This window comes from Strongylocentrotus purpuratus, unplaced genomic scaffold (genome assembly GCF_000002235.5).
Source record: "Strongylocentrotus purpuratus isolate Spur 01 unplaced genomic scaffold, Spur_5.0 spur5_scaffold_8, whole genome shotgun sequence".
In the NCBI taxonomy this organism is placed as follows: domain Eukaryota; kingdom Metazoa; phylum Echinodermata; class Echinoidea; order Camarodonta; family Strongylocentrotidae; genus Strongylocentrotus; species Strongylocentrotus purpuratus.
The window spans coordinates 25,300,496-25,411,541 of record NW_022145614.1 but is presented as its reverse complement, the minus strand read 5'-3'; the positions used below and the strand labels follow the sequence as shown (position 1 = coordinate 25,411,541).

At 37.7% G+C, this 111,046-nt stretch overlaps 6 protein-coding genes across 7 annotated transcripts; 4 read left to right on the top strand and 2 right to left on the bottom strand.

Moving 5' to 3' along the window:
• Positions 1 to 3,632: 3,632 nt before the first annotated feature.
• Positions 3,633 to 23,668, bottom strand: LOC588045 (importin-4). The gene is made up of 18 exons (XM_030975299.1): positions 23,563 to 23,668; positions 21,818 to 21,897; positions 20,621 to 20,770; positions 19,216 to 19,379; positions 18,050 to 18,300; positions 17,200 to 17,304; positions 16,606 to 16,731; positions 15,875 to 15,998; positions 15,200 to 15,311; positions 13,559 to 13,686; positions 12,954 to 13,031; positions 11,572 to 11,732; positions 10,867 to 11,060; positions 8,389 to 8,574; positions 7,667 to 7,875; positions 5,369 to 5,501; positions 4,608 to 4,782; positions 3,633 to 3,858 (listed from the first exon to the last, which is right to left on the bottom strand). The coding sequence occupies exons 3-18, from the start codon at positions 20,744 to 20,746 to the stop codon at positions 3,725 to 3,727; spliced, it is 2,406 nt and encodes an 801-aa protein (XP_030831159.1). The 5' UTR covers positions 20,747 to 20,770; positions 21,818 to 21,897; positions 23,563 to 23,668; the 3' UTR covers positions 3,633 to 3,724.
• Positions 23,551 to 36,303, bottom strand: LOC763467 (importin-4). Its single transcript, XM_030976114.1, has 8 exons — positions 36,104 to 36,303; positions 31,085 to 31,171; positions 28,340 to 28,416; positions 27,669 to 27,710; positions 25,750 to 25,882; positions 24,794 to 24,930; positions 24,302 to 24,344; positions 23,551 to 23,730 (listed from the first exon to the last, which is right to left on the bottom strand). The coding sequence occupies exons 1-8, from the start codon at positions 36,167 to 36,169 to the stop codon at positions 23,551 to 23,553; spliced, it is 765 nt and encodes a 254-aa protein (XP_030831974.1). The 5' UTR covers positions 36,170 to 36,303.
• A 102-nt stretch (positions 36,304 to 36,405) lies between these two features.
• LOC587320 (HEAT repeat-containing protein 3) lies at positions 36,406 to 56,013 on the top strand. The gene is made up of 17 exons (XM_030975300.1): positions 36,406 to 36,703; positions 38,289 to 38,461; positions 38,862 to 38,949; positions 40,581 to 40,693; positions 41,438 to 41,547; positions 45,650 to 45,793; positions 46,633 to 46,781; positions 47,435 to 47,485; positions 47,993 to 48,092; positions 48,727 to 48,830; positions 49,428 to 49,490; positions 50,124 to 50,206; positions 52,381 to 52,517; positions 53,704 to 53,792; positions 54,309 to 54,452; positions 54,787 to 54,963; positions 55,569 to 56,013. The coding sequence occupies exons 1-17, from the start codon at positions 36,545 to 36,547 to the stop codon at positions 55,695 to 55,697; spliced, it is 2,013 nt and encodes a 670-aa protein (XP_030831160.1). The 5' UTR covers positions 36,406 to 36,544; the 3' UTR covers positions 55,698 to 56,013.
• A 3,507-nt stretch (positions 56,014 to 59,520) lies between these two features.
• On the top strand, positions 59,521 to 66,118 carry LOC592304 (cyclin-D1-binding protein 1 homolog). Of its 2 annotated transcripts, none has more exons than XM_030975761.1 (9): positions 59,521 to 59,653; positions 61,186 to 61,298; positions 61,697 to 61,756; positions 62,435 to 62,596; positions 63,217 to 63,313; positions 63,682 to 63,826; positions 64,197 to 64,358; positions 64,724 to 64,885; positions 65,574 to 66,118. In XM_030975761.1, the coding sequence occupies exons 2-9, from the start codon at positions 61,217 to 61,219 to the stop codon at positions 65,748 to 65,750; spliced, it is 1,047 nt and encodes a 348-aa protein (XP_030831621.1). In that variant the 5' UTR covers positions 59,521 to 59,653; positions 61,186 to 61,216; the 3' UTR covers positions 65,751 to 66,118. The 2 variants fall into 2 exon arrangements, with proteins under 2 accessions (XP_030831621.1, XP_030831620.1); XM_030975760.1 differs by having other exon boundaries at positions 63,679 to 63,826.
• A 440-nt stretch (positions 66,119 to 66,558) lies between these two features.
• LOC115920388 (coiled-coil domain-containing protein 1-like) lies at positions 66,559 to 74,543 on the top strand. Its single transcript, XM_030976113.1, has 4 exons — positions 66,559 to 67,981; positions 68,042 to 68,241; positions 68,392 to 68,478; positions 74,340 to 74,543. Exons 1-4 carry the CDS (start codon positions 67,438 to 67,440, stop codon positions 74,541 to 74,543), a joined length of 1,035 nt encoding a protein of 344 aa, XP_030831973.1. The 5' UTR covers positions 66,559 to 67,437.
• A 7,370-nt stretch (positions 74,544 to 81,913) lies between these two features.
• Positions 81,914 to 109,851, top strand: LOC592262 (phosphorylase b kinase regulatory subunit beta). Its single transcript, XM_030975730.1, has 23 exons — positions 81,914 to 82,011; positions 83,603 to 83,741; positions 85,032 to 85,131; positions 86,238 to 86,399; positions 87,603 to 87,739; positions 88,435 to 88,594; positions 89,618 to 89,815; positions 90,616 to 90,751; positions 91,183 to 91,338; positions 91,785 to 91,888; positions 92,812 to 92,958; positions 93,940 to 94,128; positions 95,079 to 95,161; positions 96,266 to 96,412; positions 97,354 to 97,480; positions 98,731 to 98,857; positions 99,669 to 99,817; positions 101,867 to 102,069; positions 104,243 to 104,297; positions 104,685 to 104,835; positions 105,889 to 106,058; positions 106,882 to 106,956; positions 108,414 to 109,851. The coding sequence occupies exons 1-23, from the start codon at positions 81,945 to 81,947 to the stop codon at positions 108,618 to 108,620; spliced, it is 3,189 nt and encodes a 1,062-aa protein (XP_030831590.1). The 5' UTR covers positions 81,914 to 81,944; the 3' UTR covers positions 108,621 to 109,851.
• Positions 109,852 to 111,046: the final 1,195 nt, after the last annotated feature.

Genomic DNA, 111,046 nt, shown 5'->3' with positions numbered 1-111,046 from the left:
GGGGGGGGGAAGAAAAAATGTGGAAGACAAATAACAGAGATACAGAGAGATAAAGGAGGGGATAGGGTAAAAAGAGACAGAAACTGAGGTAGAGGTATATGATCAGAGTGAGATGGAGGGGAGATACATTGGCAGAAATGGACGATGTTCTTGAATTAAAAATAGAAAAATAGGTCAACTTTTCTGAAATAATGCTATGGACGTTTTAGTGCAATAATAATATACAGTGCGTCCCAGAAAAAACGAAACCGAGAATTATCGTTGTTTTGTCATAACTTTATCACAATTATAAAATTTTACAATAAACAAAATGTTACCCCGGTTTCATTCACACACAATGAATACCATCTTCACTATGACTGGCGAGTATTCCTACCATATTATGGTCACTGTGAGGGCACAGGCAATTGCTAACACAAATGCTTTCATCATCCAACTGGGTCCCTGTTTCTCTATTGGGTATTAAAGGTTATACAAAGTTTTGGTATGGGGTCATGAATTTGGTTCAAATGAACATATTGGAAGCATATGCGATTCTACAATATTCAATGAACGCTTGCCGCGGTTGAAGTCGCAGTTACAATTGTATGGCCGTAAGCACTATTTGATATTCAATTATGTTCCAAAGCAAAAGTGTTTTGGGGGGCTAAATTTTCTAGTGCTTATTATACATCCACAGGGGCATCCAAGTATATCAAAATTGTAAAGAATCACTATCCAGCCAATTTTCAGAATTTCCCAAAGCATATTACCTTTAAAAATGTAGATTAATACCTTGCCAAAAGGACATTAGTGCTATGTCAGGAATCAAACCCCGAATTTGAATTTCATGTCAATTGTTTAAACCACTCGACTATGAAACTTCCATAACAATCAGCATCATCATCATGATGACCATTATCATCATCATCATAATATAATCACCAGCATCATCATTATCATCTTCATTATATCATTTTCACAATGGTCAAAACCAACCCCTCCCCAAAAAGTGTGTGAGTATGCAGGAGGGGGGGGGGGAGTTGTTATATATACACTCCCACCTCCCCCCCCCCCCCACCCAATCCCAAGCTACAGATTTGTGTAAGAACTTTGACCGTGTGTAAATTACAAAAACAATAATCAATTACTGACATCCTAACATCTACATCAACAGACATCCATTCAAACTACATGTACTTTCAAGTCATCACACAGTAACTTACACACATAATACTTGAACAAAACAAAAAGAATACAAGAGAACATTTTAAAAGCATAGCTTACAAAGCTTTCAATTTGATTGATAATGAAAGTACACACAAAGCAAAAAGTTAATACAAAATATAGCTAAATTCTGTCAATTTCATCTCCTAAATCAAAACTATCCTTAACCGAAGTTGCAGACATTTTCAAAAGACAAATTCAGAGGTGGATAAATCCATCGCTGTTGTGACCTCTTTTGCTGCCAGTCTCTCTTTTGATAATAATGCAGTTTGTCTTCAAAACACATTTTCCTAATTAAAAAAATCAGTTTTTTAAGGCCATTACTTGAGCCTGCACACACTTTATTCATCGTTATTGAATACTTTGCAAAGATGCACTTATTATACATTTTATTTGACACTTTATTTAAGTGTTGGAAGCCATTCTACAATACAGGACAAGCAAAGCTCTTTACGCAGTATTCATAAATACCAAACTACATCTATAATGACATTTTACAAGTCTGCCATTTAAAGGACCTGCCCACATCTAGCCATGGAGATGGTGATGTTTGATGTGGGGCAACCAACTTATGTACTTGCCCCAAAGATTATGTCTAAATGAGTGAAATTATATTCGTATGTAATTTTGATCATTGAAAAAGAGGACATCATCTTTTGGGGCAAGTACTTGTGTATTTGCCATTTATCCTTTGAATAGCAGGTACAAATCAACAGTGAGACACTGATATTATTCTTTGTAAACTGACTTTTTCTATTAAACTACGATGCTGTCTAGTTTCTATCATATTGCACATGCATAAATAAAAATCTTAGCTTTCCTTTAGAAGAACACACACACACACGCTTCAAAATATCAACATACTTGTAATTTGTCTGAACTTCAATTTCCCCCCAAACACCTTACCAACTGCATGTGGAATTACATAACATTCTCATACAGATTTACATGTCAATAACATGTTGTTTAATGAAAGAAATACTGACTTGTTGCTATCAATCTTCTTTCACAACTTCTTTGTTACATCATCGCTTGGGTCGAGAATTGGAATGACGATTATACAAAACATGATATAAAAGTACCCTTTTGTTTAGCTCATCATTCTGGCAGTTATCTCACACCTAAATTCTGACATGTCATACATATTCAACAATTGAAATATGTTCAGGAAGCACAATTGTTCAACTAAATAAACTAATTGGTAAATTTAAATTTGAGCATGCACATTTTTTGTATAAAAATTCAACTTTTGTTCCCCCCCCCCCCCCTCACACGTTTAGACCAATCGTATCAACAAGATTCGAGATTCGAGTTTGGAATTGGGAGAGATACATGTTCAACACAGAAAATGCATTGAGATTTTCTGTGCTATGTCATTGCAAGAGAAACCTGTTTCTTGAAGGATTTCAAAGGTCTTTCCCTTTTTTCAAAGATAATATCAAAATCAATCACTTTAGCTGGCTGCCCTATGACAGCCCTTGCATCCAATTTGGCTTGGATATTATCTCCAATACCTCATTTATTCTGAATGAAAAGAAGAAAAAAACTGATTCCATGGGTGGCACCCATGTATAGTTTGAGAAGTTATCTAAGGTATAGTATTTGACTCTGAAGAGTCTAAACCTAGTAACGCCTGTTTTGTATGACAGTAATACTTTCTTCATCAATGCTTAATTAACTATTTCTTATATGGCGCTTTTCAGGAAGGCCCTATCAAAGCGCTTTATAATAATAAATCAAATTAATACCTTAAAGGTACTATATCCCATTTGCAGCCAATATCTAATTCTGTAGAATTCTGTAGACTTCATTGTCATACACTCTTGAGTGACTGATGACTTTTTTTCTTTGGTAATAACATACATAAAATGAGCTGTAAAAGGTACTTGAGTATTTGTCTACATCAATAACCCACTTCTTGTAATAGCCAGAAAATCAGACTAAAAGGATTGCAATCACTTAAGTCAATTTGACAACTACTGCTCTCTATTTTCTCACTAAAAGACATTTTCAAGCCCTTTTGTTTGGAGGGAAGTTCTAAAGTAGTATTATCTTTCAAATGCCTTTGGAATTTAATCTTTTCATTTTTTGGGCCTGCACATGGGACATAGTACCTTTAATTAATTTACCTTTTACCTAAGAAAATTTAGAACCAAACGCATTGGTAATGCACGTTAAACTATACTGAAACCAGATAAAATTGATTAATATATCTTGAGAGCTGTACATTACATGAAGATATTGAGGGTTTAGTGACACAAAGATGTAACTCCATATTTTGCCAAAATGAGTACCGGTATTTGATATCAAAATATTCAGAAAAATGTGGGCTTTCCGGGAAACACAAAGACTTAACTCCACCCAACACCCCATTGAAGTCAATGGCTAGTGAAACATAGACTTAACTCCTTAAGGCCCAAATGCTCAGTGACACATAAACCACTTTTTCTCAAAATGGCCAAAATGGAGTTACGTCTTCTGTGTCACTGACCCCTCGATGTATGTCAAGAATTTGACCCTATGTTCCTTGCATGAGAAGGTTACTTAGGAGATTGACCACTTCCGGTGGGAGGGTGGAAACGCTGGAACTGAACTCATCGGGTTGCTTGCCCTTTGCTATTTGTAGGGTGTGGACCATCGTCAGCTTGACTTCTGGACAAAGAATAGAATAAAACAAAAAATAGACAATGACAATGAGTACTCTAAAAATATCTGTACATTTGTAAAATTAATTCAGTAAAAATGACACTATAATGACAACTTGTTCAGAAACACTAAATGTCTATAAAGACTGTAATTTTTTCTTTTTCTTTAAAATCTTTTCAATGAAATCTATCTTGACGTAACTTGTAGAGAAACACCACCTGTCTATGAAGACTGCATTTTGTTTCTTTTTCTCGAACAATTTTTGTTATTACAATGAAACCTGTACTAAAGTAACCTATACTTAAAGGGAGATAGTTGTCTGTTTACATGTGCAGAAGATCGTAATTTCTGACACAAGACTTGGTGAAAATGCCAGTATTGGGTGTACAAATCTTGCACACAGCAAACCCATGGTCCCATCAAAATATAAAATGCAGAGCATTACATAAGGCTTGTTGGTCATTAAACTAAAGGCTAAACCTGTTGATTGACAGCACCTAAATGTAAACACCTAAATGGTGTTGAATTCTCCATGAGAGCCCACTACTATAAGCGGGACTGCACTACTTGTAGCTACTTGCGCCCTCTATATAGCCAACAATGCCCGTTGATCCCCCATGGTCCCCTTTTTCTTGGGTTTAATTGGGAGCTAATTGATGAGATAACCACCTGCCAGTGACCACGCAGGGAGGTCTAATCCCTCCTGACCAAACTAGTGCAGACAGGCTTTAACGAAAGCCCTGTGACTAGCTTACCATCATTAAGTTCTTGTGTAGTAAGTGCCTGTGCATAGATGTTGATGAGTTGTGGGAGGGATTGGGTAAGAGTGACCTGGCCGGCTTCGTAGAGTTTGCCAAGGCAGGAGTAGACTGTAGAGTTCTCTTCCATATCCTCCCGGAGTGGAAGGTACTTCAGAAGAGTCGTCACCAACTGCAAGAGAAAGTCAGGAGATATTTACTATTAATGCTGGTTTTCTTTGAGTTAGAGTCTGTTGATGTACGACTAAACTTGATTGAATGATGGAAAATGACATGTTGGGTGTATTTTCTGTTTTTGGTGTTTCTTCATAGAGCTTTTCCAAGACAGGAGTCTTGCTGGGTCACACAAGTAGCTGTAAGCTTTGAATGTATTCCTTGTCATTTTGTTTTAAAGAATAAATCCTTCCTAAGACACAGATGATGGCATTATGACAGTCCTAAAACTACAATAAGAAATACCCACACATGTAGTGCATGCTAACTCTAAAGCATGTTCATTAACCCTTTAGGAACTGCTTGTCCGTTTTCGTCCATTTTCAACGCGCTGTAGTATCCTTCTATGGGGTCTACTGTGATAATGTTATACCTGCGTAATCCTTTCGATGTCTACAGTAGGATTTTGCATACAAAAATAGCGCATTTTTCATATTGTTTAGAACAATGTCAAAATTAGAGCATTATTGCAACATCTTCCAGTGAGTAATAGGTAATTTTTACAAAATCTCTAGTCGCTAATGGGTTAAGAAGACAACTCTTACCTGGTCTACAGGAACTAGGGTAGGGTTGCCAGTGATGAGACGACACACACTGGCACAGACATTATCAATGACACGCCCATTGGATTCTCTACCCATCACTCCTGATAAGATCTGAAGAATGCTCGGGAAATGTCTGAGAGGAGGTTCAGGCATGCGTTAAGGTTTAAATAACAGTGTTTGTGATATAAACAAAATATAACAAATAACAATAACAGAAACGGAAATAGCAAAAATAAACAAGGGGAAGGGGAAGGGGGAATAGAAGAAGAAGAAGAAGAAGAAGGAGAAGGTGAAGGAAAGGAGAAGGAGATGAGGAGAGAGATGGGGGAGGGGAGGGGAAGGGGAAGGAGGAGGGGAAGGAGGGGAGAAGTGGAAGGGAAGTGGGAGGAGAAGGGGGAGGGAAGAAAAGGGGAAGGGAAGAAGAAGGGGAGGGGAAAAGAAGGAAGGAAAAGGAAAAAGAGAAGAGCAAGGACAAGGGGAATGGGAATGGGAAGGGGGAATGGGAAGGGAAGGGGAAGGAGGAGAAGGGAAGGGAAGGAGGAGAAGGGAAGGGAAGGAAGAGAAGGGAAGGGAAGGAGGAGAAGGGAAGGGAAGGAAGAGAAGGGAAGGGAAGGAGAAAAAGGGAAGGGAAGGAGGAGAAGGGAAGGGAAGTAGGAGAAGGGAAGGGAAGGAGGAGAAGGGAAGGGAAGGAAGAGAAGGGAAGGGAAGGAGAAAAAGGGAAGGGAAGGAGGAGAAGGGAAGGGAAGTAGGAGAAGGGAAGGGAAGGAGGAGAAGGGAGGGGAAGGAGAAGGGAAGGGAAGGAGGAGAAGGGAAGGGAAGGAGAAAAAGGGAAGGGAAGGAGGAGAAGGGAAGGGAAGTAGGAGAAGGGAAGGGAAGGAGGAGAAGGGAAGGGAAGGAAGAGAAGGGAAGGGAAGGAGAAAAAGGGAAGGGAAGGAGGAGAAGGGAAGGGAAGTAGGAGAAGGGAAGGGAAGGAAGAGAAGGGAAGGGAAGGAGGAGAAGGGAAGGGAAGGAGGAGAAGGGAAGGGAAGGAAGAGAAGGGAAGGGAAGGAGAAAAAGGGAAGGGAAGGAGGAGAAGGGAAGGTAAGGAGGAGAAGGGAAGGGAAGGAAGAAAAGGGAAGGGAAGGAGAAAAAGGGAAGGGAAGGAGGAGAAGGGAAGGGAAGTAGGAGAAGGGAAGGGAAGGAAGAGAAGGGAAGGGAAGGAGGAGAAGGGAAGGGAAGTAGGAGAAGGGAAGGGAAGGAAGAGAAGGGAAGGGAAGGAGGAGAAGGGAAGGGAAGGAGGAGAAGGGAAGGGAAGGAGGAGAAGGGAAGGGAAGGAGGAGAAGGGAAGGGAAGGAGGAGAAGGGAAGGGAAGGAGGAGAAGGGTAGGGAAGGAGGAGAAGGGAAGGGAAGGAGGAGAAGGGAAGGGAAGGAGGAGAAGGGAAGGGAAGGAGGAGAAGGAAAGGGGAGGGGGAAAAGGGAAGGGAAGGAGGAGAAGGGAAGGGAAGGAAGAGAAGGGAAGGGAAGGAGGAGAAGGGAAGGGAAGGAGAAAAAGGAAAGGGAAGGAGGAGAAGGGAAGGGAAGGAGGAGAAGGAAAGGGGAGGGGGAAAAGGGAAGGGAAGGAGGAGAAGGGAAGGGAAGGAAGAGAAGGGAAGGGAAGGAGGAGAAGGGAAGGGAAGGAGAAAAAGGAAAGGGAAGGAGGAGAAGGGAAGGGAAGGAGAAAAAGGGAAGGGGAGGAAGAGAAAGGAAGGGAAGGAGGAGAAGGGAAGGGAAGGAAGAGAAGGGAAGGGAAGGAGGAGAAGGGAAGGGAAGGAGGAGAAGGGAAGGGGAGGGGGAGAAGGAGATGGAGAAAGAAATGGAGAAGAAGGAGAAGGGGCAGGTGGTATGCCTGTAAATTCTCGCTACCCCAAATAGCGATTCTGCTGAGATCCGGGGAAAATCCTGAAAACGCGCATTGCATTATGGGATAGCTTTTCGACATTACAGCTTCCTGTGCAGGCGTTCGTGATCACAACCCTCTCTTTCACGGTAGAGTTTAACGGCCTTTTGTGCTAAAGTCACTAATTCTGCCCGAAGCTTTCCATTGCATATTATAATCTGTACAAATTACACTGATTGGCATCGATTTTAGCGTGCGTGAAAACTCTGCACAGCGAACACAGGCGCTAGCGCCAGCGGGATGGGACTCTATACCGGAAGTTGTAGTGACGACCCGAGAGAGTGAAAATTACCTCGTCTCGCGAATTTCGAGATTTTCGTACCTATTTAGGGTAGCGAGAATTACATGTATGTGTACAAATGGACTGTCAATTGCAAGGATACTGGTAAATAGTGTCACTGCCATGCTCCGCCAGGACACCTAGACCAAAGACAGCATTACTTCTGACCTCCTCATCACCATCCTGGGTCAAGAGAGTGAAGATGGTCAAGAAGGTTTCAGCAAAGGGAACAATTCCACCCTTCAGAGCACAGACCGTCTCAGCAAGGATGCCAGAGGCAAAGGACTTGTCCGACGCAGGACAGTTCTTTTTCTGATAAAAAGGGGAAAGAATCAAGATTTTGACGCAATTACTAGATGTATGTCAAAAAAAATTAAAAATTGCGCTTCAAAATGATCATGAAGTGCCTCAAAAAAGTACAAATCTTGGAGTGACCGGTTTTACCATACTCATTTTCCCCAATAGACTGTAATGTTACCTTGAATACAAATGACTTTTTTTTTTCTTATAATTTTAACGTAAAGAAATGTGCAAGACTAATAGAAGAAAGAGATTGTGAAAATGTTTATTGCATACGGCAAGGACTGCTAAGCAGTACAAATTTGTGTCTGATGGCGAGTGGAGTAAAGGCCTATAACACAACCCATGGTATCTCATTGCAATGACTTCATACAAGAAAGGCATTCTCAATAGCTATGTACATCACTACTAGTTTAGTGCTAGGCAAAAACTCCACGGAAAACAGTATTTAACTACTGATGGAGCCACCCTACTAAAAAAAAGACTAATAAATAAAATAATTGCATCCTCAGATCTCTTTCTTACCGTTCTGGAAACCAGTAGAGGAAGCATCTCTGTAACCAGGGAAACCGCCACGTCCTGCTTGCCGTCCAGTGCCTTGATGATGGTTGGGATGAGATCACCTGCGCATTCCACCAGGATGGCATCCTTCTCTGCCTGCTCACCCTCATCATCCTCCTCCTCTTCCTCATCTTCATCCTGGCAGGCAGTCTGGATGATGATTAAAAAAGACATGCAGGTTGGAAAATGCATTTCCCCTTGAAATCACCATCTTGGGCTCTCATGGGTTTTTAACCTAACCTAGCCATCCTATCGCTGCATTTGATTGGCTCAACAGGAACTTATACGTCATGCAATAGTCATTAATATTCATGATACGCACGCACACAGAATCTGATGTGATAATTTATCAAATAATGAGATTTCATCTAAAAATTACAAGTGCAAAGCTATATTTACTTATAATAAATGACATTGCGAGAAAATCGGGAGGCTTATCGTAAATGAATGACTACCCAGGTCGTAACTTGTCCATAATTATTGCGACATACTGGTTAGTCCAGAATCTGGCTGATTTATTTTGTGATCTCCATCACACCGTACCAGCGTAAATATTCATATATTCAAATATTAATATGCAGCGCTAGGATGGCTAGGTTAGGTTTAAAAATGACGCAAACTGGACACCATTCAGGTGTTCATGTGATAACAGATGCTACACACCGCAGAGAGTGGACTTCACTATTACGATCGATGAGTCTTAGGTCCATTAACTTCACAAGAAATGTCAAACTACAAGGTACATTTATCATTAATTTTTAACCCAAACCAATCTTACCACTGTCTGATATCTACAACTAGGTCATGCTCTAAATAATTCTGAATGGGACGTCATGTCTCTTTTTTTCCCCGCTGCATGTGAGATTTGTAAACAATAATTAAAGCAGCTCAGTAACAAGGAAAGGATGTTGAGGATATAGGGCCCAGCTGACAAACACTTTTCGCAACTTATTTGCGATTGATATCGATTGCAAGATTCACAACTACATACATAGAAGATAGGAGACTGCAAAATCGCAAATGATAAGAGGAATCGCGATTGGATCAATTGCAACTCTTTACACGACGGGCCAGGGTCTGTCACAGTTACAGAAGTTTTGTATTGTGCATACACGACAACATAAGTTTTTGTAAAATGTACCAATGAGAAAACTAGATGGAATTTTGACTGCGCGCAGTCGAAAATGATGCCTCCGCCATAGAGCAATTTAAACAAGTTTGGAGTTTAAAATCTCCAGTGGTTCTTGAGATATCATGATAACAATCTCAATGTATGGCATTTCGTAAGTTGACCTCTGTGACCCTTGACCTTTGACCTACGTGCTCCAAAATCTAATCAGATTGTCTTCCTATGGTGATACACACTATCATTAAGTTTGAAGTTTAAATCTCCAGTGGTTCTTGAGATATTATGATATGGTGATACATACTATCATTAAGTTTGAAGTGAAAAATCTCCAGTGGTTCTTGAGATATCATGATAACAATCTCAATGTATGGCATTTCGTAAGTTGACCTCTGTGACCCTTGACCTTTGACCTACGTGCTCCAAAATCTAATCAGATTGTCTTCCTATAGTGATACACACTATCACTAAGTTTGAAGTTTAAATCTCCTGTGGTTCTTGAGATATCATGATAACAATCTCAATGTATGGAATTTCATAAGTTGACCTCTGTGACCCTTGACCTTTGACATACGTGCTCCAAAATCTAATCAGATCGTCTTCCTATGGTGATACATACTATCCTTAAGTTTGAAGTTTAAATCTCAAATGGTTCTTGAGATATCGCGCTAACAAACTCAATACAAGGAATTTCATAAGTTGACCTCTGTGACCTGTGACCTTTGACCTACGTACTCCAAAATCTAATCAGATCGTCTTCCTATGGTGATAAATACTATTCCCGAGTCTTAAGTTTAAATCTTAAATGGTTCTTGAGATATTGTGATAACGGTCAAACGGGACGGACGTACGGACGGACGTACGGACGGACAACCCGAAAACATGATGCCTCCGGCACCACCTTCGGTGGCGGAGGCATAAAAATATTCTTCCACGTTACCTCTATCTATAAAATGTGCTATCATACTATTGGTTCAACAATTTGTGAAAGAACAAAATAACATAGGAAGAATTTAATTCCAAAAGGAGCTATATCCACTTGAAAATTAGAGTTATTGATATCAGAACATTGTTAACTTAAGTACCCGTCTTTTAACAAAAGCATTTACCTAAACTTTTGGGAGCAATTAAGAAAAATGCACCTTCTAATATCACCTTACCATAGATGCCTGTACAAAATCTGGTACACAAACCTGGTACACAAATCTGGTAAACAATTTTGTAACTTCTTTTTCTCAGAAGTTACAAAATGGATTTAGCTCCTTTCGGAATTAAATTCTTCATATATCTCGCACTAAAATTAGCGTTGAACCCACCTTCTGTTGTAGAACATTCTTGATAGTCCCTGTGATTGCATTGAAGAACTCTGCGTGTTTGACGACCTCTGGACCGATGGCTTCCAAAAGCTCCTTCATCCCTTCCAGCGTTGTTATGACAACAGACCTCTCGCTGTCAGAGTCAATGTTCTCCACAAAGTGAGGTACCACCTGCTCCAACATCTCGGATAACACTGAAGAGATTCAGAAGAAAATGGAAAACAGAGAGTGTAATTTTCGCTACAGAAATATGTGTAGTAGCACTGACCTAGATTCACATTGGAGAGGTAAAGGCTATGACAAGAAATATAAGATAGGGTCTTGGGCATAAAAAGATTAAGAAGCAGTGTCAGTAGAGGGTTGTCGGGGAGAGGGGAGTTGTCCTAGTACTTTAATAGGTAGATGTATCAGGGGTGATAATTCGGATGGCAAGATGGTAGAGGTGTCGTGGTCGAGTGGATACATTTCGTCGCCGGACTGTCAATCACAAGGTCCGAGGTTCGAGTCCCGCCGCAGCACTAATGTCCTTTGGCAAGACATTGATCTACACTTCCCACACTCCACCCAGGTGGAGTAAATGGGGACCTGGTAGGAATTTATTCCTTGAAACGCAGCGCGCGTAACAGCTGCATTGCAAAAGCCAAAGTATTTATTGTAGCGCTTAAAGACTTCTGATAAACTAATTATTTAATACTCCTAAATTACCATCCGATTGTGATGACACCGTCATGTTTCCACACTGGCCTAGCGTACAGCATAGCTGCCCTGAACACACCGTAGCTGCCTTGCGTATGCCAGGGGCTGGGTAGTCCATCAGACGATACACCTCATTGTAGCATTCCTCAATGTATGGGAGAAAGGCTGCCCTGTGCACAACAGGACAGGATGATAGAATCAATATGTAAAAATGGAGATTTCAAGTTTTTTTAAATTTTTAAATATATCGAACAACATGTGATGGCACTGCTTGTCTTGAGAAAAGCTAATCTAGATACTAAGTACAAAGACATACCGGTACACATATTGTTGAATTGGTACATTAAAATGTAATTGAAAAAGAAGAAAAATCTGTATTGTAAAAGAAGACATTTTTTGGACATTTGTGTTATTGTGTAAACATCAGAGGAACATGTTGCCCTCATATGACATAATCTTGCTGCTGAGTAAAGGATACAATTCCTCTTTATCAACTACTCTAGGAGGAATGAGATATAATTGATGTCATGTTTCAACATATCAAAGTTCTAACTGTAGACTTCTGACAAAACAGGCGGTATGAGATCCCATTATATTTACAGAATGTCCACATGCTCCTTAACATGTAATGCAAGGAGCTTGGATGAAGAGTATGTAGGTCTTACTCTCCTTTCTGTTTTCCAACTTACTGATATGAGAAAATGACCAGCAAGTCTTGACCGCAAGAAAGGGACATTGTATTAAGTGCTTTATAAATGTAATTTATTATTATTATTATTATTATTATTATTTATTATCTCTTACAAGGGAATGAATTAGGAAATGTATTTCATATGACTATGGAGTTGTGATTTTTAGAGTCCCATACAAGCTTTGAACTTTCTGACAAACATAAACTTTATGATTAAAAAAAAACCTTTGTCAACACTGGTCAATCTTTAAAATACCGGTCAATCTAGTGTATCAATATCTTTCCTTTTTTCAGACCAATGTTCTTACATTTGATTCATCTTGGCAAAGCAAACAAGATGGAGGAGTTGCCGCATGAAAGGGGTAGGGTTATAGACGTTAATCTACATTAACCACACTCCACCCAGGTGAGGTAAATGGGTACCTGGTAGGATTATTCCTTGAGATGTACTGTGCACTAATAAAGGCTGCGGAAGCTAAAGCTAGGGTAATGTTGTCCATAAGCTCTTTGGAAGGGTGGAGGGGCATTATATCATAATGTGTTATATGGTATACAAGAACGGATTATTATTATTATTATAGAGAAAAATAAATATAAGGAGGAGGGGGGGGGTGGATGAGACAGGAAGGGCAGACGATGTGAAGAGGTAGTATGGGAGAACATAAGAAACACACTTGTTTGCCAAAAAAATCCAACTTACTTTGTGTGCAGGGCTACCTCTGCCATAGCGTTACAGGTATCTTCCTTCTCTTCCAAGTAAGAATTTTCTACGTTGTACCTGAACAAAATCACACAAGATAAATGTAAAACCCATTAACATTTATCATTCTGTCACGCACACACCATTTATAAAATACTAGAGTAGAAACACTGTTTTGAAAGAAAAAGGTGAGGTATGATGGCTCTGTGAGAGAGCAGTGTTTCTGTGAAGAGGTCCAGGTTTGAAACTAAGCCTGTGAGGTAAGGCCCGTAGGTTATTAAGCATTAATCTTTTAACCCTTTCCCTAGTGAAACCGGGTTGTTCCTGTATTTAACCTATAGGCAATGTGAGTCAACGAGTTAATATGTCACTCAGATAGGGCATAAAGCTGGAGGTGCAATCATATACTTGCTTTATTTAATAGCAGCCAGGTGAAATATATCATCAACCAAAAATTAACATGGTTTTATTCTGCAGTCAGGCCTTTGTTTTATCTGTCAATCACAAATTATAGCCATGCATACTGCCAGCTCCTATTCATAAAAAAAAAGAAATATCTGGTTTTGAGTCATGATGGATTTCAGTTTGTGATTTAAGGAACTTACCCTTGAATCTCATCATCATCCTCATCTTCATCCTCTGTATCGGAGACATCTTCACCACCATCTGTACCGTTACCGTTGACATCATCAAACAGACTCTGCACTCGACTCTCTTCCTCATCAAAGTGAGGCTGAGGGGAAGAAAATATATTGAACTATGATTGACAGGGCGGTTCACTACTACCGTTCCTCACATGCTCCAAGATCTTCGTCAAACAACAGCTTCAAATGTATGGTACAATAAGCCAGTTCATGGCTGCAGTCTGAGCATGAGCAAATAAAGGTCATTGCAGACCAAATTGTGAAATACATGGAGACAAAATACTGGATACGTGCTCATGAAAGTTGTGTGATCATTATTCATTTATGCACAAGCAGTGTACTCTATAATACACAGGTGGAAGTATTCTTTGAAATGGGGAAACAAAGGCTATTTATGTAGCACCTCCATCGCTGTAGGAGTGATTAGTTCAAAATGTACAAAGTGGGATCTCTTCATGTTTTGAAGATCTGTAGATATTCGGGGTCATTTGGGACATGTGCTAACCGTGAACTGGTCTATTACAGTTGCTCCAACTTCAATTGCTGCTACAACTCCTACTTATATCAATACACTGTTCACAACGACTACCACAGCTACAAATGCTTCTGCTTCTGCTTCTACTCCTAGAGCTACATACAAACTACAATTGCTGCTAAGGATACTGCTTCAGAAGCCATAGTCATTACAGTTAGAACTAATACATGTGATACAACAGTACTTTAAAACACTCCTATAAGTGCTAAAAACATGACAACTTCTACAATATTATAACTGAGAGGAAGAGGAATTATCATTATACTAAATCCACTTTACAGAATGTCCACATACTCTTCCTGCTCCTTAACATGTGATGCAAGGAGCTTGAATGAAGAGTATGTAGGTCTTACTCTCCTTTCTGTTTTCCAACTTACTGATATGACAAAATGACCAGCAAGTCTTGACCACAAGAAAGGGACAGGTCATCTCTTACAAGGGAATGAATTATTTCATACAACTATGGAGTTGTGATTTTAGAGTCCCATACAATCTTTGAACTTTCTGACAAACATAAACTTTATGATTACAGAAAGACATTTATCAGTACTGGCCAATCTTTGAAGTTCGTTCGTTCGTGTCTCCTTAGATCAAGATAGTTATGTAAAGATAGTTGTCTTTGAAGTACCAGCCATTGAAGAGTTTCCATATTTTTTCACAAGAGGAATTATCATGATAAGTGCCACTTCAAAATCATTAGAGTATTGGTGTCACTACCACGATCATTCTCTCCCCTCTTCCGCTCCACGACTCTGCAACCTTCTACTCTTATTTTTTTACTACCGGTAAACATAAAATTGCAACATTGTATTCAATTAAAGCCCCACTGTACCACTTGTAGCTACTTGCTCCCTCTATATAGAAAACAATGCCTAATCGGTGCCTGTTGGTCCCCCATGATTCCCTGTTGCTTATATTAATTGAGAGCTGAGTTCATGAGATAGACACCTGTCAGTGACCTCCCAAGGTGGTCTAATCCCTCCTATCCACACTAGTACAGACAGCCTTTAATACGAGCAACACTCTTGAGCAAATGGTCTATGCAAGAGAAAGTGATACCCACTTACCACGACACCATCTGTAGATCTTAACGAGTCTAACATGAGTTGGGTGATAGCAGGGAGATGGTTGGACATGCTCTCTTCTAGGACCGATGCGATGGACGCAAACAGATTATACCTGCAGAAGTACACGGACGACAAGAAACAAATTTCCAAAGAGTGATCTAGACCAGTAGAATAGTTTACTGTGTGACATTACTGCATCACTCCAAAGATGATTTTGCCACTGCTAGACGGTGACAGGCAAGTTCTCAAAATCTGCATATACTTCCTAATCCTTTATGAGTTGATTTAATTTTTCACATAAATCTTACACGCCGGTAAATTATTAGCACACTAAACTATACATCTGTAATAGCTGAGACTTCCATGTGTCAGCAAGGTAATAACAAGAATATGGAAACCTTCAGAAAAGCACAGCTTACTCAAAGATTACTGCAAGTTTCATAATACACTATCTCGCAAACTGGTTACCCTTTATTATGTATGAATAAGTATGTGCCTTTAATCCATGGCAACATAAATCTGATCAAAATTCAATCATAAAAAAACATTAATATAAATTTATGATTTTTATCTCTATCAGGGCTGAGGTTCAGTGAATTGCTGGTACTGTACATTCTACAAACAACTCCTGCACACAAATCTATTCTCAAGTGGCCCGTCTATGAGTATACCTACGTGCATCTTCTAAGATCAGGGTCGTTGACCTCATCGATGAGTTTTAGACCAAGTAGAATACACTCCTCTGTTAAGGGCATGAAGTTCTCTTTACCAATCTTCCTTGCTAGAACACCCAAGGTGTCTGAAAAATGTCAAATAACATGGGATGGGATGAAAGACAGTGTTACTCATCTGATACTGTACAATCTGTAATCTGTAATCAGGGGGGTGTTTCACAAAGATACTATGTCGAACTTAACTCTAAGTTGGACTTAAACAAAGTATTTTAGACTTTTCATAAATTCCACATAAAGAACATGAAATCTCATTAATATTAGAAAAGAAGAAAGATTTGAATCAACATTTTATGCCTTTTAAAATAACTTTAACAAAATATTTTTTCAAAGATGCTAACAGCTTTCCATAATTTTTAAGTCCAACTTAGAGATAAGTTCAACTTAGGATCTTTGTGAAGCACCCCCCTGAGCTGTAAGTGTGACTGTACTGAGCTCTGAAAGTTACTATAGTTCAACATTGAAGGAAACCTTACCCCAGACATAACTTCAGTTATTCTGAGAGATCTACAGTGGTTTTGCCCATTAATCTACATGTTTCCCCACCAAAGTGAATGAAGAAAGATATTCTTGGCATAATGTACAGTTTCTAAATTATGATCAAATATCAACTGTTTATTAGATGGGGCCCAGGGGTAGTCTTGAAGTCATCAAAGCAAAGAGTAGAAAACCCACCTATTGATTGTATCTGTAGGATGAGTGAGTCTCCAGAGTGGACATTGGTTAGGTAATGCTTCAGCTGCTCCATGATGGGATGGAAGAAGGGCAGCATGTGTTCAGACGCAGCATTCCCAGCAGCACCTACATGTACGTACCACACAAGAAAAACTTGCAATCAGGATAATGTGAATGATCCATTGACAATATTATTTTCTCTACAGCACCTATATGTATATACCACAGCAGGAAAAATGTGCAATCGGGCAATGTGAATGATCCATTGACATTATTAATTTCCCTGCAGCACCTACACGTTTATACCACAGCAGAAATAAAACGTGCAAGCAGGACAAAATTGACCCGGGTTCGAAACCAAGTCGATGCGCTAGTGCCCTTTGGTAAGGCATTAATCCTCATTACCAGGTCCCTCGGAGAGGACCTAAAGCCGTTGGCCGTCTGGTTGTTTACTTTTTACATTTTTACATTTTTTGCATTTATGCTTTCTTAGCAGTCATGTAAAATAACCACCAATAACCAACCAATAACCAAATAGTAGAATGCAAGTTATGCTTATGAATACTTTATATAACACATGGATGAATAGCTTACCAATAGCACTGATGGCTAATTCAGTGATGTGGACATCTTGTGCGTTCTGCAGCATTGTTAGTAGGTGCCCCATTAGGGTAGGTAAATAGGGAACAAGTTCTGTGCCTGAATGGTGAAGAGAAAAAAAAAATTAAACTAACCAATAAAGGCTTAAAACTACCGGTAATTCAATTAACGTAATCAAGGGACAGGCTACATATCTTGCTATGACGGCAAGAAAGAATGGGTGTAGACACTCATGTATGATGATACAAATAATACACAGCAGTGAGGGCATTAGTAAGAATCACCCGCACGGGGTACCTTTGGAACAGTCTAACACGCCCGAGGCAATAGCAGAGGGTGTTTGGACTGTTTTGGAGGTACCGAGTGGGGGTAATTTTACTGATGCCTGAACAAAATGATGTGTATTATTTGTTTTATGAGATTATTTTTTGTTGTTATATAAAATGATGTTTTATAACATGATTTTGATAATGGCCGGTCATTATCTAAATTACGCGTTAGACAAAATAAAACCTAGTTACGTGTACGCTTTCAACCAATCATTTAATAAGGAACCACGTCATCATCTTATAAAAGCCATTGGCCGTCACCATCCTCAGTTAACAATAGACCGGTACACGTATGAATTTTTTATAACTGTGTAGTGCGATTTGAGCAAACTTTCGGATATTAAAGAATAAAGCTGGGCAAAAAGATGCATCATATAATGTGACAATATTAAAGAATTATCAGTTCTTTTTCTCTTCTTTTCATGTCAGACATCTGCAATAGCTAGAGGGTTACAATTAAGCAATAACCATGAGAAACAAGAGTGGCAAAACGGCACAGAAAACCACATTCTTACCTAGATTCTCACAGAACATCTCTAGTGCGTAGTATATCCTGGTGATGCCCTTGGGCCTCTGCTCGGCATTCTGGGAAGTCGTCAGAGCGAGATAACCGAAGAGAAGAGGGAGGAGCTGGTTGTGGTAGCGCGATATCTCCGGCTGGAGATGCTCTGAGAATTGACCTAGTGCAAACAGGCCTGCGTTGTAGACGACAGGTCGGGGGTCACGGATGCCATTACAGATGCTTTCTAGGAACTGTTCAAGGTGCCTAAACAGGGGGTTACAGATAGAACAGAGATGTCAAATGATAGTTTCATATTATATACCTCACTTAAGAAATCTAGCCATCTGATTGGTCGAATTTGGAGTCATGATTTTAGCCATTCCCGTAAAGAAACAAAAAATGCCAATACTAGTTAGTAGTCCAAGAGTGAGATCCCTCAAAATTCTGTTTAGCATGAAAATAGTAAAATTTTGCTGCGATACCCATTGGTTTGTGAGAGCGCGGACACCATACAGTGCTTTTTGTCTGCGATTCCCAAATGATTGGAACTTTCAGTCATTTTTCAATCAAAGACTACAGACAGTGTCTCAGATTTTCTGTGATGTTTTAACCAGTCTTTACTCAGTAAAAGGATAAGGTAAGAATTCTTGATAGATATTTGTTTCAATTCGGCATACAAAAGACATATCGACTGCTTTAATATTCGAGGTCTGGCTGCTTTAAATGCCCTCAGGAACTAGCACGTCCTGCCATGACCCCTCGGCCCGCTGCCCACCCAGGCGCGCCTCAGGGTCATGGCCAGGAGGTGCGTGCATTCCCTTGAGCATATAAAACAGCCAGGCCTCTCAAAGCAGTCGATATCTCTATACCATTACAGATGTTTCAGATGTCTACATACAACCATTAGACTGCAACCTCGTCACATTTTTCACAATAACACCCCCTTAAAAACATCTAGCTATGGAGTAATTGTTTGAGGTTGTGTGAGGGAAAGGGGGGGGGGGGGCGTCACAAGTAGATTGTCTGCCTAGAAATCACTTCCACAACATCAACCAAACAGCAGCCTGAAGTTTAACTTCATTCCTTCAAACAAGAAGAATTCACTTCTTCTGATAACAAGCACATTATTCGCCTAAAACAGGTGAATTAGATTATAATTGAAGATTTGCAGACACTTACTTTTTACAAACATAATCTGCACATCCCTCTGCCAGGACAGCTAGACTCACCAGTCCAGCCTTTTTCTGATACGGGTCTTCACTCTCCAGGGCGGGCTGTACCAGCTGCAGCAGGTGGGGGACTAGCTTATCTGGCGGGAGGTGCAATGCCATGGTGTCTAAGACCTACAAAATTGACAGGCAAGGTACATAGAGTGATGAGGAGGCGCGATAGCTCAGTCGGTAGAGCAGTGGTCTCGTAATCCGGTGACCCAGGTTTCAAAACCAAGGCGATGTGCTAGAGCCCTTTAGTAAGGCATTAATCCTCATTACCAGGTCACTCGGAGAGGACCTGAAGCCGATGGGCCTCTGGTTGCTTACTAACAAGCATATACAGGTATGCTTTCTTAGCAGTCCGGTAAAATAACCACCACTAAACAAACATCATGTTAGGACAGAGTAAAACATTATGTCATGGTCTAGTGGATACGTATTTGGACTGTGGATCACAAGGTTCACAGTTCGAGTCTTGCCGCGGCACTACTGTCCTTCGGCAATAAATTCATTTACATTTTCCACTCTCCACCCAGGTGTTAAATGGGTACCAGTAGGAAGAAATTCCTTGAATACTGTGAACACCGATATCGGTAGCCTAGCAGGGCTGCTGTAGTATTGGAGCGCCCTGAGCACCTTGTATGGTGAATATGTGCACTAATTATATCAACTATCAATATTATTATTGTGTGGGTGTCATGGCCTAGTGGATAAGGTACCGGAAATAAACTGCATCAAGTCCCAGCGGCAGTAATAAAGCCACTCGCAACCTACATGTAGGTGAGGTTAGTGGGTACCTTGTAGGAAGAAATACATTGAACGGTTCCAGCACCTTAGAGCAGCTGGGCCAAAGCAAGGGTAATATATGAAGGAGTACTTTAGGCATTCCCGAATACATGCATATATAACAAATGAGCTGTAACTATTATCATTAAAATTATAAACGTCATCCTCATCCTCATCATCATCATCATCACCATCATCTTCATCATCATCATTATCACCATCATCATCTTCTTCATGACATCATCATCATCAATATCATCATCATCATAATTATGTTAATTATCATCATCATCATAATCATCATCATAATCATCATCGTCATCATCGTCGTCATCTTCATCAACGTCGTCATCATCATCATCATCATCATCATCATCATCATAATCATCATCATCGTCATCATCGTCGTCATCGTCATCAACGTCATCATCTTCATCACCACCATAATCATCATCATCATCATCATCATCATCATCATCATCATCATCTTCATCACCACCATAATCATCATCATCATCATCATCATCATCATCATCATCATCATCATCATCGTCATCATCATCATTATCATCATCATAAGATTTTACCTGTGCAGCATATGATGATGGTGAAGAAGACTCTACCTCCTCCCCATTGTCATCCTCTTCTTCCTCTTCCTCTTCCCGCGAAGAGGGCGCACACATGATCGGGAAAAGAATGTTCAAAATAGGCATCACCAGTTTGTTCTTCAAGATAGTCTGAAAACAGATATTAAAAAGAAGGAAATTACCCTCTGGCTCAAGATCGCAGTGAAAATGCACTCGGATATGGGCATGTAAACAGTTCCTTCCATACACTGCCCAGGGGAACTCTCAGACATACAGTCACTGCATTTACGCTTCAACTTTACTTGATGACATTAGCCTTTTCCGATTTGAATTTCATAAATTCTGCTACGTGAATAACAAAATAAATGAATTGGAGGTTGAGATATTGATATTTCTAATTGAGATGACGTATACATAGCGACAGATGGCATTTCAATATATTTTAATTCCAACGTTGTCAAAGATTTGTTGCCAAATTATTACTCTAACTAATTTCAATCTTTCTTTGTGTTTCGTACTAATATGACCAAGAAATTCTGTATTTTCAGCAAATAATCAATTTTTTTTCTTGGGATTACAAACGTGGCGGTTATCAAACAATTATCTGCAAGGTGTCACTTTTGCTTCTTGGTCACAAGTTCCCATACATAATTCTGTGTCGGTTAAAAAATTGCACCCTCTCGATTGTTCATTAAAATAATGGCAAAGAGCCATTGTGGAAAAAGAAGTTGTTGTTTTTTTTACCCGAGAGAGATAATTTGCTGCTTTTTCTGAAAGACCATACTGTTCCTCTAAAGTATCATTATTTGTTTCTTGTATGTGCTCTTTATTCAAATCTTATCAATCATCCATCAATTTGGAATTTAGAAAAGAAAAACGTCTCTTGAGTTCAAGGCACGTTTTTTTGTTGTTGCCATGAATAACAAAACATTCAACAAGTATGAAGGTTCATGTTTCAACTTTCATAAGAATGTGATAATAATGTTTTTCCAAACTGTCATGGCATGATTCATCCTTTGTGGTGATACATGCACATTCAAGTGACCCAAGGGGGCTAACTTTCCTCTCATCCCCAAACCACACTTTCAAACATGACAAAGGATGAAAGTGGGTTATCATGCCAGGGAAACAATGGCACTGGCAAATGAGCTTGGTGGGAGAGGGGCGCTAACAAGAGCGATGGGGGGTGACACATACCTTCTTTTTTAACTTTGTTAACCAGCTGATGAAAGACAGGGCCTTGACGCGGGCGTTGTTGCCAAGGCTTCCGTTACTGGCTACCTAACAAAAGGAGGGGGTTTTTGGTGGGTGAAATGGGGTGGGGTTGGGTAGGGCTGGGGCGGGGGGGGGGGGGGGGGGGGGGGCGGAGGAGAGGAAGACGGGGGGGGGGATAATCGATTGTGAGTTGTATAGATCACAATAACAGGATAGAGGAGGAAAAGGAGAGAGAGAAGTGGGAGAGGGAAGAGATACATGAATTATGTGGATCTTAAAACAAGGGTGGGTGGGGAGAGGTGGGAAAGGGGGAAAGGGGGAGAGGGGGGAGAGGGGGAGAGGGGGAGAGGGGGGAAAGGGAGGAGAAGGGTTAAGAGGGAAGAGGGGAATAGACGAGAGTTGTGTATATCACAAAAACAAGTTTGGATAGGGTGAAGGAGAAGGGGGAAAGAAGAGTGTTGTGAGTTGTGTGGATTACAATAACAGAGTAGGGGTGAGAAGAAGGTGGGGCGGGATAAGAGGGGGAAGGATGAGAGTCATGAGTGAGTTATGTAAATTGCAATAACAAGGTGGAGGAAGGAGGAGAGGGAAAGGGGGAGGAGAGAGGGAGAGAGAAGGGAGAGACATGAGTGAGTTATGTAAATTGCAATAACAGTGGAGGAAGAAGGAGGGGAAGGGGAGGAGAGAGGGAGAGAGAAGAGAGACATGAGTGAGTTGTATGGATCACAATAACAGGAAGGCAGAATTATTACGAGCATAATGAGTTCCAGCTGTAGTGTCATTTCTGCCATTTCCGCACTCACGTTACGCTCATGCGTATGTTGGGGAGACAAAGGAACCAGGGAAATATGATCACATTGTTTTTCACATTGAAGATTTAGTAATGCATTAAAGAGACTACAACCAATTGTTCCTAATACGTATTCCATTCTATAATAAATTATACTACTAAAATCGTTAAAAGAGAAAAAATTAATACACAATAGTATCATGAATGGCACAAATTCTATTGCAATGGACTGACTTCTATCGATATATTTGTTTGGCCTTCCTGTGGTTCATAAATTTCTAGTAAGTTTCTGGGAAATCTTGAGGTACTGTAAGTCAATTCAAATTTAGGTATAATGAAGAAAGAAGTTTGCATTATTTCATTAGGGTGTATATTCAGTCAAAATAAATCTGTCTTTTTGAGAATACCATCCAGATTTGCAAAACATAGCTTGTTAATGATTGAAATGTGTTCTCAAGCATTTTACAGGCAGGCTTCAACGTAAAACAGTCATAGAGATATTTGAAGGAATGTACACACAAAATTAAAGATAAAGTTGAGTTCTGGTCATGCGATTGCATTGTGAAAGAAACGGTGTGAAATCGATCAGAAAAGGCTGATCATCTAGCATATACGTATTGGTGTGTACTGCAAGGTTATAGAATAATCAAAATGATAAGAAATTTGGCCCAGTCTTGGTAAAGTTACAAGCGCTGTACACATAAATATGTATATGGGACTACAAGAACATGTGGTATAGAAATCTGTCCCGATTTGTATGCTGCTACATGCCATATTTAGAATATTAAGGCATTTGAAGAGCCATGCTTTTCAGAGAACATTTTTTATCTGATGTTCTTCCACACTTTCACAATAATGATATTCACATCTTCCCAGAACTCAACCTTCTCTTTAATTTATTCTACGAATGGCTTATATTGGTAGTTCAAGGACTCACTTGACAGCAAAACTCGAGGACACTTTTGAGATGGGGTACGATGATGGAGACCTCGCACTCGACCAGCTCATCAAAGACCTCCATGGCCTCGCATCCCTGGTCTTCATCTCTGACCAGCAGCTGACCGATGACTGCTAACACCTTGGGGATGAGTGGTCTGAACAGGGGCTGCAGGGGAAGTGATAAAAGCAGTGAGATTTGCAGGTCCTGTTCACATTTAAAAGATAATTCCTTCATAGCTAAATCATTGGTTCCAAACAAACAATCATTCAGCATCAATGAAGTTTACTAGCAAAAGCTTTTGTGAACAGGGGCTGCAGGGGAAATGATAAATGCAGTGCGATTAGCAGGTCCGTTCACATTCAAAAGATAAACCCTTCATAGCTAAATCATTGATTCCAAACAATCGTTCAGCATCAAAGAAGTTTAATAGCAAAAACTTTTGTGAAAGAGTAATATAATGGGCAATGGCATTGCTCATGAACTGCTTGCTAGTCTCTAACATTCGCTGACCTTGACTATGACAATGTGAACAGATGAATATATTAATTAAAAACATTGTAAAACAAGCATTTGAAGAAATGTCATAAACATTACTCAATCCTTGAATGTGCAAGTTTCTATTTAATAAGATCAAGTACAAAATAATGAGTTATTTAATACCATTTGGCATTTATGTTGTGTTCTTTTTACACCTTATGGATAATTGACATAAGCAAAGTAAACATTAAGAACTTACTATTTCATCTGTGCCTGTATAGTGAACCAGAGCTGTCATTGTTCTGTGATGGATAGTAAACAATTTAAAAAAGAAGATGATACCCAACTACAATTAATAAAGTAAAACCTAGAAGAAGAAAAAAAAAATGTATACACATATGAGGTCATCCTTCTAAAAGTCATTGGACGAAGAGCACATTAAAGTCAAATGAGTCACCTTCAAGCATATCACAACAGAACACATAGATAAAGAGTTTTTTTAATTTTTAATGTTCATTTTTTTTCAAATTCCCTAAATACTCAATATCACTTGCATGTAGAAGACCTTTGCAATCATCATTATTTCTCCCATGTTTAAAAATAAAAATAAATTAACGTTGTTTTTAACGTTACCCTGCAAATGCTGGGAGCTATACAGTTTACACATATCTAGAGGAACAACATAAAAAGTGAAAATCTGTATTAAAGGGATAAGTTATAAATCAATTAAACAAAATGAAGGATTACTTACTTGACTGCATAGAATGGCACATTCTTACTCTGTGTGTCTTGGAGCATGGTATCAAACATGTGGAAGAGTCCCTTGTAGAAAGGTCGTAAGTGGTTGGCAGATGTACTCACAATACAGCTCAGAAGAAGGACAGAAAGCTAGAATTGAAGGAAAATATTAACTCAACAATTAGACCTTGATGGTGATTCCAATAATAATAATAGTAACATTTGTATAGCGCTTACTGGTAACACTTTTATTTCTAAGCACTTTACTTCCATTACCCAACACTAGCCGAGCTACCCTCTAATAGGGCGCTCTGGCATGGAGGAATTTCTCCCTGCCGGGTTCCCAATTACATCACCTGGGTGGAGAGAGGCAAATATAGATCAATGTCTTGCCAAAAGACAGTAGTGCCGCAGTGGGATTTGAACCGCGAACCATGTGATGTATGGTGATGTCTGGTGATGTATCCACTATACCATGAAAACTGTATCAATCAATCCTAAAATGAATAACCCTTTCAGTCAAGTACACCTTCCTTGAAGTTTGTTAACTCGTTGACTACTGAATTTTCTAATTCCCATAGCCTCCATACAGGGACCACCTGGATCTGTACGTGTTTTAAAGAAGAATAGCCATTTATATGCAGACTACGATGCTGATCTTTCATACCAGAACAGCAAAAAAATGTTTCAAATTCTCCACAATCAAGCTTCCTCACATTCTTAAGTACACAATGTTAGACCTTGTTTCCTTCTTGCAAACATACAAACAAAGATGATACAAGAGAACATTTTCATCTGGGTCGATGACAGGATAAGTGCTTTGTAATTGTTAAATCTTTGTTTCTGTTTTTACTTTAAATCTTTGACATGCAATGGCTCTTTTTCTAACAACTACCTGTCTGAATTAGAGGCTAGATGGTTCTTGCTCTTAAAATATCAGTAATCTATTTATAATATATATATGCGTACCTCTCTCTGTTGTGGATTGGGGTTGGCGGCACCCTCCTGTATATACTGTAGGATCTCCGGCCATTTCTGATCAGCAAGCTCATAGCGAGCAATGGCCGCTGCTAGCTGAGCCACGCTGTTACGAACAACTCTCCTAAAATAAAAAAAAAAGCCCATGTTCATTAAAAATGAACTTACTGGTGCACCTTTATGAACTTGTGTTAAGGTGGCCCCAACGGCTCTAGGACACTTACCCCCTGGACATCCATCCCCCGGATAACCACCCCCAGTCAACTACCACCTAGGGCAACCACCCTCCAGGATGACTACCCCCTGGGACAACTACCCCCCCCCCCCCCAGAACAACTACCCCCTACAACAACCATCCTCTAGGACAACTACCCCTTAGTTCTAGGGGGTAGTTGTCCGGGGGGTGTAGTTGTCCCGGGGGTAGTCGTCCTAGAGGGTGGTTGCCCTCGGGGGTAATTGTTCTAGGGGGTAGTTGTCCTAGGGGGTAGTTGACTGGGGGTGGTTATCCGGGGGGTGGATGTCGAGGGGGTAGGTGTCCGTATACGGGCCCAACATAACATTTCAAGTTTCGCCCATTCACTGCACCCCTCTGTTCAGTCAACTCATTTTCAAACAATAAAAGAAATAATAAACAAAAGCAGGCAAGAATAGGGACTTTCAGATTCGCACGAAGACAACGTGGATTGCTACGATCGACGTCCTTTAAATGCACTGCCTGGAATGGGCGTCATACGTATCAGCCCACGCAAATTTAAAAGTCCCTAATACCAGTGAGTGAAGTCACTCTGGTTTAAAATTATTTCTCATAAAAGTGAAGCATCCTGGTACACTGACAATGCAATACTTAGTAGGCCATTTTCGAAATGTAATCAAATTTAATGCACAATCTTTGTTAAGTGCCTCGTTACAAATCAAATCATTCACCTGTTTTCAATAGTCAGAATGCAAATTGCATACATAACGAGTAGTTACATGCTATAATGTTTGTCCTACCTGGCAACAATGAATGCATGAAATGCGCATAATTATTCATAAAAGGTGAATGAAATAATCTGTAACATGGCACTTAATAAAGCTTTATGCATTGAATCTGATTACATAACGAAATGGTCTATTTTGAACGATTGAGTCATAGCGGCCATGCTTAATTAAATGAGCATGGTACAGTAAGCAGCTGTACATTACACTGTCAAAAGAAAGACAACATAAGGATCTCAATTTTAATCTGAAACACGTCAGAAAGGCTTCTGATTCTGTTAACAAACTTTAGGCTGGAGATACAGTCTATCCATGTATGGTTTGCAAAGGATTAGCACTTAGTCTCACCCCCCCCCCCCCTTCATACATTTCTTCTTCTACGACATACATGAAAGACAATCTTCCCTACCCTTCACTTCCTCCTACTTCATCTCAATACCTATCGCAACAATTCTTCATTTTAATCTTTGAACAAATGTAATTTAAACTATGAGGAAATACAGACACTTGTACAATGTACGTATGACAACTACTCTCAAAGTTTAAACCAAACCCCACCCCAATAATCTTGTGAATCATTTTGTATCGTTGTTCACTAGGTTTCTAGAGGCGTCACATCTTGGACCACATTTTATGTTTCCGCCTCAAAGTTGGGTTCCAAGAATCATACGTGGGACCTTTACTTAAAGTTCAAGTATGAAACTGTGCATCGAGAGAAAATGTTAAAGGCATTCTGAAACATTTACAATATTCATTTTAAAAATCCGTTTATATCTGCATTGTGCGGCCTTTCAAAATTACATTCAGAAATTAAATTTTTCATACAGCTTTTGGACATCTTTGAGTCACATTAATTCACTGAAAATCCTCAGATCTCTAGTTATATGTTAATTCTTTATTCTATATCATTTTATAGAATATTTTATACTTACTCAGTTTCATGTTGCAAAACTTGCAATGAAATTAGTTTCAGGCTGAAAAGCAAACAAAAACAACCTATGTGAATCAAAGAAAGGTGTTTCATTACTGAACATAAAGATTAAAGAATGTCAATTTTTCCAGCAATAATATATAACAAATCTTTTCATATTCCACTTTAATCACATTAAAAGACATTGCATACAGACATTTTCTTGAAATACTACATCTTCAATATACCTTTTTTAATTTTCTACTACTAAAGCCATCTTTCTTCCTTAATACTGAATTCATAATCATTTTTCTTCCCAATTTTCATTTGTGAAAAAATACTATCTCAAGGAAAAAGAGGGTAGCTGCCAAATACACTGTATATGCATACCAGTAGTTATTCATACATTGAATTTGAATTAATCAAATCATGTTTCCTTTAAAAAAAGCAATTTTGAAATTCATCTAGGTGTAGTTTTCAGTAAATGGAACTAAGGAATGAAAGATTGATTATTAAACCTTTCAAGGAAACTCTCCATATTCTATTTCTGCACTGACATCATAATACGTGATGTCATTGATCAAGTGTTAAAAGAAGAAACAAAAAACAGAACTGTAACAAAGTTTTATCTGAATGATAGATGACAGACATATCTCTGGAATGCATTTTGACTCCACAATCAGGATATCCTACCTATTGTGGAAATCTGGAGAGAATTTCTTCCATCTTCGGACCAGCCGTCTGAGTAGCACAGCTGCAAACTGTCGAACCTAGAGCCCCCATCAAAATTAAAATAAGAGGGGAGAAGGGGTAGGAGAGGATAGTCTGCATAATCAGACTCTAGTTTGACACTTAAATACAATTCCAGAATGCCTTGAACCTTGCCTAAACTTTGATCGTCTCTGGTTGTGTTAACAGCAGCTATGTAGTCTGCAAGCACAGAACCTAATTTGACACTTTATCAAAAAATCATTGTGCCTTGAGAGAAGTCTATGGTAGTCTTGTAGTGCAGACTCTCTTTTACGACTGACCAGGGTTTGTGCCTGCAAACTAGCAGCTATGCTACATGGCCTATGGAGTGCAGAAGACTATGCAGTCGACATAGTCTTACAATTCAGACACTGTTATTTCTTACGACTGACCAGGGTCTGTGCCTGCAACTAAGGGGAGGGGGAGGGGGAAACAATGTCTGTCTGATGAGTAATAGACCCACATGCATCCCATTAAACAGGCTAATTCTTTGCACTTGGCTTCTCCTGCGTTTGTAAAGGGTGATTAATGTCACTTTGATTGGTTGTCAGAAAACATTTCCATTACGGTTATGACTCAAAAACAGTACCTCTTACTTAACCAAATTTCCCCCTTTTATGTATGCTGGCACCAGACACTGTTAGTGTTAGCCATGAATAATTACAGTGGTTTCCACTTTGAATATTTTCATTCGATTGTTCCCACTTATCAAAGAAGAATTTTGCAAAATTCTCGTTATTGATGACAAAAAAACAGAACAGTCTGCAAAGACTAAAACTTTACTGACTAAAATATTGATCAAGAAAGGACATTCTGACTTTTTCAAACTATATAAAAATCATGAAATATGGAAGCTCACAAGAATAATCACATTACATAATGGATAAATAGCCCTGAATTATATACAAGTACACAAAACAACAATGTTGATACAATAATTACATCCGCATATCCATGTAGTTGTACTGTAGGTTTACAAATTAAGAAACAATCAAATTTCATTCCTCCAATACTTACAAGGTGATAATTTAGAATGTGTTTTTGGTTGGATTGCATTTTCAAATTTAACTATTGAGAAAGAGGGAAACCATGCCTGAACATCACGGTCATCATAAAAATACACAGGAAAGAGAAAAGTCTTGCAGCCTTTTCACACACAGCTAAAATTCATCGTATCTAGAGATGATTAGAATCACTCAACAGTTTTAAACATGTTTATAGACAAAATTTCCCAGTGTGAACATCGTTTATACGATGTTGGGATAGATACGAAGTCGCGATCCATACGCCCCTAAAAGCAGGCTGCAGATACGAAGTTCGTATCTAGAGAGCTTGACATTTTGTGTGTGAAAGGAAATTCGTGTTTAAACGTGTTTAAACTGGATGGAGCGTGCGCTTTGATTGACATGACATGACCTTTAATGCGCAATGGCACTACTGCGCATTTTACGAGCAGTAGTTAATCACGAAACTATTAACGATCGCAACGAAATTTCTGTGTGTGAAAGGCTCGTGATTAGTTTAAACACGTTCGAAACACGTTTATACTAGTCATGTTTATAGAATTTTAGCTGTGTGTGAAAAGGCTGTTGGAATGATCATAAAAATGGCTAAAAAACCAACATGGGTAGAGCAGTAATAAAAACTGCATACCATGAATCAAACTAATTCATCTGAACAGTTTACGACCCGCAAAATCATGTAAGCATGTCCTTTTACGACAAAAGTCCTGACGATTAGTTCAAGACAAACATCTAAGTGCAAGCCCCTGGGAGAGGACATGGCAAATGGGTCAATGTGAGGGAGAGGAAAACACTCGTTAATCAGATTCATGCGGCTGCAGTGCTCACAAACTATATGAAGTCATCAGAAATAAAGGTTTCGCATCCTGCCTGACTCGCTGGGCTCAGACGGCTTAAAGGCAGAATCAGGGATGTGTAGAGATTTCAAATCAATACTACACATTGAAGTGCGTAAAAGGGGATTTGCCCCTGAATACTGCCTAGTATATTCATTTTTTGGTAATGTACTTCAACATGATCTTCCAGAAATTGTTGAACAACCCCAAATCTTCATTTTGTGAAATATTGAGAGAAATATGGGTAAACTTGTCTATCCACCATGAGGCAAGGGGAGGGAATGAGGTGTATCTAGGCTTGCACCCCAAAGTATTCTGCCAACTAAAGTCCAAGCTTGAGCATGCCCTCCCCATATTGTACATATGAATTAACATTTTGGTCCACATGTACTAAGAGTAATCATCATAAAATTTCTTAGCAAAGTAAAGGTCTTCACTACAAACCACTGATTCAGGTTTCGTGGATCAGTCTTTTGACTTTTATAATCACATTGATCGGTTTTGATCGAGAAATAGCAGCTACAAATCAAAAGAATCAATATCATTGTTAATAGAGGACCTACAAATGTATGTGGAGGAAAGTTGGTATATTCAGGACAGTTGTAGGACTACTAGTTTTAGGAATCACGTTTCCCTTGTTCTGCTACATGTATGGATCAGTGCTACAGTGTACCTTTAAATGACTGGCAGGCATGGCAGCCGAATGTAACATGAAAGATTAATGTTTTCCCTTTAAATCGAGGCGAGTATCTCCCGTCTATTAGTCTTGCGGGCAAGACAGGAAGAATGGCGGAAGGAAAGGAGAAGGTTAGTGGAGGGCTAACTGATACCTGTGGGTTTGGGGAAGTTGTAAGAACAGAACATAGCTCTGGCACAACTCCAGGGTTCTTCAGGGCTTGCTTCAGTTCATCAGTGCCCTGCAGTGAAGGAAGGAATATGAGGAGGGGGGAGGAAGAGAACGAGGAGAAGGAGGAGGAGGAGGAGGAGGAGGAGGAGGAGGAGGAGGAGGAGGAAGAGGAGGAGGGGAACAGGAGGAAAAGAGGAGGAAAAGGAGGAGAAAATAAGAAGAGGGGGAGAAGATGATAGGAAAATGTTACATGTAGGAGAAGAGAAGGGAGGAGAGAAGGGGGAGGGGGATGGGGAGGAGAGGAGGGGAGAGGAGGAGAGGAGGGGAGAGGAGGAGAGGAGGGGAGAGAAGGAGAGGAGGAGAGGAGGGGAGAGGAGGAGAGGAGAGGAGTAGAGGAGGGGAGGAGAGGAGGGGAGGAGAGGAGGGGAGGAGGAGAGCATGAGATGATGGGGAGGAGAGGAGGGGAGGAGAGGAGGGGGAGGTGAAGAGGGGGAGGAGAAGAGGGGGAGGGGAGGAGAAGAAGGGGAGGGAGGAGAAGAGGGGGGGAGAAGAGGGGGAGGAGAAGAGGGGGAGGAAAAGAGGGGGAGGGGAGGAGAAGAAGGGGAGGGAGGAGAAGAGGGGAGGAGGAGGAGAAGGACAAGGAAGAGGAAAAAGAGAATAGGAAAGGAACACCAAAAGGACAGGAGAGGGGGAGAAGAGAAGAGAGGAGAGTCGGGGAAAATGAGGATGAAAAGAGGAAGAGTAGAAGACAAAAGAGGGTGGGGGGAGAAAAAAAAGGAATTGAAATAGGGTTACAGAAAGAAAGGGAAAAGAGAATGAAAAATAGAAGAGCAGAGAAAGAAGTGAGAGGGATACAATGTAAGGTGAGAATACAAAAGGGTGAGAATAAAAGAGGGAAGAGTAGGAGGGAGGACAGGGAGAAGAAAACATGATAGAAAATTAAGATGAAGGAAGATGTAGGATGAGGGACAGAAATGATAAAGAAAGATAAAAGGAGAAAGAGATAGATGGAGAGAAAGAAGAATGGAGCAAGAGCAAGAGAAAAGGAAAATAGCAAGAAAGAAGAGGAAGTGAGGAAGGATGAAATAGAGAAAAGGGCAGAAGAGAAAGAAAATGAGAGGAAGAGCAGAGGGATTGATAAAGAAAGTGAAAAACATGGAAAATTAAAGAGAGAGGTTGAAAGGGGAAATGTAAAGGGAGAAATTGAACAAATAATGAAAATGAGCAATTGATGGAAAGAAGAAAAAAAGTAAATTATTAAGGTAAGAAAAGGGAGGTGAAGGAACAAAAGTGGGGTAAAAAAAATTGAACAAAATGTGATGGAGAAGCAAAATCAATATTGTAACTAGAAAGATGAAACTACCAAAACAATGGGGAAAAAACATTAGATGATAAGAATTACTCCAGAACACAAACTAGGTTGCTTATTCGGGAACACCAAATGGGATTCTTATGAATAATGAAACTATTTACACACTTCAGCAATTACCTATTTGGAAAATGTTTTCAGCACATTACAAATCAAAAACCTTTAACAGAGGACTCAACATTCCTGATGTAATATTGTCCTTGTTTCCCCGAAAATCCAGATTAGTAAAATGAAGGAAAAACAAAGGCAAAAATAAATAAGTCAAAAGCTCAAAATATTTTCACATACCCTTACACCGTGTTTTTCAACATAAAATCTATACAGCAGTTAACAAGTGTAAACACAATTAAATAGATAAATAGAACCCACTCCCAAAGCAAAAGGCATATTCTAACCCTTAATGCATGATAATGTATGTCTAGCTTTTCAGAACCAATTCTTTTGTATTCGACATGCAAGATGTGCTACGGCCATAAAGTGCATGTACTTTAATGATTAAACACAAGACTTATCTGAAAAGTATTCAATTTCATGAAAGCAAATGAGAAAATATGATAATAAAAAATTAAAAAATGTACACAACATATTGAACATAATGGTGAAATCATATGAGATATTGATGAAAGGTTTGGAGATAAGAGGATAAAGAAACAAATTTAAAAGAAAGGATGAATTAAATCTCTAGTCCGAGTTTGAGAGACGATATGACTGATTTTTTTGTCACTTTCTTTTGTAAAGCATTTTACGACAGGACCTAAATGAAAGATCTTTCTTTCCATGGCATTATGATAAAAACTAATAATAACTGGTTTATATAGTGTCTTTTCTAGAAGATACAAGATACTCTCAACAATGTACACCATACTACACTTACACCTGTATACATCTCCTGTATTTGGCAATTCCAGTCATCATCATCATCATCATTATAATTATGAACATCTTATTTCTCATAATCCTCCTCCTCCTCCTTATCAGTTTCTTATCATCATCATCATTACAATCACCATCACCATCAACATTTTCATCATCATCTTCATCATCATCATCATCATCATCATCATCATCATCATCATCATCATCATCATCATCATCATCATCATCATCAGTTTCATCATCATCATCAACTCAACTCCTCTTCCTCCTTCTCATCATCAGTTTCATCATCATCATCAACTCAACTCCTCTTCCTCCTTCTCATCATGATTTCATCATCACCAGTGTCATTCCCATGATTATCATCATCAGACAGAATTCTTCAATAAAACTGACAATCATCAACTTTCGTTTGTAGATTAGAGGTGGTCATTTTTGTCAGACGTAGTTTCGGCAGAACAACTTGCCATATCAGACACTTTACCAAGGTAAGTCAAATTTTTTTTATTTCGCTAGTCAGACTAATAATATAGATAACTAGATGGAACTTCGACTGCGTGCAGTCGAAAATGATGCCTCCGTCATAGAGCAATTACAAACCAAAACAGAAGAAATTTTCAAATTCAAGTTTCATTGCAATCCATTAAAGGGAAAGTCCACCCCCAAAATAAGTTTGTTTCGATAGAGGCAGAATAATAAGAAAATCAGGTGAGTGAAAGTTTGAGCAAATTCTGAATGAAAATAAGAAAGTTATGAATTATTGAAGTTGTGATCAATCAAATACAAATTGGCAACTCTGTGACTTATTATACGAGCTCTCCTTCATTTGCTTTGTGCATAATATTCCATAAAATCATGTTTTCTTCGTTATTGATGACAGAATATATATTTGTTCCTTGCAGGGGGAGTATAGAAACATATTTGCAATTATTATATTTAGGGTGCATGTATGGTTGAAATTTTTCTTGAGGGAAAATGAAAATTTTAGATTTTTTTAGTACTGAGCGAATGGAAGTTGAGCTCGCATGATACGTCATAGAGTTGCCAATTTGTGTTTGATTGATCACAACTTAAAAAATCCTAACTTCCTTATTTTTAATCGGAATTTGCTCAAACTTTCACTGACTTGTTTCTCTCATTTTTCTACTCCTATTAAAACTAACTTAATTTCAGGGTGGACTTCCCCTTTAACAGGTTCTCAGAATATCGTGAATACAAGTAATTTCTCATATACATATACGACCCTTTGATCTTTGACCTCATGACCCTAAAATGTACTCAGTTCATTGGCTCTGCAAGATGTCCTGAGTTAAATAGTAATCCATCTGTCAGTTCTAATAAGAATGTATTCACAAGCTATTTTTGCATACATAATGAGCCCATGACATTTGACCTTTGACCTCATGACCCAAGAATCTACTCAATTCATTGGCTCTGCAAGATACATACATGATCTAAGTTTGGCAGGAATCCATCAATCTGTTCTGATAATGCGATCACAAGATATTTTTGCATACATAATGAGCCACATGACCTTTGACCTTGACCTCATGACCCCAAAATCTAATCAGTTCATCGGCTCTGCAAGTAACATACATGACCTAAGTTTGGCAGGAATCCATCAATCAGTTCTTGAGATAACTCGATCACGAGCTGTTTTTGCATACATAATGAGCCCTGTGACCTTTGACCTCGTGACCCCAAAATCTAATCAGTTCATCGGCTCTGCAAGATACCTACATGACCAAAGTTTTGCAGGAATCCATCAATTGGTTCTTGAGATAATGCGATCACGAGCTGTTTTTGCATACATAATGAGCCCTGTGACCTTTGACCTGATGACCCCATAATCTAATCAGTTCATCGGCTCTGCAAGATACATACATGACCAAAGTTTGGTAGGTAATCCATCCATCAATTCTTCAGATAACGCGATCACGAGAACGGGATGTACGGACGGACGTACGTACATGTACGGACGGACGGACGGCAACCCGAAAACATAATGCCTCCGGCTACTTCGTAACGGAGGCATAAAAATAATAATATTATATGGATGGCTTTGTTTTTGTGTGATACAAGAATATATTGCTGTCGCTAAGACAATTTTGGACTTGTCTTTAACTCGTCCAATATTGTCATAGCTCAAGCAATATATTCTTGTATCACACTCAAAACCATCTAATATTATATAAGGATCTAGATCTAAACTCTAAAGTAATAATATGATTGAAAATTCAAGCAAGCAAGATTGTAAATATAAATAGGTCTATGGTCTAGATCTATGTCAGATCCTCAATTAAGAAAGCATATTTGTTCAGTTTTGTTGCGGCCTTGCCTTCTTTGCCATTGGTACCGGTAAGTGAAATACAGACACAGACTTCATCAAATATCAATTAGAAATGTAGACTAGACCATTTTCATTTTACTCTAATCTCTATAAACATTTTGTTTACATTATTTATAATTTATCCCCCCAAAATTGGGCAAAAAAGACAACAATACAAAAATTCATATTTCATGCAAATTGTTCAAAACCATCACCATCAATGATCAAACATTACAGAAAACAATCATAGTATTCATCAACCATCATTATTTTCACAACAGTAACAACAGGCAAAAAAAAAAAACTTTCTCACCAAGTCAGTCAGCCACCATTCACCATCACACATTCACAACATTCGGCCAGGCCAGGCAGAGCAGTCCACGATCTTCATGGCAAATTTTGTTGAAGTTTAGAAATGTGAACCTTACCTGTTGTATTACCACATTGTCAGGCACCAGGAGTTTCAGCAGAATTTGCTCAAGCGCTGAAGACATGTTTCCAGGTATATAAAATCTCCCTCCTGATCCCTGAACTTGAAACACCGCGAACAGACACAATAATGACAGAAATTACCTCCTTCTTCTTCACCCTCCCACCGGAGACTGCTAAGATTCACAAAATGATATAAACGTGGAGTATCGTGTAGACTCTTTCTATGTAAATCGGGGAAAAAATCGGTACGCAATGCTGCATGCAGATATACGGATACGAGGGCAAATACCATGATCAATAAAACAGCTGGAATTACAACTAATCATCGGCGGATCAAAGGTCATTTTGTCCACATGGTTGATGTTATTTTGACACGAACGGCAAGGATTGAAGACGATAAATATCGTGTTATTTGAAGTGTGTATGCTGTATCAAATATGGGGAAATCAAAGAATAAAAGATTTCGATCAAAGAAAGCTCGACCGACTGGTTTGCAGAGTATGAAGGAGATAGAGGATGAAGAAGAGGAGTTAGGGACTTCGAATCCCACGGCCACGGAAGCCGTGCAGCTGAAAGCAGTCGGAGTGTTGGAGAAGGTATATGCGGGCCCCGCCCCGGGAGTTTGATGAGTGTTCGATGCGAGAGGTCATGTACGTGGGACGTGGGTGGAGTTCGCGTTCGGGAATAAAACTGCAAACTATGATACACAATTTTCCCGTCAACTTTACATATATTTTACATTTACAAACAACAAATTGTATTTCAAAAATGATAGTGGCCTTGATTAAACTTGGTTATCCTGACTCAATCCTTGAATGGTTCGAGTCCTAAGTAAAATAAAATGCTAAATAATTCAGTTATTATTGTCATGACATACCTACATGCATGTCATGCCCATGGCTCGTGCTGTGTTTTATTTTGTCTTTTCATTTATGTGATGACAATTTTGACTTTTTGTCTTTTAATAGGTTGTCTCTTTTTTGTTGTTTTTCTTATTCCTGATGAGCGACCGCTAGTAACGAGCTGATTTAATCATTTATTTTAAGTGATTATTCTGCAGTTCTGTCAGTTTTAAAGGGGGTCGGCATTGCTAATTTGCAGTAATTTGTTTTCTTGTTGAATTAATTGACCTATCTTGTTGAGCGTAAATAAAACAGATTAACAAAAAATGAATAAAGAAATATGTTGCTGGTGCCGGTTGGGCTATTATTATTCCAATCTCGAGACCCTTGACACAAAGTCAAAGATGTAATTGGTATTAGCCTTGATTATGTCCTGGGCCGGGAGAGTCTATTCCAATGCTTGATGATGGGCGTGGCTTGTAGAAGTAGTTTTGGTAATATTGGGTTTGTGTGGAAGCTTAGGCAAAGGTTGTAACCCCTTCTATGACACGAGGAGAGTGGCTGAAGCTGCATCTTGATGCTCTACACAGGCAAGGTCACGGTGTATATTATAGACCATTGCTATTTGTGCAGTGCTACAATGATTTTCTCGTGATGACAACTGCATTTCTTCAGTCATAGCTGACACGCTTGATGTGTTGTGGTATCATAGCCTATTAAAGATAAGGGCTAGGTGATGATAGGAAACATGATATTGCAGAGACGCCAAGTTCAAAGATCAGCAATGCGTGACATGTTCATGATTCGGCGAGCGAGCGCGCGTGCGAGGGTATAACACACGTATGAGGTATAGCGTTTTTTCGCAATCTAGCGTTTTCAGACCCTCGAAATGCGTGACGTCACACCTAATGCGTGACACTTGGTAGCTCTGATATTGATGTCACCTACATGTAGCCTCATAAATTGGCACCCATACCCCTGGGTGAAGAGTGATGGAAACGAGACCTAAAATAAAATGAAATGAAAATGAAAATTCCAATAACAAGGCTCATCACCATCCTTGGTTTTATTTTCATATGTGGTTGGGATTCAATTATCTAGTCCCATTCTGAATTTCGACATTTTGGGAATCCAATTGAGATTTTAGATGCCTGATGTGTTTTAGGCTTTAAGCCATTAAATCCCATAGAAAACAAAAAAAACTGTTTTCAATTATATCACTTTAGATTTTACCTTTTTGAGAATATTGAGATATTGTTCATCAATCCCGCCCCCCCCCCTTCCTCTATAATGTTTTCTTAATTTGACATTCTTTACAACTTTTGCTCTCTTTCACTAGCTTCAAAGTAGCTCGGCTGAGGAGAGAGAATGTGCCTGCACATCCCTGGCCAACCTGGTCCAGGACCCAAAGGCCCTGCAGACCCTGGTCCAACAGAAAGCAGTGCGTAGTCTTGGACCTCTTCTAGTAGACCCGTCATCAGGAATTCGAGAAGCTGCAGCCGGAGCCTTGAGGTAGATATAGTAGCCTGGAGTTAATTCCTATGGGATATCACATTCTTTTCCAATGACTCCTTATCTCTCCCCTCTCGCAAAAAACTGTAACAAAATGAAAAAATGAAGAAAAAAAAGCACAGAGGTGTGAGGTGTCTGTTTTCAAAAATAATTCTTTCTTCTGAATCAATCAGAAAATCAAATCTACTTGTCACTTTTATTAATATCAGGAGCAATGGTAATATATTAGATTTTCATGTAAGTCTATAGGAGCAACTTTGCATTTTACTTCTAATGTTCATCACTGCAATGTAGAAAAGAATATCTCAAGTATTTTGTTCTTTCTTCCCAAAGTGAAATATATATTTATTAAAATTTGCTGATTCAAAGATGATCTTAATTGATTCTCTTGATATTCTAGGAATCTGACTGTAGCAGGTGGCCATGATATCTGTGACCATATGGTAGAGGAAGACGTCATGACACCTCTAGTAACGTTCCTGCTTCAGGTATGTATGGGTCAAAGGTCACTGGATCTCGGGTTAACCATGGATAAGCCCTCTTATATGATCTTGGTCCCATAACAATTCTGAACAAATATCCACTACCAGTATGCATTTTGCTACCAATTGATGATTAATTTTTTTATAGTGAAATTAGAATGTATATATTCATATCTTAAACTTCCCTTTTCACTAGCAACAATAGCCTACTTTATGAAGTTAAGCCCTTTTGATTTTGATTAATGAAAAGACTTTAAAGGTATAGACCAGTTCTGGTCATGCAATTGCACTGAAAGAAACGTTGGGGAATCGATCAGAAAAGGTTAATCATCTAGCATATAAGTATTGGTGTGTACTGCAAGGTTCTGGTATCTTCAAAATGATATAAAATTTTGCCCAGTCTTGGTAAAGTTACAAGCACTGTACACAGAAAGATGTATATGGGACAACGTGGTATCTATCCAGGTTGGATAGATATGATAATTTACCAAATATATCGATTAGTAGGCGGTTTCCCGGCAAAATTTGTATCATCTCGTATTAGTCAAAACATATTCTTTCACATGCTTGGTAATAAGTACTTCCATTTTATTTTTTGAGGGGGGGGGGGGGTTCCAAAACTGCTCTATACCTTTAAATGTTGTAATTATTTAGTCAGTGTGTAGCTTTCTTTGTCATTCTTTCAGAATTATGTAATTCATGAGGATTTTAGCTTCTGTAATATTGCATGGTTCTGTCTCTTTATACCGAACGTTGTAGAATGATATATTTTCTTGGAATAGTTCACATAACAACCATGCTGTTACATTACAACAATGATTTTGTTGGTGCTTAGTACAAGTACTGTCTTTTGTTTCTGGAGATATGGGCCCTGTTTCATAAAACTTGTTATCAATAATAAGTTGCAATGAGTGTTATAAGCTACTGAAATCATTATATTTGATTGGCTGAGAGCAAATTTGTTATTGACAACAAATTTCATCAAACAGGGCCCTGGAGGACCTGCATTAAATTCATTAAAATTTTTAAAGGTATAGACCAGTTTTGGAAATGCAGTTTTGGAAATGCCCCCTCTCAAAAAATGAAGTGAAAGCTCTCATTACCAATCAAGTGAAAGAATATGTTTTGACTAATATGTGGTGATACACATTTTGCTGGGAAACCGCCTACTAATTGACATATTTGGTAAATTATTATATCGATCCGGTCTGGATAGATATCGCGTAGTCCCATTTACATCTTTCTGTGTACAGTGCTTGTAACTTTACCAAGACTGGGCAAAATTTCTTATCATTTTGATGATTCCAGAACCTTGCAGTACACACCATTACTTATATGCTAAATGATCAGCCTTTTCTGATTGATTCCACAACGTTTCTTTCTAAATGCAATCGCATGACCAGGACTGGTCTATACCTTTAATACAAGTACTGTCTTTTGGTTCTGGAGATATGGGCCCTGTTTTATAAAAACTTGTTATCAATAATAAGTTGCAATGAGCATTATAAGCTACTGAAATCATTATATTTGATTGGCTGAGAGCAAATTTGTTATTGATAACAAATTTTATGAAACGGGCTCTGGAGGACCTGCATGAAATTCATTAAAAACTTTAAATTATGTATTTTCTCTTCTAGTATTCAGAGGGAATTCCCCAGTCACCCGCCAAGCATAAAGAGAACAAGATGCCCCAACATGACTCTGGTTTAGAAGCATTGGTACAAGCTGTACATCTTGTCTGGAATTTATGGTAAGCAATATCTATCATGCCCTCTTTATGTGACATAATCCCTTTGTCTCTTTCAACTTTGTTGCATCAAAGTTTTGTATCGGCATTTTCTCCTCAATTTGGCAACTGTTATTTATAATTTTCATTCTTGCTCAGTTTTTAGAACAAATGTGTATATAATAGGGAACAGTGTGAATGAAAAATCACAACAATTTATGAACAAGAAATCACCAATTTATACATGAAAATATTGATTACAAATTGCATTCTGCATTGCCAATTTAGAGACTTCAGTGATTATTTTTGAGTAAATCACTCTTATTCATGAATGGCACAATGTGCTGCAGTAGAAAGGGACTAAAAATATTCCCGTGATATTTGCACATTCTGCTCATGTTCACTTTGTAATTCAGAGCATTCCAGAACAAAAGATGAACAATAAATCATTACTTAAAGGTGACACTTAACTGCTTGAGACAAAGTTGGCAATGTTATGGTTTCTCACCATTTCTTCTGCCATGTTCTTTCAAATTTTTACAGAAATCAAATAAATATTATCAAGTATATTAACCCAGTACGAGAACCTCTGGAAATGCTGCCAAAAAATAGAAGACTTACAGAATTTCGGAAGAAAGCATTCCCACCCCGTTTCTCTTTATCTAATAAGATGCCTGCAAAATGTTTGTTTAGTCATCAATGAATGTAGTGTTTCCTTAACATAATGTAAAATTGATTCAACTTTACCAATCTTTCCCCCTTTTTCAGTGAGAGTAACAGCACAGCAGTAACCATAGCTAATCAGCAAGGTTTGGTAACAGTCTTCCTCCACTGCCTTCAAGCATACTCAACTATGGTGGATCTTGCGATCTCTGCAGGTAGGTCAGGTCACTGTGATTCCATCACACTCTTACTGTGTTTTTCTTATATGGTTTGAATACAGTTTATCAGAGTACAGGTTTAGGCTGGAGAATAGATTTAAGTTTTAAATTATGTGTTAAAGAGCAACCCAACCTTTGTGATAATTTCATTTATATGAAAGCATACAAATAACATTAACAGAATGGTGACATTTTAAAATATATCGAACCAGCAATTAGAGAAATATGAATTATTGAAATTGGAGATCACTGAATAACTGCAAATCACAAACTGGCAATTTGGTCTGTGGATTGTGAAGTAGACACGGACAACTCTCCTGTTAGTTATGTACAAAATATCATTATTTTCTGTTTTTCTCCTAAGACCCTTCTCCCTTTGGGCACCCTTCAAAATGTATTATGAATAGCATGTTATTATACTTTGTCTGAAGAGAATACCGGTAGACCAATTTGAGTCATACATTTTTGAAAGATTGAAATTTAGTAATTTTGTGTTTTGGAACAAGTGGGAAAGTTGTCGGCCACTACTTCACAGAGACATTACTGCAGACCTCCCAGCCTTTTCGCTTTATTTTACTGTTATGTGAGTGATGTGATTTTGCCATAACTGAATAATGTTATCTAGCGAGTGCAGTTACACTTGCAGAGCTTCCTTCCAGCGGTGACTGGAGTGAAGCCCCGCTTACCCGGCAGGGCCGGGCCATCCCGATCGCGTGCCTGGCGTGTTCAACTTCTTGAAACAATCCCTTAATCACATGTAAATGTGCCCAACATCAAGATGTGTGTTGGGTAGCTGCATGATGCATATTTTTCGATAAGCCAGATATGGAGCGAGGTACCACAAATTTTGCTGCGTAAAATTGTAGGAATTTTGAAATTCAAATGTTGGGAGGTCTGTTACTGATTCACTCAATATGAAGAGCCCAACTTTCAAACTTTCTCTTGCAGAATATCAGAGAAATTTAGAAAATACTAGGAAAGCAATACTGTGCTGTCATAATTATTGACTTTCCCTTTTGTTTGTATGTCTGTGTTGGAGGAAAGCAAATGCAACAGCTGTATACAAAGTATGTTTAATGAGCAGTATTTCAAGCTGTACTTAGCTTGCTGTTCATAGTGCTGTGAATCAATTGTGTGCCGAAGCTTAACATCAGTTTAAAACTGACTAGTACAATTTAGGTGGTACAATCTGTAATAGCATGCAATAATTTTCCCATCAAGCAATGAAATTACATTATTACATTTCCTTATAAATTCTAAGGTTTCTAGAAGTTGGTGATAGATATTTTTTTATTTGTATTTTACTATTTAACTTGATGACACATTTGAGATGTATTAATAGATATAATATATGAATAAACTAATAAGACTTACAGAGTATTGAAAGACAGGATTAGTAGTCTAAGTAGCCATATTTTATGCCCCATATGAAATTGATAAAATCTTTCATATCATGCACTGTTTGGAATAGGGCTGCGACGTGTAGTCGAATGCTCGAGTACCCGCACGGTTGACAACTACTCGGGTACAATTTTTGGTACCCAAATATTCGGCCGCAAAAAAAAAAAAAAAAAAAAAAAAAATCTGTCCAGAACGACGCTTACCCGTGCCTGGGTGAGCGGCGGCTGCTGGCATGGTGCCGTCGGTAAAAATGCTTCCCAACTCAAGCACTGTCAAACTCACCACTCAGAAACTGGGACCAAATGTCTGGATTTCTGTTTGGACTTGGAGGAAAATGGATTATTCTGCCATCATTGGTTTTTAAAACAGCATTGTTTACTGTTATTATTATTATTAAATCGGCGCCTTCAACTGCAACTCAAATTATAATTGCATGCGTTTTCGGCGACGTGAGATACTGCCCCAGTGGTATGGTGGTGGCAAAAAAAAAAATCCAAAAAAAATCCAAAAAAAATCCAAAAATTTTTTAAAAAAATTAAAAAAAAACATGGCGTCCGAATACTCGAGTATTCGCTTGTAAGCCTGGGAGTGTACTCAGGTACCTCATTACACTGTTGTGCACAGCCTTAGTTTGGAATCTATTATTTTAGCTGAGTAAATGTTCATGATAGAGGGTGCTGTTTGAAAACTCAAAAGATTAACAATGGAACCTCTCAAAAGAAAGAGCATGAAGTTTGCATTGTCCATAATACAATTATTAGTATAAAACAACTGGATGTTGTAACATATTCTCCCTGACTAGTGATTATATATTAAAAGAATAGCTCAAAGATCCTTCTTCAAAAGACTCAGAAATAGAGCCATTGCCTGTACCAATGTTCTATTAAAGGGATCCGGTAACTTTGTCTCAGATTCTGAAACAAAATTCTGGATTTAGCTCATGATGCAATGATGATTATAAACCTTTAGGTCAGTCAGGAACCCCATGACTTTTGCAAGCCGATCGCCTGTCTGATTATCAAGATATTTATGATTGGAATTACAAATTTTGAAACCGTTCGCCTGACGGTTTTCATAACACTACAGTCTATTGGGGAAAACGAGTATGGTAAAACCGGTCACTCAAAGATTTTTACTTTTTTGAGGCACTGCTTGATCATTTTGAAGCGCAATTTTTTTTAGGGCAATTTTTTTTAGGGCTTCAATATTACACCATATCGCAGACACTGATAACACGTAGGGCCGTGTATCTCAGATTTAACATTGTTAAACGATCCCTTTAAAATACATGCTATGTTAAAATGAAAAATGAAGATGTTTGTTTAAGGTAGAAAGAGTAGTCAACAATTGGTAAAAAATATAATGCTAAGCACCTTTCTTTATTATCACCTGTCCATTAAATATTCAACACACGCCCATATATGTGTACGATACAGCTGGTCGCAAACATGTGCGTTCTGCTGTTTCTTAGTGTTGATGCACCCTTCAAACATAAACCAATTTGCAAAGCCTTTAAAAGTCATCTGTACTCACCTAAATCGTCAAAGTGTATCTCGATAAATGAAGATTTTATAAGATCTTTTCAGAGAGGCAGTGATTATTGGAAATAAGGTCGCTTGGAGACATCCCCTTTCCTTATTTTTATCGCTTTCCAAATTTTCTGTCAATTTGCATGCGCGTTTTGCCTAGTCTGAATTCTTCAGGCCTGCATACCAATATTGGTCAACTTTTCTCTGCTCAAAAACATATAAAGTTGTAAGAAACAGGAATTTGGGTTAATTTTCAATTTCCTTTTAGTTTGATATGTTTTGATTTGTTTGATAAGTTTGAAATAAATATATCACCATTGTCTTATGGAATATATCAATATTATCCATATATATTTTTTCAACAAAGTGAGACTAGGGTCTGATTCTCCAAACTAGTCATATAGAAATCATCAGTGAAACATTCAAATGCATGATACTGAAATCTTGGATAAAACTCGACTCTCCATTCATACAGTGTATATCGCGACAAGTCCAGACATGTTCTGGTTACGACCTTTGTGTGGTGCGATCGTGCCCACGATCACCCATTGAGAGAACGTTGGATTAATCGTTAAAAGATTACTCCGTGATTGAGAACACACGTGGAGAGGGTATTTGCATTGCTGGTCAGTGGTGTTTTGTGTGAATGTCCAAGCTATTCTTTTTTGCTGGAGGAATGTGTTACAAGGAATTTGGAAGCTTTTTATTTCAGCGTTCTTTTATGTCCAGTGAATTTTTACATCTGTAGATCTAATGTAAGTGTGGCAGTAATGACATGCCTTGCTCTGTTCTTGTTAAATGCACTTAGAATTATTTGATAATTCTTAGCATTTTCAAGTTACAAAGTTATTTGTTAGTCTGGTTCCAGTAGTTAGGAATATAATTTTGAACAGTATATTTTGGAAATTAAAGGTGTTAAAGACGTTTATAAGTCATCAAAGAAGAGAAAAACAACAGTACATTTCAGCTTGGTAACAACTGAAATCGAACAAACCCAAATGAAAATCATGAAAAATATGAAGTTTATGTATATTGGTATTTAAATGCCTATTTGTCTTGTTAAAAAAATGATATAAAATGTCATTTCCCCATCAGGTGATTATTTCTACTTGTCCAAAATATCATATTTACATTTGTTTTTTTTTTCTTTTTCTTTGTCTGCCCTACAGCACAATGTCTTCACACTTTTACAGAGGACAACCTCCTGGCAGCTCAAGAACTCTGCAAGCCAGATCGTCTCGCTGTCTTGGAAAGCACCCTCATGTGTGAGAACACCACCATGAAGCTGACCCAACTGCAAACTCTGACTGCTGGTAAATAGACACCAAAACTTAATTACTAAGGAAATTAATTGTTATCAAACAGGCATTGAATAGTAGAAACGATTGTGTTGCAGTAAAGGAAAATATGAGAAATAACCTTTTAGACCAACCATATAGTGATAACGACTGTTTCATACATGTGGTATAAGTACTATTATTCATGGTAGTTCATAAAAAGAAAAGGTTTGCAAATTGCATTAATTGTGAATAAAAAGAAAATTGTGTATGAAAAGAAAAAGTTTGCTAATTGCAAGAATTGTGATTAGTAATGATTATAAACTAGAATATTGCATTCAAATATGAATTGCAAACTCACCACAGTATCCACCAGATGTCAAAATTGTAATCTGACAATATAAAACTCTCATAACCACAGAAGGGGGACACCCTCTCCCATCCTCTTCCCTTCATAGTTGCATTTTTAAAATTTTATTATGCCCTCTCAACTGTCACCCACTGTTAGCATTAAAATAAAATTTATCTGGGTTTATATAACGCTTAATACGAAGTACCATCTCTAAGCGCTTTACAGATATTATTACATTTGTCAATGGATTCGTTCACGCACAATGTGCACCATCTCCACTCCCTGGGGAGTATTCCTACCTTATGGTCACCGTGAGGTCATATGGCAATTGCCAACACAAAGACTTTCGTCATCCTACCAAGACCCCATCTCTCTCCTGGGTATGGCGTGGCAAATGTAGATTAATGCCTTGCCAAAGGATATTGGCATTCTCTATGTTCCTTTCCCAATAGTGGCTGTATTTATCTATTTTACTTCAAAAAGCATAATTAAGTGACTTCATCTGAATTTCAATGATTTTCAGGAATCCTGTTCAACATCCGTGGTTGTCTGCCTGCCACCAGCAGAGGGCAGAGTTTTCAAGCCCTAGTGAAAGTGCTTGCTGCCACACTCCAAACAGATAACTGTTCAGCCATCTCTTCTCTCGTCCCAGGCATTCAAACCAATGGAAATGTAAGTCTTAAAGGGCAAGTCCACCCTGATGTAAACTTTGTCAAGTTAGTTTAAACAGAAGTAAAATAATAAGAGGAACGGGTCAGTGAACATTTGAACAAAATCTGATTAAAAATAAGAAAGGTATGAATTTTTAAAGTTTTCATCAGTTAAACACAAATTGATAACACCTTGTCATATCTCTTTCTGGGTGAATGAATGATGTTCTTAAAGGGAAAATGGAAATTTTTGTTTAGTACAGAGCATATTGGAACCCACTGGTGGTGAGCTACTGGATGTATAGGAGGGTAGGAGAGAGAGGGAGAGAGAAGAACGGAGGAGCGCACGCTAGCAAATCTGGAGTACGGGGGTGTATTGTGTAAACAAAGTCGGTTTGTGGTGCTCGGTGTGACATTGAATGATTACACATTGCGGACTCGTTCTACTTTTGCAATGTGAATTCAGCAATTTTTCTTTGGAACCGTTCTGGGAATTTGATTGACTTTGATTGAGGATTAACAAGTGTATGCCTATGAGGGACTTATCATTGAGGTTTAATTCGACATATGCTACATCAAATTCTGCGAGGTTGACTGTACTCTGACCTTGTTACAGTGTATACATTTGATAAAAGTTAATCAAAACGAATAATGTTTCTATTTTTGTTATTTCAGGTTCAGAATGGAGAGGTTGAGAAGAAAGAAGAGGAAGAAACAGATAAAACAGTAAGAAATGCACCTATTATCTACTGGTTTTATTCATGTTATCTGATCAATCTTTGAAATAGTATCGGATATCATATGATTTTTCAAGCCAGCAATTAACGTTATCTGAGATAAATTGTAATCTTTGCCCAATACATGATTTTGTATTATTATTTTTCTTTAATCCTCATTTCTCCTACTTGTGGTACTCCTTTGAAGGCAGTTCAATCTCAAGTTCATTCTGTAGGTTACTGTCTTGACCCAGTATTTATGCCTTTATTCCTGGCTTTTATTGTTTTTCTCCCAATCCTTCAGTTTTAAATATGCGTATGGATATCTAAGTTGGAACAAATTTATCTTGAGCCAAGAAGATATATCAAAGCGCTTGGGATACGTCTAGGTCTATGACAGTCTGATATTTATTTTTCTACAAAAATGTGCTACGATATCTCTGTAGCGGTAGATTTTGTAGGCATTGATACTCAATAGGTATTGAACTGTCATGTTTATTTATGTCTATCTTCCAAGTTGCCATGGAAACTAGAGAGTGACTTGTCAGAAGCAGAGGCTCTTCTTCAAGCCCAGCAAGTAGCATTAGAAATCATCTCAAACATGTGCTGTCCAGAAGGTAGGTAGCTGTTTGCATTATACAGTCATGTATGAATTTAAAGTGTAACAAATCTTGCACAGATGTTTCCACAAACAATTTTCAATCATTTCCATCATCTTCATAACAAAAACAACCACAACAATAATGGTCATTTATTCTGTGCTTTAAAAAACATGTACCATAGCACTTACGAATTAAGTATAATAAAAAGAAGAAAATGTAAGAAAATTATGATGTATGTAACAAATGTGGTATGGTTGCACATACAGCATGCATTCTGATCAATATTTCTTATAATTTTTTTAGAATGTGTATGTAATTTGAAGTATGTACCTGCTCAGTCTTCCATATTTTGATGTCAGTTTGATTGTAGATATTGCGTTAAAAGCCCTTTGACCTCGGAATACTGCCTTTTGTATTTTATTCTAATAAACTAAAATTGATTTGATTTTTCCAGGACTTGAAAATAAATGATTTTTTTTATATTTTTATTTTTATAATCAAGGACATGCACAATTACAATTTGTGCGGTTAACTGAGCTTATGCAGATGTTTTACATAAACTGTAAATAACTTATCATTGAAAGTAAAAAAAACCGTAATTTTGGTATAAAAAGATTCATTTTGCACATTTTTATTTCTGAATTTGTAGATGATGATGATGACTGGGAGGATATGGAGTCTTGTAGCACAAGCAGTAGTAGCAGTGATGACAATCAAGACAAAGCACAAGATTTAGTGCAACCACCCGTCATGGTACATTGATTTTGTTTCATGAAGTCTAGAATGTGGGCATTGCCAGTTGGAAATAGATCAAAATGTTTGTGTGATTATGTGAGGATTGAACTTTTATTTGTATTCAAGCTGCCGTGGCTGCCGTGTGTTCACATCTGCACATTATATATGGAATAGACACATTGAGAGTCATTCATTACAATGTAAAGTGCTTGGAAATGCTGCATTAAGAATGGCCTGCCTCAGATGTTTTGAAAAGGCTCAAATGTCATAATATGTGAACTGAATTTCATCTGTTTCCTGCACCTTTTTATTTCTTATGTCAAACTTAATTTTGTTGTTTGTTGCTATATTGTAGTATAAAATGATTAATGATGTTTTTCGATTAGATCACACCTTGCAAATACTTTTCAAATAGAAATATGAAAAAAGGGGAGGTAAAAAGGTGTGGAAATTGCCAGCATACTAGAGACATTTGCTTCATCGTAGTTTGACTTGTTTCTAAATGTTGAATTGTTTCTAAATCTACAATCATCTTTTATTCTTGATTTATTCTTGCTTAGTATTGACACGTAAAAAAAGTAGCAAATATTTTAAAATATTTTTTCTTCTTTGCAGTCTCCTTTATGCCTATCTGCAGAAATTCACAGTGCATTAGCGGACCAGTCTATACCAGATAAGGTATGTAACTCATAATCATGTCATAAGTTTGTGAAGAGCGATGGCTCAGTGGTAGAGAAGTGTTCTGGGTTCAAAACTAAATTGATGTATTAGTGCCCTTTGGTAAGGCATTAACCCCCTTACCAAGTCCCTCGGAGAGGACTTTGAGCCGTCAGTCCATCAATTGCTTTAATACTTACAAGCACACCCATGCTTTCTTAGCAGCCAGGTAAGCAAGGTTTTGAGTACAAACAGGTGTATAGTAGACACTGCTTCAATCGCATTCATGAGAGTATAAGAGAAAGATGCGTCTTAGAGATTCAAATTTTGAAATCCATCCTAAATATCTACATCCATCATACTTTTTTGACTTGTTTCTGAATCTACAATCATCTTTATAAACATTATTCAGAATAACTTTTCATTGGGGATATCTTTTTGACCATTGTCCTTTGGTCAGTTATTTAAAAAAAGGAACATTTCAAAGTTTTGCAAGATGTCATGCTGATATCTCTTGAGTTTTGTTTCGGAGCTGACTAATGCTCAACATACATTACTTCATTCTAAACTATGAATAATATTTGACTTTTCCCTCTTTAATCATCATGATTATGGGAAAGAGTGATTTATTCAACTTTTTTGTTTTTATTTTAGATTCTAGAGAAGATCAGTTTTCCTGACAGAACACTGCTTCAAAAACTGATCTCTCATAAGGAGGGCAAACCATTATTCAAAGGGTGAGTATCTTACAAAATATGTAGTGGTTATGTAGAGAAATAAAGGGTTTTATATACATGCTACACTGCAGTGTTTTTGTTGCTGTTGTTTTTGCAGAAATTGTATGAATTTATAGCACAAACTATTCTTCAGTAATTCTCTAGTGCACAGATTTATCACAGAATGACTGAATGTCTGTTAAATTTTTTTTAGAGTGATATGAGGAAGCAAAATAAATGTACAATTATCCACTTATTATTATTACTATTTATCATTTGTCTGATTTGAATGACAAATTATAATGCCACAATAATTCATATCATGATCGCAAATTTATGAAATAGCTGTCAGCTTGGAAAACAGCAGTCTTCCAATGGATTATTATTTACTCCACACACAATGTTTGAAATACTTTCAAATCAGTATGGTGATCTACAGGAGATAACTGGTAACCATTGAGCAATTTTAAATGTTATGAGTAGGCCTATTTTGTATTTTTATGCCTCCGCCACCGAAGGTGGTGCCGGAGGCATCATGTTTTCGGGTTGTCCGTCCGTACGTCCGTCCCGTTTGACCGTTATCACAATATCTCAAGAATCATTTAAGATTTAAACTTAAGACTCGGGAATAGTATTTATCACCATAGGAAGACGATCTGATTAGATTTTGGAGTACATAGGTCAAAGGTCACAGGTCACAGAGGTCAACTTATGAAATTCCTTGTATTGAGTTTGTTAGCGCGATATCTCAAGAACCATTTGAGATTTAAACTTCAAACTTAAGGATAGTATGTATCACCATAGGAAGACGATCTGATTAGATTTTGGAGCACGTATGTCAAAGGTCAAGGGTCACAGAGGTCAACTTATGAAATTCCATACATTGAGATTGTTATCATGATATCTCAAGAACCACTGGAGATTTAAACTTCAAACTTAGTGATAGTGTGTATCACTATAGGAAAACAATCTGATTACATTTTGGAGCCTGTAGGTCAAAGGTCAAGGGTCACAGAGGTCAACTTATGAAATTCCATACATTGAGATTGTTATCATAATATCTCAAGAACCACTGGAGATTTAAACTTCAAACTTAATGATAGTGTGTATCACCATAGGAAGACAATCTGATTAGATTTTGGAGCACGTATGTCAAAGGTCAAGGGTCACAGAGGTCAACTTATGAAATTCCATACATTGAGATTGTTATCATGATATCTCAAGAACCACTGGAGATTTAAACTTCAAACTTAGTGATAGTGTGTATCACTATAGGAAAACAATCTGATTACATTTTGGAGCACGTAGGTCAAAGGTCAAGGGTCACAGAGGTCAACTTATGAAATTCCATACATTGAGATTGTTATCATAATATCTCAAGAACCACTGGAGATTTAAACTTCAAACTTAATGATAGTGTGTATCACCATAGGAAGACAATCTGATTAGATTTTGGAGCACGTAGGTCAAAGGTCAAGGGTCACAGAGGTCAACTTATGAAATTCCATACATTGAGATCGTTATCGCGATATCTCAAGAACCACTGGAGAATTTTCACTTCAAACTTAATGATAGTATGTATCACCATATCATAATATCTCAAGAACCACTGGAGATTTAAACTTCAAACTTAATGATAGTGTGTATCACCATAGGAAGACAATCTGATTAGATTTTGGAGCACGTAGGTCAAAGGTCAAGGGTCACAGAGGTCAACTTATGAAATTCCATACATTGAGATTGTTATCATGATATCTCAAGAACCACTGGAGATTTAAACTCCAAACTTGTTTAAATTGCTCTATGGCGGAGGCATCATTTTCGACTGCGCGCAGTCAAAATTCCATCTAGTTTCGTAATGTAATCAAATTTATTGCACAAGTCTTTTTGTTAAGTGCCTCGTTACATATAATTTCATTCATCTTTAAAAAAGTATTTCAACAGTCAGAATAAGAATTGCATACATTCTGTGTTGTTAGGTAAGACAAGGTATAATGTTTATCATACCTAGCAATGATTAATGTTTGCAATTAGCATTCTAACTATAGAATTACAATTATTTGTAAATGGTGAATAAAAATCATTTGTAATGTGGTACTTGAGAGAGATTTATGGATTAAATTTGATTACATGATGAAAATTGTCCATCTAAAAGGCTTATTTCAATCCCAATCTCTCTTGTTTGCAACTTGTAGCCTTCTGAGAGTCCAGAGCCGAGCACTCCTGTGTCTTCACAACATGGTTGCAGTGATGGAGCTGGAGTCCTTAGGAGGACCAGGAGCCCTGGCCCTGCTTCTTGACAAGCTCCTGGTCCTAGCTATGAGCGATCCAGGTACAAATCATTTTGGTGTTGTTTGGGAATGGGCTTCCAAGCCCAGGATATTGTGTGTGATTCAGCTGGAGACTTGGATAGAATTCCTTCTGTTGCTTCCATCACTTGTGGATGAAAGAAAAATGTAAAAAGAATGTAGAATTGAGAATTACAGAACATATTGTTAATGTCTGTTTTGTTTGAGCTTGAATATAGTGTGCAATCGATATGGCCATGTTTCTATTGACTTGAAAATTGTCGATCAATATGGAGCATAAACAAGAAAGGTAATTCATTTGACATTGAGTACTTTAAGAGGTCAATTTTTCAAATGTAAAATTCTAAAATTAAATTGTATTAAAACGACAGTCATATCATTATTTCATCGGTACATGAGCGCCACTGGGATTCCCAAACGTTATATGATGAAAAGGTTGTATTGAAAGATAACAAATGTAGATGGCATGATACAAAATCAAGCATCTTAATTAACTCTTAGAAGGTCATGTCAAAGACATTTGCTGTGTAATCTACAACTACCCCTCCCCTCCCCATGTAATATACAAGCAGAGAATTTTACAGCTATAAAATTAACAAGAAATCAACAAGCAGATGTCCATTCCACAATCCACCTGTCACTCAAACAGTGAAACTTACATTCAAGCATAATGAAATTTACAAGCAAACAATTTCTTATGTTGGTGAAATGTACTCTAAATTGGTAAACAAGGAGGAATCCAGGTCAGCATTTGACTTGTGGTGTAGGAAGGGGTGGAAGAGGGAGGAATGAGGCTGACTGCTTGCTTTCACATTTGATAATAAAATGTTAGGGACATCAATTTCGTTGTGCCCTCATTATTATTCCAGAATTTAACATTTTGCTTCTTTGATTTGTGTCTGTCCAATAAAATAGCAAGGTACATGTACCCATATTTTAGATGACAACAGAATTTATATTTATCCATCAAAAATTTCTATAAAGGAAGGTCAAAAATAATATGTTGTATATATTTCCAACCACCACCATAAATGGAATTTGGTTTTCTTCATTGTATCAAATTCCTGTTATATCTTTCATTTGATTTTAAGAATTTTTTTTTGACCCTTCCTAGAAAGTGATATCTTTATCCTGACGCCCATTCATTTTTATCATTTTATACAAGTTGACAGCACTTTTCTTTGTGATTCTTTTTCTTCTTTATCTTAGTTCCAGTAGGGGGCGAGTTGATCGAGGCATTGACTAGTGCGCTGAGAGCTGTCCTTCAGAAAATGGCCCAGAATAATTATGTCCCAGAGGTGTGTATTGGACCCATTTGAAATTCAGGACTTTGTTTTTCACAGGCCCAATGTTTTTCAATTTTGTATGTACAGATGGAGCAGTGTTTACTAGTTGGAATGGTTTTATGTTTGAGAATCATCAATAGTGACACTTTATGCATTGCTTGTAGCATTGCAGAGTCCATTTTTTTCTTCTTCAAACAATTATACCATACCACATTTACGTAGGAACTTTATATTATGAGCGAGTCTTTTTAATGGTATTGCTCTGACTATACACCAATTGAAGTTTAGGAATTAAATTTTGATTTTTCTTTTTTCTTTTTTTCATCGCTGTTTTTTTATTCAACTTGAAATGTCATGTAGAGATGTAAATGCATGCAAGTCCTAAATAGAGATATGAGTTCTCGTTTTGAGCAAATTAGGTAATTTACTGTATTATTGGTTATGCAAACCATTGGATAGAGTTAAAACATAACATGTCTTTTATGTTTTATCACTGTATTGAACATTTCTTTCTCTTCATGTCCGTAGGCATTGACAGAGGTACACCTGAAAAGGCTATGTTCGTTTAGTGAGGCCAATGCTTCAAATAGAATCAAAGTGAACCTGGTGGGTGTCCTAGGTAGCATTGGAAGTGTCTTGGCTAAGAGAGATGGAACGGAAGAACTACTCACAGTAAGTCATTCATTTCAGTCTCTAGATTTATCTTTAGAATATGTGATCAAACCCTGGGGCGGTATTATAAAATTTGTATATCAAATATTCCTGTATCTTCATTACTGAAACAAAATTAATTTTCTGAAAATTCTTGTAACTTTTCTTTCTCATTTCAGTTAACAATCTTTTATATAGTCTTTTTGCATATGCCCCTATTAATAGTATTAAAAAATAGGGATCTTCAGTCAGAATTTAGGAACACATACGGTATGTACCAGTCATTGGTTATTGTCATATAGAGCCATGCTTTAGCCCAAAATTAAGTGGTTTGCCCCATACATTTCATTTATAGGCTGTTGGAAACCAACTCCTAGAAGTAGCCACCAAGGACCCATCTCTGTGGGTAGCTGCAGAGGCCCTGGATGCCATCTTTGATACCTTTGGTGATGGAGTGATGGCCGATCGGGTCGCCATTGAGCTGGGTCTGACTGCTCGTCTAAAAGCACTGGTGCCTCAGCTCAAAGCCAAGGTGAGTCACAGAAGAATTCGCAGGGATATGATGATACATCAAATAGCATCAACATGTTTGTAGGCATATATTGCATGATTGTCACTGCCATTATGCACAGAGTGAGGGAGAGAGAGGGGGGGGGGGCGGGGGATATATCGAGGGGTCAGTGACACAAAGACATAACTCCATTTTTGGCCATTTTTAGAAAAAGTGGTTTATGTGTCAATGAGCACTTGGGCCTTAAGGAGTTAAGTCTATGTTTCACTATGATAGAAACTTGTAGGATACTTTTATGGGCTGCAATGTAAAGAATGTTTAAACAACATTTATACAAGATAGATTAATTATTTGAAAGAATATTATGGTAGAAGTTGATAATGGATACAATTTTGGAAGGAAAGAGATTGGGATAGCGAATCTCCTCTCCAAAGAGATAAAGACAAAAGAAAAGTACCAAAGCGAAGGTAGAGAGACAGACACAGGCAGAAGTTAAGAGAAGGAGGAGGAGAGGGCGAGAAAAAAAAGATGGGGTAAGATCAGACAAGTTAAATCACAAACTCTAGTCAATTTCTTTTTCTTCAATCTTCTAATCCCCTTTTTATCTCATTTTGATATGCTTTCAGTTACGGCAGAGTCAAGGAACTCTCGGGGAACACTTGCCGATCATCATGAACGCAAGGACAAACCTGGGAAGATTCATCAAGTATAAAGAGAATCAAGAGCTCCTCCTGGGCACCTATCCTTCTACTTAAATTTGTTGCCCCTCCATCTTTTAAAATCCTTCTCTCTATCCATCTTTTTAAATCCTTCTCCCCATCCACCTCTATCCAATCTCTCCCCTCTCATCTTTTTTTTTGTTGTTTTTTTTTGTTCATAATTTTCTTCTCCTGGGCACCTATTTTTCTACTTAAATTTGTTGTCCCTCCATCTTTTTAAGTCCTTCTCTCTATCCATCTTTTTAAATCCTTCTCTCGATCCACTTTTTAAATCCTTCTGTTCATCCACTTTTGAAAATCCTTCTCTCTATCCACCTCTATAAATTTCTTCTTCAATCTCTCCCCTCTCATTCTTTTCTTTTTTGTTCATCATTTTCCTTCCCTATGTCTTCCATCTTTGTAAATCAATCTCTCTATCCACCTCTGTAAGTTCCTTCTTTTATCTCTCCACTCTCATTCTTTTTTGTTTGTTTATCATTTTCCTGCCCTATGTCTTCCATCTCCTTCCTCCATACATCTGTGTATTCTCCATCTCTTCTTCTTCTTTACCCTTATTATACCGCACCTCTTCATTTTACTGTTTTGATTTTTGTGTGTGTAAATAAGCAATATTTATTGTAAATATGAATAAAGATGTATTTTAACTTGTCTCATTGCCAATCAGTAGCTTTCTGAGCCAGCTGAGGACTTAATACTAAAGTTTGTTTCTTTTTAAAGGTGTTATTTCAAGTAATGATCATTGTCAACAATTTTTTTTATGCAACAAAATGCAAACGGTAATCAGAAAGATGATCACGTTTTTATAATTATGATGAAATCATGTTTTACGATACTCTATTTACATTGGTTGCCAAGATACCAAATCTGATTTGGTAGGGTGAATTTTTATCTGTTCTTTTCCATTATTGGTTCCCAATCGAATGGATTGTTTTCCTTGGCAGTGATAAATTTGCAACTTAATTCGATTATAGTTACTTAATGAGTAATCATTTTCTCAACTAATGTAAAAACTATAAAGAGTTCATGTAAGACATACTCAAATAACTTCATATGTGAAAAAACCTGTGGGCATAATTTGTCCAAATACATGTATGGTTGTGGGGTTTTATCGCCAGTTTTTGTTGATGACGAGTATGAGAATGTTTTTGTTCTCAAAGTGGATTCAATTTAATTTGATGAACTGTATTGATGTTGATAGTGCTCCGTGAATTCAAATGTTTCGAAAGAGCAGTGATGTAATACTGGGAGGAAAAGCGACTTTTAATCTCTAAATGTCATGGAAAAACAAGTCGTCTCACTATCATGTGTATATTTTCCCTTCTTGGATCATATACATTTCAAGCTTTTATAATGTATCTTACTCTTCAATTGTGCCAACATCTAATTTGCATTTTCATACTACACACAGTTATTTTGAACAAATCATGAAAAAGTGAATTTCAAGATGAATTTCTTCATATGTAGTGTATTAAATCATAATGATAATTAAATTTGATTGATGGTTACAAGAGTTAAGGGCCTAGGCAAACATGTGGCATATGCCTTGGCCCTAATGAACTTATCTGAATGTTCAATTAACAACTGAGTTATTCATACCCATTGTAAATGTGATGTTTCTTTTTTCTTCTTCTAAACTCGAGGATGAAAAGTGGTCTGGTTGAACGAGGAGCTTTGTTGAAAGCTTCAATATGTCAAATTCTCAAGGAACATAAATTTGGACAAATCAAATCAAATTTTCACATACTTACTTTTTATAATACAATACTTGGAAAGGGTGTGAACAATTTAATTTTATTTGTATATGAGGAGCTACATATGAAATGAAACGTATTCTAATATTTTTGTATATGGACATAAGTGTTGTTCATGCCATCAATTTCGGAATACATTAAAAAAAGGTTTTATTTTTATGGGACGTGCGAGAATGCACCCCCTAATTTACAATCCCATAATTATGCAAAGAAAGGGTATGTTGATGTGAAACTTCAGACATAGTGAGATTAAACTATGATGATATGCATCATTCGAAAAAGAAAGTCAAATTTTGGTTTTAAAGATGTCTAATGACAAGAAATAATAAGGGAGAAATTTCTGTTACTGGTGTTGTGGTCGTTCGATGATTCAATGACGAAATTAGTTCATCATCTTCATCAACTCCTTTGCTTTCCAAGAATATCTAACATATATTATGTCAAGTTCAGTACCAGTCCGGAGCCAGCAAAATACAAGTGTACCAAAAAGGCCATTCAAGAAATCTATGCCTCGGACAGCCGATGGTTTTCATTGGCTGTTGTATATTGTACATGGTATCATTATTTTTTGGACTACAACCGTGCGTCATATTTTAAAAAATTATTATTATTATTAATAATAAAACCCAAATGAACTCAATTGAATTGGATCAAATGTTTCTCTTTGTCTCTTCTTTTTATAACTTGACTCTTGTGTACCTGCCCTCTCTTCTAAGTATTCATTGCAAATATATTCCAACTGTGTGAATCGATATGCCCTTGGGCTCTGTCTCTCTCTTTTTCTCTCTCCCTATGTCACTCTTGTCTCAATCTGCCCAAGAACCTCATTCCTTCCCAAATAATGTTCATAAATTTTAATGGAATATATGTATAATATGTCTTCAAGCTTAAAACATACAATTTACACATTTAATTCAGAAAAATATAGTTTTACATGGCAAGAAAACTACCCCCCCCCCCCCCGCAAGGACAACCACCCCAAGGAAAATTACCCCCCCCCCCCCCCCCACTAGGATTTTTTTTTTTGGTGGGGGGTGATTTGTGGAGGGGGTTAATTTTCTGGGAGGTAATTGTCCTCGGGAGGGTGGTTGTCACCGGTTTTCCATGGGGGTTGGTAATTTCTGGGGGGTTATAGTCCTTGGGAGGTAGTTTTCGGCGCGGGTGATTGCCCAGGGGTAATTTACCTAGAACCCCCCCTTGAAATAAATGCAAAATACATGCCAAGATAATAACATTTTAATCTTTTTTACATATATGTTATGCAATTGTTATGCAATCAGCAAAAACTGTGTATCTGCATTAACAGCTTCTATTACAATAGCATGAGTTATGTCTGTCTGCAAATGTTACTTGCAAATATGTTTTGAAACTTTGACCACACCTGATACATAAAGATTACTGCTTCAACCAGAGTGAAGGGGAAAAAGTATTGAAGTATTTTCAGTAAAAGGGGCACCTATCAGATTTGATTAGGGGCATTTATTAGAGATGAAAAGGGGCACTCCTTAAAAGGGAAAATACATGATTATAGTACAAAGGAATCATGGACACTTGTTGAAGGATGCTACCCCTCCTTTATTTGGCAAGTGCCCATGTTTCCAGTTGGCGTTTCCTTTGTACTCTGAGGAGGCGGATATATGAGGGATTTTTCCCCTTTCTTTTTAATTCTTATGTTTAAACTCTATTGAAGTTCTTGTTTTTGTCATATGTATCATATCTTGTCCGTATTATACTGTATATCTTGAAAATGGAAACAATACAAAGAATTAAAAAGTATATGTACATGTATATAGGTAGATTGGAGGAGATATAGTAATCATTTCAATAATTTAGAAATCTCTCCCTACATTGAGGAGGCCTACATAATTGGGGGGGGGGGGGGCAGGAGAAGGTGTTTTTTTACATTTAAAAAAAAATGTATTGGCCTAATAAATTTCCATTTATGTTCACATATATGGGTATAATAATTTCATGTTATCATATCTCTTCTTGTCATGTTATGTTATCTGTTCATGTTATGTTATTTTTTTTTAAACGCAAGAAATAAAAAAAATCTTTAGAAAATGAAAAAAAATTAGACGTGCGTACGTGTAAATGATACACTTATCGTATCCTTTTGAGATACCATACATGCTACTGTGCAGAAATTCGCGTGGATCATTTAGACAACACTCTTCTTTTAAAAAAAAACATCATCTCATCCATTGTAGCCTTCCATACGCTGTTTCCAAGTAGTTGACGGTAAGTCTTATTATATTGGTCTAAAATTATCAGTCATGTGTGTTAATTTCCCGTTTTCCCCCTTCAAACTGGTAAACCACGTTTGATGTTGTTTTTCTAATCTGGTCCCACACGTTGAATTCTGCGTGTGCTCTTAGTCAAGACAAGACGAATTGCACAACCAATGGCAATTCAATAGAAATAATTGCAATATGCACTGCAATGCCACTATCATATGTGAGAGGGATCATTGACAGTCAGACAGTGACATGCAATTTTATTAGTAGGCCTATATCAATTAGTTTATTGTGATCCTTTTATTTCAGGGGTGCTAATGATATTTTTCTTGATTAGGACAGTTTAGGTCTATTATTTATCTTAAATTTAAAGTCAAAATGTTTTAACTCTAAATTCTGATATTTTTAATATCTTCACCTCTGTCTCTCCCCCCCCCCTCTCTCTCTCTCTCTCCCTATCACTCCCTCTCTCTTTCTTTCTCTCTCTTTTTCCTTATTTCCTCTCCTTTGATATATGATGACAGTCTAGGTCTACCCTGGGGTACCAAAAAAAATTCGGCCATTTTGTTGAATTTTTTTTTTTTTTTTTAAGGCTGTACCCTGGGTTACCAAAAAGTGGGAAATTATTTTTGTGTGATTTTTTCAACCTTCAATTGTGTCCAATGTTCTTGTAAAAAATCCTTTAAGTCCTGTATTTCTAAAATTCATTGTTGTTATGAGTAATTATTCTATTATTGATATCATTTCATGCTGTTATGATACACCCTGTATTATTATTGTGGTATAATTAAAATTATTAATTATAAATGAAAGTTCTATTTTGTGTTATGATGCTATCTGTGTACAGCAGTCATGATAATCTCATGTGTTGTAAATAAACAAATTTTCCAATTGAATAATAAAAATGAAAATCACATTATGAAGTGGTATTATCTTTTATTTTCTGTCTTGGCAAGAATGAGGAGAATTTCTCTACAGCACGAGATCGAGCTCTTTCAACTTTCTCGGCCCTTGTAATCTTCCGTCTTTTACGTCCTTTCCCTTTCAGTAAATCCCCGTATCCACCATCACCTTCCACCCATGGCATTTTCAAAGTTTGAAAGTTTGACAGTAACGCGCACGTTAACTATGTCGATGATGCGATGTTTGTTTGTTGTTGTTTTTTCGAAAGAGTATACAGGTACGGTACGTACGTGCAATAACATCAAGTTCTAAAATAGCCGCGTGTCGGGACCGGACGCCGGAGCTAGCTAGCACTATAGTGTGCGATAGCCACCGTAGTGCGCTTGTGATCGTGAGCGAGCGCTATAGCGCGAGCAGTGCATGCATGCACACCATGCATAGTAAACACCATAGAGATACCACGGAACTATGTACACGCACTTCATACATTGTACTCGAGTGGACGCGAGATGGCGCTACACAACGCGGTACCCCGGGGTAACGCGTGGTGCATCATATTATGGGATTTATAGAATCCACCACATGTGGACATTCAGTGTGTATTTTTAACAATATTTTTACAATGTGTGACAGATCTTTGTACCTGAAGCGGAGAGCAAGACGGATGGCAGCCAAGTCAAGAAGCACAGATGATGTCTTTAGAAGTTTTGGAGAAAATCTGCAACTTGTTGTTGATAAGTTGAGAGGTAAGGAAAGTGTATCATTCAGAATCATCAGAATTAATCTCTTCTAAAATCCATTTTAAAGTGTAATTTTTAATTAATACATTACAGGATAAACAAGGAAAGGAGACAAAATGCTGCAATTTATGTTAGAAAACTTAGATATGTTCAATGTTGGTATATATATTGAAAATTACATGTAACATCTTTGAAACATTTTTCTAAATCTGTTATAATTGCTGTGTGATGTTACCATTGTTATTTTGTTATATTGCTTTTGTATTTTGATGATGGTAATATTATATTCCGCCACATCGCTTCCTCTCAGTCTCCCATATTTTGCATACATGCATGTTCTCTGCTGTAGTAGCAACTTTTTGTTTCCACTTTCCTTTATTTCTCATTATTTGCATTTAATTCAGAAAATGTGCCTCCAAGGGATGCTACAGATTTTAACTTGGCTGAATATTGGACCAAGATGGGTAAGTTATCCAACTCAAGAGCTTAGCTGACATATGAAGATATTTATCTTTGTGATTCACGTAGAAGTATCTCTATATATCACAATAGAAAAGTTTGAAGCTTTTACTTGATTTTGCCTTGGAATGCACAAGTATTTGATTACAGGCATTTTAAGACCATGCCAATAATGCTGTACTAAACATATCCCCTATAATGTTGTTGAGTAGAATGCTAAAATGTGCCCTTTTATGCTTCCTGTTACTTGTACTATGTAGTAAACTGTAGACTACCATAAGCTTAAATACTTACCATTAACAAATTTGATCATGAAAAATTGTGTGATGAATCCAAAGTTCATAATAAATCCTTTAAAATAGTAGCTTTCACTGCAAGGTTTCTTGCATGGTATCTTTTCATGTTAATGATTTGTGATGTGTGATATCAGATAATATTTGTAATTGTTTACAATCAAATCAGCCTCAACCCAGTGTTTCTAAAACACCATTAATAAGTCATTCTAATCTGATTGCTCAAAAATACAGTACAAAGCAAGTTTTTAGGAGTCATGATCTAACTTGAAGACCTTGCCACATCCAGAGACTACCATCAAAGCTATATCCAAACTCCAAAAAACTCCAAAAGTTTGGCCCTGTGCTTTTTAATCTCACTCTGGTCTTTCCTTGTTTAACCTTTTCCAGAGATGGTCTTCAAAGCAATGTCCTTTGAAGCAACCAAGCTAGCCATGTGTTTCGCTAGTCCACCGGTTCCCAGCCCAGAGGAATGCCAGTCTCTCATGAGCTCAGTGGAGATGAAGACGGTCGCATTGGTGTCCCTCTACTATGGGCTGCCCAAAGAACAAGGTAAGCCATAAGGATGCTCTCTTTAAGACAGTTACACACTTGAAAAAGCGAACTAGGGTGGTATTCTGAGCACAATTATATCTCTGAAATAAAATCAGTATTGTGACACCAGGTTTTATGTTTCATTTTATCTCAATTTCTAACTTCTTGCTTTGTAATTCAGTCATACTCTTCATTATATATCTCACTAAAATAATTCTCAGAATACCGATTTATGAAAGATTTTAAGGGTATTTTACCTCCCTCTCTTTCTCTCTCTCTCTCTCTCTCCCTGTAACTGACCTCAAAAAGAATTAGTGCGGTAACTCACCTGTCATGTTCGGGTTTGGTTTTGGTTCAGCAAGGTCCTGTATTTTTCGGCTAAACTTAGCAAATTTACATATGAACAAAAAATTAGGGGTCCTAGGTTCTTGGAATGCCATCGCTGAAGATTTAGAATGTTGCTATTTTATTAGTTCCTTTTACCAAATATTTCAATGTATATTGTTTATCTATTTGTTTAATCTTTTTGACATGAATTTTAATAAATAATAGATCATACTTTCTCTCATGCTCTCTCTCTCTCTCTCTCTCCTATGTTCACTCTGTTATTTATACTTTATTTTCTTTCTTTATCTCAGGGGTGACATTACGAAAGCGTACAAGGAACCTGGTGATTGGTGTAGTAGAGAGCATCAAGGAACTTGCAGAGAATATCAAGAGGGCAGGTTACAAGAGGTAATTAATTTACAAAAGCAAGTGTGGGGTTTCCACCATTTTGTTTTTCTTCAGAGTATTTTCAAGCTGTCCATAGCTCAATCACTGTGTGCCTCCATTTATTTTTCACAGTCTGTGACTTTCAAAGTGTATACCAGCATTACGTTTATACTTTGCTTACTATCACTCTTGAAAATCATTTCTTTTCGTAATTTGATCTGTAAAATTTTACGAGCGAAAATGAATTTCTGAATGGATAATAAATGCTTAATTTTACTCAACTAACAAAAAAATAAATTATAAATTGGAAAAAGCAATAAAACATTTGAAAATGACATAGTGTTGACCATATATTCATTCTTTCATTCATTCATTCATTTACTCAGTAGTGAGGATCAGTTGAAGTCAACAGGAGCAGTATGGGCGTCATGTGACATCTTCCACTCCTCCGCCAAAAACAACAAGGAAGCCGTCTTGAAGGAACTCAAGTCTACGTCGGGGCTTGTCAAAGATGCTTTTGAAGAATTGAATGAGGTAAAGAGGAAAGGATTTCATGAGTTTTTATAGAATAGCATGCAACATACCCTAGGTTTAAACTAACAGAATTCATTATATAGCTATAGGATTAGGAATTAATTTATACACAGTGTGAACGTTGTGTAGGGAACAATTGTTTAACGAAAAGTATAATATATTTGAGGACTATTTCCAATAAAAATTTTAGAAAAAGAATCATGGTCCTGCTCCAGGCTGAACAGCATATCATACAAAAATTGTGCAGCTGTCAGGTCAATAGACTTCATGAATCTTTTAAGTAAATAGCATTTTAGCCATAATTTATAAAAAATATGGAGGAATTTTAATTGACAAATCCCTAACCTTGATTATGTTTCGACATTTCCAGGCTAAGGATACAAATGGTAGCAGCGTTGATGGCATGGGATTCATGATGACCGATGATGAGCCTGAGCTTGACCAAGAAGAAGAGGCAGTATGGTCAGACCAGGACAAGGCGGTCATTCATCCGGCCCTTGGGCTGGCCAATGCCTGTAAGGCTTGTGTGAAGGTAAGTTTTGAGGCGTGTCTGTCTCTCTCATATGTTCTGTGATAATATTCCTATAAGTCTCATTATCTCTGAATGTCATTCACCCAACAACTATTATTATTATTATTTTTTTTTAATACTTATTAGGAGGGAGCCTTTATATTCCTTCGAGAGGTTAAGTTGAAGGGGAGGGGGGCTTGTCCCTGCAGTTTTGTTAGCCTTTACCTAACAATTTGACAAACATGAACTTTAAAAAGAAAAAAACAGCAGTTCATCAGATTGTGGTATACATTTGATGCGGTAACACTTACACTAATTAATACCACATTTCATCTTGGATCATGATGTAGCTAATACTCTTTTTTTTGGTGATGTTTATCATACAGAAAGTCACAGAAGCCATCAATAGGAGTGGAAAGTCTGTGGAGATGGTGCACATAAATGAGCTTGACGAGGTGGTAGAGATAGCAGACGAGATCAGTCCGGACCTGGATGAGTTGGTGTCCTGCCTGTATGCTCCTATGAACTATACTGTGATACGAGCCAATGTGAGTAGGACCTGGACTAGATCCCTCTCTCCCTCCCCCTCTCTCTCTCTCTCTCTCTCTCTCCTGTATGTATGCTCATATAACCTATACTGTAGTACAAGCCAATTTGAGTAGGACCAAGGGTTACAAAAGAATATGTAAATGAATTACAAAGATATGAGACTTAAACAGAAGATTAAACACAATTCAATGCTTAATGTAGATCCTTAGCTATTTCTTGAGCTTGGATATCTCTTCTGGAGTATCCTGACAAAGACTTGTCTGTTTGATGTCTGCCCCTTTTTTGCTGGATAGACCTTGACCAATGGTTCCATCCGGTCCCTCAGTTCTAGTTACAGTACAACTACTTAAATCCTAAAATTCCTGATAACTTTGTACGATAGATACATAATTTACTTGAGTGTGTGTGTGTGTGTCTTGGGTTTTTACAGACGTGTATCAATCAGATATGATTATTTACGTCTGGGGACGGACCTTTAAACATCACCATCCGAAAGACGTGACTCAGTTTCGAACCTGCGTCCTCGGCTGAATCAGTTTGTAACTTCCACTTTTAGCTGGATTACAGGCGCACACCACAACGCCTAGTGGATAGATTGTATAATGAACTCATTCACATGCCTTGTTTGTATTTTATTCAACAACATAAAATAATCTTCTTCTTTTTAATTCACTCTTTCCCCCACAGGCTTCACTGATGGCTGACGTCTTACACAAGCTTCTGAACATGGTCAGAGCCTCCCACATAGTGACAACAGATGACCCTAAGATAGACAACTCTAAGTGGTTGGACTTCTTGGCCAAGGCCATTGACCACAACGTTGACCAGATCAAGAACATTACCAAGGAAGAAATTCCAAGATGATGATTGAGATGAAGAGCAAACTTCAAATAGAAACAAAGACTTTTTTTTCTACAAAAGTGATTCCATTTCATGGAATGCAGAGCTCTACTGGTGGATCATGTGTACCTTTAAAAGTTGCAGCTCAAAATATGGAAGAAAGCTAGGTTTTTAACCCAAGGTATATGTGTCAACGGGAGGAGATACAATGATAATATTCATTCTGTTCAAATATAGCGCATAATATATCTATGTACTTCCAATGGACTTTAGATGGAACTGGGTTTTTAACCCACAGTATATGTTTCAACTGGAGGAGATACATGTGTATAATGATAGTATTCTGTTCAAATATTGCACATATCACATTAAAAAATATCTTTAAAGATGAAGTGAAGTTTTGGGGTAATAATGTCAAAGGTCATGGAGGTCAACTAACGAGATAACAGGTTTTAGCCTTGTTATCGCAATATCTCAAGAATCATGTACGTGGTGATGGTATGTAGCACCATAGGAAGACAATTTGATAATATATTTGGGTAAATGGCTGACAGGACATAAAGGACAAATTCCATGAAATATCTGGGTTTTAGCCCTTTTATTGCTATATATATAATTTGAGCCATGAACTTCAAACTTGGTAGCGTGCATCGCCATAGTGAGACAAATTGATCAGATTTTGGGTAAAAGAAGGTCAAACGTCAAAGGTCAGCAAGTCAATTTACAATCTTAACCTTGTTATGACCCCGGGTTATGACCAAATGAATTACTATTTGAAAATATTTTAGTTGTGAACTTAAAACCTGTAACTAGTATGCATCACTATGGGGGGGGGGGGGGGGGGGGGGGGGGAACAAGTTATCAGATTTTTGGGATTGTCATGTCAAAGATGAAAGGTCATGAAGATCAATTGACACATTTAAGTATAGGCTTTTTGTTGTCGTTGTGATATTCCAAGAATAATTCAAGCCAGGATCCTAACTAAATTTAGGCGGTGGTATATTTGAGAGGCAGCCAAATTTTTCTTGTTAGGTATTGCTCATTGGATTAGTAATAACTCTCTTGATCATAAACCTTGGTTCATTCGCTTTGAATCAAGGCTTATGATGAAGATAATAAGTTTTGATTGTACTATCCAGAAATAAACCTGTCTACAGAAGATGTTATACTCTCTGTCTGCCTAAAGTTGTCTTGAGAAGGCAAGAGCTCCTCATGCAATATGCATTAATAAACAGTATTTTTATGAATAATAATGTGCTAAATTTGCTTAATTTGTTCGGAAATCAAATTAATTTCAAGTGATATGGAATTTATTATAACGCTGCTTCAACATACAACTACAATTTTTACATTGCTCCAGCCAATATACCACACAGTTTTCCATTTTTATTATAGATGCACCTGATAATACATATTAGATATTTGAAATATCAAATAATATCTGAGAAACTGCAATATCTTACACACTAGATTACTCTATATGGACATTACTTCTCCTGTGATGTTTATTTTGATATGGAGTTTACCTTCTCAATATTAATTTTGTAGGGTACTCTTTGAATTGTTCTTGCTGCAAATTGTATGCCATACTCTCAGTATATGCGATGTGATTGTATCAAATACAGTACTATCATCATCATTCTCTGTAATACATTAGTGTGGACTGTGGAATCATGATCTATTGTGATTTGGGGGGAATTATTATGTATCTATGACAATATTACAGCATGGATGCATTGACATAAAAGCATGTGATGACGATGATGATGATGATGTTGATGTTTGTTATGATGATGATGATGATGTTGATGTTTATGATGATGATGATGATGATGTTTTTGATGATGTTGTTGATGATGATGATGTTGATGTTTGTGATGATGATGATGATGATGATGATGAAGTTGATGATGATGATGTTGATGATGATGATGATGTTTTTGATGATGTTTTTGATGATGTTGATGTTTGTGATGATGATGATGTTTGTGATGATGTTGATGTTTGTGATGATGATGATGATGATGATGATGATGATGATGATGATGTTGATGTTCATGATGATGATGATGTTGATGTTTGTGATGATGATGATGATGATGATGTTGATGATGTTGATGTTTTTGATGATGTTGATGTTTGTGATGATGATGATGATGATGATGTTGATGATGTTGATGTTTTTGATGATGTTGATGTTTGTGATGATGATGATGATGATGATGTTGATGTTTCTGATGATGATGTTGATGATGGTAAAGAAACTGCTGATACTAACGATGTTTGTTACATTGGGTATGCTGATAATGATGGAGATGATGATGATGAAGAAATTGATGATGATGATGTTGATGATGATGTTGATGTTTGTGATGATGATGATGATGATGATGATGATGTTGATGTTTGTTGTGATGATGTTGATGTTTGTGATGATGATGATGATGATGATGAAGTTGATGATGATGATGTTGATGATGATGATGATGTTTTTGATGATGTTGATGATGATGATGTTGATGTTTGTTATGATGATGTTGATGTTTGTGATGATGTTGATGATGATGATGTTTTTGATGATGTTTTTGATGATGTTGATGTTTGTGATGATGTTGATGTTTGTGATGATGTTGATGTTTGTGATGATGTTGATGTTTGTGATGAGGATGATGATGATGATGATGATGATGTTGATGTTCATGATGATGATGATGTTGATGTTTGTGATGATGATGATGATGATGATGATGTTGATGATGTTGATGTTGTTGATGATATTGATGTTTGTGATGAACTGATGATGATGATGATGATGTTGATGTTTGTGATGATGATGTTGATGATGGTAAAGAAACTGCTGATACTAACGATGTTTGTTACATTGGGTATGCTGATAATGATGGAGATGATGATGATGAAGAAATTGATGATGCTATTGAATAAATCACATAATATCCCCCTCCCCCTCCCGCCCAGAGTGAATTGAGTTTTAAAATCTCTCATGTGTGTTATGGCTCTATATTGTTCTTAGTTTTATAAGAAAATCAAGGGCGAGGTGTGTCCACCCTGAGAAAATTTGTTATTTCTAAATCCCTCAGGCAATAGCCTATTATTATCCACAAATGAAAGGAAAACTTGGCACACATGCCACCTTCAAGGAGGGTGTTTTCGGATGGGAGAATCCCCCCCCCCCCACCATCCGCAAATATTTGATACAAATATTATTTTGATGATGCTGTTTTCTATGATATTGATAGGTTATTCCCAAGACGTCATGCTAGAATGAGAGTTAATGCGGCCTTTAATTAAAGGTCATACAAAGTTTTGGGAAATTTTGAAAATTTACAATTTTAAAATATTTGGATGCCCTGTGGATGTATTTAAAGCACTAAAAAAAATTATCCCCCTAAAACACTTCTGTTTTCGAGAAAAATTGAATAAAAAAATTTACCGGTGCTCCCTGTAAATTTTTATAAATTTCAAATAGCGCCTATGGCCGTGCAATGTTAGCTGCGACCATGAAAATCTCAGAATATGTAGTTGTGATATATAATTTCGAAACGAGAATAGCTAATCGGTCGATTTTAGTCAAGGAAAATTGTTTCATAACTAAATTAATATCTTGATCTTGAGAGGGAACTATACAACATAAAGAGTTTATTATTTATAATTTCATAACTTTAGACTCGATTCCAACCGCGACAACGATCAATGAATATTGTAGGAACGCATATGCCTTCAATATGTTAATTTGAACCAAATTCATGACCCCATACCAAAACTTTGTAATACATTTAAGATTCCGCTCTGAAATTCGCGTGTCGCTGGCCCCCTCTACTTGAAACTGGCTCTTAATTAAACCAAATACATTCTGGACAGACTACCAATTCTTCCGCATTCATACCATTTTGCCCCTTTTTGTAGCGGACCTGGGCAAATTAGAGCACCCTGAAGGAAAAAAGAACCTCTGGTACCATCCCCGTCTCTTTCACTCTTTCTTGTTCTCCTCCTCTTTCTTTTGCTCCTTATACTATAAAAGAATAATCGAAATTGATCACATAGTTTCTATAAGATTTTGATTGTCGGGAGCGTATCCGGACACTTATACCCCCTGGACATCCACCCCCGGAAAATCACCCCAAGTCAACTACCCCCTAGGACAACTACCCCCTAGGTCAACTATCCTCTAGGGAGACTACCCCCGGGACAATTCCCCCGGACAACTACCCCTAGGATAGTTGTCCGGGGGGAAGTTGTCCTAGAGGATGGTTGTCCTAGGGGGCAGTTGTCTGAGGGGTAGTTGTCCGGGGGTAGTTGTCCCAGGGGGTAGTCGTCCTAGAGGGTGGTTGCCCTAGGGGTAAGTTGTCCTAGGGGGTAGTTGACTGGGATGGTTATCCGGGGGTGGATGTCCAGGGGGTAGGTGTCCCAGAACCGTCAGGACAATTACCCCCCGGAAAATTACCCCCAAGGACAATATCCACCCTCTAGGAAGACTACCCCCGGGACAATTCCCCGGACAACTACCACTAGGATAGTTGTCCGGGGGAAGTTGTCCTAGAGGATGGTTGTCCTAGGGGGCAGTTGTCTGAGGGGTAGTTGTCCGGGGGTAGTTGTCCCAGGGGGTAGTTGTCCCAGGGGGTAGTTGTCCTAGAGGGTGGTTGCCCTAAGGGTAAGTTGTCCTAGGGGGTAGTTGACTGGGATGGGTATCCGGGGTGGATGTCCAGGGGGTAGGTGTCCCAGAACCGTCAGGACAATAACCCCCTAGATAATCACCCACAGAAAATTACCTCCTATAGGACAATTACACCCCCACCCAAGGACAACCAAGGACAAATAGCCCTCCCCCAAAAAATTACCCCCCCCCCCCCGGCCCCTGTTCATGAAAGGGGAATAGAAGACTACCCTGTTAATAAATTGGTTTCAATACAAAAATCGGGGGTAATTGTCCTCGGGGGGGGGGGGGTTGGTTGTCCAAGGGGGTAATTGTATTCAGGGGTAGTTGTCCTCAGGGGTAGTTGTCCTCAGGGGTAGTTGTCCTCAGGGGTAGTTGTCCTCAGGGGTAGTTGTCCTAGGGGTTATTTTCTGGGGGGTCGTGATTATTATCATCATTTCCACCACCACCACCATCATCACTAACATATTACGTAACTTTCGCCATTATCATCATTGAACCTATGCACAATCATCATCATCACCTAATTATTTCATCACTACAACCCACTGGCGTACTGATGGGGGAGCCCGGGGAGGGGAGGGGGAGTTGCCCCCCTCACCCCAAAAAATCAAACGTGGTTTATTGTTAATTCGATACCAGTGGTTTACAAAATGTTGCTGAAATGTCTCACTTTTTTGTAAATTATACTTTTGTTTCTTTCTGCCCCCAACAAAATGTTTTCGCTCATTACGCCACTGCCCGGCCCCCCCCCCCCCCCCACTCAGATGTTGGAATGACCGCATGCGTGTTGCCAAAATGTACGATAAAGGGGTATTTTTCGTGCGACAAAGTCCGGCCCGAGAATTGTAAAAAAAAAAGGGGTGTATTTGACTTTTTACCCGGAGATTTCTTTAAAAAGGGGGTGTTTTTCTTTTTTTCTCTCATCTCTTTGGACTCCTGAGAAATTATTCCGAATTTAGGGGGGTACATTGAGCATTTTTCCTGATTTAGGGGGGTCTCCAAGGCAGGAAAAGCCCGCGAAAAGCCCGCGAAAGGGGGGTTCGGAAATGTTGGCAGTCCTCAGATAGGGGGTGCTTTCAAAAAGAGGGTACGAGCATATGCGTACCCTAAATAACACTGAGTGGGGGGCCGGGCGCCACTGCTACCATAACCACTGCTACCACCACGACACTACCGCCAACAACAACAACATCATCATTATTCATCATTATCATTAAACCCTCATCTCAATCGTCACTACCAGACGTGTAATTTGGTCTGTATAATTCTCATGAACAAAAAAGAAACATATTCACGTCAATTAGTTTTATTGTATAAAAAAGATTTGGTTTTATTTACAATTTTAGCGCTTGATTTGAAATATAATGCTATATAAAATTATATAAACACTAAAACTTGTTTGTTCATTGTAAAATTTAAGTCTCATTATTTGACGAATCATTCCTCATATTTCTACAAACATGATCGCAAAGACGTTCTAAAATCAATTCTCGAGAAATTTCAATACCTGACTATATTCCCTATCGAAAATATTTTTGGATTAGCACACATAATTTTGTTCTCACATTTCAAAATGTGATAGAAAGGTTACTGAAATTTTCCTAGGGTTGACTTCTCGAAAGTCTCTGTGATCGTGTTATATTTATCAAAGGTCACGAGTATAAAATGTTTGTTTTTTTGTGTATCTACTATAAACATAGTTATATACACATAAAGAAACATTGTTGTTTCGTTGTACAAATCTAGTCTCGTTGTCAGCCCAACTAATTTCTCATTTTCGTTGGCAGTTTTTTGTGGTATGAGTCTGAAATGAGCTTTAATATATACAAGAGAGGTCAATTTGTTGTCTTTGACGAACTTGGCTTCAATGCATTAGAGTGCAGGCCCCTGGTTTGACGGGTGGTTTTTCTTGAAATCAAGTTCTCCTGAATTTGAACTCACCTTTAAAAAAAAAAAACACTTGTAATTGGTAAAGAGCAAGAGAATAATGTTTTTAAAGCAAAATAATTGCTTCAAAATCGCTTTCGGAAACACAGAAAAAGATACACTAGGTGTTCTTTACTGCACGATAAATCAGAAATCAGAAAGAGTACGGTTTCTTGTTGTTATGATTGAAACTTAGTATCGAGCGTGGGTTTCAAGGAAAAAAAACGTGACGCAGCTAACTTTCAACTAATCAGCGATTGAGAATGCGATCACGTGCCAATTACGAAACAATGCCATCGTGTATACTGATGTTCAAAAAGCCGCCATTTGTATACGTTCAAATGTGGATTGAAACCATTTTCTTTATTAGAGCGTATTATTCAATGTACAGAGTCCCCCCCCCCCCCCCCCCCCCACCCAGGTGCGGATCAGAGATTTTCCAAAAAGGGGTGGGGGCGTGAACTGAACTCAATTGCGGACGCGAAGCCTTAACGGCGTGGGGTCCGGGGCCCGCCTATTTTAAACCTTGAGTTCTATACTATGGTGCTCTTTTGCTTACCTAAATTATTTCAATTTGCATACTAGTGGGGCCACGTCCTCCTAAAGAAATATACGGTAAAACTGCTGGGAATATGTCTCGCGACATACATTCGATATTTTTTAAAGTATATTTCAGTTAGTATACATGTACCTATTTATATTTCGTTGTTTTGTCACATTACTATTGGGACATCCTAGCCTATAATAAAGAAAAGCTGTAATGATAAGAACCCTATCATGTACAGAGCCCCACCCCGCTCTGTACCGTGATGGTCTACCTTCGGTTAATACCGATTATTCCATCTCCGAATGCTTAGAAGTTTTCCAAAACCAGCTAATATTTGTAAGGAAAAATGTGAGCAATTGATTTTAAATCCTGTGAATTGTTTTCTTGTTCTATTCTTAGGTCTAAGACAAATGTGTTTTTTTGGTTTCTTTAATGATTTTGATTCCATTCGATTTCATTTCATTTGAATTAATTTTGTATTAATGATTTAGGTATATACAAAGTATGTCCGTTTATCCCATTCATGGGACTGTCTTGCAATCGCTTGTATTGCACAAGATTTATTCTCTTCTTTTCAAATCAGACGATAATGTGTTTAGATTTCACATTGGGGCAGCCTGCTTTTTGTTAAATGGAAAAGAAAAACAAACACAAGTATTTCCAAGTTTGGCATAACTCTTTGTGTCATTTGAAATTGTTTCGTTTTGTTTTGTGCTATATCGTAACATTATTGCAAATTCAATAACCTTTTACCAAATCTTGCTTAAGCTCGACAGTGTATTTTGTTCGGTTCATATGATTTGAATTTCATCCTGAAAAGTTTTTCATGAATTGATTCTTTTTAACTAACGTTCATCGGTCAAGACATAGTAATGCCAGAATTCCTGTTTAGAGCTATCATCAAATATACATATACAAAAGATGAAGAATAGAATGGATATTTACAATACTTACCTAACACTGTATTTCGAAAAAAATATCAAATATCGTTATGACCCCCCCCCCCCAAAAGATTGACTATACCAATTTACTACCTTTAATTATGATATTGCATATATTATTTGCGATTTCCATATTAGATGTGCTTTTCTTAATTGCAGAAATTAACAAATCGCAAAATGTCCATTGCTGTAAAGTCTTGACAAATTATTGCTTTATCTTTGTCGTTCTTTTTGGTGATACTTACCTAACTACAAAAAAGAGAGTTATCCAATACAAGTCATTTGGATTTCATTTATATTCACTTCAAAGTGCTTGCAATAATATGTTGTGGGATTAATTCGACTTTTAGTACACAACGGCTTTCGAATGCAAGAAAAACGCATGGCGATTTGTAAATTTCTGAAATTGAGAAATGTAACAAAGAAAGAGAAATTGAAATTGAATTGAAATTGAATTGAATTAAAAAATAAATATAATTTGATATTTTATCGAATACAGTGTCTGTCTACATCATTCTCTCCAGCTCGGCTACGACTTCGTCGATGCTAGGTCGGCAGAGTTGAGAGCTCTGTCGACAGATGTTGCCGATGGCGGTGAGATCGGCGTTGGTCGTAGCACCTCCCATCAAGGTGAGAAGTCTTCCGAGCTGGAACACGTCACTCGAGACCGAGGTCAGCACGTCATCGAGGGCGCATTCAGGGGCGATGTGGACATACACCTCCTGTAAAAATAAGAGGGACAAAATGACGATTGAAATTCTTTTAAATAAAAGGGGATCTGTTCATATCTTTAATTACCATCAACTTGATTGCACACTGAGAACATCACAAGCTACTGAAGTATAAATGATATCAACTTGAATAGCATAATATGACATAATTATGTGGGTAGATAGCCAAGAAAGAGAAGCGTGCCGGGCCCCATTCTGAATATTTTTGAGATCCTGTGGGTACATTGTCTATGATGTCAACAAAAATATGAAAAACAATAATTAGCCAAATAATCCTGTTTGTAATGTCGATCTATTCGCTTGTTCTGCCCCTTCCTCTTTTTCTCACACACACACACAATGATTTACCAAATTTCATAGAAATCACATTACACGAAAAGAAAAAACACAATAATCAATATACCTTTCTACGGTACTTCTCCTTGTCTTCAGCGGAAAAGCGGTAGAAGTAAGGTCTATCGCAAGGACACGCGAGCCCAAAGTCAACGATAACTGCTTGCCATCGGCCAGTTGGTGTCTTCCGGAGCAAGCAGTTATCTTCTTTAAGGTCGTTCATGAGAAAGCCTTTCTCATGGATGCGACCGAGGGACTTGGCGATGTCGAGAGCCAGAGCAAACCTGTTTGAAAGAAAGAAGGACAGTAATTGCTTGTTTTTTAATGCTGGTTGATGCATTTAATCAGCATTATTTTACACAAACTGTCTACTGCGCTAAAGTACAACGACATCAATCATCTTCATTGTTTACTTTACCTGGGTCGAAAGTGGCAAATGGAGATCAATGTATTTCCACAGACTGCTGTCATATCCACTAGGCCTCTATCAAAATAATGTTGCATTCACATAAAGATTTTTGATCGTTCAAAGCCTAAAAGATTTAAAGAGAAACTCATCTGTACTCACCAGTCATGCTGACTTAGCGCTAGCTTTCGCATGCCACGGCTCAGTGTCCAGGACTCTCCCGTCATCGTATCGCCGACGAAATCCATCGCAAGACCTATCTTACCTGTGCTGATCTCCAAGCATCCAAGGAAAGTGGGAAAGCAATCCTCCCTGCCGAGGACGTCAAGGATGAAAGCTTCCGACTGGATGGCGTTCACCTGTCAGGTTGTACGAGAAGAAAGAAACTTGAGTATAGATACAAGTTCATGACCATTATCAGTTTTTTTTATTTTTTTATGTTTTCATCATCATTATCATTTTTCCCTCTCTTTAGTCATCGTCTGTCGCTACAATGCTCAGTCATAAAGGGGCGGCAACCAAATTATTTTGTTAATTTAGTTAGTTTAAACCAACCTTCCTTGTCATTGCTTTGATGTCGTTAGGTAGTTCGAAGGTTTTCAGCGCGATCGGATGGTCGGTTGCACGATGACGGTAGAGATGTACCGTCCCGTTGGCCCCGCTGCCCAAGAAGACGTCGCCACCGCCCTGGTGAAACGACGTCAGATCAGACATCCCCCAAACGTAGGAGGAGGCTGATGGGCCTTGGGCTGGGACAGCTGCTCTGCTCAAAGGCAAAGTGGTTCCACTATCAGCAGCACTCACTTTTAGAGATCTTGTTAGAGAAGAAAGATATCAAAGTAGTAAAAACAAACAAATAAACAAACAAACAAACAAAACACAAAAACCTTCTCGATTTTTGCATTTGCCCACTTAAATGAAAAGTTAATTAAATGTTATCATTTGTTTAAGAAATTTCCAAACAAATTTGTTTTCTTTCAATGTTGTTAAAGAAAAAAATAATACTGACTCACCGTGAAGCTGTGTATGGAGTAAGTTGGAGAACCACCGTAGAGGCCTGAGCGGGCAGAGGAACTGTTGGAGGGGTACCAGATGGAGGGGTACCAGGGCCACTAGCCCAGGGGCCGGGGCTAGGTGGTCTAATGAATAAATCGAAAAACAGAAGAATTTGTTCATGTTTATCCTATTTTTTTTTACAAGATCGTACTTTCTGACCAGACTACAACTTGTTTGTTTGTATTTAATGTATTTGCTCGTTATTTTGTTTTTTTGTTTATTGAAATTATTTAATGATTTATTTTTTTCAATTCATTCAATCGTTGATTTTCTATTTATCCGAATTTGTATACCATCATTTATTTGTTTGTTTGTTTGTTTGTATATTGGTTTATCACTTATTTGTTTTGACGGGGTAGCCCTTTCAGCTGAAATTACTGTATAACTGTATAACAGTCATATTCCAATGTAGATTTGTTTGTTATTCTTACATGAGGGGTAATGGGATGGTGTCGATGGGGGCTGTGCTAGGAGTAGATGGGTGGGTGGGTGCTACTGCATTGTCTAATGGTGCTGTAGATGGTGTTTGGGAATTATCTCCAGAACACCTAAAAGACAACATAAACACTTACATAAAAAAATTGCCCACCATGATATTGGCCTTTTGTGAGAGTGTTTGTATATTTCGATATTGACTACATGGCATATTGCTCTCGTAAACAAGAAGTTGGAAATGTATATCAATTACACCATTTTAAATTAACAGGAGCATTACTTTTTCATTGTTATTGTGCTTAAGTTATTTAAGTTATTTTTTGTTCTTGATATTTACCAAGAGACACAAGTAGTCGGGCCGCTGTCGGCAGGAGAGAGAACCGTTGGCTGCCATGTCAGATCCTGAAGGGAAAAAAAGAAAAGAAAATCAAACAGTATTTCTCGTGGAAATTCTATAGTTATACAACTATGAATATATTTGTTTGTATCATATTAGCATGCCTTCTTTTTCTCGATTTTAAAATAAGAGCGCCCTATCAGAGTAGACAAACAATTTGAAAACCAATGATACTAATAGAAAGTAACTTATATACCGTCTAACCGATAGGAAAAACAAAAATAGAAGTAAAAAAATAAATGGTTTACTTGGAGATTCTTCAAAGCAGCATCTTTCTGCTTCCTGGTCTCAGCCAGCTCTAGCTCCAAGACCTGGTCCTTCATGGCCTGGTCCAGGTACCTCTCCTCAAATGCCTTAGCCCTTCTTTCTGCTGACACTCTCCTCCTCTCTGATTCTGTCACCAGAGAGCTGATCTTAGTGAGGAGGGCTGCGCTGTCTCCATCAGCCTTAACTCCAAGCTGAGTTGCCAGGCTCTGTCATCCAAAACAAAGCAAGAAGATACAAAAATATGATTTCATTTTGAATTTTGGGTTTCTTATTTCAATCTCTGATATTTGTTATAAATAATATATGATACTTGTTTTTGGTATTAAAGCATACATTTTTAGTTGGACCTTAAAAGGGCCAAAACTTTAAAATCTTAACTTCTCATCTTAACTTGTTAAAATGTAATCATTTTTTTGTGTATTTATACCGCCCTAAAGTGGTAACAATTTGGCCCTATGACACATTACTTTACAAAATATTATCATCATTATAATTTATTTGAATTATGTATAAGGTTATTGTTACTACAGGTATTACCAACATAATCGTTATCATTATCATCCTTGCCATCATAATTACCAGAATAAGTTTGTTGATTTCATATTATTATCGTTGATATTTATATCAAGTGCAAAATTGAGAATTATTATATTAAGGTAGATCTACATTGATTTCAAACATTATTACTGTTTGAGTATTCGATCAAGACTCACAGCAATGCCTTGCTGAAGTTGTTCTTTCTCCAAGTTGTTCTGGAGGTACTTCAGAAGGAGCTTGCCCGACATAGCTGGTATGGGTGAGATGGTAGACGGCAGAGAAAAGCTGGGGTCTTTGAAGGAACTACATAGCTCCTGTTTATATTAAGTTTGAGGCAAAAATGGTAACTTTTTTTTGTATATCGGTGAACTAATGTCCATGTATACCGTATACGGCTAACAGTGACTAGTGACTAACAGTGACACCAGGGAGACATCTCCCTGGTGAACGCAAATTATACTTTCTAAATAGACCTATGTTGTTGTTTTTTTTTCTCTCCATATTTTCTTCCAAATAACTGTGTTTTGTTTTCTTCTTGGATATTGGATTCTTTTCCTCCTAAATACTCCGAAGAAGAGCTTTGTAAACATCTCTCCCTATATTAATTCATATAGATCTAGATCTAGACTCTATCTGTCATATATTTTACGTTGGTTATACTTTTATTTTGGTCGTTTAAAGTATTTGTGTCTGTATCTATCGTTTTCCTTATTTGCTCATTTATTTCATGCATTTAATGTGTTTATTTTTGCTTACATCCAGGGAGTTTGCCATCGGTGGTTTGATGGCATGAGGAGAAACTGACCCGATACAGGGTAAAGGCCTTCCAAGGGTATAGGGGTGTGGGGAACGAATTCGTCCAATACAATACATCGCCTAAATCTCTGTTTCCGTTGATATTATTTAGAAATTGTGATCTAAACGAGGGGGGGGGGGGGGCGAAGGAAAAAAGGAGATGAAGTTGAAATGCATAAGTAGCATATGAAAAGAAAAGGGGGATAATGTCATCACATAAGCGGGTTTGGCAGACATCATGAACAAGATCGTCGTTAACATGCGTGTTTAAGATACGGGAATGGATGTTTGGAACACAAACAAAAGTCAACAAAGAGTTCTTTTTCTTTCGATAAAATATGAAATATTGTTCCGTCTTTCTTCAAATTTGCTCTAAATAATCATTAATGTGTAAAGAATTACGTACTTACCTGGCGGATGAAAATAAGATCTTTAGAAAGAGTGAAAAATAGGCAAAAACTGTCAAAAATTTGGCAGAAAGTTCTCAAGATAGCAAAATTGCAAGAGAATGAGATTTGTTTACATTTTTGTTACCAGGGCGTTAGCTAAGGCGTAAATACTTGCAACGCGCAGCGCATACATGAAGCGCATCATTATGCTTCCAGTTTAGTGGCCCGTATTGGCGTTAAACGCTTTAACCACGCCCTGCCACGCCCTGTGGTAAGCGTAATGCGCAGAAGCCAGCGCCTTGTGATGATACTGTCATTCAAGTTGTCAATGTCAATGTAATGACGTCATCAGAGTTTCACATTTAACTGACCAATCGTGGAGCATGAACATTGCTTACTTTCGAAAATTATTATTTGGTTACCAATACAAAAAAAAAAACACATTTCGTTCCACTTTTAAATGAAATTTAATGATAACATTTTTTTTTTAAAATACAAATTAAAGGGGATCGAAACTGAACGAAAAAGCATTGCTGATTCATCAATTTTTTGTTAAAAAAATAAAGAAAAATATCTCTTAACTGACTAATCACGAAAGGCCTACTATTCATGACGAGCGGTAAAGCAAACTTTTTAACCAATCAGAAGTGATTACTTTCTCAGTTGGAGGGGGAGGGGCCGGAACAGACCTACTCGGATTAGATTGATTTTGAATTATAGGAAATGGAAGTAACTTTGCCGTCAGATTAACACTTACAAACTATACGTGACCTGACCCTATATCGTCGGAGTTATCTTCATACTCAGGATAGGTAATTATTTTGCAGATTGTGCTTCGGCATAAAACTTATCTATTCCCCCCCCCCCCCCCCCCCCCACCCCCTTCACACATACACCCCCCCCCCCCATTCCCGACCTCCCTTCATTATTTCACTCAGCCTCCCCCTCTCTCTCTCTCTCTCTCTCTCTCTCTCTCTCTCTCGCTCTCCGTCTCTCTCTCTCTCTCTCTCTCCCCTTTCCGCCGTCATATACCCATCCCCCGTATCAGGACAATACACACCGGAAACCTACACTCTAAAAACTGAAATGTTAAATCACCATTTAAAAGGGCCGAGGAGTGACCACTCTTTCAAAATGTCAGATTGATACTTTTAACACGCCGGATTCAACCTTTATAGTGTTGGATCCAGCATGTTTAAAGTGTTAATCTACCAGTTTGAAAGAGTGGTCACTCCTCGGCCCTTTTAAATGGTGATTTAACATTTTAGTTTTTAGAGTGTACCCCCTCCCCCAGGATAACCATCCCGGCGAGGACAACTACCCCCAGAAAATTACTCCCTAGGACAATTAACCCTACCCCTGAATATTACCCCTATAGGAAAATACCCCCAAGGATAATCATGCAGGGACAACCACCCCAGGACAATTACTCCCCCTTTCCCCGAAGTTTACCCCTTTGTTCATTAAAGAGGAAGTCCACCCTGATAACATAAGTTGGATTTAATAATTAAAAAAACAAACAGAATTTGGGGTTTTTAATTGTCCCCGGGGTAATTGTCCTAGTGGGTAATATTCCGAGGGCATTTTGTGTGTGTGTGTGTGTGTGTCCAGTGGGGGAGGGAGGGGGGGGGGGGGTTAAGAGCACTTTTTGCCCCGGAACTTATTGGAAAATTACGTCGTCAGATATTTCATTTAGTGGCTTTGGGGGGGGGGGAGGAACACTCTTTTTTTTTTGCCTTCTTTAGCAACAACACAAAAAATGAGGGAGGGGGTTAAGAAATTATCAAATTAGAAGAATATTTAGAAAACAATCTTTGTCAAGAAAGTTACTTTACCGCCGGGTTTGAATAAAAAAGGACCATAAATTCAGTCGTTGTGAAAGTCAATTGTTAAAAAAAAAATCGATCTAACCCTGTAGAAAATTATGAGTCGGTTTTTAAACCCTTTTTTTCCGCATACAAAGCACTTTATTTTCAACCAATTATATAATTAGTAAAGTATCTTTGCACTAAAAGCAAACTGTGCTGACACCTTTGTTTACCATCTTTTGAATATAATATATTTTTTATTTTATTAATGCAGTTAATTAATTTTATGATCATGATTTACTTATACTCATCTAAAAAAATATATTTTATTCATTTTAGATTCTTTATTATTATGAATCAGGCATTCAATCCTTTATTAATTGCCACTTGCATATTAGTAAAGGTCCTCTCCAGGGAATAGACCCTCTACTCCCGATTCATACATTTTTTTTGAAAACAAAATTATACTTAGTCATTTTGTGCCTGACATTACCGACTCAGCTAATTTGAACACTTATAGTGATTACAAGTTGTATACATTTATAAATTTCTCACTTTTTGTCCGATTTCATTCAAACTTTCACCAGTATATACTTTTCGGATTTTTCTGCTTTCCTCTAGACTCAAGAGCTCTAGAGCTAGTGCTTCGAGTTTTCTATCAAGATCGAATTTTCCATAGCTATCCAAGGAGGTATATGAGCTAGTCTTTATTTGCAGTCTCGTATTTAACATAGGTGAGCATTAAATGCAATTCTTCATTTTGAAGTAACAGTTTTTATGTAAAAGTTATAAGCATGTTAATAAATAATCAAATCAGTGAAAAATTTGTTATAAACATTCTGGATTTTCGAGACAGAAATAACCGTCTGGTATAGGGAATTCTATAATAAAACTGATTTGTCAACCTATATTTTGAAATGTGCATGCGAAATGCGAGATGAGACTAAACTGTACGTGTTTTCTGAGTGAGACAAAATGGCTCCCGAAGCAGACGACGATTATTTGAAGCAGATCAAAAGTTTGAACTATTATTACTGTTTAGGTAGGTATTCTATTTTAATGTTTTATGTAAAATCGTAGACCATATGCATACTTATAATGTGTGACTGTGAATATGAGATTATTTTACGCCAAATGATTGAGGATATAAACTTTTTTCTAAGAACAGTTTGGGGCAAATTTATCCATCTGATTTTTCAACGTGTGGGACTGAACTGATAAATCTGGAAATTTGATGTTTACATTACGTGCGCAGGCTAGGCATAGACGATCAGTTTCTAAGAGAGAAGTTCCATCAATAAGGCTTGGTGATATTATGTAAAATATGATATTGATATTTGACATTATCACCAAGCTACTATCAATGGCCTTTCCGATCGAATGTGAAAAAATTCGGGAAAATAAGAAACGGGGCACTGCACTGCACTGGGCAATGAGTGATTTCAAGTATGGTGTTCAGTGTTGAGAGCTTGGAAAGGCTGCTGAACCGAGCTTCAATACCGACTGTCAGTTTAGAAGGACGATACCGATCACATGTGCGCGCGTGAGTGCGCAATATCGATAGCTCAACACCAGCCTCAACGCCGAGTGACGTCCTACTCTAGTACAGGCGAAAAGTCTTGCGATAAATGCATAATCCATTCAGAAATTCCAATAAATAACACCATGTCGAATATCAAATGTAAAGTCATATTAAAAAATCAATAGATAAAATATCATTTCTCTTGAAATACATATGTAGCTCCCAGGATTTACAGCTGTTTTGAATGTACAATTGAATTTTACCTTGGCATGATTGTGAGATTCGTGCCAGATGTCCGCATAGTTACCTGCGGTAATACTGCAACACCAACACCAACACCGAACTTGAAATCGTGAATTTCCCAATCCCTAGGGGCTGGTGTTGGTGAATGGGAAAATAACACGTAAATCGTCAACACCAACCGCGATACTCGGTTCAGCAGACGACATTCAACACCAGCCCTCAACACAGACTAGCGGAAATTCCGCTAGTCTGTGTTGAGGGCTGGTGTTGAGGTCAATCCCAACACCAGCCTGATTTCAAGTTTGGTGTTGTGGCTGGTGTTGGTGTTCTCACAACACCAACACCAGCTTTCAACACCGAACTTGAAATCACTCAATGTATTGCAATGCAGTGCAGTGGTACAGTTGCTGGTTGCACTACCACAAAATGGTTGCACGTCAATCTCCATTGGCATTGCAGGTGCACTGTCTATTAATCGAAGGTTAACTTAAGTTCTTTTGCCATATCATATATAATAGTTAAAGGCATCGTTTAATAATTTTTCCAGTTTTAAAAATTAGAGATGCATGGCCTTTCTATCTTTTTGGCCCCTCTCCCTTTGTTTATTACTAGGTCTAGATCTAGACTCAAGTTATTATTTAGGAAAAAAAAGCAACACAAAAAGAAGAAAAGAAAACTAAAAAATTCAAGTGACCTAAAGCTCAGAATTATTTAGAAAAGCTGAAGAAACCACTAATTTTCCTCCATCAGGTCCAGTGTCACGTTTGTGAATCGTTTTCAGCTAATGATAAACAAAATTGACTGCCAAAAACTCACAGTGTTAAAAATGCAGTCTATATTTTCGTTATTTCATCCTTTCTAATTCTAGTGAAAGAACAGATTTTGATTCATCAGAGTCCTGCCTTGGGTGTGTTTCCTGTCAATACTGATGTCAAGGTCAAGGAGGCAGGGGTCAGAGAGAGTGTCTACTCTGCCGTCGCGGTCTGGGCTCTAGCTCTAGCATACAGGTACGTTGATATTTCAACAGCAACAACAACAACAAACCAGGGGAATGATCATATCATAAATCACGGGTGGCCAACCCGCGGCCCGCGAGCTTTTCTGGTGCGGCCCGCGGAGCATTGAAGAAGTGATAATAAAAATAGTTCATAAATGAAATGGGGCCCCCATGACATAGGGTTAAACATTTACAAACAGCTATCTCTCTTTCACAACATATTGAATCGCTACGTGGTTGATACAAAACTCCTAAAATTTCCTCTCATTACATTACATTAACGACATTAACACCCGGAGGGGGGGGGGGTATTCACATATGGGTGACTTTGTCACACAAGAAATCCATAAACATGGGTCCCACTTCTAACAAGAATTCCATTAAAAATTGGTCCGTTTCTTCGAGAAAAAAATTGGAAATTTTCGGGCGTTTGCCATGCAAACACCCCCAAAAGACCCGAAAATTCTGGAAATGGGTCCTTTCTTTGAGAAAAATGACCCCTAATAATGGGTAGGGGTTTCGAGGCTTGAGCGGCACACACCCGTCCAAGCCAACTCTGAGTATCCCCCTGGGCATGAACATCACTCGCCGAGTTAATTTCAGTTTGTACATATACAAATTAATGTTGTGAATCGAGAAATATGTTTGAAATGCCATACTTGTCTTGAAACTTGCAGCCCTTTTCTCCCGCCGTTTTTTTTTTTCTTCACTGATTTTGATTTTGTTGTTTCCTTGTTTGTTTTTTGCAAAATTGCAGGTGTGTACACGTATTACATGAGTGTTTTTTTTTTTTTTTTTTTGGGGGGGGGGGGGGGGAGAAGACTACCTATGGCCCGCCAAGTTATCCCAATCGTTAGCTGTGGCCCGCGAGCTCTAAAAGGTTGGCCACCCGTGTCATAAATCTTTTCTCTTCTTGTAATTGTTGCTAGGATGAAGTTGTGTTTAACAAATAGTAATTAAAATTTTAGCAATGACGTTAGTTTAGTTATGAAATAGCTTTGATATGTATTAAGGTGATGATGAGATGGTTGGAATCTTATAAAAGGTTAAAAAATTGTAGTAGTCAAAGTCATAAATTTTGCTGGACAAAGCTGTTCTGCCTCTTGATTGTGATGTTCTTTAGGAATTCCAATTCAGCCTAATTTTTTTGTTTTATTTTCATTCTATTCTAATTAGATTAATTGATGTGAAGAAAAAAAACCTTAATGATAAAGACCAGATAAAAGTTCATATTAGATTATAAATCCTTTCGGAGTCGTAGAACATTTTTTCATTATTGTTATTTGTTATCCTCTTTCAGGAAAGTTGATGATGATGATGGGAGGACTTACGAACTGGAACAAAGTGCAGTAAAATGTATGAGAGGCTTGCTATACTGCTTCATGAGACAGGCTGACCGAGTAAGTCACAAGTACAAGTAACTTTTGCAATTCACATAATCATGCCCCATGTTTTGTTTTTATTTATTGATTTTGTTTTGTTTGTTATGTTTTTGTTTTTATTTGTGTATCTGCTAGGATTATTTCTTGAAATGCACTGTGTGATGCTAATGGCCGCCGGAGCTTAAGCTAGGGAAATAATTTCCAAAGCTCATTGTATTAAAGCACAAGGGATGTTATAATGTGTTATACACTTTACAAGAATACAATACAATTATTATTATTACTATTATTTATGTTTGTGTGTTTGATTTTTGTTAAGACATTTCCCAGTATCCTGAAGATGGAGAGATTTCAATGTGGCATAACTTAATCCACAGATCAATCAAGTGCCCCAAATCATTAATATCTCAAGAAATTGCTTGAAGCATAAACTTCACTCCTTATTCTTGGATATGTATGCTTCTTTCATTTTGGTTTGAAGTTGTGTGCAGAGCAAATGATGAATGTCTTTAGGAACTGTTGCTGTTGTGATATTTCTGGAACCATGTGTAACATGAACATCAGGCCATGTCACTTGACATCAAGTGAGCTTAAATTGAATAAGAATAAGAGTTGAATACAACAAAGAGGATCATTGTTAGTTTTAACAGGCTGCTTATCTGCAGTCATACATGTACATGTACTTGCATTTGTAAGCATCCTATATATAACATTTCTTTGTGCTGTGTGGCATTTTCAAGTCATAAATTTTGCATGTTCTGCCTCTTGATTGTGATGTTCTTTAGGAATTCCAATTCATTCTAATTTTCAGTTTTCATCTTATTCAACTGAGATTAATGAATATGAAAAAAAAACCTGAATGAAAAAGACCTGACAATTGTTCATAGCAGATGATAAATCCTTACAATGTCTTCGTACATTTACTCATTATTATTTGTTTTCATCTTCTTTTAGAAAAGTTGATGATGGCGATAGGACTTACAAACTGGAACAAAGTGCAGTAAAATGTATGAGAGGCCTACTATACTGCTTCATGAGACATCTGCAGTCATACATATACTTGCATTTGTAAGCATCCTCAGTATAACATTATTTTGTGCTCTGTGGCATTTTCCTCTCTGCAGGTGGACAAATTCAAGAATGTCCAGAGCGAGGAGTTTGCGCTGCATTCTCGCTATGATCTCAACACGGGAAACACCCAGCCGGACAACTACCACCATCTCCAGATTGATTCTATCTCACTCTACCTTCTCTATCTGGTTCAGATGATCTCGTCTGGTCTCCAGGTAAGAGAATGTTGTTTGGTGTATTCAATCACCCAAGAGGTTCATCTGGTTGGATATGTACTTTGTGAAGTAATTCTTTTCTTCACAATCTGTAGAAAACAAATCATCCCTGTTTCGTTAAAAGTTTTCACTTGTGTGCGGCAAGCTTCTTCAAACCAATGGCTTAGCTGGGACTGTTGATGATGCAGTACAACTATACAGAACGATGCTATTCTACAATATCGTTGTATACTACAACAGCAACAGTGCCAGCTAAGATCAAATGAAGCTTGCAGCATGCAAGTGAAAGCTTAATAAAACCGGTAATTTTTCCTACTGATTGTGAAAAAAATAACTAGTATTCATTGTTTGGTGAGAGCACTCTAATACAGATAATGGTGATTGGTTATAGGGTATGGAGTACCGAAGCTGTGACGTCATACAAATCTATTTTTAGAATTTCTCAATTTTTTCTTCATTTTCCGAAAGAACATCAAAAATAATGTCCAAATGTCGCAAACCAATTGAATATGTTAAATATTGGCTGAGATATGATCATCTGAATAAAGATACTCCCCATAGGAACTCAGTGTTATATGCTCTGGCTCCTAATGGTTAGGAGCCAGAGCATATAACACTGAGTTCCCATAGGACATATATTCATTCGGATGGTCATAACTCAGCCAATATTTAACATATTCAATTGGTTTTCTACATTTGGACATTATTTTTGGTGTTCTTTCGGAATATGAAGAAAGAATTGAGAAATTCTAAAAATAGATTTTTTGATGACGTCACACTTCACCACTCTATAGGATACTGCTGCAGATTAGGTGGATGTGTTGAAGGGGAGGAGGAGGAGGAGGAGCAAGAGAGGGAGGAGGGGGAGGAGGAGGAGGAAGAGGAAGATGATTATGGAGAAGAAAAGAGAGGAGGGGAAGAGGAGGAGGGGAAGAGGAGGAGGGGAAGGAAGAGTGAAATGAAATAGAAGAGAGTGAGGAGGAGGAGAAAATAGAGAATGGAACATGATTTTGTAGTAAATGAGTGGATGGTGAAATGATGGGCACTGCTTTTAATATGTGATTTAAAAATAGAAAATAAATTGAACTGATACAACTGCATCCTAAAGACATTTTTAAAGTTATCAATACACCATTATTCACAGTGCCTAATGATATTTACTTTATTTCTTCAATAAATTTATACTTTCCCTTTCCTTTTCAGATAATTTATACCCTAGATGAAGTGAGTTTTGTCCAGAATCTTGTATACTATGTGGAGAGAGCATATAGAACTCCAGACTTTGGGGTATGGGAGAGAGGAAGCAAGTACAATACAGGCAAGAAGGAGCTCCATGCAAGGTACCAATCAGACTTGTGTAAAAACAGCTCCCGCAGGGTTAATTTAAAGTGTGTTAATTTCAATGTATATATGTTTTGATGAGATGTCACCAAACTTTTACAGCAGTCATCTATGGGATAAATTGACAATTGGATGTCTGAATAGTTGGTATTCGTACATGTATCAGGATAATTAAATGGATTTCCTGGGTGTTTTTTTAGATAGGATTTAGGGCCTGCCTTTCAATTTGTGTTAGTTATTTTGTTAAATCAAGGACATGATTTTAGATTTGCCACCTAGAGAAGCATAGAGCTTTCAAATTTTAATCCACAGAACAAGGTTTGTGTGTGACTCTTCAATACCACGTCCATGAAGATGATTTGACCTCAGTATGATACACATTTTCCTTAGATTCAAGCCAAAGTTATCCCAAGCTCGGTAATCATTGGACTCAAGAGCTCTGGTGCACTAATAAGGCTGTAAAACGAGGATCCTTAATTACTTTAATTGTTTGTCACCTTTGATTCAATGATTTAATTACACGATAATGAAATAATACAGTCAGTAATTATAGAGTAAAAGTAAATTTCTCCTAGACGGGGAGGCCTGTAGAAAGGCATTAGAGGAAATGAAATATCCACCGCCAAAGCATGGGGAAAACGAGTTGTTAAACGATGGTGATTGAAGATCGTCTTCTAATTTTTCAATCTTGCAGCTCTATTGGCATGGCTAAGGCAGCCTTGGAGGCATCCAATGGCTTCAATCTCTTTGGCAAGGAGGGCACCTCGTGGTCCATCCTGTATGTTGATCCCGATGCGCATGCCAGGAACAGGACTACTCTGGAGAGTCTACTGCCCAGAGAGAGCAGTTCAAAGGTAACATAAGTCCAGGGGGGTGTTTCACAAAGATCCCAAGTCAAACTTAACTCTAAGTTAGACTTAAACTTATGGAGAGCCATTTGTAGCCTTAAAATAAAATACATTAAAAAGCAAAAATTCAAGTATTTTAGATTTATCTTAAATTCCACATCAAGAACATGAAATCTCTTCGCTAATAGAAAATATGAATGATTTGAATCAACTTTTTATGCCTTTTAAAATAACTTATACAAATATTTTTTCAAAGATGCCAACGGCTTTCCATAATTGTAAAGTCCAACTTAGAGATAAGTTCGACTTAGGATCTTTGTGAAACACCCCCAGGTGTAGTCACACCATGTTAGGTATAATTGTGATGAGCTTGCTAGGGATAGGTCAATTCCTGCCCAGATAGAGCAGTTCTATAGAAGGGTAGCCCTGACATAATTAACACTGTGTATTTGTGAGGGTTATGGGAGTGATGCATTTGCAAGAAAGGGAACTTCTCCGGTGGGTCTCCTGCCTAGAGAGAGAGAGAGAGCAGTTGTGTAGTCTGGTCACAGTCAACACTTATGTCATGTTAAAGATTCACTCAGCCCTATGTTAAGAGAGAAAAGTTTTTTCATGAAGTGGACATTTCTTGAAAATTTCCTGCACAGAGAGAGAAGTTTCAAGGTTAGGTTGTCCAGGTAATTTATGACAGTGTAGTATACAGTAACATCATAGGATAGTTCTGAAGAGTTGCCAACATAATTTTATCCATTGTTATTTGTATAGGGGATTAAATATTCAATTCAATTCAATTCAAAGTTTATTCAACACTCTTCATGAAAACAAATACAGAATGGAATGATAAAAAAACCAGATAGTGACAACAAATAACAATGGCAATTTATGAGAGCATTTGGGATAGGCAGAAAGGAGGGATTCCTTATATGAAAGCCTACCTCTAAAACACAAACAGACAGGAGAAAGAGAAACAAGAACAAAGGAACAGAAACATAAAAAACATACTTATTCTATTTTGATTGGCTTCTCTAGAACACAGATGCCGCTCTCATCGCAACCGTCAGCTTTCCAGCGTTTGCTCTGGATGATGAATGCCTTGCTGAAGTCACCCTTGATAAGATCAAGCGCAAGCTGCGAGGGAAGCACGGCTTCAAGAGGTTCCTCAGGGATGGGTACGGCACGGTGCTGGAAGACAAGAATAGGAAATACTACAAACCCACCGAAGTAAAGGTACAGTCAAACCTGCTATAGTGACCACCTGTATAGAAAAAACACCTGTCTATAAAGACTACATATTTCATACAGTAGGCTTGCGGTTGCACCATGTGAGAGAGAGGGGGACGATTGGGAAGTCCTGAAAAGGACTCTCGATCATCTTTCTTTCTTGAGTGTGTGTAGTCCTGAAAAGGACTGTTGGTGAAGTCTTGAAAAAGACTGTTGGTTATCTTTCTTAGCTTATAGTTCTAAGGAGAACTATAGCACCGGTTGGAGAGGATAGGTGGCGGGAGTGGCTCGTCTCCTTTGAATAGTGATTTCAATTGATGCATGTATTAAAGGAACCTGTACATAAAGAATGCCGGCCTATAAAGACCTCTTTTCTGATCTCCCTTGTTGGTCTTTATAGACAGGTTTCACTGTACATCTACCGGTATTTCACAGAACGATCTGATTAGGGCTTTTCAGACATCTTGTAGATATCATTGAGTTTCAAGCTTCGTATTTTAGAGAATGTATGGTGCTCCAACCGTTATTGGGACTCTCTTTTTTCTTCTTAACTCATTGAGTACCCCCAACTGGTATTCCTTAGCTATGTTTGACTGAGCACTTTACAAGTAAGCAGATCAAAACAGCCCTTCTTGGTACTCCCTGAACTGACCTAAAACACCCATATTTGTTTATATCTGCCAAAATTCTGAGATAAGACAAAATGTTTAAAGTATGCCATATACAGGACAGCATTCCCATAATTGCCTTTTGGTCATTCATATTTTTATTGTTGTTCATGGAACTTTTCTGTGTTTTCACTCCAGTTGTATGACATGATAGAGTCGGAATGGCCCTTGTTCTTCATCTTCATGATGTTGGATGGCTTAGCCAAGAACAAGACCGACCAAGTCGATGAATATTACAACCTTCTCAAACCACTTCTCAAGCAAACGAAATATGGTGAGTGATGAACTTTAATTTGTTCTTCTCCTTCATATTCTGTTGCATATCTGCTTTGTTCTAAAGAAATTGTTTAATGCGTCTTCAGGCTGGTCCATAAACAAAAAAAAGGTGGCAGTTGAAAGTGGTATGAATGGATTCTTCGACCCCAAAAACCCAGGTGTAGACACAAAAATCACACCTCTAAGATGGATATATCATAATTTATGGCTATAAGGTATTGGCTACCATCTTTGATGTCATTTTTAAAATAAACACTTTTCAGGGGTCCGATTTTCTTAGATTTTTAGTATGTTGTTCCTAACAGTCAAACACTATACAGGAAACAGTTGAAAAACCTGTTGGTCCAATTTTTTTTTTTTTTTTTTTTTTGGGGGGGGGGGATCAAACCCTATATTGAACTGACTACATTTGATATTTTTCTTTTAAAGGAATGATTGTGCCAAAGTACTATTACATACCCAAAGGATCGATAGAGGGAGAGAAACACCAACCTGGAAGTCAACTTAGGATAGCTAGTACAGAGGGAGAAGGGAACAACGTCTTCCTATGGGGACAGTCTATGTACATCCTGTCCTGTCTACTGAGTAAGTGCACAAATTAAGAAGGAGAGGGAGAGGTGAAGATGGAGGGGACTAGAGGAGAGGGAGAGAAATAGAGAGGGGATAGGGCAAGAGTCTTTGTGTTGGGAGGGGGGAGGAGGATTTCCTTGTTGGTACCCTCATCATCCCCATGACTGAATGAGGGTTGGGGAGGGACCCACAATGTGAGACCTCACCATGCTTTTGTTTTTCTTGACAAATATCACAAACTTGATTGAATATGACAGTTATGTAGACCTACATAATTTAAGTCTTTACTGTAATCATTTATTTATTTTTATTTTTTCGAGGGGGGGGGGCGAGGTGTTGGATATTTTATTGACATTCAATACATCAATTTACCTGTAATCCATCACAATTCTGTCACACTTTAAGAGATGTTTCACCTATTTATTTTCAACTTCCTTTTTTTATTTTATTGTTGCTTTCAGAGGACGGGTTGGTCAAGATGAGTGAGTTAGACCCAGAGGGACGCTATCTCGGTTCGTCTCTCTGCAAACGATACAGACACAACACCAGGCACTCAGCCTTTGAGGTATGATCAGAAGAAATTACATTCGAAAAGTTACAGAAAAATTGAAATTTAAATTGAACTTTATTTGATTCCAATCACAGTAAAAATGACATTATACATTGTTGTAATACATAGGCAAAGAAAAATACATTGAAATACAAAAAAATTATTAAAAAAAGGAAAAAAAGAAAAGAAAAAGAAGACATGATTAAATCTACTAAGAGTATAGGATGGAAAAAGGTGCATCCGTAAAAGCCACATGGGCTTGATGAATGGGCGCACCCTGAGCGCGTCATAATATAATTAACTATAAAAAGCTCAGTCAGCTGGAGAAGAGTAAAGGGATAAACAACGTATACAATATATCATTTGAGAAGAACTATACAATGACAAGAAGCCGTAGGTTTTGTGAAAACTTTTCACCTTACATGCTATTTTTCACGTCTGTTTTGCACCCCCATCCACCCTCCTCCTTGGTACTGGTACTTGAAAAGTATATTATTACAACAAACTATATCACGATCATGCTATTTATCAAAACAAAACAAGCAAAAGAAAGAAGAAATAGTAAAGAACATCTGGATATGGACTATGGGGTCGATTTCTTTCCTAAAATATTCTTGTATGGTTTATTTTGGGACTGACCATTCTTCTTCGCTAATTAATACTGTTTGGTGTACGTGTCATTTCAAATTCAAACCTTAATTGCACATAGTTGGGTGATGGTGTCACATGTTATTGAAGAGAGTCACCCTGGTATAGCTGTCTGTTGTACAAGGTTACTAGAGATAACCAGCTTCATTTGTTCATGAGTTCAGGTAGTCCAAACTACCTATCTACTGCATTATGAACATTTCAGAATTCAATTAGTTTCTCTAAAGATGTAATTCTATTGCAAGAACCTAGGATGACAAAGATCTCTCTGTGCTATTATTTCTTTCCAGATGATTACAAAGGACATGACTGTTCAGATGGTGTTCATAGCAGAGAGTACTCGTCTTCAGACTACGCTGGCAACGTACGGTATCCAGTCTCAGACTCCAACTCAGATTGAGCCGATCGAGATCTGGTCACCTTCTGAACTCATCAAGGTATTATGAAAGTAAAAGACAATTGAAGTGGATCAATCACCACATAGGCCCAAATTCCAAAAGGAGGTTTAACTTAACCCATGGTTTAAACCCTAATTTACATAACCCATGGTCTAAAATTAAGCGTACCTTGCCTTGCGTGTGTCTAATATTGGACCTCTGACTGTGACGCGCTTATTTGGCGCTAATTTTAGACCATGGGTTATGTAAAAGAAGATTTAAACCGTGGGTTGAATTTAAACCTCCTTTTGTGGATTCGGGCCATCTTGTGTTGTGTTGTGTTTTGTTTTGTTTGTTGTTGTTTCAATGTATTCATCATTTATCATAATTTATTCAGAATATGAACTGGCTTAATGATAAACTTGAGTACTGGTAATACGATTGCATTGTGAAAGAAAAGGTGTGGAATGGATCAGAAACAGTTGATCATATAGCATGTAGGTATTGGTGTGCACTGCAAGGTTCTGGAGTCATCAAAATCATAATAAATTTGGCCGAGTCTTGGTAAAGTAACTAGCACTGTACACAGAAAACTATATATGGGACAACACACATGGTGTCGGGGCTAGTACTACCTTGATTTCCTTGTCTTTCTATGCTCATTACTCAGCCAGTATACATTTTCTTCCAAAATTGTTTGGCACATGTCATTTATTTGTAATCTTGAACATTCAGTGTAATTTTTGTTTGATTCTGTGAGAATTAATTTTTTTTTTTTTTTACCAGAGCTGGAGTTTATCTTTAATAATACTAGTAATAATTAAACGTTTTTGTATAGCGCATAATTGCATGTCTCTTTGCGCTGATAATAATTGAGTAATAGAAAAAAAGGAGTAGATGGGAAACAAACCCATTATCTCTACATTGAAAAGCGATCTATTATCCACAAGACCACTCTGCCTGGCTTATTCATGTAAGTCTTTAGATGTCAATTTTTGGCTTCCAAAACTCTCTCTTAAAAATTGTTCTCTTTCTTTGCAGGCTCTTGCCTTCCTCGGTCAAAACAAGAAGCTAGGACTGACAGGGAGGCCCAACAGACCAATCGGAATCATTGGCACATCCAAGATCTATCGTCTTCTCGGCAGGACGGTTATCTGCTACCCTCTACAGTTTGACCTGATGGATTTCTATATGTATCAGGACATCAACTTTCTTGTGGATGACATCAAGGTATAAAACTATGTTGTATTAGCTAGTTTTATGTTTTAAAGGTAAAGACCAGTATTGGAAATGCCCCAATTTCAAAAAATGAAATGGAAGCTCTTATTACCAATCATGTGAAAGAGTATGTTTTGACTAATACATGATGATAATAATTTTGCCTGGAAACCGCCTACTAATTGATATATTTGGTAAATTAGTTTATCTATTGGTGTGTGAGAGATAAATGCATGTGTCGCGCACGTTTTCGTAGTCCCATATACATCTTTCTGTGTACAGTGCTTGTAACTTTACGAAGACTGGGCCAAATTTCTTATCATTTTGATGATTCCAGAACCTTACAGTACACACCAATACTTATATGCTAGATGATCAACCTTTTCTGATCGATTCCACAACGTTTCTTTCACAATGCAATCACGTGACCATAACTGGTCTTTATCTTTAAACTTGTTAGGGTTCAGGGAATTTACAAAAACTGATTATTATCTAATCAGCCTCTTCAATGAGGTTGAATAATCAAGCAACAATTTGTGTGATTGCACCAGTACTCAAGAGGAAGAAAAACAAAGATGATTTGTATTTTAATACCCAAGTTATTGAAATGTAGTGCTAGCGGAACCCAAGTCCGACTTGGGTTCCGTGTGCTTCATTCCAATATCTCCTTGTAGAAGTAATATGTAAAGCTCATATTTTGAAGTTCGTAAAGAGCATCATGGAACCCCTTATATCAAGAGCAAAATATGTTTTGGTTATTGATTAAGTTATTATAAGGCTTACAATCTTCTCATTGGTATTTGTTTAGAATATCGGACATTGTCAGTTTCAGATTCTTCAGAGTGGGCACATGTACATAATGCTACTGCAATTTAATCAGAATTCCTACAACAAATTAATTCCTGTAGATATTATCAAAGTTCAATTTTGCTACCATTTGACTTTTTGTTTTGTTACCTCAGAGCCTGGTTGCATTCGTGAGGAAGAGCTGGAACTATGCTGGAAGACCTACTCTCTGTCTTGTTATCAGAGAAGAGCATTTTATGTGAGTAAAACAAACCCTTTGAATGGAAAATGTACAATATACTCTGACATATTCATTCATCCTTCCAAGTTAAAATATCTTGATCAGAATTTAAAAAGTACCTCCTGTGTAGTGTGTATTGTCAGCTGTTTACAAGCTGTCCTTTATACATGATCTTATCTACTTTACTTACCTTTTATTTCATAATTGCCATTCTAGGGCCACTTAGAATGGCTCCTGGTGGCTGAAAAAGGGCCTAGAATCTTCATTGCCACAACAATGGCTGGGAAACCTTCACCCAATCCCCTATATATGACCATGCCTGTGCAAATAATTTCTATTTTCCTCTGCCTGACGTGCATTCACGTTTTTCCCCCCGATAAGCTGTACTGTAGTTAACGTTGTATAAACCACCCTCGTGTATTAATCGCACCCCTCTTTTTCGCCCTAAAAAAAAAAAAAACTGTCGGCAGCAAGCCAGGTCCGTGTTAAAAAAAACCCACGCGGGAAGGCCTTTCATTTAACTACGAAGTGCAGCTGAATGTGTAAGATCATTAATGTAAATTAAAAAACAGTAGAGGACCTAGGATAGAACCTTGTGGTACACCGTGTGTAGGAATTATTATTATAAACTACACATTGAGATCTATCAGAAAGATTACTTTCAAACCAAGATGACAGACAAATTTGAGTGTTGTTTCCTAGTGGTGAGTCAACACACCGATTACTGAGCTGGGAGCCATTGCCAGGCATAGCGCCAGGTGGAGGGGCATAAATCAGAAACTTAAAAAAAAAATATATATATATATATATATATATATATAAATAAACCGCACCACCGACTTTGAATTTTTTTCGGCGGCAAAAAGGTGCGGTTTATACACCGTTAATTACAGTAAGAAGCAAATTTACCCCCATCATTTTAAGATTATTTTGCAATTGTGTTTTTTTTACATCCTGATCTTAGGTCAAGCTTTAGTGGATTACTTTTCTGTTTTTTGATCATTGTTATTTGGAATTTTGCCTTTGCTACTTAAATCATGCCTTCTTCTTGTAAATTGCCACAGCAGCAGAAAGCAGCATAAGGCATACTCTTTCAATGTTCTAATTCTTTTCTCCTTCCAGGGGCTCTGAAGGTAACGCCATGCTGGAGATGCTTGCCTCCTTCAAGCGAGGTTCCTGCAACGGAATCCGAGTGAAGGTGGACAGACTACAGACCCTGATAGCCTCCTCATCGTTGGAACATCTCGACTTCCAGATGCCAGAAGGAAGGTAAGAAGTTATGAAGGGTGAATTGGAAAGTTATGTTGGCTACACACCAGGGGGGTGTTTCACAAAGATACTAAGTTGAACTTATCTCTAAGTTAGACTTAACAATTATGGAAAGCTGTTAGCATCTTTAAAGATATTTTGTAAAAGTTATTTAAAAAGGCATAAAATGTTGATTCAAGTCAATCATATTTTCTATTATCAAGGAAATGTCATGTTCTTGATGTGGAATTTATGAAAAGTCTAAAATACCTGAAATTTTGCTGTTGAATATATTTTATTTTAAGGCTACAAATGGCTCTCCATAATGTTTAAGTCCAACTTAGAGTTAAGTTCATCTTAGGATCTTTGTGAAACACCCCCCTGGTGTCAAGCCACTCTGCCAATAGACCGGTTTATTAAAATACTGGTATTCAAATCTATGGATGTTTCTTCCCTGGGGACCTAGTGACAAATTATCCCATTAACCTGTTATTAATGAAAGAACTACAATACTTGAAATTCTGATCAATCAAAGTCATATTTTTTACTCTGTGACCGTTCCTTCAAGGTTCCCTCCCATTTGCTCTGTACTAATTTTTTTTTATAGAAATATCAATTTTCAGATTTCAAAAGAAAATGTTCAGTTATACATGCACTCCAATTATTTCAAATATGTTTCTATATAACCTCTGTAACTGTATGAAACAAAGCTATGCTGCCACCAATAACTAAGAAAGTGTAAGTTTATGAAATTTCTGTAAAGAGCAAATCGGAGAGGACCTTGCAAGATACGTCACGGTGTTGCCAACTTATGTTTCACTGATGACAACTTTAAAAACTAATAACTTTACTACTTTTAATCGGATATTGCCCTAACTTTCACTTTCTGCTTTTATTAATACCGGCTAATTATGAGGGTGGACATTCCCTTTAAATTGATTATTGTTTGGTTTTCATTGTAGTGCTGCCAACATGCTGTTCAAACCCTTAGAGGAACTCAACGTAGACCATCTACCCTTTAAGGCTCTCAAAAAAGCGGCTTCATACACTTCTCTTGTGCAGAAAGAAGAGGTCCCTCTCAATATCAAGGTGAGAGGTCTGAAAATATGAGAATTTCAGAGTGTCGGGGTCTATTTTATAAGGGCTTAGTACCTCATTTTAATTTTGAATCGTGGTAGGACGTGAGGTGGTGGATTCCGTCGCGGACATCGTGGTGTCTTGTGTAGTAGTTGATTCTGAGGAAGAAATATGATATAATCACCTGATGATACAACCGGGGGCAAATGAAATTTAAATTCATATTTACAAAAATCTAACAAATCTTACAGGACATATCATCACAATTGGGATATGCTAACATCTTAGACTTTTACTTCTTATTATTAAATAGAATTCTAACTATACTTCATTTTGTTTGTTTAATTTTAGGAATTTTCTCACGAAGAGGTCGTGGTATCCGGTTCCTGAGAGGAGCTTTTATTTGTGTTACTTTATTAATGCCTGATTTGCAGTTGACCTCAAAATGTTATGCTTGTCATCTGTAAGCTTCCTGGTTTCTAGTGATACATCATTGGCCATATTTATGATTTTCAACAAATGTCTGCTTTAAAGTTATATTGTAAAACAGTATCTGAGGAACTAACACTTCAACAAGCTCTGCTTCTAGTTAGTTCCTCTTTTCTCATGCTATTTCTATGATATTTGTTGTTTCATTGCATATTTTTTTGTAATATACTTATTCATTGTACTATGTTTTGCATGAGAAAAAAAAATCTTTTGAAAATTTGAAAGTCGCCAGGCTTCTTCAGACTGCTCTGAGTGTCAATGTCTGGTTGATTACTTATTCTGCCTGGCACAAGCCTTGTTGTATTGAAGAAACCTCCAGACTTCATGTGGAAAAGCTTACCTCATCAATGGTTATTCATACGGTTGATGTCATGAAAGACATTTAACTTTATGCTAAAAGAAATTATAAAAAGATAATGGGAATTACAAATTGTAGAATTCCTATAGGTTTATTTCGAGGGGTCAGTGACACAAAGACGTAACTCCATTTTGAGAAAAAGTGGTTTATGTGTCACTGAGCACTTGGGCCTTAAGGAGTTAAGTCTATGTTTCACTAGCCATTGACTTCAATGGGGTGCTGGGTGGAGTTAAGTCTTTGTGTTTCCTGAAAAGCCCATATTTTTCTGAACGTTTTGATATCAAATGCTCTTTTTGGCAAAATATGGAGCTACGTCTTTGTGTTACTGAACCTTTGATATGTCATGATGGTGTGTTATGTTTGAGAAACATTTAGGGTTGATGATTGATGATTTTGGTGGTATTTCTTTGTGTAGGAGTTGGAGACCCGATCTACATGGGAGGTGGTACAGGAGCTAGAGAGCAGATCAATGTTACAGAACCAGGCTGAGATACTTGGGGTGTTACTGGAGAGGGAAGGACTGAACTTTGTCTTTGATGGAGGTAGGTATAGTCATGAGTTAAGGAAGATGGAGAAAGAGAGAGAAAGAGAGAGGGAGAGAGAGAGAGAGAGAGAGAGAGAGAGAGAGGGAGAGAGAGAGAGAGAGAGGAAGATTAAGGGGATATGGGAAAGAGATGGCAAGACAAGTTAAGTGAGAGAGGAAGAAACATGTTTTGCATTAGTTTGTTGGAGTTAGAGATAAAATGAACAAGAGCTAGAGAGTAGACCAACACGTTAGAACCAGGATGAGAGAGAGAGAGAGAGGTGGAGAAAGAATGACCTGACTTTGTCTTTGATAGAGGTAGGGGAATGGTGAGAGAAGGGTAGATGAAGACTCGGAGGGGGCTGGAGGGAGTGAGGGAGGGAAGGAGGGAGGGAGGGAGGGAGGGAGGGAGGGAGGGAGGGAGGGGGCGGGTGGAAGTGAGGGAGGGAGGGAGGGAGAGACAGAGAGAGAGTTTGGAGGAAGATACAGCTGGCATGTTTTGTTTTGTGTTTTGTTTGTTTGTTTGTTGTTTGCATGGAGTTGGTGATGAAATTAACATTGGGCAATGCAGCAACACCAGAACAGAAAAATAGTGTATGGAGTTCCTCTCTCTCTCTCTCTCTCTCTTCCTCTTCTTCTAATTCAAATTCAACTTTTTTTCTTTCTCCTGTCCACTACCTCTTTTTTTTTCTTTCCATTTCTGTATCTTACTTGTCTTTTTCCTTCTCTTTCTCCCCCCTGTCTCTTTCTCTGTCATTTCCTTGTTCTCTCTTTACTTTATTCCCCATCATCTCTATATCTCCATCCCTATCTTTCTCTGCATGCTGCAGCGAGTGTTGATGAGAGGATGTCCATCCTATACCAGAAGGCTCGTATCCTGAAGGACTGGTCCACCGTGAGATACTGCGCTAGCATCATGAGGAAAGTGGTGGACAGTCTCGCTCCATCCGTCACCTCCATGCTCGCCAATGGCAAATTCGTGAGTACATGCAGTCAATCATAATGTCTTGTTTGTGGAGTATCGTTGTGCACATTCTATAAAACAGGCCTGATAATTTCCTGATTTTACTCTTTTTTTTTCCCCCTGATTTTATTTATTTTTTCTTCTTTTTTTCCTGATTTTTTTCTTCCTTTTTTTCTCGATTTTTCTTCTTCTTTATTTCTTCCCGATTTTCCTGACTTTTCCCTTATTTTCCCTATTTTCCCTATTTTCCCTATTTTCCCAATTTTCTTACTCAAAAGGGGGGGAATCTTTTTGGATGCCATTTTTTTCTTCCTGAATCCCCCTTTTTTTTTTAAAGGGGTGTGGTTGAGGAAACCCCCCCCCCCTTTTTTTTAGAGCTCACTATCACCCCTGATAAAGACAACAAAATATATGCTTTTTCTCTCGCCTGCATAGCAAAAAAAGTGAGACATAGGCGCCGCTTTTCCGGTACAGCGGCGGCGTCAACATCAAAAACTTAACCTAAGGTTAAGTTTTTGAATTTTTGATATAATTTTGAAAGTATAAGTTCTTAGTCAATGAAACTTGGACTATAGGATTATCAAGTATCCCCAATCATGTGAGTAGAATTTCAGGTCACAGAGTCAAGGTCAAAGGTCATTTCCGGTCAACAGACTTGGACTATGTTGTGGCATCATCATCGAAAACCTAAGGTTAAGTTTTTTAATTTTTTATATAATTTTGAAAGTTTAAGTTCTTAGTCAATGAAACTTGGACTATAGGGTAATCAAGTCTTCCCAATCATGTGAGTAGAATTTCAGGTCACAGAGTCAAGGTCAAAGGTCATTTCCGGTCAACAGACTTGGACTTTGTTGTGGCATCATCATCGAAAACCTAAGGTTAAGTTTTTGAATTTTTGATATAATTTTGAAAGTTTAAGTTCTTAGTCAATGAAACTTGGACTATAGGGTAATCAAGTCTTCCCAATCATGTGAGTAGTATTTCAGGTAACTAAGTTAAGGTCAAAGGTCATTTTAGGTCAAGAAACTTAGACTTTGTTGTGGCATCAACATCAAGATTTTGAATTTTTAGCATATTTTCAAAATTGATTGTTCAAATTCCATGAAACTTGTACCCAAGGGTTATCAAGTATCACAAATCATATGACACAAATTCCAGGGCACAAGGTCAAAGGTCAGTAGACTTGGATTATGTTTTCACAACTTAATATGAGAATTCATATTTTTTTTTTTGTGTTCATATTTCATGAAAGTTACCAATCTTGGTAGAAATAATAGTAAATAATTTTTCGGATGATTCTTTGTAAATATTCACTTCAAAATGCTGATTATGTACAGAGGATTTCAATTTTGGGGCCTGCTAATGGGCCACCCTGCCTATAAATAATGTCCCAACCTCAATTTTTCATCATATCGAATTGCGTAATGCAGGCGAGACCGCCGAGAGCGTTTCCCTTGCTTCTTGTTGGCTCTGCTTCCTCATGCTTGTCCCTTTCACAACCCCATCACATACATGAAATAATGTATATCACTGCATTGTATTTGTACGCAGCTTCGATTCTGCAACCCATACCAATATCATACATATCAGGGGGGTGTTTCATAAAGCCGTTAGTAAAGTTACGCATGACTTTACGAATGACTTATGTATGAAAAGCCAAATGGGATGCTCAATCATTTTTGAACTGCATCAACTAAAGTTGAACTGTGCAGATGTAGATTAACATTCTTATTGTAACAAACATTTTTAATAGTATAGTATATTTTTAAAAGTATATTTTTGACATAATTTAATTGAGGTTATTGGAAGTATAGTCACACTTTGTGAAAACATCAGGAAAAACTTTGGGCATTCTATCTGGCATTTCATATTCAAGACGTTCGTAAAGTCATGCGTAACTTTACGAAAAGCTTTATGAAACAACCCCCTGGTTGTGGAAAAGGGAGAAAAAATTGGGTCATGGAATTCGGTTCTCAACTTTCTTTGAGAACCCTGGGGAGAGTCTCCATTTTAAATGTTAAAAAATAAAAATCAATAAATAAATGCATTCATTGCCACCCTAAGATCACGGTTGGTGTGTTTGGCCATGAGGAGGAGCTGATCAGCCGCCCTATCAACCCGAGCGAGATCAAGACCATCATCTTTGAGCGATGCCAGCGCTACAGCGTCCGAGAGGCCGTCATGCAGCAGGAGATGATCATCGCTCTAGGCAAGCTCATCTCAACCAGGAAGGATCTCTTCCGGAGTGTACTCAAGATAAGAGTAGGGTAAGAGAATGTCACTCTGCCATTCAGTGTTTTGCTTCATTCTTTTGTATTTCCTTTTGTAATACATTTGATGTATTTCATATCTTTCCTGTTACTCTTTGTTTCCAGTTTCTTTTTCTTCTTTTACAAATTTTCATCGTCTTCATATGTTCAAAAATTTTTAAAAAAATTTCTCAAATCAAGATAAAAGAATATCAGTCTGTAATTCACTTTTATGCCTCCGCCACCGAAGGTGGTGCCGGAGGCATCATGTTTTCGGGTTGTCCGTCCGTACGTCGTACCGTCCGTCCGTCCGTACGTCAGTCCCGTTTGACCGTTATTACAATATCTCAAGAACCATTTAAGATTTAAACTTAAGACTCGGGAATAGTATTTATCACCATAGGAAGACGATCTGATTAGATTTTGGAGTATGTAGGTCAAAGGTCACAGGTCACAGAGGTCAACTTATGAAATTCCTTGTATTGAGTTTGTTAGCGCGATATCTCAAGAACCATTTGAGATTTAAACTTCAAACTTAAGGATAGTATGTATCACCATAGGAAGACGATCTAATTAGATTTTGGAGCACGTATGTCAAAGGTCAAGGGTCACAGAGGTCAACTTATGAAATTCCATACATTGAGATTGTTATCATGATATCTCAAGAACCACTGGAGATTTAAACTTCAAACTTAGTGATAGTGTGTATCACCATAGGAAGACAATCTGATTAGATTTTGGAGCACGTATGTCAAAGGTCAAGGGTCACAGAGGTCAACTTATGAAATTCCATACATTGAGATTGTTATCATGATATCTCAAGAACCACTGGAGATTTAAACTTCAAACTTAAGGATAGTATGTATCACCATAGGAAGACGATCTGATTAGATTTTGGAGCACGTAGGTCAAAGGTCAAGGGTCACAGAGGTCAACTTATGAAATTCCATACATTGAGATTGTTATCATGATATCTCAAGAACCACTGGAGATGTAAAAACTTCAAACTTAAGGATAGTATGTATCACCATAGGAAGACGATCTGATTAGATTTTGGAGCACGTAGGTCAAAGGTCAAGGGTCACAGAGGTCAACTTATGAAATTCCATACATTGAGATTGTTATCATAATATCTCAAGAACCACTGGAGATTTAAACTTCAAACTTAATGATAGTGTGTATCACCATAGGAAGACAATCTGATTAGATTTTGGAGCATGTAGGTCAAAGGTCAAGGGTCACAGAGGTCAACTTATGAAATTCCATACATTGAGATTGTTATCATGATATCTCAAGAACCACTGGAGATTTAAACTTCAAACTTGTTTAAATTGCTCTATGGCGGAGGCATCATTTTCGACTGCGCGCAGTCAAAATTCCATCTAGTTGCTTTATTCTTTTGATTTCTTGTTGAATTCTATTTCTCTTTATTCCATTGGTTCAATTTCATATTAATCCTGTTACTCTTCATTTTCATTTTCCTCTTTTTTAATTGAAATTTTCATCCTCTTCATATTTTCAATTTTCTTCCTTTTTTCCCAACTCAAGATAAGACAATGCAGCAGACACAGCAGAGAATATCAGTCTGTCATTCAGTGTCTGCTTCATTCTTTTTATTTCCTGTTTCATTCTATTTCTCTTTATTCCATTGGTTCAATTTCATATTATTCCTGTCACTCTTCATTTCCATTTTCTTTTCTTTGTTATGAATTTTCATCCTCTTCCTATTTTCAATTTTCTTTCTTTTCTTATTTCCCAGCTTATACACATGAAAAGACTAAAAATGTACATGTTCATGATGATGCATTGTCCACAAAATACTTTAGGACTCCAAAAATTAAAGAGCCTTTGTAAGGTTATGTGAAAGTACATCATCTCCAGTTAAACAATCGCTCTATCTTCAGGTTGAAATTTCCTTTCTTTAAGCATTGTAGGGCATTTGTCGTAGAAAATTAAGGAAAAGCTTACAAGAGAAAGAAATACTTGTATACGTGTACATTTTTCTTAAATAATGTTTTATATATATTAGAAATTACCTGTATGTCTTCATTTTACAGGACTAATGTATTTCTCTTGAATGCCATGTTATATAATTTGCTTGAAATTGTTTACGTGTTAGGTAAATCACTGTATCAATCCTTTTATGGTCATCAGCAGTAAAATATTTCATTTCTTTCCATTCATTTTTCAGATGGTTGTTACATGCGATGAAGTCTGAACTAGAGATCACATGGAAAGAGACAGTGGTAAGTCCGAAACTTAGCTGTCTCAAGCAGTTTATCTTTGACTCTATTGTTCCTTGTATTCTTCGACTTGCTGTACCATTGTATACACAAACTTGATTGTTACAGTGCAAGTTGTTGACATTTATCTTGCTCTTCAAAGTCTTAATATCCAAGTTAACAAAAAAATTATTTCAAGCTGTCTTTGTTTAAGACCATAGTTGTATTTTTAAAAAAAACTTATTTGTCCCTGTTTCATTCATTTGTTTGTTGTGAGGCTTAGCGCATGCAGCTTTTTTTAAAGTTAAGAACACATACCAAAGAGGATTATGTGAAATGTAAGATATCCTGGACAATGCTGATAGACTTAATTATTAAGTGATTTTACATCTCCACTTTTGAATTTTGCAGCCGATTCACAGCCTGTGTCCATCGAGACTCAAGGATCTGATGTGCCATGTCCTGGAGATCAAGATGACGACCCTCACAGACCGTACCTGGCTCCAGAGACGTCAGTTCAGTGGTGCCCTCAACAGGACCCCGGTACGCTTCTATGACAAGGGTAAGCTCTTATAGCAGTCTTTTTTATTCACTTAACTCATATCCTGCCTTAAGGCTGCTTGTACGCTAGCGTTATAGTGCTTTGTACACGCGAGCACGCTATCGATTGGTTGCGTCATTCATGCGAGCGAGCTACTGCTTATCTGCTTTGTGCATGCATGCGAGCGAGCTACCACTTCTCTGCTTTGTGCATGCATGCTCGCATTCGTAATACCAGTTATTGTTCATGCTCATTGCACTGTGCCTAGTGTTTCGCACGCGCTATTGATAGTACCATCGTGTTAATCCGATAATCTCAATATTAACTTGGCACAGGGGATTTGAGGCTTGGCACAATGGGGATTAGCCCTGTGGCATTAGGCTGTATTCATTATGGCAGGATAAGAGTTAATATGCCTTATGGGTGTTTTTTTTTAGTAAGTAGATCTAGTTTGGATGGGTAAAATAAAGGTGATACATGAAATTCTTGAGGTTAGAGCATTCAAGTTGGATGGTATAATCTTTTAATAATGATGTCTCTGAATCTTTTCAGTGAGTAGGATTGGCTTTATGGACACCAAGAATAGTCCTGGATCAACATATATATGTGTTGTTTGCTTTTAAAACAGGAATGGGTCATAACTTGGAGCCTGAATAGATGCATGAACCCGGAGATGCAGAAGGAGGGGTATATAATTGAAAGCTCACTAGAGAGTCGATTTGACCAAATTCAAGGAAAATAATACTTTTCATGGTAATCGTGTACATGGGGCACAAATATGAACCAATATGCCTCCTGAATCCTATCTCTAATACCACACTTACCTGAATATTACTTTCTTGAGAACTCCATCCCACATGACCTTCTTTAATTAGTGTCTTGATTTCTTCATCTAGGGGAGAAGCCCTTCAAGTCATTCTTCAAAGATTTCCTACCCAGTTGATTCTTGAATTTCCTCGAGCATTTTAAATGCTTTTATGAGTATGATGTGGAATATGTTCAGGTCTTTCTTTTAGACATTTCTACCAGAGGTTCTTACATTCTTGTAAAAAAATATATTTTTCATGAACTTAGTGTGGAACATCTTGGGTCGAACTCCATCAGGTTTGAGCATCGCTAACTACTACCTGCCCCAGCAGCCCACACTGTCTGACATGACCCAGACTGACCTGAACTTTGCCCTCCGCATAGAGGAGATGTTTGGACGCATCTCTCATCCAGAGTATCGCCAGCTCATGGTGGAGGTAGGATCACTTTACTTGTTTTCAAACATACAGTCAAACCTGTCTATAGCGACCGCCCAAGGGAAACACAAAAAGTGGCTTTTGTAGACAGGTTCCTTTAGTACATGATTCAATGAGAAACCATTTTCAAGGGAAACAACAAATGTGCTTGTTGTAGACAGATGGTCACTAAAGCAGGTTTGACTGTATAAGGTAATTACTCAGAGCATAGATGTCTTAAGTTGTAGTTGCTAAAGGGTAATAATCCGGCAGAGGGGGTAGTTGTGCTCATATGCTATTCTCTGGCTATCTTTGAGCTCTGTGCCGATTATATTACAAGATGATATTGAATTGGATCTAAATGAGTTTAAAGTGTTCTTCGAGTCAGGAACAACTTCCATCAAGGCAATCATCCTCTTGGACAATCACCCACATTTACCTAGGGCAAGAACCATCCAGACAATGTAGGGGGAATTTTTTCTTTTCCTCGTAACTCAAGAATGAAAGGTCGACTGGTTGAAGTAGGGCCTTTGTTGAATGTTTTTAGATGTAAGCTTTTATATGTCACATTCTTAAGAAATATAGATGGGGACAAATCCCTTTTTAAAATACTTAAAAAATTACAAAACTTGGTAAGGGTATGAATAATGTAATTGTTAACTGTATGTAACATGTACAAGACAGCAGCAGTTCTCTCTTCATTGTGAGTTTGCCTTTTATTTACTTCTTCACCAGTACACACGAGCTGTACCATTTTAAATACTGCTACTTTCATGTGAACAAATTCATAACATAATCACACAAGTCCATTTCATTAATCTTCATGGATGTTTCATTTCTCTAGCTCTTGTCGGTGGTTGCGACCATCCTGGAGAGAAATCGAGAGCTGCAGTTTCAACACACAGTCAACATGGATGCTGTAAGTCATTACCTCAAGAAAATAATCTGCTTTAATTAAACAGAAATGACAGTCTCATTACTGTTAGATTAAGTATGCATACTAAGTATTTTGTAGCTCAGATTTTAAAAATTTTGCTCAGGAGTGGCATATGTAAATAATAATGATAAGTTCTTCTGTAGTGCATTTCTGGACCGTAGGCCCTCACAATACGCTTTACAAAGTGTAATTTATAATCAATGGTAACACTTATCAAAAAGACAAGTTTTAAGTTGTTTTTTTAGTGATACTGGGAGAGCGTTCCAAGTATTTCTGTACTTATATTCCCCAAGTAAGATGCTGTACAAGTACTTGAGCTCTGAAAAAGAAGAGAGAGAGAGGAGGGGGGGGAGATGATTTAACCCTATTTTAACTGGGCTATTTCAGGCCGTTTCACCGCCGATCGCCGCAAAAATTTGCATGCATGTCAAGTGAAGTGTATAGAATACTACGGTAATTTCAAATTTTTGAAAAATTCACTCATTTGCATATTTATGGTAACTTATGCAAATAAGGTCATCAAATTCACATTTCTGCCCATAAATCATAGATTATTCATGTTTACGTATTCTTTTTTCACTACATATATTTATTAGACCATTTGGAATAATAATACAACACAAAAAATTGGAAGAGCCAGGTTATTCCTTATGTTATCTCTTGTTTTTATAATATCTTATGTATTTCATTGTTTTTTAACTTATGTATTTAATTGTTTTTGTTGTTTTATTTCATTTATAACTACAATTCAACTATTTTGACCCCAAAACAAACATCTAAACTTCAAACAAGACTGAATAACCAATGTTTTATCTATTTTTAGGAAAAATGACTTTTATATATGTTTTGTACACAAATCACGAAAATGAGCGATTTTCGGGCTGACATGCAAAGACAAAAGATCACTTGACCTTGTAACCGTAGGTCCGATTTTCGAAAAAATTGTTTTAAAAGATGCGTAAGACTCTAAAGTAAAAAGTTATGAAAGGAAAATTTTATATCTGCCGCGGTTTCGGAGTAGTCGCGAAATTTCTACAGGGGGGGGGGGGTCAAATTGACCCCCCCCCCCCCCAGTTAACATAGGGTTAAGAGTGTAATCTCAACTTCTCTATTTTTAAAAAAAAATCTAAAATGTTCAATAAGTTAGATGATCAGTCATGCATGTTGGCTATAGATTTCATACATGTAAGTAGCATCTGGGTCGTCTGATATATGCTCTGGCGATAATTGCTTCAGACTTTGTTTCGTCAAAGATGAAGGGGTTAGGGTTGGGGCTTAATTTTGGTTTTTAGATTAGGTTAAGGTTTAGGTATGAATATTCTGTCAAGGATTTAGATCAAGGATCCATTTATGTTTACATTGTCTATGATTCCAATAATGCTTTTAAATGTGAAGGTCATAATCTCCAACACTGTGTCATGTGCATTTTCACTTTACAGTACATCCATGAAGCATTTGGCATGTACAGAGAAGACAACATGAAAGGATCGAACCACGACCCAGATGACCTGACACCATTCTACAACCTGCCTCTCTCTGGCAAGACGAGCACTTCCAACTACCTGGCCAGGGTAGTCACCAGTCATCTCCTAGACTCTTCACCAGCTGTTGGAGCAGCCTGCGATGAATCCTGTTCCGTGTCATAACATGCACTTTGTTACATCGTATTCTTAAAAAAGACTGGATGTTCAAGTCTGGCTAGATTTTTGAAAGTATCCTTCATCAGGAAAGTCTCTAGTTATTTCCTAGACCAGCCGTTGGAGCAGCCAGCGATGAATCATGTTCTCTGTCATGACATGCACTTTGTGAGATTGTATTCTTGAAAAAGACTGGATGTTCAAGACTTCATTGGTTGTCTAAAAGTATCTTTTGTCATGAAAATCTTTAGCCATCTCCTAGACTCTTCACCAGCCGTTGGAGCAACCAGCTATGAATCCTGTTCCGTGTCATAATATGCACTCAGTGAGATTGTATTCTTAAAAAAGACTGGATGTTCAAGACTTCATTGGTTGTCTAAAAGATACTTTTGCCACAGTGGTCACTGCTTATCTCCTAGACTCTTCACTAGCTCTTGGAGCAGCCAGCTATGAATCCTGTTCTGTGTCATAACATGCACTTTGTGAGATCGTATTCTTAAAAAAGACTGGATGTTCAAGTCTTCATTGGTTGTCTAAAAAGGATTTGGGACACAGTGGTCACTAGTTATCTTGTAGACTCTTCACCAGCTGTTGGAGCAGCCAGCGATGAATCCTGTTCCGTGTCATAAAATGCATGTGAGATCGTGTTCTTCAAAAGACTGGATGTTCAAGTCTGGTTAAATTTCAAAAAAAGTAATTTTTTTGTCAAGAAAGTCTCTAATCATCTCCTTTACTCTTCGCCAGCCATTGGAGCAGCAAGCGATGAATCATGTTCTGTGCCATAGAATGAACTTTTGAGGGGGATTTGTTGGAAGATACTGGATGTACAAGTCTTTATTAGGTGTCCAAAAGATGTTTCAACCATGGTGGTCACTAGTTATCGCCTAGACTCCTCACCAGCCGTTTGAGCAGCCAGTGATGAATCGTGTTCTGCATCATAGAATCAAATGGGGAAGTGCAGATAGTGGAAGAGGTTGGATGCACAAGATTAGGTTGAGATTGTAAGAGTGATTTTTGTCTGCTTTATCTTCATAAACCTAGCTTAGTTGCCAAAGAGTGATTAGACCTAGATATTCTGCCAGGCCGTGGGACAAGAGATGGAGAAAGGTTCTGCTATGATAAGTATAGGTTGGATGGGCATTTGATTTATATTGAGTGTTCTATTAGAAATGTCTTCTTGATACAGTAGTCTTATACCCAGACTTGTATTTGGCAGCTCACCCAGGAAGCTATACTGGGACGGTAGTAAGTAAGTAAGTCCAGTGCTAGTAAAAACCATGCTAGTATACTTCTTCTTCTTCTTCTTCTTCTGATTAATTCTGCCTCCTTCAATTGACTGAAGATTCTTGCAAACTATGTGCGTGTCTGTGTGTTAACCGCAATTTACGTCCATTAGAGTGCTATTTACATTATAATACAGTTTATTTACAAATATTTAGAAGTTCTGGGAAAGAATGAATGCCGATGCAATTCAGTTATCGAGTATGGCATCTAATAGGAATGTGGTTGGGTGGCTCTTGTCGACTGTGACTTGTGTGATATAGTCCTGAGCCGGAAGATGAGCGAGATTGTTGTGTATATTATACATCATGGTTAGTCTGTCATTTTCTCTGCGCTGTTGTAGAGTGGTCCAAATCAAGTTCTTTCAGCATACTGCTGACACTTGAGGTATTATGGTAACGATTCAGAGTGAATCTCGCTGCTCTTTTCTTCACCATTTCAACTCATTGTGAATAAGGTTCTTGGAAGCTGAGTCCCAAACAGAGGAAGCATACTCTACGATCGGTCTAACCAATGTTTTGTAGATAGTGGCTTTGATGTCAAAAGAGGGTGCTGTCATCTGCAAAGAGACGCATTGTGGACTGTATGAATATCGTTGATATACAACAGGAACATAACAGTTCTATTGGATTTAGATCCTGCGACTAGCTATAAAATTATGAAATGTGCATTTCATGCCATACCAATATTTAAAACCAGTAACAAAAATGTGAAGAATAGGCAATAAAAAATAATTTCCCATGAATAAAAGGAAACAAAAGCCATTGTATGTGATCCAATAAAAAATAGCTGTGCTTCTCAATAAGTTCAATCAATCAATAAATTCTGAATATTCGTCAGTATAAACCATGTTCAAATATTTTAGAATGCCAAAAGGGCAAAAATGGTAGGGGGCAGGTTGCCTTTCTTTACGCATGACTGCCTCCTGAGATGCTGTATAATTGTTAAACTGGTGTCAACTTGAATGCTGATGTTTAATCTTCATTTTGCTACAAATCTGATTATAAATAAAATGAGTGTGAAAAATCAGTGGTTCAAAATTAATGAACAGGAGACATATATGTATAGTACTATTTCTATTTATCAAGTATATTTTCACTGTGTACAGAGATTTCTTTATGAAAGGTAACAAAATATGCAATGTTATTTACAGT

Excerpts from the sequence above, each read along its gene's own strand:
- LOC588045 (XM_030975299.1), bottom strand. The coding sequence starts at position 20,746 with ATGCCTATTTTGAACATTCTTTTCCCGATCATGTGTGCGCCCTCTTCG. Across the intron at positions 18,301-19,215 it reads GCAGATTATGTTTGTAAAAA|GCACCTTGAACAGTTCCTAG; the intron begins GTAAGTGTCTGC and ends CCCCCTGTTTAG. Across the intron at positions 4,783-5,368 it reads CCCTAGTTCCTGTAGACCAG|TTGGTGACGACTCTTCTGAA; the intron begins GTAAGAGTTGTC and ends TTTCTCTTGCAG.
- LOC763467 (XM_030976114.1), bottom strand. The coding sequence starts at position 36,169 with ATGTCTTCAGCGCTTGAGCAAATTCTGCTGAAACTCCTGGTGCCTGAC. Across the intron at positions 24,931-25,749 it reads CCAATCCACAACAGAGAGAG|CTTTCTGTCCTTCTTCTGAG; the intron begins GTACGCATATAT and ends CTTCAATTCTAG. Across the intron at positions 23,731-24,301 it reads ATACAGGCACAGATGAAATA|CCCCTGTTCAGACCACTCAT; the intron begins GTAAGTTCTTAA and ends CTTCCCCTGCAG.
- LOC587320 (XM_030975300.1), top strand. The coding sequence starts at position 36,545 with ATGGGGAAATCAAAGAATAAAAGATTTCGATCAAAGAAAGCTCGACCG. Across the intron at positions 40,694-41,437 it reads CATCTTGTCTGGAATTTATG|TGAGAGTAACAGCACAGCAG; the intron begins GTAAGCAATATC and ends CCCCTTTTTCAG. Across the intron at positions 48,093-48,726 it reads AAACATGTGCTGTCCAGAAG|ATGATGATGATGACTGGGAG; the intron begins GTAGGTAGCTGT and ends CTGAATTTGTAG.
- LOC592304 (XM_030975760.1), top strand. The coding sequence starts at position 61,217 with ATGGCAGCCAAGTCAAGAAGCACAGATGATGTCTTTAGAAGTTTTGGA. Across the intron at positions 61,757-62,434 it reads TGAATATTGGACCAAGATGG|AGATGGTCTTCAAAGCAATG; the intron begins GTAAGTTATCCA and ends AACCTTTTCCAG. Across the intron at positions 63,314-63,678 it reads AAGAGGGCAGGTTACAAGAG|TAGTGAGGATCAGTTGAAGT; the intron begins GTAATTAATTTA and ends TCATTTACTCAG.
- LOC115920388 (XM_030976113.1), top strand. The coding sequence starts at position 67,438 with ATGACAATATTACAGCATGGATGCATTGACATAAAAGCATGTGATGAC. Across the intron at positions 68,242-68,391 it reads ATGATGTTGATGATGATGAT|GATGATGATGATGATGATGA; the intron begins GTTGATGTTTGT and ends GTTTGTGATGAG. Across the intron at positions 68,479-74,339 it reads ATGATGATGATGATGATGTT|CTCGGCTACGACTTCGTCGA; the intron begins GATGATGTTGAT and ends CATTCTCTCCAG.
- LOC592262 (XM_030975730.1), top strand. The coding sequence starts at position 81,945 with ATGGCTCCCGAAGCAGACGACGATTATTTGAAGCAGATCAAAAGTTTG. Across the intron at positions 88,595-89,617 it reads CCAGAGAGAGCAGTTCAAAG|AACACAGATGCCGCTCTCAT; the intron begins GTAACATAAGTC and ends TGGCTTCTCTAG. Across the intron at positions 89,816-90,615 it reads ACAAACCCACCGAAGTAAAG|TTGTATGACATGATAGAGTC; the intron begins GTACAGTCAAAC and ends TTTTCACTCCAG.